Below are 144,179 nucleotides of genomic sequence, written 5' to 3'. Positions count from 1 at the left end.
AGAGGATTTGTCGGAATTCAATATTATTATTATTAAATATTAACTAATTAACTTGTGCCAAAAATAAATAAAAGTAAAGAAAATTAAACTTTGCCACAAGACTATTATTATTATTATTATTATTATTATTATTATTATTATTATTATTATTATTATTATTATTAAATTTAAACACAGGGTTGTTTAGATAGAGCTCTAAAAATTGGTATTTAATGTTTAACATAAATTATAAATTGTCCATGTTATTTATTAAAACTTGAAAGTGTTGGTCAAGTGGTTAGTCACAGGTAATCAAAAACATACGACACTCCTCACTGAATTCACAGACTCTTGCCAAACGGTTACCCCGTGACAGCCATCAAACTTTTGTATGAAGCAAAAGTTGCTTTTGCAAACATCCCATCCCTTCACAAAGCAGCGAGAATTGTGAGTTCATTTGTTGAGCTTTTATGAAGTTAACTATTTTTTCTGCAGCAGTTAATACATGTGACAGCTCTTTTGGCAAGCGCTTCCCTGTGAATGCAACAATGACGCCACACAGAGTGTGGAGCAGTAGCTTTTATGCGAGCTGAAAGTCCACTTTTCCGTCCACTGATGGCATTTGCCACATCCTTACAAATCCGAGCACAACAATTCCACTCAATGTTTTTATCCGTACATTTTTAACAGCTCCTCAGAAGAAGTCCTCTTTAACCCTTTACAGATGGCTCATTGTAATTTCAGACTAATTCATCTGATGACGTAATTGCACACAAAGCTGTGACAATTACCTTATTTTTATTTTCAAATTAGCACAAAAACCTTCGTCAGACATCAGAGAGTCAACCAAACATCAGGTTAGTCTGGTCTTTAGGGCAAAATCAATACTTTTTTTTTTTTCTGCTGAGATTCAGCGACCACAATGAGTACAAAAAATATCCTGACAGCATACTAAATCACCCTCAATGTTTGTAAACAAATAAAACATTTACTGAACTAAAATGTCAGATGTGACTAACCAAACAAAATGCATTACCATAGACCAGGGGTTTTCAACTTTTAAAATTTAGCCCTTCTGTCTGGAGGTTCAGCTAAAGTACTCTTGACAGTTTTCACTCTACCACAGTTGCAATAAAAGGCAGAAATTTTTTTCCCATTTATTTAACATGTAATCTTTCACAACAGTTTGGGGCTGACAAACTGTTGGTTTAGACAGAATATCAAACAGTGGGCTTCATTCTTAAAACTTAATTACAATTACAGAATTAAATTACATTATGGATCTCTTTGAAAACACTGGCAATTACTTTCTATTTGGCAAAGTTAATAAAAATAATACAAAATAATCTGTATTGTAAATGTTTATCATGCTAACATTTACTTCCCATCTCAGCATAATTCTGTGTGCCATTTAAAATGTTTACAATATCAAAAACATTAACCTCAAAATAAAACTATAATAACTATGATAATTTTTTTTAAAGCTAGCAAAAAAAGATATCCAAAGGGCCTCTATATAACTCAATTCCTGTCAGTTTCAAGTTTTTCAAAATTAGAGTGCTTTTGTAAACTGAAATCTCAGTGCCTGAATTGAAGTGAATACCTACATAAGACAAAGGCATGCAATTATTCCACTTTATTACTTGGTAGAATGATAGACTGTGATACAGGACTCCTTCTAATTACTTTTAAAAAGGAAAAATATTAAACAGAAAAAGAACCATGAAATGCTTCACAATCAAAATCTCTCTTGGCCCCTGTGGTTCTTATTGTACTGTTGTAGGTGACTGATTTGGCAGCAGCCAATACTTTATAAACAGGTCAATAAGTCCATCATACATTAAAAATAAATAAATAAATAAATAAATAACATGGTATTGCACTGCACATGTTATCAGTCATGCTGAAATTGTAATGGAATCGTCTTTCACTATGTGTGTGACTTTTACACTTTCCTGCAGAATACTTTGCAATTTGTGAGTCTGAACATGTAAAATCTCTGCAGATGTAACTTTCTTGATCTCCATTTTTTCTTTGGTGATAAAAGATGTTAGAGACTCACTGGTTCTGTGAGCGTCACTGGCTGTTTGGTATTTTTGTGATCTCTCCTGCTTAATACCACAACCATCATTCTTGCTCCCATATCCCAAATACGGGAGAAAATAGGTCCCGTGAGTTGTCTGGGAGAAGTGTCCAAAAAACAAAAGCGTCCCAGCAAATAAGGGAGAGTTGACAGGTCTGATAACTTTCTGTTGCTTTGAACTTTCTTCAGTAGACTCTTGTGTTTTCTTCCTTAGTTTTTCTTTCGCAAGAAATGTATCCATTTCCAACACCAAAAACAAATTGTTGCTAAATGCAGCCGCGCCTAATAAATAAAACTAAAACCATCAAAGTATGAGTGTTGTGATTATTTATGTTTCTCAGAGCATTTTTACTTCTAAAAAATGCAGAAACGGATATGACAAGTTGAAAACAGCAAAGATCATGGGCAGCACAGTGGTTTTTATATATATATATATATATATATATATATATATATATATATATATATATATATATATATATATATATAGTGATGGAGTGTACATTCCAGAACAATATTGGTCAGCTGGGAGGCCGTGGCTGTAAGGAATGTACACTCCATCTGCCTAAAGGTTGTACGGTTAGGTTGAAAGGAAACTAAAATAATGTGAAGACAACATAAACAAACTGGCCAGTAAACAAACTGGGAAATAAGGTCATGGGTTTTAAGACCATGGGGAACAGGGTGTTGTCAAGAGTAATTATCAATTGGTCTTAATCGTGTAATTACCTGATTGCCTACAAGTTAAAACTGGTAGAACTGAGATGGTCAGGGAGAGAGAGAGGAGAGATCAGGAAGAAGAGACCAAAAGGTGAGGTAACAGAGAACTTTAAAAGTGAACGGTTTATTTTTTGATTGTTTTGTTTTCAAATAAAACCACACTCCGGCGTGTTTCACTGTAAGAATGGCTCTTGTTTGGATTTATTCAAATATTCTACACAACATAACGTCTTTAACCTGGTAGACGACAGCGAATTCTTCACTATATATATATATATATATATATATATATATATATATATATATATATATATATATATATATATATATATAATACTGTAAAAAATGTATTCAAGATCACTATTTTCTTTTACTTTGATTTGTATTTGTGCATTTGTTTAGTCATTCTGCATACCCCCGATGACCCTTAGACGTACCCTCAGTGTTACGAGTACCCCTGATTGAAAACATATATACTATATACTAATGTGTCCAATTGTTTAGTGTGGGTTAAGATGCTACACTTATGAGTACAGTATAATCGTAAATCTCGAAAAACTACTCACTTCTAAATCTTTTGTAGTCATCTTTGCATTACTTTAGTATAAATACATGTTAATTTGGATTCATATGTTGTTTTTTTCTGACTTTATGTGAACGAAAAGACACACATTTGCCCGTTTTCCCATTGGAAATAGTGATATTTTGAAATATCACTGTCCTGGTCACAAAAGCAAAGTTTGTGGGGAATAATAGCCATTTTCTATACTTTTGAGGCATAAGCAATTAGGAAATAACACTTACTGCCCAGGAAAAAAAATTGTGTTACATAGTGGTATTTATTTGTATTGCATTTTTTACATTATTGGTTCCTTTTCAAGCAAAATGGACAGTTATCATCCACCCCTGGCTGAATGGTGGAGAGAAATGAGTTTGTGGCCACAATGGTGTGTAACACTCTCCACTGTAAATCACAGACTATTTTTGGTATTGGTGACCTATACAGATTCCTCCATGCAGGTGTGAGGGATTCCTCTAATTGTAGCCAGTGTGTGCCAGGCATGCCCTATACATATTCTATGAAATGTAACATTTTCACACATACCCTATACCTAATCTTTTTTCCAACTGAAACCTTGTACAATTTCCCAACCTGCCGAATCTGCCTCGGGGTATCACTGGTCTGCTGTATTGCTTCCAGAAACAGGACCACCCATACTTAGTATTACTTAGTATTATAGTAATTTTTTATGTGCTTATTTTTCAGTCAGCTATATTGTTTATTGTGTGGTCCGCCGAGATTAAAAAGAAAAAAATTCGGGTGGTCCGCTAACAAAAAAGTTTGAGAACCGCTGTAGTAAAGAGTTACAGGACCGACAAACGGAAAATATACAAAGTGATATTTAGGAATGAATTGCGTTGGAATCTTGTTTAAATGTTATATTTTTATTTGTATTTTCTGTTTGATCCTAACCACGCGTGCGTGTGGATAATGCATCTGAATGAGGGCTATGTGGATGCGACGTGTGTGTTGTGAAAGAGAGGCCTAGTACATGTGCACCAGCTGGTGTTTTATTTCTTTATTTTAATATTTTTTTGTGTGAAAGATGATTGGTTTCCGCTTTGATTGATATAGATGGCTGTATTGTGAGAGGCGACTATTCATTTCTTTCATGTCTTACAAACAGGCTGCCCTAGCACTGTAGTATCACTTCCTCATTATCTATTTCCTTCTTCTTTCCAGGGATTGTGTTCATTTTTTTTTATAAAAATGAAATTGACAGCTAGTGAAAATGCTATTAATTCAACAGTAACCTCTTTTCCTGTTGCATTACCAAAAGCACGATGTCTGGGTAATAAATCTCTCCAAATTAAGGATTTTATTCTGGAATTAGAAATAGACACCCTGGCTATGGTTGAGACAGAGCTAAAACAGAATGAGACTGTCCCATTAATAGAGGCCTGTCCACCCGGCTTCTCCTGCTACCAGAAGGCATGTAACCAAGGCCGGGGTGGTGGCATTGCTACCATTTTTGGTGAGGAACTTGATTTTTACCTGATGGTTATACATTGTTCAAACTTCTTACTGCTTCAGTAAAAAAAAAAAAAAAAAACTCACTCTATCTACATCATAGTAATCTACCAACCACCCAAAACAAATTCTCCTTTTCTCTCTTTCTGAATTATTATTTATTAATTAATTAATTTATTAATAATTATTATTCGGTTAAGCATGATCGAATTTTAATATTGGGTGATTTTAATATACATATTGAGGTGGATCTAAATCCCTTTGCTAGGACTTTTAGGCCACTGATAGATTCATTTGGGTTTTCCCAACAAGTTACTGGTCCCACCCATATTCATGCTCATACTTTAGATTTAAATCTCACTCGTGGTTTAAATATTCAAAATCTAATAATTACAGATCTTGCACTCTGACCACTCAGCCATTCTTTTTGAATTATCACTACCTAGCTGTATTAAAATATCAGTGCTCTTTGTTAAAGTTCGTCTTCATAACTCACAAATTACTGATTTATTTCTGGAAGCACTGCCTACTCAAGCACCCATCCAGGCAGAATCAGTGGATATGCTGGTTGATTACTATAATACCACTTTGAGCACTATTTTTGATACTGTAGCCCCTATTAAAAACTAAATAATTACTGCTACAAGATGTTCTCCATGGTTCAATGAAATTACATGTGCACTTAAACATACATGCAGAAAACTAGAATGCAAATGGAAAGATACCAAGCTGCAAGTCTTTCTTCTCACTTGGAAAGATAGTATTCTGAAATACAAGGCAGCCTTGTCTTCAGCAAAATCAGCTTATTACTCAAACCTAATAGAAACAAACAAAGAAAACCCCTGTTTCCTATTTACAACAATAGCCAAACTAATTAATCAACAGAAAGAACGCTCTCTGGGTGCACCACCTTCAGCTAGCAGCAATGATTTAATTAACCATTTTAACAACAAAAAAACAAATTGTATAAGAAATCAGATTTCTAATACTACTGACAACTTAAACAGGCTGCTCAGCAATAAAGACACAGTGATTTGCCTGGGTCCTGCTTTATCAGACCACACCTTTGATTCTTTCGTTTCATTTATGTTTCGTTTTAAAGACCTAATTGGTAAGACTAAAACCACCACATGTGATTTGGACCCCATTCCTACTAAATTGCTCAAAGATATTTTTTTCTAAAATAAATAACACTGTCATTAATATAATTAATAGCTCTCTCTCATCTGGCATGTTCCTTAGTCTTTCAAGGTTGCTGTAGTATGATCCACAAACACTGAACAATTTTAGCCTTATTTCAAATCTCCCCTTTCTATCTAAAGTAAGCAACCAATTAAATTCCTTTTTAGCAGCCCATGACATATGTTAGAAATTACAGTCGGGTTTCCGCCCAGGAAACAGTACTGAAATTGCTCTTGTAAGAGTGGTGAACGATGTCCTTATGTCCGCAGACACGGGTTTGCCTACAGTCCTTGTTCTCTTAGATCTAAACGCAGCTTTTGACACCACTGACCATGCCACCCTGACTGACTGTCTAGAGCATCTTGTGAGATTTCAGGCACTGTATTGTCCTGGTTTAAATCATACCTCCCAAATAGGCAACAATATATTAAACCTGGGGACGACATCTCCTTACTACCTGAGGTTACTTGTGGTGTTCCTCAGGGTTCTGTTCTTGGGCTAATTTTATTTTCATTATATATGCTGCCCTGAGATGACATTGTCTGTTGTCATGGGGTCAACTTTCACTGCTATGCTGATGACACCCAGCTATATCTGTTTCTAAAATCAGGTGGTGTCTCTTCTGTAATAAATGTGCTAAGCTGTCTTGCTGTCACCAAGGTATGGATGTCTAATAATTTCTTTGTAAGAAATTCAGATAAAACAGAGAATGATTTTGGGATCAAAAGATCAAAAAAAAAAAAACATAGATCTGTCCGCCTTCACAGAGGATAATTTCCCATACTCTCAGAAAACTGAAATGAGGAATCTGGTTGTAATCTTTGACCTTGACCTCTCCTTTGAGCTACATATTTGGAATATAATTAAAGTATCTTTCTTTCACCTTAGAAATATTGCCAAAGTGAGGCGCTTTCTTTCACAGCACGATGCTGAGAGACCTTGATATCTTCTAGGATTGATTACTGCAATGCCCTGTTCTCTGGAATTCCAAACTCTGTTCTGTCACAATTGCAAAGTTGTACAAAATGCTGCAGCCAGGGTGCTAACCAAAACAAAAAAAAGTGAGCACATTACCCCAGCATTAACAGCCCTCCACTGGCTCCCTGTGCTGTCCAGGATTGAAGAAGGTCCTTCTTATCGTCTATAAAGCCCTAAACAGTTTGGCTCCAGCCTATTTGAAGAATCTTTTAGTCCTGTATGCCCCTGACCGACCACTCCGATCTCAAGATGCAGGGATGCTATCTGTCCCAAGAATTTTAAACCAAAGGACAGGTGGTAGAGCATTCAGTAATAGGGCACCTGAACTCATGCACAGTGAGAGACGCAGGTGCACAACGCATGTGCACAATGCAGGTAAATTGATCTATGTATAATTTTTGGTATTATCTCCTTTATTCCTTTGATTAATTATTTACCATAATGTAAGTTTTGTATATATGTTTGTGAATGTTTAATATGTATTTGTTATTTGGTTTAAAATTGTGTTAGTATAGTAATGTTAAGTAGATTATATTTTTGGATTAATGTTGTATAGTCGGCATCTGATGGTGTTCAGCAAGTACACCACTGCCCAGTCAGTGGCACATGTGAATGAGGTGGTTGTATTGTGAGAGGCGACTATTCATTTCTTTCATATCTTATGTTCACAATGCAGGAAAAATAAATTAACACAGGGAACCCAAGATTGGTCTGAAACTGCCTTTATTTCATCTTTTAATCCATTCTAGGAGTGACAGTTTGCAAACACCTACACAATTCACAGTCCTGTGCGAGCTCACAAGCACATCACAGTCGCACAACGTTGATGAAATGGGCCCCAGGTCTTGGTGCTCATCTGATAACCTTGTCAAGCCCCCCAGTTTGAAAACCTCTGGTCTAGAGCATTGCTTCCTTATAGCAGCCTGGTACTTTGGCTGTCAAAAGTGTTTTCTCAAGGCAGCTTTAAATAGCGGTATCTGGATGCTCCAAAGTTTCTGGCTGGAGAAGCGTTATTAACGGCACTCATTTATGTCATCTCTGGTTTTCCCATACATTAAGCAGACAAGAGCCTCAATCTTCTGCCCCTATCAGCTTATTGACGGTCATTGTCATACATTGTTGTTAATTAATTCAAAGGATAGTTTCTTACACTAGAGGCAACTGAGTGCACCTGAACTCTTTCAGGAATGTCCTTCACTGAAAACCAGGACTCTAATATCTGTATCTGGTTTCTTGATCATCACAGTTGTTTGGCATGCAGAAACATACACATGTCTGCCTCCTGTGTAGTCTTCATTGCCACTTTATTGCTCCCATTGCTGGCATGGAACTGATGGCAGTGTCTGCTAAATCCCTTTTTAAATAGCATGCGTACCAGACTTTGCTGCAAGTCATCTTTGAAGAACCGCATCTGGGCTACCTTGTTCGCATCATGAAAAATAAACTTCTTTTTCTGGGTACTGTTGCTGATTTTATCTTTTGATCACAAGTTAGCACTGCTAGCATGATGATGACTGTGGTCAGTGGCTTAGAAGGAGAATCATAGAAGGATATTTAGTTTGTGATTTTGTTTCATGAACTGTAACAAGGCTTCCTTGTCCTTGGTGTGGGGTTGTCGTAAATCTGGTGTGACTTGAAGGCCTTTGTTTATTCATAATTTGACATAAGGGCTTGTTGATTTAAATCACCCAAAAGTGGTCTTAGTTACAGCAACTTGAAACTAAACTTGACCAACCTTGTTTGCATTGTGTTACATTTCTCAGGGATTTTTTATTTTATTTTGGTGAGTTTTAGTCCGATGTGGATTAGGGTTAATTGATATACATTTACGGATACAGCAAAATTAAACTCCATCAAAATTCCACATTTCTTTAGGTTCTCTGCATTTAATAAACATTTTTTCTTTCTCGGCATTGGATTTGAATGTGCATAGGACATGTTTCAGATCTGAGATTAAAAATGGATGTTATATTTGACTCAGCTTTGTCCCTGAAAGTGCATATTGGAAATGTGATAACATTTTTTTTCACCTTCGAAATAATGCTAGATTAATGCCTTGTCTGTCCAGCTCTGATGCAGAACAATTGGTTTACTCTGTTTTGACCTCAATAAGTTATTACTGTTGTGCTTTCTATGCTGGCCTCTCAAATGAAGTTGTTCCAGGCGACAGATGTGTTACATGATTGACTTCAAATTTAACCTTTTGGTTTTTAAGACTTTTAAAGGTCTGACCCTTCCAAAATGTGTCAGATTAAACTTCTTCCTAAATTGAGGGGTATTCTTTTTTCTCTGAATTTCTGTTTTGTTGCCAAGGGTCAAATTCTGCTCTCATTTCTGCACTTGGAATTAATTGCCAACAATGATCTATATCTTTACCCTACATAAGGTGGTGTCGGGTGTAAAAACAATACAATAAAATCTCACACAAATAAATTCACAGTTCTCGATGTATTTTAAATATAAATCATTGCACTGAAATAACACTAATGTGTTTTGGGTAGGCTACACATTACATTATGTAAAATAAATCTGTACAGTAGGCCTATACAGTATACAGTACAGCAGTAAAATCAAATGAATACCTAGCACACCTAGCACACTTTTTTTGGTACTTTAGCCTACTGGTATCACAAAATAAATCATGCTGCATATATATATATATATATATATATATATATATATATATATATATATATATATATTATATATTATATATATATATATATATATTAACTTGGTCTACTTAGTAGCCCAGACAATTAACACACAATAGATCATGATCCTATACAGATGCTCAGAGTGAGCTGGAGGGGTTAGTGACACATGTGTGCAGTCTATTGCTCCCAACATGCTGGGAAAATCAGAAATGTCATAGAAATGTGTTTTCAAGGCTTGTAAGTACACCATGACTTTAGTGAAAATTAAGTACTTGGGTGTTCATCTCAAAAACACACTTGGTAACACGCGAGAAAAAGCAGACTGGGAAATGCCAGCAACAATTGCGACTGTTTAAAACATGCTTTCAAAAGTTCTTTAGTTCATCTTTAGTACATCTCATTACAATATTTTTGATCCCTCATTTGCACGCTCATCTCCACGCTGTTTTTGTGAATTTCTGCAGGAACGCCCAGAATTACTTATTCATTTAAGGCTAAAGCGCAAATAAGAACTGCAGCTGCAAAGCATTCATTAAAATGATGCTAACAGCATGGTGTTTGTTTAGTACATTTCACGCTACACTTCTGACTGGTTTGCATGTGGTTTGCAACGCTTGTGAAAGAGGCAACAATTTACTACATCTACTCCATAGTGTTACTCAATGACCCAAAACCTTACCTGGAGTGCTGCTCATAGCTGTGCACAACACTGTATGACATAGATCCAAATACATTTTCCACCACTGCCTGCAAAAAAATTGCATAAAACAAGTCTAAAAAAAATGAAGTCTAAAGAAAACATGGGCTATTTATAACTTGACAAATATGACTCCTCCCTCAAGATGCTAAACCAAAAACAGTGTCAGAAACTTTACATAACAAAAATACAGTAGTAGTAATTACATTTAGAAAATATACACAAATTGCAAAACTTGCTTAAAGCAACTGTTTTAATACGTAGTGATGTATTGCCTGCTATTGTGAAATTACACATGCCTAAACACCTATCCAGACAGTTCAGACATGTCAAGTCTCAAGGGTTGGGTTTACATGCACATGAAAATCGATTCTACAGTCCTGACTCTGTGACATTGTCACGCAAAACAGCAAAACGTTCTTTGGTCAGCGCGAATTTAAGGGCAGGGTCAATTGCTTTCTCATGATAAAAATAGCTGTAAAAACCCATGTAAACCGGAGCAAGAATTGTGTTTGTGGCTCACGAGGTTTCAGCAGTCAAGATCCCATTTTTCTGTCTTAATATCATGTAATCTCCAGCAGAAAGGTCGTACAAAACCTAGACACCACCCAACACACACACACACACAAATACACTGTATGTTTATGGACTACTTAGAACACTAGAACCGCTGCTGTTATACTCATTCCTACAACCGCTGGTACATTTTTAACACCATCAATATTAAAATGAAAGACAAACTATCGGATACAACTCAAAAGTTTTATTCAAGCACATCATATCAAACATTTGCACAGCCGAAACGTCATATTTAAATGAACAATTAAACATAAAGGGGTTTATTTTCTAACTTACCACATATAAAGCACTACTTAAAAAAAAATAAAAAACTATAGTAAATATTTCAAAAGAAACTAGTGTGTAAACAGGTATATACACTTACAAAACTGTAATTAGTTTTTAAGTAATTGTAAGTAGTTTTTAATCTAAAACGAAAGTAACATATGATTTATCTTGCGTGTGTGTCGCTGTAACCTGCAGCTTTGCAGTTTTGTGATCAAAATGTTTCTGCTGAAGCGCTGTGGCTAGCTTCAATATTAAATCTCTCCTACCTTGTACAAAACAAAGGAATTGGTGGCTGCCAGGTACAGTAGAGATAACAACAAGTGTGTGTGTGTGTTGACTATTGTATTGTAAAAGGCGGTTCTACTGTTCTAGTGTTAATGAAGTGTAACTTTTAGATGTTCCACAATGCACACCTGACTTGAGCGAGTGAATAAAAATAATTAAAACTATTGATTTAAATAGGGTAATGCACACTACAAGCTAATATAGAAAAATATTTGTTTTATTTCTATTTGCGCTACGTGATGTTCACATTGCAATGGACACCCCCCGCCACCCGAAACTAAATCTATTGGTCTAGGTTTAAGGTTTTTCAGCAATACCAAGGTTTTTCAGTCGGGGTCCGTGACAGGCTGGCCGTGAGTGGTGATGTCACACCAGAAGACAAGAACACTGCTCACGGAGCAAAATAAATGGTCAAACGAAAACAAAGCCTCGAACACAAAAGAACGTTAAGGTCAGGCTGAGCAACTGCCTTCACTGATCCTTATACGTTCTTGCTTTTAAATATCTCTCTCCTCTTGCTCTCCAGTTCTCAACTTCTGAATACCCACCCCGAACAGGGGAAACGACAGGGTTTTTAAACAGGTGACCGTCTCTTGTTTAGCACCAAATTAATCAATTAAATGAAGACATGGCCACCTTCTGGATGAGGGTTCCACTCTACCTATCCACGCTGCTAAACAATAAACAAACACATGGCTATGCCGTCACATGTATACACAAAACAACATGGCTCTCGCTATGATATTTAAATACATAAACAAATCATAATACAAACACAAAATACAAAATAACACAAGACACAGGGGTGGAGGGGGAGAGCCTGTTCTAAAAATGAATAAACAATACTATACAGGGCTCCTCACCCTGTTACAGGGTCTCATTGGTGTGAACCCTTAGGGCAGGCCTCTTCAACTGGCAGCTCGCGGGCTACATCCGGCCCGCAAGCGACAACAAAGTGGCCCCCCGACAGTCAGCAAAAAAACATGCCGTTTGACAGGCAGTTAATTCAAACAAAAATAAATGTTTTATTAATAATAATTATATACACGGGCACGATGGCTAAAACAAACACAAAACAGCAAAATCAAAACACAACAACAACAACAGCGTGGTGCCTCTGGCAGCAGCAGCTTATATCCTGCCGGGTCTGGAGCAGTAGAAATCTTAAATAGAAAGACACCTGTTAGCACATCACGCCTGCTCAGTGCATTTGCTTGCGTTTCACATCGACTGCACAGCCACTGTCTGGGACCTTGCCACAAGAAAAAAAATAGTTTGTGAATCAATCTGTGTGTATTTTTTTTTTTTTATTTCCAATCTCCACTCAGCACGCACGTCTTATGCAAGACAGCTACGTTACGTTCTGTTTTGCTAATGCAAGCTATTGTACTTTGTGGGGGAAAGTGATCTAAACTTGGCTCTCTCTACTCTAGCTGGTAAGAAAAGAAAAAAATGATGATGAAAATCGTCACTTCAGCAATGAATGGACCATGAAGTAATTGTTTATTTTTCCAACTGTACCTAATGCAAAGCCAATGTCTTTACTGTGCAATGAATGTGTGTCAGTAGTTAAGGAATATAATGTGAAAAGGCATTTTGAAACCAAACACGGAGCTTTTGGAAAAACGTATCCAGAGGGCTCCGCAGTTAGAAATTCAAAAGTAGAGGGGCTGATCTCTTCCTACCAACAAGCTCGTGCAACTGTAGTGCGATCTTGCACTCAACAAGAGAAAGCTACAGCGGCTTCATTATGTGTGGCGTGGATACTCTCGAAGAAAAAGACTCTGAAACGATGAAGGAGTGCATGCTGGCAGTTCTGATTGAAATAATCAGTGATGAAAAAATGTTATCAAGTGTTGTTTCGTATAGTCAGAAAATTCCCCTTTCAGTCACTTCTACCATGCAATGTTGAAGTTTTGGGAACTGTAGGTTCTATAGACATTGCCATCACAAATATATTGCAAATGTCATGAACTTTCCTATGTTATGTTTTTATGATGTTATATTATCAGGAATCTACATTGAATGAACCTTAATCTAATTTGTATAGCTTTGCCTAGAGATAACGATCAACCTCACACCTTGAATGCACCAGGCACTCAAGAAACAAATGGCTAATCAAACCCATCTCTGTGATTTAATTAACCCGTCTAGGGAGAGAGAGGTGGTTTAGCATTGGAATCTGAAAAAGAGAGAAAAATATCTTAAGACTTAAGACAAATTTCACATAATGATTTAATGCCACTATGAATACAAGATGCAAGAGTTTTTATTCTTAAATTGTCTAACAAGTATAGAATAAACCAATGAATAAATCCCTAAGAGAATTAAACTGTTTGCAATGCCAAACCATAACCGAAACTAAACCATAACCAAAATCGCAACCAGACATGTTTGGTGTCTAAAGAAATGTAATTTCTTATGGTAAAAATAACAGGAATTCAGAATAAAATCTGAATTATTTAGCAAAAATTATGCATGTTTTAAAGTTTCCCCTTTCCAGATTATGATAATCAGACAGAGGAAGGGGGGTTAGCAATCAATCAAGATTGCATACCCATGTGCTACAGATAGCCAATCGAAGCATGCAGCGGGAAATTCAAATAATCTCTTTGTTTGAAAAGTATAAAACCCCTGCTTTAGACCAGCTCCTTCCCGTCCAACCTTTTGCTACTTCCCCAGAACTCTGCTAGCTGCCGCAAACCGTTGATGCTCCCCCGGACCTCTGACTGCTGTCCCAAACCTTTGATGCTCCCCCTTACCTGCGATAGCTGTCCCAAACCTTTTGCTAGCTGCCCCAGACCTTTGATAGCTCCCCCTGGACCTGTTAGCTGTCTCAAACCTTTGAAGCTGCCTCAGACCTAAGAAGACTAAGAAACTAAAGACTACACCTGGAGCCCTCAGCTCTAAGTATTTATCTATCAAGGTTGGGAGCCCTAACACTTGGAGAAACGCAACACAACGGAGCACTGAAAGTGACTACTTTTCAGGCTAGGTAACAATACTCTTAAAATATCTATTCAGGTATTGTGACCCCTTGTGTCAGTATGTAATAGTATTTATTTGGTGAATTGTTGTTTTAAACCTTAGTTCTCATTGTAATGCTTTTAATGTGACATTTAATTGTGTAACTGTTTTGTGTGATTTTCAAACTTATTTTATTGCATACTTAATAAATACCATCTTTCTAAGAAGAGATTCCCAGTATTAAATCATTTGCTCATGTTGAACAAACACTATTCATGAACTTTGAACAGTCTGGAATGTGGTCTATTTTCGGCTTGTTGTAACTTGTAAATCCACCATTGTTTTCAGAGAGCGATATTAAAAACGGGTTTGTACATTACAATATGTGGAGCATGGACTTGAACTGAATAAAGTTTGTTTTCTAGTTACAGACAGTGCTCCTTCAACGATCGGAAGGAAAAAATTGTATGATAGCGAGGCTTTCTGCTTTAGCACCACAGATGCTGTCCTTGCATTGCATTATCCATCAAAGTGTTTTGTGTGGCACACTTTGCAATGAGCTGAAAGAGAACATGAATATAGTGATGGCAATAATAAACTTCATCCGATCAACATCAAGCCTTCAACATCAGCTGTTCTGGCTGTTGCTAGCTGACATGTCCGCAGACCATCATGATCTGCTAGTGCACAACGACGTACGCTGGCTCAGTAAAGATAAAACACTGAATTGCTTCTGTGAACTCAAGGATGAAGTAATTGGATTTCTCAATCATTCTTCTCATAAGAATGCAGAGAAGTATTCAAATATGGTTCGGGATGATGAGGTCATGGCAAAAGTATGTTTTTTGAATGATATATTTGGACACTTAAACACACTTAATCTGGAACTACAGGGAAGGGTTAAAACAATAATCGATCTTGTGGAGAAGCTGAATGCATTTCAGAATAATTTGTCTCTCTTCTTATCAGATTTGAGTTTGCAAAAACTTCTCCACTTTCCAAAGCTGTGCAATTTCACTGCCTCATCATCAGTGAAAGTCAGCAGTGTGATGCCTGATTTCTTGATCAAGCTGAAGAATAACTTTGCTGACAGATTTCAAGATTTCCATGTACTGAAAGAACTAATGATGTTTCATCGGAATCCATTTAACGTTTCTCCGGAAAGTGATTTTTGCATCTAATGCAAAGCAGTTTCTCTCATCAGTTGAAAAAGGGCCACTACAGTTGGAACTTGTGGACATTCAGGCATCTTCTTCTTTGAAACAGTATTTACAAAATGATGACGATGTCACGTTTTGGACCGAACACATTCAGCAGTTTCCAAATGCTAGGAAATTAGCTGTACTTCTGTTTGGCTCTACTTATCTGCACTATGTTTGGCTCTACTTATACATGTGAGTCCAAGTTTTTCTGATATGAATGTGATAAAGAACAACACACACAGTTCACTGACCAATGAAAGACTGCAACACTGCCTTTGAATCGCTGTAACGTTATATGAGCCTAACTTCTTTCATGTGGCTCAGGGAAATAAATGCAATTTTTCCCATTAGACCCAAGTTGGAATAACAAAGAAGGACAGTCACAACTCAACAGCTGTGAGTATATGATGTTTAGGCTGTGCAGTACTGTACTTCCTTTAATTAATTTGCTGTGAAATATAAAACACTAGCCGTTTTTTGTATTGTATACTCACACTGACATCAGGTATGCAAATGACAATTGTAATGTATGAACAGTGTTTTTTTTTTTTTTGTGCTTTGTTTTTTTAATTTTACATTCATTTAAAAATATTAGCTTTAAAATCGAACTAAGTACTTAAGAATACTAAAATAATAGTAATTAATAATACTTGTGTGCACTGTCTGTTGATGATACAACGGTAATATTAAAGTGTTCTGTTAAATTATTATACATATGGTGAAATTATGTAAATATACTAACATTAGTTCATATAACACATATTATGTTGCTTAAAAATGTGCCGAATAAAATGTTTCTGGCCCACCTACTCTTAACTTTTTAACATTCTGGCCCCCTAAAAAAACTAGTTGAAGAGTCCTGCCTTAGGGGTTGACATGTCTGTATCATGTACACTCCTCACGCTATAGGAAGTGTGTCGTCAAAATATGGTACAACTTAAATGGATGGGTAAACTGCCTTCTCATGTTAAAAATCCTGAAGGCCGTACCAAGAAAGATCTGCTGGAAGTAGCGCTGTGAAGCTTCTTTGATCAAACAGGAAAAATAAACATACAAAACAAGAGGTTAGAGCTTTCTTCATTCAAATTCTTTTACTATGCTACACCATTTATTCAACGTTTTGAAATACTGCCATTTGACTCATAAAATAATAGTGCTTTATAGTTACAGTTCAGTTGTTTTATAAGAAAGGCATTGCATTTGCTTTAAAAATAGGGCTCAAAATGTTAACTTGCCCAATTCACCCTCGTATATCTTTTTGTATTCTCTAGTCCTCACATTTTGTTTTTTGTGCTTCAGTGAAACAATTCAATGGAAAACCATTCTCATTGCTCTGTATACTGTACCAGAGGAGCTTTGGAGAGCAATGAGTATAAACTGTATTTTAACTATTTTAACTAATGTGAATACACATATGCCCCTTGTGGGATATGTCTGGTATTATATTATATTAAAAACAGAAACACATAAGTATGTTAATATTAGTCTTTCTATAATTCTCTCACCTTCAGTAGGGACTCATGTTGTGTTTTTCTCCCTCTCTGCACAAAATATTGGTTTACAAATAAATTATTTATAATATTCTGTCAAAAAATTGCAGTGTTAACGTTTCATAGTACAGAAGCACAAAGGCAACTATAATGGTATGAGCCATCAGACCATAGCAATAGTATATTAAATATTTGTCAGACAAATATTGCCATAAACCAATACACACTGGTAACCAATACGAGTACATTGTGTTGCCATTGCTGATAAGAGCTTTGCTAATGTTTTCCAACAAATTATAAAAAGCACTCCAATTATATTTTATCTAACTAGTCTCAATAAACAGTATTTGACTTGTCACTAATTTCAAAGTGATACCATCACACTACCTCTATACTAGCACCATTGCTAGTATAGAGGCAGGCCAAAAAATGCTGCAGTTCTAGTGTGCAGTTGGTAAACTTTTAAGTACCTGTGCAGTTACTTTAAGGTTTACCAATTCAAATCAAATATGTTCCATAGGTGAGGCTATACTACTTCTATTTAGAACCCATTATGTGAAACCTTGTTTTCAGTATAGAACCCAATCAGAGATCCAAGGAAAGGCTGGATGTAAACCATAGGAACTTATATCCTTACAAGATTCATAGCTTTACTACAAGAGTTAAAAAAACAACAAAATACAATACATATATTATCCTAAATTATAAGACACTAATAGTGTTCAATTTACTAAATTCAACTTTCAAAAACTTAACATGGTCTCATGGTAAGACTTGCAGAGAAAAAACAGATGGACAAATTGGTGTTTGATCAAAAATACATTATATGCACAAAAAGGTATAATGTTAACACTGTTTACAGTTGACTTCAACTACAAGTCTCTGTCTAACTCAATGTAAATGTTTGTATTATAACACAGTTCAAGGAAATGTAAAGAACAAGTTATAACAGGAAAAAACATATATTTATACACAAACATCTTGGGTGATTCCCCTCCCATTTCCCTGTTCAATATCCATATGTTATGGTGGCCACCCTGTTAACACACACCTCCTGTTCAGGGGGGAATCAGTCTAAATCTATAGAACATTCTATATAACACTAAGTTGCCAAACATGAGCTTTAAAGGGAAAATGTTACTGCTTGTGGTAAAGTGCCCGCCCCTGTGTTTATTTTCTGTTATATGTTGTGTGTTAATGTTGGTGTATATTCATTGGTACACAGGCTATAAACGGGTCTGTGTAACACAAGTGTTTAAAATCTATATTTATATTTAGGCATGAGGATTGCACAGCACTTTACGTGCAAGTAAAAAGTAATAATATGTAAGCACGGGGAATTGCACTTTATTAATTCACATGCAGTTGTACCGCGACTCCAATTGAATAATTGATTAGCAATCGAGTCTTGGTACAGCTGCATAAAAGCAGCATGTTTTCACATACTCGGGGTTGTGTGCTCGGTGAGTGGAGAATGAGATTGGAGACAGAGGTAATAGTAATAATTATAATAATAATTGTAATCGTTAAAATATCTGCTCACCGTGTTTTGTCTGTATAGTCCGTTTTGTTTGTCTTTTTATTTTAGCGACGAGTGTCGTGTCCTGTGTTTTTGTTTGTTGCAACCTTTTATTTCCTGACTGTCTGTTCACTTATTAAATGCTGAGCCAGACCATTCGCTCAGCTCCACCAAACTCCACCTCTCTCTTGTTGTTTATTTCCTGGCTCTGGTACGCCACCCACTTCGACCGTCTTTGTGACACTACTTTATAAAGCTTGTGTTTCAGTTCCCCTCTCTCCGTCTTGCACTGTCTCCCCACATCCTTGTTCCTTCGTATGCGGTTAGCTAGGATATTTATTTCCACATAGCTGATCTTGCTGAGGGGGAAGTGAGAGAACTCAAAACTCTGCAGCAGAGCAACTTAATGTAAAAACATATTAAAACCAGTTTAAACATAATGCAAAACTTTGAATGCTGTAAAAGCCAGTTAAAACTAGTTTGCTGTCTTTGGTTGTCTCCCTTCACACCTTGCCCATGCATACAGGCTTCTTTCCCTCTCTCTGTGTATCTAAACTAGACACCTGTTATTTTGGCTGTCTGCCCAGACATTGTATTTGTGACTTTTACATCTGTGAAAGGATGCAGGTGTCTGGTTTGCTTCTGTACAGAAAGCCACAGTGTTACTTCTGTTTGCCTTAGCTTAGTACATATTTAAAATATAAAAAATATATACAGGAAAACTTATATTTTTTGTAATGGAAAAGAACATTTAATTTCTCCAAGCAGCATTTTAAAAAGGAACTGCTTTCAACTTGATATTATAGCAGATAGAAAGCCAATGGATATTCCCTTAAAATGTGCTGATGCTGAAGCCTGAAAAATAACTTAAAAAATAAAACATCTGTTAAAGGCTCCACATCCAAGATAACAGGTAATGATACACATGGACATGTACACTTCAAATCTTCAAAAAGGGATCATTTTAGATAGTTAGCTGGATGTTTGAAATTGCTTTTCCTCCATGGGTTTACAGTCTTGACTTTCAATCTGATTAATTTTACTATGAGATCAGGGCTCATCTTTATCTCTTTAGCCTAGTCTAGAAATGCTAGCCCTGCAAGATTCATGCATATTACCATTGCTGCTTCCTCATTCACTGTAACTTGTATTACTTTTTTTTTTTTTTTTTTTTAAAGTTCACTCAAACTTGAAAAAACTCAAACTCAAAAATGAAAAAGTTGTGGCTACTTGGAGGTACTGTATTTTTGTTAATCATTGAAAGCCTAGAAAATTAATAACTGATTGATTAACAGCAAATTTTTCACAATTATGTAGGATTGTAACAGGGGTGTACTGTATTACGTGTGTGGGTATCCAATGAGAGACCACAGAGAGACTTGAGGTTGTATTTGACACACCATGCAGGATTTATTTACAATATTTATTGCAACATAATTGCAGAGGTAGGTGGCAGCTCCTAGGGTACCAGCAGCCCTAGTATGGGAGAACATACACAAACAAGATGTCATAAATACAAAAAGTAAAACCAAAGCAGTGAGCAAAAACAGCTAAAAAATAAAGGTTTGTCAACAAGCAGCTCAGTACTGTTCACACTAAAAGGGAGGTCCCTCTGCAGTAACCTTCTTTTTGACACACGCTTAAATATATTGAGGTGGGACTAGAATCCCCTAAGGCAACATTTCCCAAAGTGGCCGCTGCAACCCAAATATGGGTTGAGGCAAGGTTTCTGATGGGTCGCCAAACAATCTAAAAAATAAGACGTTCATTGCACACTGTTAAAATTTTGTTTCGCTATTCAACTTCTTATGCTTATATTCAAAATAAATATATGTTGCATACAAATCATTAGCAGTATTATATTGTTTATCACCAGTCTTCTGCTTTAAATATCAATCAAAGAAATAAAACATAAGGTGACATTCTCTGTGCGGTTACTTCTGAAAATAGTTGCTAAAATGGATGCAAAACGGAAAATGTCTAATCCAACTCGCAATTACCATCTTATATTAACTTCGATTTTTCTTACATTGGTGATGAGAATGATTCGTGTCCTCATGTGTCATTTGTTGTGAAGTACTGGCTCACGAAAAAGCCTTTAGCAGTCAGCATCTTGAGACACGGCATCCAGATTGCGTTGGGAAAGGACACAAGTTTTTCCAGAAGAAAGTTGATCAGTTAGCTAAACAGCAAGACGTTCTTAAAAAATCAGTCACTGTCTTACTGCAAAAAACAAAAAAACTGCACAACTGACTGTTGGTCGGTATGTTTGCAATGCTTGATGTTGAATTGAAAATTAAAACTGGTATTCATTATGCTGCAACACAATTTTAAATTGATATTGTAACGTGGAGGTAAAGGATGCAATCCAGGCAAATATTCTGGTCTCAAATGCATGGTTTATTTTACAAGAATGAGTAGTTCAATAAAAGAAATGCAATAAACAATAAAAACACAGGATTAATAAAAGGGTTTAATAAATAGGCTAGTAACGCACAAAGATAGCAGTCTCTGTGTATCTGACTTGGTAATTAAAAAAACAACAGGCTCTCTCCCACAGCTCCAAAACTCACACTCTTCACCTAGCCCCTCCCAATGTCAGGCTTACATTTTGCGGCGGTGTACGTGCTCCCCCATTGACAGGCATGCATTCCTATCCCACCACCCATTATCTCAATGCACCCACATATTCCATCAATCCCCATGGGGGCTCTCAAATGCATGTCTGCAATCGGCTGCAGTCCCATTGTCCACATGAAGGGGACCCTTAACTCAAAAACCTGGGCTGGCTGTGATGTCAGAGATTGCTCGTAGAAATGGTACCTCCTCCACCAGGATCCTCTGCCTAGTTGTTACAATATGTTAGTTTAATATCGTTTTTTATTATAATTAATTTGATAAAAGCAAACATTTTAGCAACCTGTAAAACTATCAACGCCTGAATGTTTATACATTGTAGTATAGTTACAAATAAATTAAACGTCGCTTTTTGATTGGTTAAGAGGTATTTCAGTTAAAATACCAAATAGTGAATAATTTTGGGACGTGGGTTCATTATTCTTGTGTTCATCTGGGAAACACTGCCCTAAGTGGATCCTCCCCTGGGAATCTCTGCAGCCGCAGCTCTGGCTCCTCTTCCTGGTACAGCAGCTTTTCAGACTCACTCTGGACCTTGAGCTCCTCCCTCTCTAGGTCAATTTCCCAGGCTAGCTCTGGGCAGTTTGCCACCTCATGCCCACACAAGAGGTAAGATGAGCACCATTCTGCATTGTCCCAGGCCAACCTGGACTGCCCCACCTTCTGATGGATCCAGCAGACTACCTCTCATGGCATTGACAGGTTCCATCTCCAGCCACCGTGGAGTCCTGGGGTCTACTAGACAGGCCTCAGATATCTCCATCTCTCTCTAGTACTGGTAGTCTTGCCTTGTCATGACAGGATGCAGCGGATCCCACTTCACTCATCAAGTGTAACGGGTGTGTTACGGATGTGGGTTTCTGCCGACAGATAGGCGAGGGACAAGTGGTTGTATTTAACACACCATGCAGAAGTGCTGGATTTATACAAAATATTAATTGAAAACATATAATCTTTATTTACAATAACTCAAACAGAAAAACACACTATTTACAGGTGCAGGGCCTCACCCATGCCACAATGGTACTTGCTTAGTACCAGGTATCTAGTGAAGCATTAATCAGGTTTTTGAACCAAATGCGTTAAAGCAAAACATATTCAGCAGAAATGTTGGCAAATGATTCCAATAAAGAAGTATAAACTGCACAATGAATCATAAAGTGTTATTACATTTATATAATGGGCAAATAGGTTGACTTCAAATAAACATTAACATGCTCTTCAATAGCAATGCAATGATTTTGTTCTAAGGGGCAGTGGTAGTACAAGGTCAAATGCAATGTACCAATGAGTTTAACATTGAATGAACCAATATTGTATTTTGGTTCTAAATTCATTCTGTTGCCATGACTGGTAATGCTTTAGTATCCTAATGGTTTACTGGGGTTTACATAGGGTAATACAACTATGATATAATGTAATACAAAATACAAATATGAGAACAATGCATGGGGTAGTAGTGTGTGGTATGAGAATTTAATGCCCATGCAATCATCCCACCCCTAAAGTGCACATTAAATTCACATTTATCACACAGTGCCCATGCAGTATTTTTTATAATCTCAATAATCTTTTTTTTTTTTTTTTTTTTTCCTGGCTGAGAACCTAGCGAGAGAAGACAGCAACTATGTGAGGTATGATTGGACTCCCTTTCAGTTTGACAGCTCACGCTGGGGTCACATTCTGTTGCTGGTGTTAATAATTGGTTATTAGTGGGAAATATCAACTGAATGATGTCAAATTTTCATTTGAGTGGTGTTCATAATAGCACACGAATACCATGTAGAGGAAAACAAAAACACATATGCTAACTAACAAGTGAAATCACAGCGGCATAAAGAATTATAAAAACCTCATCAATCAGATGATTCAATTACCTGCTAAAATTCTGAGTGAAACAGAATGTGTGACTAACAGCCACTCCTTATGCGTCTATATGATATTGCTAAAAACACTGTAATGTAACAGAATAATATGCCCTTTTAACATTTAACATTGTTTTGTTTTTTTTTTCATTCTGAACAATTTGACCTAACCTCAGTTTCCATGCTGTGTTTTTGTATTATCTTGTTTTCCCATACCTGAGAAACCCGCCTCCTGCAGGGCTATCTTATTCACATCGGAAGTTGCTGCAGATCTGTACAGCTAAAAAGTGGGTTGCTTCCTCAATTAGGCACTGCCGCCAAAAGTATTCAGGGACATAGCTTGGGTTTAAAGAAGATCTATATCTGTCTTACTCAAAGTGCGAATGAATAGGTGCATCTGACTTATATTGGGTATACCTTGACTGGAAACAATGATGATATTGGAATAGCAGCCCTAAATATAAACACTGCTACCAGACTTTGGGGGCACATCAGAGTTACCTGAAGCTATCACATAATTTTAAACAGTACTGAAAGATTTAAGAAGTTGTACAGGTTATGAATTATATACGTGTGATGCTGGCTCTTTAAATTTCTGCCTAATGTATATTACAGTATGTATTGTAAAACAATTTTAAAAACTTGTAGGGGTTGTTAATCAGCTGAGAATACTACCCAAACTGAATTTACATAGACTCCACCTGTACCGCATGACACTTTTATTTAGACAAAAGCATCTACAGTAGGGAATTCATGAGATTTAATGGAGGGGTATGACCAGAGAGGATTTAAATGGCCCCAGCCTGGTAATTAAACATTTCCTCAGGTTGTTGCTGTGTCTTCTGTAACTATTTGTTGATTTGATACCAATGAATGGCAGAATAGATTTGCTTGCAATTTTAGTGATTAATAATCCTTTGTAAAATGATTTACATGCTAGTGGTTAAAAAATAGCAGCATGCAAAGCTTAACACAGGACTAAGGTTTTAGAAATATATTCCAGTAGATTTATAAATTAAAATAAAAATGGAACCACTTTCGTTTTGATAAACAAAACTGTTCTGTTTTGGGAAATCAAATCTGCATGGGTGTGCAAAATGGAGCCTAAAAAAACAAACGAAGCTATTGTTTCATTCAACAAAGCCAGCAAATTGGAAGAGTACAGATGGCTGTAGAAGATAACACAAAATTGTATGTACAGTATGTAATCTATTCTGTTTTGTTATTTGGAGGTGAAGCTTAAATACTTGCAGGCCTTAGAAAGGCTTTTCAAAGTCAGCATGTAATTCCATTTTCTTTGTGAATGTTAAAATACAGACATTTAGAATTGGGTACCAAGTTTAAATGCACAATAAATACATCCATATTTAGTCTGTTTAGTCTGTTATATTATTTCCAAACTGGGGGACACCAGCCTAGTACAAACTCTGAAGTGGTACATTTGTTTATTAAGAAGCCACCGCACATTCCATATTTTATTCATTTCTCCTGGTGATGTATTTTGAGCTTGTAGCACATCTTATTGTGTTAAAGTACTGCTTGTACCAAAACCTCCAATTCCATATTGCTAAATTGCAGTTTTCACTTCTGAGCATCCTCATCACCATGGCTAGTACCAGGCTGAGGTCTTTGTGTGCCATTCATTTTCTTTTGGAATGTATAGCCAGGGCTGACCCAAACCCGTTATTTATTGTGAGGTGTGTGTAATTCTCCACCGCTAATTGCAGTGACAGGTATTTAAATTGGTTGATTGTTGAATCGTCTGCTTTACATAATTAGTCTTATAAAATAGGTCGTTATTTTGACGATGAGTGAGGCAGTACTGAACACGCACATTACATGGCTTTTTGCGGTTGGTTTTCCCCCTTTATAAATTTAGTCCAGAGTGTACAATTACATAAACTATGGAATCTGAAACAAAAACACATTATTATTAAAAGTGCCCAGCCATTTAAAGTGGAGATATCAAAAGCACAAGCCAAGTTTCAAGACACCACTGGGGCAACCTTGCCCAGCACAAAGCAAATAGACACAACTGTAAGGTTTCCCCAATTGTTTCTTCTAGCTTGTATCAAAAACTCAAGCTAAGCTACAAGAATAATTGGGGCAGCCTTGGCCAGCACCAAGCAAATAGGCACAACTGTCAAGGCGGTGGGGTCAAGATTGCCCCAATTGTTTTTACTAACTTGGGTTGTTTTGATGCAAGTTCAATCCGCTTTTATTGTGCCTGAAGAACACAAGCCAAGTTTTAGAAACAATTGGGGCAACCTTGACCCCCACTGGTTTTACAGTTGTGTCTATTTGCTTTGTGCTGGGCAAGGTTGCTCCAATGGTTTCTATTAACTTGGCTTGTGCTTTTGATATCTCCACTTTACATGGTTCGGCATTTTTTATACGTTGTCGTTTTTTCACGTTTCCAATGTGTTTTTGTTTCAGATATCACTTTTATCACTTAATCGATATTATAAAATGGGTATTTTAAATACTCTATTCTGATTGGTCTAAACAGGTCACATGGGGGTGCTGATATTACAGCATATCACCACTTTTTTACAAAAACAGGCAAATGACTGACAGATATCTATACCACTAGAATATAAAAACAAAAAAGGCAGACATATTGGAATTTATTGCAATAAACATGACCAATGAGATTCTCTTTTCAGGGAAACAGGGTTATGGTAATAACCTACCATTTCTTTTCAATTCGAATGACAACCATTACCGAATGGGAAAGCTGTACCAAAGCTGTCGTGGCTCCAGATTACCGACGGTACAGCCCCATGGAGATAGTAACAGAGCCCACATGACGCCTAAGGGCATGCTGCCTGCAAAACTCTAGAGCCCCTGGTAGAATGGGCCATAATGTCCCCTGGTAACGGAAAGTCCGTCTGTTCATATGCCAAGCTTATCGCATCTGCCACCCAGTGCAATAGACGTTGCTTCAATAGGGCCTGACCTCTAGAGCGGGATCCATAGCAGACAAATAGCTGGTTGGACTGTCTCCAGGACGCCATGCTATCCAGGTAACAGCGCAGAGCCCAAACCGGGCAAAGCATGTGCTGTCTACGGTCCTCCTCGGACTTGTGTGGGGAAAGTCTGAAAGTTTCCAAAACCATTGATTGATTAATATGGAATGAGGATACCCCCTTTGGCAAAAAGGATGGATTTGTTCTTAATGTTACCCAAGAGTCATTCCCAGTGAAAGCCATACATGTGTCATCGATGAACAGTGCATGAAGTTTAGTCATAAACTTACTCGTCTGGCAGACGTAGTGGCTATTAAAAATGCCACTTTCAATGAAACAGGGCGTAGTTCTGCTGATGCCATGGGCTCAAATGGGAGACCCATAAGGGCCCGCAGTACCAGTTCTAGATCCCACCTGGGGACCATACTTTTCATGAGAGGATGAAGCCTCCGAGCCCCTTTAAGAAATTGCACTGCCAGGAAATGTGCCCCAGGGGACACCGAGTCAGTTTTGTCTTGGCACATTGATATTGCTACCAGGTATACCTTCAAAGTGGATGCTGATTTTCCTGTCTCAAGCAAGTGTTGTAAGAAGATTAATATCGTCTCAATAGGGCAAGTCACAGGATCGTGGCTTTTAGCAAGGCACCAGTCTTGGAAAACTTTCCATTTATATGAGTACTGGGCTCTAGTGCTCGGTGCCCTAGCAGACTGTAGTGTGTCTACTACCGCATCTGGCAAACTTCATCTGAATAGATGGCTACGTTCAACGGCCAGACCCAGAGTTGGAGCTGGGCTGGGTTCAGGTGCCATAATAGCCCCTCCGCTTGGCTCAGGAGGTCCTTGCACAACGGGAGTTGCCAGAGCTGATCCTACAACATGTTGGAGAGGAGAGCAAACCAGAGGTGTCTCGGCCATCTGGATGCAACCAGCAAAACCTGTGCTCTCTCCACCCTGATCCTCTCTAGTGTCAGGGGTAATGATGGTAGTGGAGGAAACGCATACAATAGCCCCTGTGGTCAGGAGTGAGCTAGCGCGTCTACACCCAGAGGGCCCCCGTCTCTCTCCATGGAGAACCATAGGGGGCAGTGAGTGGACTCAGCTGTGGAAAAGATGTTAACTCATGCCGGTCAAAATCTGCTTCACCACTTGAGGATGCAGCCTCCACTCCGAGCTGTCTGGAGCTCTTCTGGACAGGAGGCCTGCTGTCTTGTTGTCCACATCGGGGAGGTGAACTGCCCTGATGGAATGCAAGTTTCTGTGCGTCCAGAACAGGAGTCTGTGTGCTGCGTGGTGAAGGCCTGGCAAGCGCAGGCCGCCTTGGTGGTTTGTGTAGGCTATCACTTGTATTGTCTGTCCGGACCAGCACATGTTTGTGCACAAACTGCTGGCGAAAATGAGATAACGCCAGGTTCACTGCTTGCAGCTCTTGCACACTTATGTGAGCCCTGCTGCCAATGTCCCTTCCATTGACCACTTATTCTTCTCCCATTCCAGACCGCTCCCCAGCCCAGGCTGGAGGTGTCGGTAGTGATCATTTCCCTTCTGTGAGGGAATCCGAGGGGGGGTCCGAGGGGAGACCCGAGGCGTAGGTTGAGGGGACGGAGCCACCACTCTAGTGTCTTCCGGCATTGTCTGGACACTCGCACCAGCCGGTACTGATCTTGGACTGGGTGCACCTTGAGCGTATTTACCCAGGCTTGAAGAGGGCGCATTCTCACAAGCCCTAGTGGAAGGATTCTCGAGGCAGCTGCCATCAGCACCAACAACCTTTGATATATTTTGACCTATAGGAGAACATCCTTTCTGAATAGGGAGAGTGTGGCCTCCAATGACCGAATCCTGTCTTCCAACAGTGAAGCAAGCATGCTCACAGAGTTCAGTTTGATCCCCAGGAACACTGTGGACTGAGACAGTACAAAGTTGCTCTTCTGTTGATGTATTGAGAGCTTTAACTTCGTCACATGATCTATGACCTGCTTTGTGTGCGCCTCTGCACATGCTTTTGAATGCGCGCAAACTAGCCAATCATCCAGATAGTTCAGGATCCGAATACCCCGCAGCCTGAGTGGAGCCAGTGCTGCATCCACGCACTTTGAAAAAGTGTGGGGCACCAGCAACAGGCCAAAAGGCAGCATGCAGAATTGAAAGGCAAAGCACACATATTTTCTGTGAGTGAGACGGATCAGGACGTGAAAGTAGACGTCTTGCAGGTTGATTGATGTGAACCAGTCGCCCGGTTGGACGGACTGGATGATACGCTGTGCTGTCAACATGTTGAACTTCCTCTGTTTGAGGAACAAGTTGAGGACCATGAGGTCCATAATTGGTCTGAAACCGCCATCCCTTTTGGGCACCAGGAAGTACCTGGAGTAAAAGCCGCTGAGGGCATCGCTTGGGCTTAATAAACGTACAGCGTTCTTCCTTTGAAGATTGGCGATCTCCTGTTGAAGGAGTATTGCCCTCACTGGTTCATGGTGGTGGGGAGAACAACCTTGAAGGGTGATGGACCTATGCAGAATTGTAAAGCGTATCCGTGTCTCATTGTTGATAGCACCCAGAAGTCCTGAGTGCAGCCTTGCCATGGGTTGTTGCTGTTGGTCAGTCCAGTTATGGGGGGGGTTTGGTGGCAGCCAGGGACCCTCAGGGGCGGTCTCCCTTGGGCTTGGGAGGGAGTGGGTGTTTCTTAGGTCCTGGCCTCGGTCTCCAGCTGGAGAACAGGTTACCCCTGGCCTGCGGTGGTCCCCTGCCGCTCGCCCTGCCTCTGCCTCTACCTGCTTGTCTATTCAGTGGTGGAGGCCCACCAGCGATGTTCAGACCCTTTCGCCCCGGCAGGCTGCCCATGCCACCTTGGGTGCTGATGGTAAGCCGGAAGGCGTGAAAACTTGAAGGCGACCTCCATGGCCTTGTGGGACCTCTCAAGGCTCACATCAATGGTCGCCCCAAAAATCTGCCTTGGTGTAATGGGGGCATCCAGTAGTGCCACCTTCTCGGTCTCCACGACCTTGGCTAGTGTCTGCCACAAACGCCGGTGGGCGGCCACCAGTGCTGCCAGCAATCTCCCTGATGCCTGACCTAACTCCCCTATTAGGTCGGTCATAGCCACTGCCTGGAGCTCCCCTGTGTCTACTTGTGTAGCCATCTCCTGCAGCCTCTCTGCCAACTGATTCTGGTAGAGCACCAGTAAGGCCATGGCATTTTCTGCTCAGGCCGACAGTAAACGGTGACGGTTAACATCTGCGCCTGCGTGGAGAAGGGGAGCGGGAGCGGTCGCCTCAGAGGTCACTGTAAAAGGGGGAGTACTGGAGATACCTCCGAGACTAGAGGGCTGAGAGGGGACCATCCTTCTCTCCGAGATGACCCCTATCCTTCGGGTCGGACTTGACAAGAGGGCAACGAATCTTGTTCTCCTCAAGAATTTCCGACATGGAGAGCAGTCCAGCTCACCTGCCAGTGCCTTGGCCGCATGTTCTGGCCCTAGACACCTGGCGCAGGATCGATATTTGTCCTGCCTGGGCAGCTTAGCTGAGCACCGGTCACACTGGTGGAAGCCAGCTGAAGACCCAGTCAATTTCACTGACATGTTTGCAGTTATTGTTGTTTTTTGGTTTTGTTTTGTTTTTTTAACTGCTGTGCTCATTGAGCAGCCTGCAGATGTGTTTTTAAAACAATTCAATCGGAACCGGGATCGGGCGTCGAGGCAAGTGCTGTCAGTGCCGAGGTCGGCATCAAGATGTGCGCGGTCGGTGCCGAGAGGTCGGTGCAAGTCGATTGGCACTGAGGTCAATGCCAATGTGTAATGTGATCGGAGCCAGGCTGTAGACGGCCTCAAAGAGGTTTGCAGGTGCCAAATCAATCGGTGCCGGAAACGGCGAAGAGAAAAGCGTTGTCAATGCCAAGACAGTCGTTGCCGAGTGGACCGATTCCAAGGTCGGTGCCGATGGTAGGCACAGTCGGGGCCGAACTGTAGGTGGCACCGAGATGTTTACATGGGTGCCGAGTCAATCGGGACTTGGTAGGCGTTGTTTTCTCAACCTCACGATCGGCGGGAAAAACCAGGGTCTATGCCGGCTTATGCAGCCGATTCAATCGACGTGGTCGCTAAGGGTAAGCACAGCCGATCTAGGAAAGCCCAAGGATTGAGAGGGGTTCTAGGCCCGAGATGATTTTTTTTTTTTTTTGGTCACTGTGACCGATTAAATTGCCGTAGAGGACGACTCTGCAAGCCCCCGAGGTCTCCTTACAGCAACACACAGCTCTCCACATGGTGTATCAACAACACAAGACCTCGTGTAGTGAAAAGAACAATGGCCGCTCGCTAATCTTTACAGAGGGGTCAAAACCAGCTCTAGTCAGAAAACTGATGTGAGAATAAAGCAAGGGCACTCTTTTGGACACGCTTGAAGTGTGATTTTACTGTGAATTATTCCTTAATGTGCGGATAAATCCAACAAATTAGCCAAATTCGGTGCGTAAAAAGCAAAAGCAATGTACGATTTGTCTCAGAGAGATGAGAGAGAAAATGGTGATGTGCTACTGTGTGGACGTCCCTCTTCAACAGGAGGTGGGCGGGACTTCCCCCTCACAGCAGGACCCTGATAGGGCAGCTTTTGGATATTTGCTCAGAGATTGACGGTCAGAGAGGCTCTTCCCTTTCGGTAATCGTTGTCATTCGAATTGAAAGGGAACCTAGATAAACAACGTAAATATGCACAACATGAATAAACCAAGAATTACAAGAAGTCTAACGAATCAAAACTGTACTTTCAATGGCAATGTTCAACTCAACATCTGAAATTATTTTTTAATTAATGCATTTTTGGTTTCATATTTTTATGTTTTAAAGGACTATTTTTTCTAAGGTCAGGCAGAGGTAGAAGGATATTTAATAAAAATGACTTTTTTCTGTTAACTAAAACATGTTTTTACGTTTGTTTGTTTTTTTGTATTGTTAGTTGATCCATTTTCTAAGCACAATAAGGTACTTCAGGGTGTGGGATATCCTCTAATATCCACAAGCCCCGGGTGGTTAAAGCCACTCGGCTTTAACCACTTATAACTCAACAGGGGTGTGTGGCTATTAGAGTATATCCCACACTCTGTCGTGCCTTATTGCTTACATAACAGGAATAGCAAAATTGTTCAACCTATATTGAGCCAATGTATTGCCATTTGGATAGGGTAAATGTAAATAGTAGCCTAGTCTGTTGAAAGGGTTAAGATGTAAATCTGTGTAGGTTATGTAGTTGGAGTGAAAGTATGACTAGTTAGGGTTCAAATCCTGCTTTTTATATATATTGTTATTAATATATATATATATATATATATATATATATATATATATATATATATATATATATATATATATATATTAATCACAATTAATCCTGCAATAAGCAGTTTTAGTCTTAGTTTTTAATCACACATTTAATTGATACAATTACTGCATCCATCCTATTCAAGTTTGTTTTATTACTGATGCTATCGTTATTATTATTGTTATTGTTGTTGTTGTTGTTGTTGTTTTTGTTGTTGTTGTTGTTGTTGTTTTAAAATTCTTTAAATTTGAAATTACCTATAAGGCATTACATGGTCTTGGACCTTCTTATTGTCAAGATCTGCTGACCCCATACTTCTCTGGTCGTTCCTTGAGATCAGAAAACGCTAATCTTATGACAGTTACTAAGTGTGTTTGAACTCTGTCGGAACCAAAGCATTTAGTTATAACGCCCCTCGTCTTTGGAACTTGCTCCTGATTCATATCAGGAATGCTAGCTCAATTGAATCTTTTAAATCATGTTTGAAAACGTATTTGTTTGGGTCTGTTTATTTGTATAGCTGGATTATATATTAGACACAGGCTTTCCATAATGATTTTGTAAAGCACCCTGGAATTCTTCCATGAAGCTCGCTATATAAATGAAATTTGTATTTTATTATTATTATTATTATTATTATTTATTATTATTATTATTATTATTATTATTATTATTATTATCCAAAAAACAATGCAGCATAAAAAATATGGATTAATATTGTTGCCCCTTCTTCATAGTTTTATATTAATTTACACAGAATTATACAGAAAAACTCCAGCATTTGTTGTTAAATTGTTGGAACCAACTGCTAAATCACAGTGGAGCCAATTTATTACTCACCTTAATGCATTTCAAATTATACTGTAAATTTTCTTATTAATTTCCTTTAAAAGGGTATCCTTTACTGATGTTTTTCATTGCCTTTTAAAAAAAAAAAAAAAAAAAAAAATTCTCTTTTATTAATAACTTAAAATTGTCTAAATAAAACAAAGCATTAATTGTGTAATTGTTCTATTCTCCTTAATTGTAAATACTATTATATATTGGGTATATTATCATACTTTGCTTGATTCGTGGTCTTGCAGGATCATGAATTTCTAAAAGGGTAGTCTGTCGAAACTCTATATATGCTGAATTCTTAAACGCTAAATGAGACTAAATGGAAATATCGCCAGCCTCACCAACATTTCTATCTGACAGACTCACTGCCTGCAAAAAGTGTATGAAAGAAAGTGAATAGTTTTGTGGAATGTTTCCAATCAATTATAGGACAGTGCAGTGAGCTCCTGACCTGTCCTTGGTATTTAAATAAAACCCTACATAGTTCAGAGGCCAAACACAACAGTATGTTTTTCTTGCAACTTTTTATGAAACCCTGTTTTAACATTAATACTCTAAAATGAAAAAGAAATGTATTCCCTATTTGTAGTCAGCTTAACTGAAGGGTTGTGTGACACTGTAATAATACAAAATGTTCTGAGAAAATGTTAAAATACAGTACACTGACAGTGATGGAATGGTTGAGACGATAATTTACAATTCCAAACAGGCTCCACAAATCAACTTACAGTGACAGACATTAATTTATTTTCTTCAGGTTAATGTGGAAAACTATTATCCCTTGAAGAAATGAGAGCGACCATAATGACTTGAGCTTTGGAAATTAAGCCTGAACCAGATGCCCTCAGTTCTACCTATACTGTATGAGTCAATTTACGTTTTTACTATTTTTAGTCATTACAGAGCGTAACAATGGGCAGATAGGTTACTATGAAAGCAAGTCATTGTCCTTAATGCTGCAGCAAGTTTGCAGTGTTCTTCCCAATATGGTACAGGGTTATAGGATGTTGAATGTCTGTGTATGAGAGGAATATTGAGTAGAAGTGAAGAGACCAAGGCTAAAAGCAGAGGTCTACTTACATGCTATGAGTGCTGATATAACCCATACACATCACCTTGTAGTCATCTCACTCCATTTATTATTAACACACAAATTAAATAATCCATTACCAACCTCTATTTAGTCCATTGTCATTTTAATTGAAAAGTGAGAAAAAGTTGATGAAGAGAATGACGTTAAGTGGCTGAGGTAGGTGTCACCATTTTGAATTGAATTTGCAGTTGATTGTAATTACGAGAGGTGACTGAGGTATGTTTTTTTTTTAAAGCAGGTGATGTCAGCTATACCTGTCTGGAGATTACAGTACAGTACAAATCAATATGGTACAGGTGATGTCATGAATTGGGTTTCTCTGTGATGTGCTGCAGAATACAGAATGGAAAGCATGCGTTCTGATGGGCTGAATCAACTCCCCAGTAATGTTGTTGAAGCTGACACCCTGGGATCCTTCAAGAAGCTGCTTGATGAGATTCTGGGATCAATAAGCTACAACAACCAAACAAGCAAGATGGGCCAAATAGCCTCCTCTCGTTTATAAACTTTCTTATGTTCTTATGAAAGATCCTTAGCAGTCTATAATATACATTACCCATACGTCTCTGTTCTTTACCTTGCTTGCCTCTGCATTACTACACTTTGCAACACATAATATACTACAGGAAAATGTTCTACAATTAGATTGTAAAAATATAATACAGTGTGGACTACATTTTACTCATGCATGTCATTTTGTATTATACCATACCCTGTACACAGAGTCACATAAGGTTATAGCATTTGTGTACCAAGGTTGTAGTTTTGACACAGCAACACCACACTGTCCCTCCTTTAAAGAACCAGTTATCTTGCAAAGGAAATTATCTTAAGCTGAAACAAATAATTTTTTTAGACCCATAGAGAACGCCCAATCTCCAACTTTCCTTACAGGGGAGAGTATCAACAATTAAAATGAACATTCTTCCCCCGCATACATTTTCAGTTTTTTATTACACACATGGATAACTCTTAGCACTGCACCACAACAGATTTGGTTGGGTATGTTTAGGGATACTGCTCAATTAGAACACTCTACAGCTTGTATAATAAAACCTGTGCTGCAACACTTCAGGCTTGGACTCTGGCCTCTACCACTCTCACCAATCTCTTAATGGCATAATCATCCTCTCTCTATTCATTACTAAATCCTTGTCTTTCCCTTTTCTGAGTCTTTATTTACCTGAAAGCTCTGGTGTATTGAAGTATATATATATATATATATATATATATATATATATATATATATATATATATATATATATATAGTTCTATTTTTTTTTTCTCCATGTGTTTGTGATTTTCTGTTTGTTGTATGTTTTTTTAAAAAATAAAAACAATTTAACAAAACAAAAAAAAAAGAACCAGTTGTCCAGAATTGACCTAAGCTAGACAGGTCACCCTCTACCAGCGGTCCTCAATATGTAGAGGGTCACATTAGTATCAACATGATCTTTGGGGCCCGCATGTCAATATTTTAATAAAACATTTCTCACAAATGTGTTGTCTCACAGGTGCTGCTTAGGGATTTTTAAATATTGTAAGAACACTTTTCTATTACAAAGGATCTTAGCCAAAACCGTTACTTCAGCATTAATGAAGGTCACAAATGCTTCAGATTTGTATATTGTTTAAAGTCACAAACTACAGGGACTTTAGACATAATAAAAAGTGTACAGTTTACCTGGAAATAGCAGAGGGGAACCTTGCCTTTGTTATTAGGGCCACTGATGTATACTGTATAGAACAAATTTGAACCCAATACCCAACAACAATATCAAAGGCATAAACAGAAGAGTTTGTTGAATCATTAAATAATTGGTAGAAAAAACAAATATGAGCTATGCAGAATCAAGCAACAATTCCCAATATGATGTCTTTCAGAAGGAAAATGCTCTACTGTACAATTATATTTCTGTGAGATGTTTTGTCACATGTTCACTTTACTGTAATTAAACATGGCACCAAATAAGTGGTTCATTCATTTTGCAGAGGGAGAAGATAAAAAAATATATATATCAAAAATGGTTTCAGAAGATCATGTTTAATATTGGGAGTGGGGGGGAACAGAAGGTAGGGGTACAATATGAAACAATAAAGAGAATAGATTGTTTTATGGAGTGTGCAAAGAAACTTGAACAGGCATTCAAGGCCATGTTTCCTGAAAAACAGCTGGTGAAATGCATGCTTTATTTGGACACCTGCAACCAAAAGTTTCAGAAATTCAAAAACTTGCTGCAAGATTTACAAAGCACATTGACTCCAACAAAGCTGAAATGCAATATACATTGCACTCCGAAGATGAGGCTGTCAAGACACTTTTCAACACACCGCTGTGGCAGTGATGTTACCAAATTGTGGTGTCTTTTGATTAAGTCAAGTGAGGATGAATACAGAGCACTAGCAAGGCTGTCACTTCTTTTACTGACACTGAGCCCTGATACATGTTGCTGTGAATGAGGCTTCAGTCACATGAACTTAATTAAAACATCTCCAAGGAATCGCCTTGAAAACTGTCGTGTTGATGCATGTCTACATATTGCAACTACGACAACAAGCACAAAGGACTTTGGTGTAGCTGCGGCACCTAGGTACTAGGTTGAATATTATTATTATTATTATTATTATTATTATTATTATTATTATTATTATTATTAGCTAACTAGCTAGCTAATAATTGTGCTGCTTTCCATTGATGTTTGTCTGCTTAGCGCCTTTATTTATAGAGGAAAATGTGCTTTAAACTGGATTGTGCTCTGATGGCATTAGGTTAGATATACACTTTATACACTAGATTAATTGCCATCCTCCAGTAATTTTGTCAAATGTCCATCACAAAACATGGTGGTGTCGACCCCTGTTAGTATCAGGTGATTTGTTTTTGTGTCCTGCCATTTCTCATTGTGTCACTTTTAAAATTACATTTGTACCATGTACAATTTGATTTTGCTTGCATGTATTTTTTTTGTTTTGTTTTGGCTGTCTTTTTTTGGTTCAAGCCAAGGCAGCATAAAACCCTGTACAGTAAAAGTCAGATAAGAAGCTCATATCCACCATCTAGTGGACTAAACAAAAACGACATTTAGTAGAATTTTAACTAAGGGATAAATAAGTCATTGAATAGAATTGATACTTTATGAGCACATAATGTAAGGTTTGCTGTTAAGATACTTCCTTTTTAATTACGGCAGTGAGTTCTGTAGTCATGGATATGAGAGCATCTACCAACCAAGCACCGGCCTTCAAAGTCTGTCCAGGGACATTACAGAACAAATCTTCAAAAATGCAGCTACATTCGATTTAACTTTCCCCATCCTTCCAAAAGTAAAATAAACTCTTTACAGACTACTTAGTGGTGTTTATCCTTCAGGAGAACGACTCCTTGGAAGATTTGGTATTGCTTACAACCTTTGTCTTTTTTTTCAAAAAATAATGTTTTAGATGCTAAACATCTGTTTTACTGTTGTTCATACACAAGATCGCTGGTATCCACACATGGCTGTTTTTAAAAACCCCAAACCTGTCAGCTTTATCTTATGTTGACATAGTGTGGTACTTCAAATCTGGTGAAAACAAGGGCCTTTTACTAACTCTTAATGTTATTATTTTATTATCTAAGTATCGTTGAGGGCTGTCCTCAACCCCTCCAGTCATGGAATCAGTGTCACAGCCCTCGATCCCTTTCTGCCCTGCGCTTTTGATTGCCCCCATTTGCAGGAGCCCTGGAAAGGGCTGGCAGCTGATGTAGCTCTAGCAGGGGGATGGTCCTGCTCCAAACTTTACCACCCCTTTCAACAGGTCCAACTACCCTCTTGCTTTTTGTAGGAAATCCAGTCTCATGATGCGCTGGTCTTGGATGTCATAAACCCAAACCTTGTGTTCAAAAGTGGCTCCTCCAAATTGCAGTTGTAACAGTCCTCTCCCTCTGATTGGTGACAGCTGTCAAGTCACAGTCCGTAGCCTGACTGTCGTGGGCCCCACCTTGTGTTTGCTGGTCTCCCGGTGGACCCGGTGTCGACCCCCGTGGTGCAGGGCACGCCCTCCACCTGGCAGCTTAAATGGAGATGACCCTCAATACTGGTCCTTCCAACAATAACTGATGCAGTATGGGTTATGTCTGGGTGGGGGATGGAGGTGTGGTTTAGTGTTGCTTTCCTCTCTGATCACGTCCTCCTACTCTTGAGCAAGCTGGAGCACGGACTGCAATCAATAATTTGTGCTTGATCAGCCGTATTTGTGGAGCTACCCCCGCTTCGATAAATTAGAACCATGCTTGCTGCTCTTGGTCCCGGGCTGTGGCATCAGTATACACTTGATGATCCTCCCTCTCCAGGTCAGTTGCTAGTCGGGCTAGGTTCTCTCCTGCCGTCTGCTCTCTTCTGAATCTGGCTTGCAGTAGCCTCGGTTCTCCCATGTTGCTGAACCGGCATGGGAGGGTGGCAACTAAAGTGTTTTAACTGCTCATCTCTTCTTCACCCAAGCTCAACAGTACTATTTGGGCATCCCCCCTCAGCGTTGTCATCAGCTGCTGGGCTTTGTCTTCCCCCCTCCAATTGCACAGCTTGCCCAGTACTGTCAGCTGGGCATGGAACGCTTCCCAACTAGTGGTGTCGTCAAAGTAGGGCTTGGTATCAGCAGCGTCTTCACGATACAATACGTATCGCGACACAAGGGTCACGATACAATACATAGCACGATACAGTAATGAAGTGTGAAACATAAAAATCAAACAAATGTCCTATTTGCTTGTGCAAGTGTTTGCAACTGTTTTGTTTTTATTTCATGTTTATTCTTTAAAATATATTTCTATATCTGACAAAGTTTTCCAAAAAAAAAAAAAAATTCTAAATGCAGATTCTTCTTAAAACAAATATAATTATTTTATATTTTGAGTTTTTTCTTGAGGAACACTAAAGGGTAGACGTGCTAAGATGGGCCAGTCACAGCACAAACAGCATTGCGATTTTAAATGTATAAATCATTGCGCTGAAATAACACAAATGTGTTTTAGTTAGGCTACACATATGCCTATACAGTACAGTAGTAAAATCAAATGAATACCTAGCTCACTTTCTTTTTACTTTATCCTGCAGGCTACCGGTAGGACAAAATATATCAAGCTGCTGCATTGTACACACTGGTGTACAATGCGAATAAAAGAGTCTTTTAAATTGAAACTAAATGATTTTAGTGTTTTTTCTAATCATTATTATTATTATGATTAACTTGGCGTACTTAGTAGCCTAGACAATTAACAAAAAATAGATCATGGTGTCTCATTGACAAGTTATGACACTTACAAGGCTGTCAATTTGCGTTAATACGAATTTCAAGGGACCAGCAACAAATTTTACATTATATCACCAATTTGTATTATCATGAGTAGCCTATAAGTCAAATGTATACTGTCAGTTTTTATTTAAGTTAGTCAATGGTGCATTTCTAAATTGTGCACAATTACAAACCACCTGCACATCAATAGAATATGTGTATTCTCTGTTCATACAGATGCTCAGAATGAGCTGGAGGGGTTAGCGGCACATGTGTACAGTCTATTGCTCCAAATAAGTTGAGGAAACCTGAAATGTCATAGAATAATTTTTTCAAGGCTTGTAAATACACCCTGCTTTTAGGGAAAAATAGATATCTGGGTATCTGCCTCAAAAGTGTATTGACTTGCATAAAGAAAGGAAAAACATTGAGTGAAATAGCTTGCATCAGTCGATTTTCAAGATGTGGTATCCGAAGCATAATCAACAAGTACAGAGAAACATCATTACTAAATGTATGCCGTTGTATATGTTATATAGATACTCTCTCTCTCTCTCTCTCTCTCTCTCTTTCTCTCTGGAAATATTACAAAACATTTTTTGAGGGGCATAATTCTGCATACTGTGATGGGGGTTGGTGGGTGTAGCGCCAGTGGGACTGGAAGTGACAACACAGAGGAAGGAAGTGAGGTGCAACCTGCGCACCAGCAAGGCAGGGCTGGGCAGGGTTTTATTAATATTCCACGCGGAGAATAATAGCAGGGGTCAAAGACAGGTACAGGATCACACAAACCAAATACAAAGAAACACCAAATCAAAACAACGCAGTCACGTGGTTCCTCCACACGGCTCCATAAACACAAAGGCACAGAGACAAAAAGGTGCCGCGCTGCAGATCCATCCAGGCACCCAAAGGGGTAGGGAAAGCAAGGGAACGCCCACTCACAGCTCATTAAGGATCTGCAAACACAGGGCTTTAGTTGGGAAAACCAAACAGACCAGCAGCACATCTCTTCTGGGTGTTAATCCAGGACAGGGAGACTGAAGCAGGGGAAGAGGAGCTGCCTGGTCATGTTGAGTCAGGCTGCTTAACATGGCCGCTGCCTGGCTAGCAGTGTTACTGCTGGTGGCTCTCCAGCACTGCCAGTGGTCGGGAGGGCGCATTACAGCACCCCACAGCACTCTCCCCGTGACAATATACAGTGCCTATAGAAAGTCTACACCCTCTTTCAAAATTTTCACCTTTTGTTGCCTTATAGCCTGGAATTAAAATGCATTAAAATAGTTTTTTTTTTTCATTTATCTACACATCCTACCCCACAACTTCCAAGTGAAAAAAATATTCTAGAAATTTGTAGAAAATGAATAAAAAATGAAAACTGAAATGGCTTGGTTGGATAAGTGTCCACCCCCTTGTAATAGCAATCCTAAATTAGCTCAGGTGTAATCAATCACCTTCAAAATCACACACCAAGTGGCCCCCACCTCTGTTAAATTGTAGTGATTCACATGATTTCAGGATAAATTCAGCAGTTCCTGTAGGTTCCCTCTGCTGGGTAGTGCATTTCAAAGTAAAGACTCAACCATGAGTACCAAGGCACTTTCAAAAGAACTCCGGGACAACGTTGTTGAAAGGCACACATCAGGGGATGGGTATAAAAAATATCAAAGGCCTTGAATATCCTTTGGAGCACGGTCAAGATGATTATTAAGATGTGGAAAGTCTATGGCACCACCAAGACCTAGATCAGGCCGTCCCTCCAAAATGGATGATCGAGCAAAAAGCAGACTAATCAGAGAGGCTACCAAGAGGCCAAAGGCAACTTTGCAAGAGCTACAGACTTGTATGGCCAAAACTGGGCAAAGTGTGCATGTGACAACAATATCCCAAGCACTCCACAAATCTGGCCTGTGTGGTAGGATGGCAAGAAGAAAGCCATTACTCAAGAAAGCCCACCTTGAATCCTATTTGAAGTATGCAAAAAAAACATTCTGTAGCCAGGTGGCAAAAAGTTTTGTTGTCTGTCGAAACTAAAATGCAACTTTTTGGTCTAAATGCAAAGCATTATTTTTGGTTCAAACCCAACACAGCACATCTCCCTACTGTGAAGCATGGTGGTGGCAGCATCATGTTATGGGGATGTTTATCATCGGCAGGGACTGGGGCACTTGTCAAGATAGAAGGGAAAATGAATGGAGCAAAATACAGAAAAGTCCTTTGAGGAAAACCTGATGCCCTCTGCAAGAAAGCTGAAACTGGGACAAAAGTTCACACAGCCAAAGCTACACTGGAGTGGCTAAGGAACATAAAGGTAAATGTCCTTGAGTGGCCCAGTCAGATCCCTGACCTAAATCCAATCAAAAATATGTGGCATGAGTTGAAGATTGCTGTCCATCAACGTTCCCCAAGGATTTTGACAGAGCTTGAACAGTTTCGTAAATAAGAATGGTCAAATATTGCCAAATCTAGGTGTGCAAAGTTGGTAGAGACCTATCCCAACAAACGTACAGCTGTAATTGCTGCCAAAGCATTCACTGGAGGAATAAGGCAATGTCCAAATTTGGGGGGCCACAAGGGGCTCATGATGTGCATATCATTTAATAATACAAATACAAAGCAAATACATTTATGATTGTACTGCTATCAATTGTAATTTTATTAAAACTATTACATTAAAAATAAACTCTGTAGCTCTTTCAAAGTTGTCGTTGGCCTCACAGTGGCATCCCTCGTCAGTTTCTTCCTTACCCGGCTGCCCAGTTTGGAGAGACAGCCTGATCTAGGCAGAGTCTGGGTGGTAAAATGCACCTTCCATTTCTTGATGACTGAGAAGACTGCGCTCACAGAGATATTCAGATACTTCGATATTTTTTGTACCCTCCTGATCTGTGCTTTTCAATGACTTTATCCCTGACTTGTTTGAAAGCTCCTTGGTCTTCATGGTTGAGTCTTTGCTTGAAATTCATTACCTGACCAAGGAACCTCACAGAGACAGGTGTTTTTATTCTGAAATCATGAGAACCACTAATATTGCACACAAACAGAGACCATTCAACTAATTGTGTGGCTAGTTAAGGTCATTTTGTGCACCTGAATTAATTTAGGTTTGCCACAGCAAAGGGTTTAAATACTGATGCAATCATGAGTTTTCCATTTTTATTTTATATTAATTATCTATTTACTTCTTTCTTTTTTTTTTGCTTTAAATGTGTGGAGTAGGTTGTGTATATAACACATATTAATTCCTACTTCAAAATGTCATGACTGCAAGTTTTAAAGGAACACAATGTGAAAACTGTGAGAGGGTCTGAATACTTTTGCAAGTCACTGTATATATCTCACAGGGTCTAATCACTGGTATGCTGCAATTGACCCAAGTGGTCTGAATAATAATAATAATAATAATAATAATAATAATAATAATAGCTTTAAAACAATGTACAGTAGTTATTTTATACACACAACTAGAAAATGTTCAAATGTACTATAATAATGACTTTTTGTATAATATTGCAGCGATGTCAAGAAGGACACAAAACAGAGTTGCTTAAAAGTAAACACTTGGTTTAAACTCCCCAGCCCAGAGATCCTGGAAAGTCCCTGCCTGGCAGCTGTGGGGAAAATCCCCAGGCCAGAGATCCTGGAAAGTCCCTGCTAGGAGAAGTGGGTGGTACCGCCGTCACACAATACTTAAAAGAACGACGTTAATTTCTGTATTAAAATAAACAACAATAAAATCGTTTATTGCAAAATTAGATTACAATGCTGGACATTGTAGTTTATCCCGAAGTTGTTCTCCATTTAACTCAAACAAAGAGCTCTTGGAAAACTACAATTCCTAGAATGCAATTTGAAACACACAGGAAGTTACAGTTGCGTGGTGTATAAGACCTACACATAAGGAAGATGGTGTTTTAATATAAAGAATTGGACTAATACCTAGATATAAACCGAACCATTCTTAGTCGTGTAAAAACCCACCGGGAATACTACAAGTTGTAAAACATTTAATACAGTATTTTTTTATGTTAACAACATACCTGCAGAAAACCCCTTAGCAGATCGTGGAGCCTGTGAGTACGACAGCTCAGTTTTATTTTAGTTTTAAAATTCAGTTACGTTATTGTTTTCACAATACTAAGTTAAACAGGTGATGTGGACATATAGTGTCAATTGCAGCCTACCAAAGTTAGTCCACTTGATGTGTCCAACTAGTGGGTTAAACCGGTTTAGTCCACGTTGACTAAAATTAGTACAGTTCTAATCCCGTTTGCAGTGTACATCATAGATTATCTCCTAAATCAGACTAAAAAAAATCCCGATTGCAGGGTATAAAATCAGATTCGTGACGATCCTGTTCAAGTGGATTAATTTTGAACTGTGAAGGATAAGACTAATTTAGTACTTTTGCATGTCCCAAGCATTTATGCTTCCCCATTTATTTACACTTATGCATTCTCTGAATTAATATTGAATTTTAAACAAAAAATACTTCATTTTAGAATCGTGTTATACGTATTCACATGGATGTAAGGGCTAAATAAATGTTGGTTGCCATCTGGAGAGTTCTGTTTATTGTGGATGTTTGCTTTTTACTACCATCAGTAACTTCATTCACAGTCATTTCTGAATTTGCTTGGCATAATTGTTTACATACCACGGTTTTCTCGTCCGATCAGGTACACCAATTACCGGAATCATCTGTTTGGTACGCTACAATCAGGATTAAGTTAGTACACATATGCTGCATTTTCTAGTCTGCATTTTAGTCCACTTGATGTCACTGGCACGATGTATTTGATTTTTTACGATTAAATGGGTAAACAAAAAAGAGTAAAACAATCTTTTTTTTTGTCAAGAGTCTGAAGTATAAATCTCTGTACTGTGTATCTTCTTTCCTTGTATAGATATGCTGATATGATATGGATTTTTTCTACATAAGTTGCCAATTTTCTAAGCGCAGTAAGACCCTCAGGGTGGGGATTATTGGGAAATACCAGACTTGTGGCATCGGGCCTCATTACACCCTAGGGCGGTCCGGTATTGCCCAATATCAAGCACCCTGTCAGGTCTTATTGCTTACATAATATTACGTTTCATTAGTGAGAAGTCACTATTTATTTATTTATTTATTTATTTATTTATTTATTTCTCTGATAGCTGTCTCAGTTTTTTGGAAATTGCTATTGACTATCAACATGCTTCTCTTGTGTGTTCAAGGAGATGAATTCATCAAGGAGATGAATTCTATGAAATAATGCTCAAGAGTTTACACCAAGATTCAACTATAAAAAATCTTACAACCCTACAACTAAGTGGTAGTAAAGTGTTACTTAAAATAAGACAGAAAACTGTATTTGTTTGTACTAAAACTGATGTGTTAAGGGTCAGCAGTTGAAATGGAGACAGACATGGAGGCTGTTGCAACAGCCGTACAGAGAGCTGCTGGGACCAGACCAGTTAGATAAAGTGGCCCCTTATGAAAACACCCCCCTCCCAAGACATCTGTCCACATCAGCAAGTGTACCCTCCACTTCAACGCTGCTTGTTCCATCCCCATCGCCTTTAAGCATGAAGGCAAACTGCTGCCTGAACAACAGAAATGGCTTTTTTGGGTTTCATCCTCATTGGCCTGCTGAACACTGCCCATCTGCTCACCAAAATACCAAAGGCATTTTCAATTACACATTGGGCACGCGAGTGCCTGTAGTTATAAACACTGGCAGATTGGCAGATGCTTTCCAGGGTAGGGTCGCATGAGGTAAGGCTTCATCTCCATTTGGCAATGCTCTTGGCAATGGGACAGCTAGCCTATTCTGTTCCAGCGCCTTGCCCAACTCAGACTGATAAAATGCTCCCGTCACTCCAGTGACCACTGCTGCTGATGTCAACAAGTGTGAAGCAACATCTTGCATCACACATGGCAAGAAGCACAATGCTGAACCCCCTTTTATAATTAAAATACTCTGATCCAGAGTTGATGGGTGCCTGGATAGTGACACGTTTCCCATCTATAGCTCCAATGCAGTTTGGATAATTCCACATATCCCAAAATTCATTAGCAATCTGAAGCTATTGATCACTTTGTGCTTGCAAATACAGAGGTTTGAAGAATGACCAGATCTTCGCAGGTCTCCTGTAGGATGAAACATACCGTTGATTGCCCTATCCTGAAACTAAACGCCAGGGAAGTTTGGTTATCACCAGAAACCAAGTATCTGAAAAAAAGTAGTAATTACAAAATTATAGTTAACAGTTCTGTCAAAACCACATTTGTGTAGTATTCACAATCAAAATGTGGTAATTAACAATTTTTGGTTAGTGATGGGGTAATTAGTGGATTAAAAATGTACACTAAAAATGAAATTGACATTAAATAGAGAGAAATAATCAATTTACCTTAACGTAACAGCAAGTCTGCCTGTGACAGGGTAGCACTGTAGGCCCAGGTGTTATCAGCAGAAAGACTGGAAGACAAGAAAGCTGCAGTTTAAGCACTAGAGTGCACATGTATTAAACAAAACAACAAATAAATGGCACCAGGGCCAAAATACAAGGTTAAAGAAAACAATCAGTGCCTATAGGCTAGGCATTCCTGCATGACCCCAGACTCCAGACTAAGGATTTTTCCTGCCCTTTTATACATGTGGCCATTCCCCAATTAGAACTCAATTACCTAATTGGTGAATGGATTTAACCCCATCCCTGCCAACCTAGGGACGGTGGAATGTAACAGACTTCCAGTATCAAATTGACAATAATAGGCAACCAGATTTAACCCCATCCCTGCCAACCTTACATTCCAACTCACAGACTTCCAGTATCAAATTTACAATGCAATATATTGTAGCGTTTCACAGGCAACCAGAAAATAGGAGACAGACACGCTTGTTTCTCATTCCAATAGCTTCTTTATTCAGCAATCAGTCACACACACAGCTCTCTCTCAGCTACTCCGGAACCATGGCAACCACAACACAACAACAACAAATGGCAGTGCAGGTTTGCCATCCAACCGGGTCCGGGTTGGGTCGGGGTTGCAGCAGAGAGGGACTGGTCGATCTCGAACTCACGCTACTGCTTGATGCTGAGGGTTTGACTCTTGGTTACATCCTGACACCAAGTAGCGTTTCACAGGCAAATAGGAGATAGGAGAGAAAATAGGAGAGATCCTTGTTTACCGTTCCAATAGCTGCAAGGTTCCAGACTCAGTCAAACAACAGTCGTCTCTCAGTGTGTTCGGAGGCCTTGCGTACCGTTGGTGCATGGCAACCAGAGCCACACGTACAACAACAGGGCATGTGGCCTGTGTAGTGGTAGTCCCCCCCCCCCCCGGCTACTTTATTCAACCTTACACATTGCATTGGTCATCAACCACACATTTCGTGCTAATGGTAACACACTTAACACATGAACACACAGTGACCCACAGACGGGACCAATCACAGGGGAGACACTGACCATGCACTACACGACTGATACAGAGGGAAGGGCTAATCACAGGGGAGACACAGACCATGCACTACACGACTGATACAGAGGGAAGGGCTAATCACAGGGGAGACACAGACCATGCGCTACACGACTGATACAGAGGGAAGGGCTAATCACAGGGAAGACACAGACCACGCACTACACGACTGAAACAGAGGGAAGGGCCAATCACAGGGGAGACACAGACCATGCACTACACGACTGACACAGAGGGAAGGGCCAATCACAGGGGTGACACAGGACATGCCCCCGCACGCAGGCTAGGGTCACCAGCAACAGAGAGAGTTAAAAAGTGCAAAAGTGTCTCTTCTCGCAACAATTTTGCTTTTAATTAAAAAATTACTGAGTTTTCTAGTCCATGTCCTGGAGGTTACAGGACCTCATCAGCTTTGATCAACTCTGAGGACACCCCATTTTTTAGTCTTGTCCAAATAGTACTTTTGACAAAATCAGCAGAGTATTTGTAGTGACTGGTAAAAGATACCTTTGCACATGCGCACAATAAGCAAGATACACTGAATTCTATGGGGAACAGAATTCGATACTACACCAGGGTCTGGTTACATAAAAGTACATTAGACTAGTCTAAACAGCTAGACTGCTCTTAGTTTTGTCACTTAGACTAGACTAATACAAGTTAGCCAGTGACATAAAAATTAAGACCGACTAAGCCTTAGCCTAAAAAGTTAGCCTCCTCACCCCCAGGCTAACTTAGAATTTAGGTTTACGTTTTCATGGGAACCACTAACTGTCAGAAAGAAATAATGGTCTCCCACCATAATCTCTGGTTGTATGAACACTGTCTGATACTAAGGTAATTGAAAAGCTTTGTTTACCAAGGCAAACCATTCTAACATTAGCAGAAGATCTACAGGATAAATTGAAGCCTACCACAGAAAGAACCCATAGTGTCTCTGAGGTGTTACAGGTTTGCTTGGCACTTGGATTTAATATGACGGGTTGTTTTTTAAATTATGTGGGTGATTTCATGGGGTCGTATAAATCCACTGCCTCACACATAGTCTACAGATTGTCTGTATGGTCTCATTGAATGTAGCTCGTATCTAACCATCCAGTCAGCTAAACACTCATTCAAATGATTCTCCAAGAGACAGGGTGTATCTTTAGAGGCTTTACTTGAATAAAAGTGTGAAACTGCAAATACAAATCACAAATGCGTACTCATGTAAGTATACATTCTCACAACAATGTAAGTAATATTCACATGACGCTGCCTAAGTGCAGTAAAATAACAGCATGAACTACACATAAAACAGATTAGCGTAAGATAAGTATTGCAGTAGCTACGAATAACTAGTACTAAGTAGCTAACTAGCTAACTAGCTGCTTATCCGATGCAGCTTACATGCAAAATAACATCAATGAAAAAACATCTTAAAAACATGTCAAAAATAATGACTTAATTCAGTAATAATATGTTACTATCAATGATATCTGTGTAAATAATGAACACACTTACAGATATTGCTCTCTTAAGAACTATGCATGTGAGGATGACACAGGATTGTTGCCAAGCATTGCACAACACTAGCCTTGTGTATAAACTGTAAGTGTCCAAACCTCTAGGTTCTCACTTCCTATAACCTAAATAACGCAGGAAGTAGTTGCTTTACTGGAGAATAATGAGAATTACCACTAGGTGGCACTAAAAGTAAAGCGAGTCCAGAACAGTGTCAAAGAAACTTGCAACAAGACTGCTAGTGTTTCCTGTAGTGACAGATTGAAAAAACTGTATGTGAACAGGAAAGAAACCACACCATAAATGTACAAATGACATGTGATGCTAACCTGAAAATGATCAACTGTGTGATGCGCTGGCCTGGTTCCACACATGATTCTCGCATCCTGAGGCAGTCTACTATACATGAAGCTTCTGAAGGTGGCGCAATACCTGATATACTGCTCGGATATCAGCTGATACTGTGGTTACTTACACCATTCATCAACCCAACAAATGAAGCCCATACTCGCTATAACAATGCTCACACAAGATCAAGAAATGTGATAGCAAGGTGTTTTGCTGTGCTAAACAGAAGGTTCCACTGTCTACTCTGAGGATGTTGCCAGAGCGAGTCTGTAACATCATCTGTGGTGCTGTAGCCCTGTATAACATTGCAAGAGCAAATGTGCGTTCATGTTAATTCTCCCATTGACAGGTGTAATCACATTTAAATGTACATGTATAGTTTGTCTTTAACTATTTGTATAGATACTGAAATAAGTATAAATAACGAATTAAGAAAATAAAATGTTACTTACTTGTTTCAATGCAATACAGCACATTAAATTATTGTTCATGTAATGACAGAGAACTTGCATTGCCAGCCCCAGAGGGTACAAATGGTGTACCTGAGTATGAAGAGGATGAACTGCCTGAGAAAGCAGGAGTGGATGAAGATGGTTCAGGAAGATACACTCGACAAATGACTGTAGCGAATTCTTTCCCCATTTAATGTTTTACAAATTAGTATTTTCAAAGCCATATAAAATCTCCCGCAGAATTTAAAACCACAACCCCTTGTATAAAATCCAAGTGTAAAACAAACCTCTAGCACCTCAGGGATTCTGATTTTTGCCTGTTGCAAGCCTCAAAATATCCGTTAGATCTTCAGCAAATGTTATAATGGTTTGCCTTTGCTAAACAAAGCCTTTCAATTACCTCAGTAAGTGAATAATAATAATAATAATAATAATAATAAACTTATCTTGTAGTGATTTCTGATGTACTACACCTGCAATGACTTATTATTAGGATAATACTTATTAGGACAAATATAGATATATTCAAATGAAACTTGTATTTAATACTTAGTACATTTTCTGAAAAATATCTAAATAAACACCAACTGCACTCACAAAGTAAATGGCTTAGTTTTTTTAATTTAATTTTACTTATAGTAATGAAAATAATTACTCATAACATTACTATAAATTACTATTACATTTTTTACTAAAATGTTATAAATATTTTTGTATAACTTATAATGGAACACCTTAATATTACTGTATATTGGAACTTGGATATATACATATATATATATATATATATATATATATAAGATGTTAATTAATATTTTGTGTTCTTAAAATACAAAACACTCACAACTTTTATGAACGTAATTTGATAATTGTTGCATTAAAACATTAAAGTTTGACATCTCTGCTATTTCAAAAAAAAAGTTTTTTTTTGTTCCTAATTAATTTTTTTTTTTTCTAAATTAAAGTTGTATTTCTAAATTTAGCTTCCTCTCCTCAAGAATTAAATTGTGGGTTTGTTTCTCCATGATCGTAGCCCTGGTGCTGCACTCTGGTTGCTCCTGTACAGCTCGTTGTATTGGGACCTTGCTTTCTCGTTCTGTCTACAGAGATATGCGGAGGAAAAAAAAAAAAAAAAGCTTACTTTACTAACGAGCTATTTCAATAAGAATTTCAGTTTTTCTATGCTAGTTACAGTAATGTCAACATCCTTTCTTTTAACTTGTAAAAAAGCTAAATAACACATTTAAATTAAATAGCCACCCATAAGAACATAAGAAAGTTTACAAACGAGAGGAGGCCATCCGGCCCATCTTGCTCGTTTGGTTGTTAGTAGCTTATTGATCCCAGAATCTCATCAAGCAGCTTCTTGAAGGATCCCAGGGTGTCAGCTTCAACAACATTACTGGGGAGTTGATTCCAGACCCTCACAATTCTCTGTGTAAAAAAGTGCCTCCTATTTTCTGTTCTGAATGCCCCTTTGTCTAATCTCCATTTGTGACCCCTGGTCCTTGTTTCTTTTTTCAGGCTGAAAAGGTCCCTTGGGTCAACACTGTCAATACCTTTTAGAATTTTGAATGCTTGAATTAGGTCGCCACGTAGTCTTCTTTGTTCAAGACTGAACAGATTCAATTCTTTTAGCCTGTCTGCACATGACATGCCTTTTAAGCCCGGAATAATTCTGGTCGCTCTTCTTTGCACTCTTTCTAGAGCAGAAATATCTTTTTTATAGCGAGGTGACCAGAACTGCGCACAATATTCAAGATGAGGTCTTACTAGTGCATTGTACAGTTTTAACATTACTTCCCTTGATTTAAATTCGACACTTTTCACAATGTATCTGAGCATCTTGTTAGCCTTTTTTATAGCTTCCCCACATTGTCTAGATGAAGACATTTCTGAGTCAACAAAAACTCCTAGGTCTTTTTCATAGATTCCTCCAATTTCAGTATCTCCCATATGATATTTATAATGTACATTTTTATTTCCTGCGTGCAGTACCTTACACTTTTCTCTATTAAATGTCATTTGCCATGTGTCTGCCCAGTTCTGAATCTTGTCTAGATCATTTTGAATGACCTTTGCTGCTACAACAGTGTTTGCCACTCCTCCTACTTTTGTGTCGTCTGCAAATTTAACAAGTTTGCTTACTATACCAGAATCTAAATCATTAATGTAGATTAGGAATAGCAGAGGACCTAATACTGATCCCTGTGGTACACCACTGGTTACCACACTCCATTCTGAGGTTTTTCCTCTAATCAGTACTTTCTGTTTTCTACATGTTAACCACTCCCTAATCCATGTACATGTGTTTCCTTGAATCCCAACTGCGTTCAGTTTGAGAATTAATCTTTTGTGCGGGACTTTGTCAAAAGCTTTCTGGAAATCTAAATAAACCATGTCATATGCTTTGCAATTATCCATTATTGATGTTGCATCCTCAAAAAAATCAAGCAAGTTAGTTAGACACAATCTCCCTTTCCTAAAACCATGTTGACTGTCTCCCAGTACCCTGTTACCATATAGGTAATTTTCCATTTTGGATCTTATTATAGTTTCCATAAGTTTGCATATAATAGAAGTCAGGCTTACTGGTCTGTAGTTACCTGGTTCAGTTTTGTTTCCCTTTTTGTGGATCGGTATTACGTTTGCAATTTTCCAGTCTGTCGGTACCACCCCTGTGTCAAGAGACTGCTGCATGATCTTGGTTAGCGGTTTGTAAATAACTTCTTTCATTTCTTTGAGTACTACTGGGAGGATCTCATCTGGCCCAGGGGATTTGTTTATTTTAAGAGCTCCTAGTCCCTTTAACACTTCTGCCTCAGTTATGCTAAAGTTATTTAAAACTGGATAGGTACTGGATGACATGTGGGGCATGTTGTCAGTATCTTCCTTTGTAAAAACTTGTGAAAAGTAATCACTTAATATATTTGCTATTTTTTATTCTTTTTATTTTTTTTCTTCATCTACGATTTTGCCATTTGTATCTCTTAAACATTTAATCTCCTCTTTGAATGTTCTCTTGCTGTTGTAATATTGGAAAAACATTTTGGAATTGGTTTTAGCTCCCTTAGCAATGTTCATTTCTATTTCTCTCTTGGCCTTTCTAACTTCCTTTTTGACTTGCGTTAGCAGTTCCGTGTACTCTTTCTGCATACTTTCTTTTTGGTCCTTTTTTAATGCTCTGTAAAGTGCCTTTTTTTACTGAATATTTTTTTTAATTGATCTATTAAACCATTTTGGCAATTTAGTTTTACATTTAGATTTGTCTACTTTAGGGATGTAATTGTTTTGCGCCTCTAGTACTACATTTTTGAAGAATAACCATCCTTCTTCTGTGGGTGTTTTCTCTATTTTACTCCAATCTACTTCTGTTAGTCTCTGTTTCATACCTTCATAGTTTGCTTTTCTAAAATTGTAAACCTTAGCTTTAGTCATTACTTTTGGGATTTTAACAAACACTTCAAATGAGACCATGTTGTGGTCTGAGTTTGCCAGTGGTTCTCTGACCTCTGTTTTAGATATTCTGTCTTCGTTATTTGAAAAGACTAAATCAAGGCATGCCTCCCATCTAGTCGGTGCCTTGACAAATTGTGTTAGGAAGCAGTCATTTGTCATTTCCACCATTTCAATTTCATCCTTCGTGCTACCCACCGGGTTTTCCCATTTTATGTGGGGGAAGTTGAAATCCCCCATTAGTATGTTTTCTCCTTTGCTACACGCATTTCTAATGTCATTGTATAACAGATTATTTTGCTCACTATCTGAATCTGGCGGTCTATAGCATGCTCCTATTATTATGCCCTTTGAATTTTTGTCTGTTATTCTGACCCATATTGATTCGGCTTTATTTTCTTTGTCCAGGTTTAACACCTGGGCTTCAAGGCTGTTTCTTATGTATAGCGCTACCCCTCCTCCTCTTCTGTCCTGCCTGTCTTTCCTATACAGTGTATACCCACATATATTATATTCGTCCCCATCACTCTCAGACAACCAAGTTTCAGTAACACCTATCACACCATAGTTACTTGTTAGTGCAGTAGCTTCAAGTTCTAGAATTTTGTTTCCCATCATGTATTTAACGTACATTATGAACAAAATATTAATGCCTTTTAACGTATTATCAATATTTATCTAATAATAATACCTGCTGTCCTTTATTTACATTTTGTGTATTCAATTAGTCCTGACAGATTTTCTTTTCAGCATAAACCATCCTTTACACGGCGTGGACAATGACAGCAAGCCCATCATTTAAATTCTTGATTTGTAGCAAAGACATTCTTAAACCAAGTCTTTAATTAGTATTATCATTCAGAGACAACTTAACAACTTCTAATTAACATTTAAAGGGTGTGGAGGATAATTTGTGCCAAAATTAAAAAAAATAAATAAATAAAACAAAAACGAAATAAAATTCGAAATAATTAAGTAAATAAATAAATAATAAAGCAAAATTACGTATGTAGTTTTTTATTTCTGTATTTATTTAGTTTATTTGTTTATTTATTTTAATTTTGGCACAAATTATCGTCCATAAAAGGGAGGTAGTGATTTGGAAAATAAAACCCCAAATAATTAAGTTTTTTTTTTTTTTTCCCCCCCTCCTCTGCGAAATACAACACATTTTTCTGTACCAGCACGTGATTGAACGCTCGCTTAACACAGCGGTTTCTTCTTAACAGATTATTTACTCCTCCAGTACGGGTAGGCAATACTGCACAGCAGTACACGTCAGTTTAATAAAGGGGACATATGGTCAAATTATATAAATTTGTATACAAAAAAACTGTTCTTTCGGCTTGCCTGAAAGAGCGCATTTTCAACACTGTGGTAGAAATTGGACAGTGTCAGTAAAATCAGTAAGTTTCTTTACAGTCATTCGTCAAAGGATTCTAAGCAACATCTCGCAGGTCACGTGTAGGTCCAGTTCAAGCTTCGTTCCTAACAAACAGTTGCGCAGTGTATAACACTGATGCCAATAAATACGATTGCCACCATGCGGTGATAGTTAAAAATAAACGAGCTAGCAGCCAGGTGAGGGGACTTGACTGTTGTTTAGGCGCCTGGAGCTGGAAAATTATCTTCTGAAGCATGGAACTCGCGCCGCAGGCTGAAAACACTTCAACAGGACTGCAAGTAAAGGACGAGTTATCTGAAAGGTGTCAGAAACTTTTCCTCGAATTCTTGGAAGAGTAAGTGTTGTAAATGAACATGCGAAATACGGTAAAATAATGATGTTCTGTTCATTCAAAGGAAATAAACCAAAAAGATTCTTCCGTAAAACAAGCTTTGCTATTTATGCAAAGTTTAAGTACAAAACAAAGACGACGGCTATCCAGTCCAATTTTAATTAGGGTTTAATAGCTATTCTTTTACGTGCCTCGGTAAAATACTTAAAATAATTACAAACTACAGTATATCCAGTAGCCTGCAGGGGGGGTTTACTGCATTAAAGTTGAAAATGTATCATACAATGTTAATCTGTATTTCTTGTCGACTAAAAATTGTGCTATTGCCAGATCATTGTTATTCCTACATCCATTTAGCTCAATTAAAGCATGCATAACTTTGTCAGGTAGTTGGAACTTTTTTTTTGTAAAACTTTTGCACTATTTTTTGATAACTCGACATCAAATACCTTACAAAAACAAACAAAACAACACCTTTAGCTTTCTGTCGTTATGTTGCATGTGTACAATTCATAATATAGTGTGCATTTCTATATAATGTTCAAGTTGGACCAATTAAAATGTAATGTATTTTGCTTTTATAAATTATTTTAAAGAATTTATTTAAATGCTTATGCAGGATATATGTGTAACTGAACAATATCAATGAAATGTTTTTGTATGGTCCTTTTTGTTTATTAAATGCAACTTTTAATATGGATTTTCTTTCTTATAAATACCTCAGGATGAGTACATTTTGGAGATAAACACTGTGGCTCAATATTAAATCTCTGTGTTATGTTCTTTCTGACAAACTAGGTTTCAGAACCCAAATGGAGAGATACATTACCTTCATGATGCAGAGGAATTAATTCGACCTGAAAGGAATACTTTGACTGTAAACTTCACCAACATAGAACATTACAACCAACAGCTGGGAACAACCATTCAGGAAGAATATTACAGGTGGCCTGCAGGGTTCATGGTTCTTGAAATTTTAGGCATAATGGAAGCTTAATTGCCATTCAGCTGTATGTTAAATGTGTTGGTGAGCATTGCGATGGCAGCTGACCTAGCATTGCTGCAGGTCATGCGATATTCTAAGGTACAGACAGAACACTAAGTTATTGTCTTAATATTTATGTACATAGATTTTTTTCCAGTATAATATTACTGTTTTACTGGCATATTTATTTAACCTTACCTCTGGCTGTAGCACTAATGCAGACCACCCACTGGGATACTTGCTGGCTTTACAGCTGGAACACAGCTGTTTCTGTTGTTTGTTTTTTTCTGTCAAGTTACATTAAGTGTTGTAACCATGAGCCATATCAATGAGACAGATCTCTTTTCACACATCCATTTTACTTTGTGTATAATCTCCATCAGAGACACTATTCCCTTGTGGTATATCATGAGGATGCTTTGTTTTCTCCATCTGAAGTGCAAATTTATAAAGGTACTCAGACGTGACAATTTGTAATCTGAGAACTTTAGACATTAGCCACTCATTCCTATACTGTACTGTATTTACCACTGAACAACTTAATAGCCCCTTTACATTGACTGTTGATAATTACTAGGTTTTGAAGATATGAGTTGCTCAAAGGTGTTGTTGTTAGACCAGTTTGTGAGAATAAGCACAGCAGCATTTTATATTGGCTGTAGATGTGGCCACTTCCATAGAAGGGCAGGGTCCTTGAATAGCCTGGCCAGCTGACATCCATGCCACTTGGAGCATCCTTTCCTCTGTCAACTTCTAGTATCTAAGGGAGTAATGCACCCACCTACCCTGTAGGGAAGACCTTGCTTCTGGTCATTTTTGACACTGATGCATCAACTTTGGTGTATCCTAGGTTCCAGCTAAGTCATGCTAATAGAAGGATACCACAATGTAGGGTTGTTGTGACTGAAATCTGTCCATGTAGGATGGTTGCTGCATGCTGATTATCCTTGATTTACATTTTTCTAGCATTGCTGCAGTTCTCTATACTTTGGACAGGCAGCCAGGATAGTACAGTAATACCAGTAACAGCAACAATGACAAGTAATATTGAAGACATACAGAAATGGTGTTTCATTTGCATTTAACATATTTTTATTTCTTTCTTCACCGATTTCAGGGTCTACCCCCATCTCTGCAGAGCTGTGAGAAACTTTGCCAGGGATCATGGAAATATTCCTGCAACTAAAGAGTTCTATGTTTCTTTCTCAGATTTCCCAACTAGACAGAAGTAAACCACTTAATTAATTTTCAAGAACACTATTTTAAGTTGAATTGGGACTTGTACAATTAAGCTCTGTTATACAGAGTTGTAAAATGTGCATTTTTTAAAATTATGATTTATATATACAACATTTTGAGTGACTAATAGAATATTATATTTCTTGTACATACTGGTTACATACTAGAGTAACCAAAAAAAAAAACGGTTGGATTTGATGCAAATAAGTTGTGTATTCTGTATAGCCTTACTGTAATCATGATTGTGTTGACATTGTCTTCCTTTTTTAAGTGTGCTTTGTTAAAACTACAGTGTATTGTGCTGCTGCTAGGATTAGAGAACTGACCGCTGCAAGGATTGGGACACTGCTTCGTATCAGTGGACAGGTGGTAAGAACTCATCCAGTGCATCCTGAACTTGTGAGTGGCACTTTCCTGTGTATGGATTGCCAGTCTGTTGTCAAAGAGGTGGAGCAGCAGTTCAAGTACACCCAGCCAACTATTTGCAGAAACCCAGTCTGTGCAAATCGCCGCAGGTTTATGCTGGATACCAACAAGTCCCGTTTCGTCGACTTTCAGAAGGTTTGTGTTTGTATATATAAAAAAATTGAAACTCAAATGCTATTAGGTAGGGGGAATAAAAAACTACTAGATTGTTGCATTCTAATGCCAATTCTTAGTACAGCTGATAATGCATATGTTTGATGGAGGTAATCTTCAGAATGGTACCTGTAGTGATTGCCTGTCTGAACAGGTGCGTATTCAGGAGACACAAGCAGAGTTGCCCAGAGGTGCCATTCCTCGCAGCGTTGAGGTTATTTTGAGAGCAGAGGCTGTCGAAACAGCACAGGCTGGGGACCGATGTGACTTTACTGGGACTCTCATTGTGGTACCAGATGTGTTTGCACTTTTAGCTGGAGGTAAGTTCAACTGGTTGCATCCCAGAAAATAGAATTACAGTAAATCTATTAATCCAGGGATTTTACTTTTTATAGCTTTTTACTACAGATTCAGCTTGCACCATTTTGTTTAGGGATATGGTTGGGCGAGTCATTTTATTTTACAAAAAAATTAGATTACAAGCCTTCATTACATTTCTGTGTTTATGTAGATAATAAAATAAGTTTGGTGAGTACCATTTATAATAATTTACTGAGAACCATGTCTATTTCCATATACTACATATGCTAGTTTGAGTTTTCTGTACCTTTTTTAGTTGGAGGAGGAAATGTTTTGGTGGGTGATTTGTTGTAGTAATCAATTACCGATCTGTGTTTGATAATGCACATCCACCCCTCATGTTTTACACTCTGCGTGCTCTCAAATTCAGAAATATGACATTGTGAATTGTACGCAACCACAATGAAAGAAGCTTCCAGGTGCATTTGCTGGGTAACGTCCACCATGCGAGCCCACCTATAGCCATCGTATTAAGCCTTATGTCACTAGAATGCAAGCAAATGGGATGCAATTAAAACAGTGATGGCAATGGAATTGGTCTGCAATCAACATTTTTTAGAAAAAGCATGTCTATGACATTCATACCCGCCATGTTGCAAATGCAAAATTAGAGCTATTAGCAACATAGAAAAGTAGATCACCATGATCTACATTAACTTCAGAATTTTATTACAATATGGTTGTAAAGCCCCGTTTGAAAGGTCCAGAGTTTCCCATCCCTGCTCCAGTATGACTTGCGGAAAAACTGTACAACTCTGCCATGTTACATTTTAGCGACACAGCGTCTTCCTTTTTAAAACCACTTTTCTGACTCCTGGCTGCATGTTGTATAGGGGCACGTACCGAGACCAGCAGCAGAGTGACTGGACCAGAGGGTTTCCAGGCAGACGGTGTCCAGGGTTTGAAGGCCCTGGGTGTTCGGGATCTTTCCTACCGACTGGCTTTCCTGGCTTGTAATGTAGCACCCACTAATCCTCGGGTAAGCAGCACAGGTTCAGCACATCTCATTACCAAAGGTTACATTTTTGTGGTTGTCGCAGTAAAGCTACTCTGTATACAGTAGTAGTACGAGATCCAAAAGAAAATGTTTTAATACATTCTCATCCGTTTTACCTCCTCCCTGTGTGTGTGATTATATATATATATATATATATATATATATATATATATATATATATATATATATATATATATATATATATATATATATATATAAATGGGGGGGGGGCTGTATTACTAACTACAGCATTATTGGGGGCCACTGGGCAGGACTGTAATTGCAGAACCGTTCCTTCAACAGTGATACAGATCCTCTGCTCTGAGAAACTGGGGGGCTTGGCATATTAGAAATAAAGGCAAGTCCACAGCTTAACCAGAAATGATGCATACTGGGTCCCTGGGGTTAAATTTATTTTATTTATTTATTTATTTTTTAGGTGGTGTTTAGGGTTCTAGTTGGCTTTTTAATTCTGCATAGCAGTAGTGGCCAATTCATGTCCCTAATCTAAACAGTTTAACCAACTACTCTTTTTATTAGTACTTGTTTGCTACTACTATTATTATGATTTATTTCTGCGCACGTTTTAATAAAGTGGTTTTGCAGTTGGTGAAAGTTCTGTAAACACGTAAATCAAAGTGCATGACTCATTGTGATGCTAATTCATAAAGAAAACTCTATCCTGCAGTTCAACTTTGGGAATTGACTAAAATTAAGGTACTACTGGCTCTGTTTGGAAAAAACAAACAAACAAAAAAAAACCCCTCCAAGTACAGTTTGTGCAAGCAATCATTTTAAATGTTTTGCTTTGTGTGTGGATAGTTTTTATTGTAGTCCAGGGTATGTGTAATGTGTTGTATTTGAACTATTGTAACTTCAGATCCTCTTTTGATTGGAAATTGAATATGGTTTCTTTTTTTCATCCTAGCTGTGTTTTGTGTGTGTGTTAAGTGTCCTACATCAATTTTAAGCTTTGAGTATATGTGGGACAATTGGGATAATGTTTGTTTCATTTTTAATTTGTGGCTTTTGCCTCGCCTGTCAAAAAGGTTACCAGCCGTTACTGCTTCATAATCAGTTTACATTTTATTCTGAATGTTGATGCTTTAGTAGATATTATGCAGGGGTGAGGACAAATGCCAAGAATTTACAGTAAACAGTCTTGGAACTGCTTCTGCTGCTTTGTCAAAATCTTCAGTAGCAGAATCTTAAGCTAATTGCTAGTCATTTGCACAACTTATTGGTGAGCCAACCATGTATAACAAATTAACACAAATAATATTTCTCAAGTTTGGAGGCAAGGAGCTTCGAGAAGAAGACCAAACTGCTGAAAATATTAAGAACCAGATGACTATTCAAGAATGGGAACAAGTTTTTGAAATGAGTCAGGATAAGAACCTCTACCACAACCTGTGTACCAGCCTCTTCCCTACCATACACGGTAAACCATTTCTCACTTATCTGTGGCAAGCATAATCTTTAGATGTTTTTAGTGGTATTTGATTGGCGTTATTTATTTCCTTGAGTTAGTTCCACATCAGTAGTGTATTCCATATTCCATCTGAAATAGTTGTACCTTGGATATAAAAATTCTTATGAACCAGTCTGATTTTCTGGGAATTTCATCCCAGTTCTAAATAGGTAAGAGCTTGTTCTCTTAGGAATCTTTGTTTTGTCAATAATGCTCATGGTTTGTTAACTGAGATATTTCTCTACGTTATCGCTAAACCGCAGGAGAATCTTACAATGTTGTGTTTTTGATTATAGGGAATGATGAGATAAAGAGAGGCATCCTGCTAATGTTGTTTGGGGGGGTTCCCAAGACCACAATGGAAGGAACGTCATTGCGGGGTGACATTAATATTTGTATTGTTGGGGACCCAAGTACATCTAAAAGCCAGTTCTTGAAGTAAGCCAGCTCAGTATGTGTGTTTTCTAGAACACAGTTACTTTTATTCACATTTTTTAAAACGCAAATGCATACCGTCGGTCCATTTTTAGCAAGAAAGCATTTTTCAGCGAGGGTGCATATTATCTGGCAGTGGTCCATACCTGCCTAGCCTCAGAATTTCCATTTAGTCTCAAGGCCATAATTAAATACGAGTCCCCATATTGCTAGCGCTATCATTGGCTGCTTCACAGTTTTATAAAAAGTAAATGGAGAGTGATAGGTGGAAACTCCAGTTCGTAACCAATTATTTTCTTTTTATTGGGCACTTGTAGCAACCAATGATAGGAGGGATCTCGATTTAGCTGTCCATTCAGAGAAGAGGGATGTAGTTACGGGGACTGGCAATGTGAAAGCTTGCTGATGCTTCGCTTCCCAAACTGAGCGTGGATGAGAGGAGGTGACTGTTTTTAAAAAAAAAAAAAAAAAAAAAAAAAAAAGCGTTTTACTTAAAATAATATTTTGTTTCCCACAGTTATATCCTTCTATAAATACTGTTGTGCCGTCAAGCTAACGTGTTCAACAACAATAATACAGTGAATGTGTTTTTTTCGCTTTTGAATCCCTGGGGCTGAAAGTCTCGTGAGAATCTTATGTGAACCCTTGATTTATAGTGTGTGTGGTTGTTTGTTTTTTTTGAAAATGATAATTATTTTTTGTTTTAAATAAACTTTCTTACAATTTAAGGAATACATGTTTAAAACTATTACATGGAGGAAACCTCATTCTTAAAATCTTATTCATTATTTTTTTATAGAATGGTTTTTAAAGGCAATTACAACAAAATATAATTTGCACTATTTGAACGAAATACTGTGTGTGCAATACAAGCAATTGAGATTGTTTTCAGTGTCAAGTTCAATTATAATATTCATATTGCCCTTCTATATTACAAACAGGCTTAACACAGTCTACCAAAATTGCATACAAATATATTTTTTAGTGTCCCTGATATTATTTTCCCCTTTAGACATGTTGAAGAGTTTTCTCCTCGAGCAGTCTACACCAGTGGCAAAGCCAGCAGTGCTGCTGGTCTGACTGCAGCAGTGGTGAGAGATGAAGAGTCTCATGAGTTTGTGATTGAGGCTGGGGCCCTGATGCTGGCAGACAATGTATGTGAGGTTGCCAATAGATTTCCCTGAAACATCGCAAAACTAGTTTTGAGTGGCTTTAAAATGTTGTACATTTCTGGGTTTGATCAGGGCGTCTGCTGTATTGATGAGTTTGACAAAATGGATTTGAAAGATCAAGTGGCAATTCATGAAGCTATGGAGCAGCAAACCATTTCCATCACCAAGGCTGGAGTCAAGGTAATTCAGCTGATTTTATCTGAACTGTAAGATGTACTGTAGGTACCCCTGGACATAATGCATATTATAACAGTGAAGTAAACCAGCCACATTCCTAAATGTTTATAGGAAGCCACCATAAATTGTTTATTCAGAGGATCACTTTTTTTTTTTTTTTTTTTTTTTTTTTTTTTTTTTTTAAGCATGCAAAAAACCAGTGCTATTAGCCTGAGTAATCGGGTTTTTCACTTGGCATCTCAGTCTTTTGAATTAAATGGAAAGCCAAAAGCTGGGCATGAACTGGTAACCTCTTGGTTCAAAAATGAGTGTCTTACAATTCAACTAAAGAGTGAACTCTGTAGCCAGGAATTCTGTGTGGTGTGTGTGTGTGTCTAATATACAAATACAATTAACAGAGTAGCCACACATGCCAAAAAGTTCTTCATGTGTGTTTGTGCCATATAAAAGTAATGGCAGAAACTGTAGTATTGTCAATCACGTTTTGGCTGGATGCAGGCTAATCGTTTTGATCATTTGAAATCTAGGCCACGCTTAATGCCCGCACATCCATCCTGGCAGCTGCAAACCCAGTTGATGGAAGATATAACCGATCAAAGTCTTTGAAGCAGAATGTTAATATGTCTGCTCCCATTATGTCAAGATTTGATCTGTTCTTTATATTGGTGGATGAGTGCAATGAGGTAAGAACTTACAGCTATTTGAAATTCATAACATCTTGACAATTTCCAAATACAGTATCAACATGTAACTCTGTGACAACATACAATGGCAAGAAATAATTTCTGTCCAAGGATTTTTTTAAATTTTTTTTTTTACAACATACGTGAGTGGGCAAATATATTATCAATTACAGAAAGAAATATCTGACTCTGTGTTTGTGGTATCTAAGCAAAAGCTAAAACCACTGCAAAGGGCACTTATTACTTGTCTTGTACAGTATGCAGGGTTCTGCACCATCCACAGTTCTACTGGAACATTTAATAGCTTGCTGAAGAGACCGTCAATAAAGCAAAACGTATGTGGATGTTAAGTTTTCAGCAGCTTTACTAACAGACAGAATTGGGCCAGTGCTAAACTAGTTTTGTACCTCCGAAGGATAGCGGTTGAAGCAGGAAGTGATGTTTGTGGCTCAGTTGTCTGGCTGCTTCTGGCAATGCCCCACCTTGGAATTAGGGGGAGCATTGGTGGTGGTGTCCTAAAAAAACGTTGTGGACATTAAAGATTGCATGGTACTTTTTCAATCGACAAATCTGATTCATGGTGTTTAATTCTAATGCAGGTATAGCTCTGTGTTTGGCCTTGAAAAATGAAGTTCCTTCACCCCATCACAGTAGTCGCTTTTTTTTTTAATATAAATAAGCCCTAAAATGTAGCAACCTGTTGACAATATACTAACTAAAGTTTTAGATGTAGTATTTCTTTCATGCTTGTAAATAAGTGTTACAAATTGTCTTAGGTTACAGATTATGCAATTGCGAGAAGGATAATTGACCTGCATTCAGGAAACCAGGAGTCCATAGAACGAGTATTTTCTACTGAAGATGTTCAAAGATACTTACTGTTTGCTCGTCAATTTCAACCAAAAGTAAGTTTTACCTTTTTTTTACCCCCCCCCCCCCCCCCCCCCCCCCCCGGTATATCTACCCGGGCAGGACCTGGTGTCATGCGGTACACAATGCACGTATCAGTACCCAGGAAGCAGCTTGTTACTGACATTTCAGTCCCAGCTTACCTGGATTGAACCGTCTACCACATTTAATTAGAGCAAATGTTTCTACGTTTCTAATGCAATCTGACTCCTGCTATGTATCAATCACCAAAAATACGGCTAAACAGATGTTCGATGGGGAGAAAAAGTAAATCAGTTTATGAATATACAAAAGAAAACAAATGTGTCGATGTATTCAAATAGTAGAAATGGGTCAGATGAGGCAGAGGATGCATAGCGCTGCAAATACTGCTGCATTGAGGTACATGTTCACACTGACAATAAAAGAACACACTGAATATTAGGCAATATATTAACCTTGTATGCCGCCCTGTCCCGCTGGCGGAACGTGGTACTGCAATTACACATTACATATCATAAATCATCTGTAATATTATTACAAAAGCAAAAGAGCAAAAAAAAGCTGACAACATCAAAAATGTTGTTTTCCTACCGTCAAACAGCGAAGGAATTTTCCAAATTAGCCATTTCACCACTGAGTAGCCCCTTCGCAATGTGTCTAGTACCTCATGGTTCAAAAACAGCTCCGATCGACGAGCTGTGTGTTTCGCTGCTCTGGCCTTACAACTGTCTGTAGGTGGTGAAATCTCCCTGATTACGTTGTAGGGGAGGTCACAAGCTGTCCAATCATACCATGACTTTGTTTGTAGTTTGTACCTTTAGGCTCCTCCTGTTATACTAGTGTAACAGTAAATTAAACTCCTTTTTATAAACTCGCATGAAAAGCTTTATTCAGAATGTTTCACATCATATATTCAGGTAATTTGAGAACATGCATATATTAACACCTCATTTAAGATCATTTATAAGGATGCTTATTTCAAGTCAATTTATTGTAGTTAAGGCTTGTTCATATATAAGTTAATCTTGTGTCTCATGAAGCTGAGCGGTTGTGACACCTTATAGCAAAGTAATGCACTGGAATGTTTTGAAAGCTGGCGTTGGGACTGGATGAGAGTGGCTTAATTATTTGTAATAGAATTACTTTGGTAAGGGTCTGGGATTAAATTGATGGCACCACTGTTTAAAATGTGTTTGAGCTAGGGAGAAAAAATCTTCCAGAAAATAACGGTAACACCAAATACTCTTGCAGAGCAATCCTGGATCAAAAAATACTGCTTCCTGTAGTATGTCCATTTTCAGATTTACATTGCTACCTGTTGTAGAGCTACTCTTCTAGATTAAACTACAGAATATTAGCTTTAATTCTCTTGTAAGTTGGTTTGAAAATGACTTGCAAGATCACACTCAGGGGGTGGCTGTTGACAGGATTACATCTGACCTGGCTATAATCTTTTTTTTTTTTTTTATGAATGAGTGTTTTTGCCTGTTTTTTTAATTAATTTGTCTACTTTTGCCATTGATTTTATGTTTCTTGTCCCCTTCTCCTGCCAGAACCCCCTTTTTGTAAATGAAGCATGTCTCAAGGGTTCTATACTGGTTGTACACATTTGAAAATGCAGGTGACTCCTGAGCAGATGTGAGTGGTTTTTATTTTCCTCTCTGCAAATGATCTACAGATTACGAAGGAAGCGGAGGAGTTTGTCGTGGAGCAGTATAAGCGTCTCCGGCAGAGGGATTGCAGTGGCGGGATGAAATCTGCTTGGCGCATTACAGTCAGACAGCTGGAGAGTATGATCCGACTCTCTGAAGCCATGGCTCGCATGTACTGCTCCGATGAGGTGAGCACAGTTTGGCTCTATACATGTGTGTAAAATTGCAAACTAAACACTTTTCAGGATTTAGGGCAAGAAACACCCAATTGCCAAGTGCTGGCTGTCTGCATAACAAATAAATACTTGCATTGCATCAGAGGAGAGTAATGTGGGATTCTATATAGTTCATGGAAATGAGTGTAAACAGGAACATGTACAGAAACAGCCCAGTTGAAAAAAAGGGTAAGCTGCAGTGATATAAAAATAGTAGTGATATAATGTAGGTCTTATACAGTATGTGGGTAAAAAGATGAACAAAGTAGGCTAAATATTGGCACATCTTTATGAATGAATATACGAGTGAAAATGACTTGTATGTCAGATAATTAAGATTGTTGTAATGCATACTTATGTTGGAATTGGGATTTAGTTTTAGTTACCTGTCAAATTGTTACTCTTGATTTTTTTTCAGAGAACACGATTGTACCGAAAAGCTTTATCCTAGTTTTAAAGGGAATATACAAACGTAAATACATTTTCTTCCCTGTGATAGTAATAGCTTGCTGTTCATGTTGTTTAGCAGATGTCACTAACTTTTTGATTCTGCCAAATTCACCTACTGTGTTACTTGTTAACTATAACTTTAGTAAAAAGTTTTAACACCTGACAGGATTAAAGAAAACAAACTTGCTAATGAGAGGTTTGGTAAGCAGTGTTTTTTGGGTGGTACCTCTTCACTTCCTGTGCCGTGGGTTGCATTGTCATTGTGCACAAAGTGGAATTGGGTACAAGGACGAAGCAGCAGCTTTTAATCAGTAGTGCTGTACTTGAAGCATCAGCTTGTTCTGCTGCAGATCTAGCTTTAGTTGCAGACAGTGTTGTTCTGCTGCAGATCTAGCTTTAGTTGCAAGCAGTATTACAGATTGAGAAAGTATGTTTGTGAAGTTGCCTTTTCACTATATCTCTGAAGAAAAGCAGAGACTTAATGTCACGTTTTGATGTACAGCTGAATTGTGGTATTTTATTGTTTAAAAGGTGCAACCAAAGCATGTGAAGGAGGCATTCCGTCTGCTAAATAAGTCCATTATTCGTGTTGATTCCCCAGACATCAATTTTGATCAAGAGAACAATGAAAATGATGTAAATGGTAAGATTTGTTTGCCTTTTCTTAAACTTTCCCATGCCACATTAAACTTGGATTTAAATAAAAAAAAAAAAAAAAAAAGGTACATCAATGATTTAGGAGTGGTTTTAAAACAGCTGTCATTAATTAGGGTCATTGTTACATTACAATAACAGAGCTGACCTCCATAGGAAATAGGAGAGCAGTGTACTGTTATATCTTACAAAATGGATTGGGTGAATAATGCTGTGTTACAGTATGTAGTTTATAAGAAGAAAAAAAATAACTCCACATAACCTATATATTTTATTTTTTTTTCTTCTAAATAATCCGGTTTAAAAAATTTCCATTAGATGAAGCGGTTAATGGCGAAGCTAAAGCTGTGACTAGTGAAGAAGCTATGGAAACTGAACAGGAAGCTGTCAAGTCTGAAAAACTGAGTTCTCAGAAGCCTGCTGTTAGGATGTCATTTGCTGAATACAAAAAAATCTCCAACCTTCTGGTTTTACACATGCATAAGATGGAGGATGGTGAGTAGTACCCAACTGGAATGTCTACTTTAATGTTTCAAATGTATTCTATGATAAAAGCCGTAATTGGCATTGGCTTCTTGGCTTGCAAGACTGAAATTCTAAATGTTGGAGGCAAACTAATGTTGCCGTTGTGTTGCACATTATGCCCGTTGCTCAGTACAGCCCAATACAGTGACTTCTGAAAAATCAGTCATACTTAAATTATTTAGGGGCATACTCAAGACTAGGACTAGTTAACTGAACTATTCTTCTCCCTAGACTGCACCAACAGTTTGCCTTTTGATGGGTGTTATTTTGAAATGTCAGTTTTGAAATATCAAACACTTTGGCACCCTCTTGTGTCAGCACTGCTGCAAATATCGGATTTCATTTTCTTAAAAGCAAAAATACCTTACCCAGCCTTCATACTAAAAATATGCTTTTGTGTTTGGATAAAGAGTTTACTGTTTACATTTTATATGTGTGTGTGTGTGTGTGTGTGTGTGTGTATATATATATATATATATATATATATATATATATATATATAGCTCTGGAAAAAATTGAGACCACTGCAAAATTATCAGTTTCTCTGGTTTTACTATTTATAGGTATGTGTTTGGGTAAAATGAACATTTGTTTTATTCTATAAACTACTGACAACATTTCTCCCAAATTCCAAATAAAAATATTGTCATTTAGAGCATTTATTAGCAGAAAATGACAACTGGTCAAAATAACAAAAAAGATGCAGTGTTGTCAGACCTCGAATAATGCAAAGAAAATAAGTTCAGATTCATTTTTAAACAACACAATACTAATGTTTTAACTTAGGAAGAGTTCAGAAATCAATATTTGGTGGAATAACCCTGATTTTCAAGCACAGCTTTCATGCGTCTTGGCATGCTCTCCACCAGTCTTTCACATTGATGTTGGGTGACTTTATGCCACTCCTGGCGCAAAAATTCAAGCAGCTCGGCTTTGTTTGATGGCTTGTGACCATCCGTCTTCCTCTTGATCACATTCCAGAGGTTTTCAATGGGGTTCAGGTCTGGAGATTGGGCTGGCCATGACAGGGTCTTGATCTGGTGGTCCTCCATCCATACCTTGATTGACTTGGCTGTGTGGCATGGAGCATTGTCCTGCTGGAAAAACCAATCCTCAGAGTTGGGGAACATTGTCAGAGCAGAAGGAAGCAAGTTTTCTTCCAGGACAACCTTGTACTTGGCTTGATTCATGCGTCCTTCACAAAGACAAATCTGCCCAATTCCAGCCTTGCTGAAGCACCCCCAGATCATCACCGATCCTCCACCACATTTCACAGTGGGTGCGAGACACTGTGGCTTGTAGGCCTTTCCAGGTCTCCGTCTAACCATTAGACGACCAGGTGTTGGGCAAAGCTGAAAATTGGACTCATCAGAGAAGATGACCTTACTCCAGTCCTCTACGGTCCAATCCTTATGGTCTTTTGCAAACCTCAGCCTGGCTCTTCTTTGCTTCTCATTGATGAAGGGCTTTTTTCTAGCTTTGCATGACTTCAGCCCTGCCCCTAGGAGCCTGTTTTGAACCGTCCTCGCCGTGCACTTCACCCCAGCTGCCGTTTGCCATTCTTTTTGTAGGCCACTTGATGTCATGCTATGGTTGCTGAGTGACATTTGAATGAGTTGGCGGTCATCCCGGTCAGTGGAGAGTTGTTTTCGCCCTCTGCCGGTCTGTAGCTTTGTTGTCCCCAATGTGTGCTGCTTGACCTTGTTCTTATGAACCGCCGTCTTTGAAATTTTAAGGGCGGAAGCAACCCGACGCTCACTGTATCCCTCTGCCAGTAAAGCCAGAATTGAACCCTTCTTTTCCTCACTCAAAACTTTCCTTTTCAACTCTTTGGGCATGGTCAATAGTTATTTTTTGATTCCAATTACTTTTGAGGTACTACTAGCACTGTTTTGCCATCCAGCTGGTCCTGTTGCAAGAGGATAGTGATGACCACAGGAGTGGTTTTTATACTTTTACTTGTTAAATAAGATCTGGTTCAGGTGATCCCCTAATCAGTACCTCATTCAGGAGAATGAGGTGTGCCTGTGTTGGAATTCAACAGACACTGGAATGGAATGGCTGCCATACATGTAGAGATGCTGATTTAAGAAACATTTGCAGTGGTCTCTTAATTTTTTCCAGAACTCTGTGTGTGTGTGTATATATATTTATATATATATATATATATATATACACACACACACACACACACAAACACTGATGATTTTCTGCATTTTTTGCATATTTGACACTGAATGTTATCAGATTTTCAACCAAAATCTAATATTGGATAAAAGGGACCCTGAGTGAAATTGATACTTATTTCATTTATTTATTTATTAAACAAAGTAGTGCAACACTCAATGCCCCCGTGTGAAAAAGTAATCTCCCCCTTAGACTCAATAACTGGTTATGCCACCTTTAGCGGCGATAACTGCAACCAAACGCTTCCTGTAGTTATTGATCAGTCTCTCATTGCGCCGTGGAGGAATTTTGGCCTACTCCTTCATGCAGAACTGCTTCAACTCGGTGATATCATGAACACTGACCTTAGCCGAGGCGAGAGAGGCCTGCAGATCCCTGGATGTTGTTCTAGGGGACTTTTGGCAGGACGTCCACTCCTGGGAAGATTCACTACTGTCCCAAACTTTCTCCATGGGGACAATATGGCTCTGACTGCGGTTTGGTGGAGCCCCAGAGCCTTAGAAATGGCTTTGTAACCCTTTCCGGACTGATAGGCATCAACAACTTTTTTCCGGAGGTCTTCAGGAATTTCTTTGGATCGTGGCATAATGTGCCTCTAGAACCTGTGTGCTGGCTCGAAAAAGGGCTGGCCCAAATCAGGCCTGATTTGTTAACCAAAGTATTCAACTCTGACCCTAATTATCCCTTTAATTGGGTTGAGTTAACTAGGGGGGGCAATAACTTATTCACACCTGAAGATTGCATGTTTGATTACCTTGCACACCAAACAAATGAAAAAACCAAACTTTGGTGTCATTTTTTCTCTGACTCCCTCTATATACTACTACAACCCACGAAAAGATCTGACCAAATTCAGTGTGAAAAATGTGCAAAAATGCATAAAAGACAGTGGGCAAAAACTTTTTCATGGCATATATATATATATATATATAATATATTATACACACACTGTAATCCCTATTACAGCTGATGATGAGTCCTCATTAAAGAAAAGTGAGCTGGTCAATTGGTATTTGAAAGAAATGGAAAGTGAGATTGATACAGAGACGGAACTAATTGCAAAGAAGAATTTAATAGAAAAAGTTCTTCACAGATTGATCCACTATGTAAGTATAGAAGAGGTATTTTTAGGTTGACTTCTATCACAAATATCATATTTCTGCACAATCAGCAAATAAGTTGTAAAATGCAGTTGGTTTACTGTCCAGTTCTACAATGCATACCAGCTACAGTGCCACCATGACTGATGATGGTAGTCCAAACATGTTCCAAGTTTGTATTACTTGTATACTGTATGTTCCTAATTGGTGCAGTAGCCCAGTTCTACAGACCCATTTTTTGTATACTGATTACTGTAGTGATGAACAGTCCCTTTAATCAGATATACCTATTAATCATTTCAGCTTTAAATTACTGTACAGTGTTTTGTTTTTTTTCCTCAACTGTCATCAGATCTTGACTTTTAGAATTGGTAAAGTGGGCAGTTATTTGTGTTCAGGCATGTGTATCTCTTCACTTCAGGATCATGTTATTATCGAACTGACCAAAACAGGACTGAAAAAGGTGACTGATGAAGGGGAAGAGCCTACCATGGAGGAAGACCCATTTTTGGTTGTCAACCCAAACTATACCCTGGATGATTAACAGAACCTTGCTTTGCTCAATACAGCAGTTTCTTTTTATAAAGGCTGCTGATCAGTATTGTGTAAAATGCATTTATTAAATACCTATGCATTTATTAAATATATTTTGGTATCCAGTATATGCTGTGAGGCTAACTAAACATTTGTTTAAAAAAAAAAATATATACTTTCAGTGTAACTAACTGTATTTTGTGGGTACCAGAAACCTGTGAATTGATAGATTTATTTAAAAAATAATAATAAAGGATTCATATTTTCATAATCTGCATATTTTTATTTATTCAAAACTATTTCTGAATACAGAATGAAAGTAATGGTGTAAAGAAACAAACTGATGCTCTCTTTTTTGTTTTGTTTTTTTTTTTTTTTTTTTTTTTTTTTTTTTAAATTTACTCTGAGATCACTGAACAATACCATAATCCGCGTGATAAAAAGAACTACATATATATATATATATATATATATATATATATATATATATATATACCTTTTAATATAAACAGTTTCCCCTGTAAAGCAGGGGGCACTTGTTAAAGATAATATACTTAAGGTAATAGTGCATTACAATTGTCATTAATTTTTACAATCCAAAATTTTTGGTAGTTTCTTGTCTCCCAGGAGATGGGAGATGTCTGAGTCGAATCAGGCGACTTGGCCAGTATGAGAGTGTGGTTTTTGCTTTTAACATGAACAGAAAAACAAACTATTGTTAAAGGCTGAATTTGAAGGATTTAATGTATTTAGGGTGGTCATACAGGTATTCACTTCAAATTCACAGAGGATTTAATCACACTAAAATGTTTACAATAAACAAAGCCGTGGATTTTGTTTTGGATGAATTCCAAAGGGAATCTCAGATGCTAATTAACCTCCATTTAGCAATTTTACTGCAGTGTATTTTCACTAGTGTACAAAAAAAATAATAATAATAATTTAAGCAGAAAGAAAACCTACATTACCAGGGGTTTAATCAAATATTCACAATGTTACTGTTTAAGGCCTTTTAAAAAAATGTATTGATTGTTTTTTAGGAGCGAGACTGATAATATTGACATCTAAAACGATTCTCAGTTCACATGAGTGAGACCTACTCAACTCTGCTGATTTATCAATGGACACTTCCGACAGGGTGTGGGGAAAAGGTTATTCTTGGATATGAGAGATAGCTCTGGGGAACATTTTCTATTAAGCATTTGAAGTAAATGTCACTTTTGCCCAAGGTCTGTCAGAAAACCCCAGCATTGACAAGTTATGTCAGTCTCAAAATGTTACATAATTAATGTGTGTGGTATTTTTTTCCCAACATTTGTTTGGTTCTATAAACAATTAAATTTATATATATATAATAGTATATATATATATATATATATATATATATATATATATATATATATATATATATATATATAATAAATTTATTTAACCCTCCTATTAGGTTTCGGATCTGTTTGACCCGACTAGTTTCCAATTAGTTTAAATGCTATTCTTTTCACGTTGTGTATAATATTTTATGACTTTTCCTAAGTTGGAGTCATGAACTTATACACAGAAAACAGAACCTTTTGAGGTATGTGTGCATGTTGTGTTCTTTTTAAAAAAAAAAAAAAAAAAAACAGGTCATTTATACAAATAAGACTGTGTAAAAATAATACAAATGTGACCTGTGGCATTTATCTATGTAGATTTGTGTGCAAGAGAAAAACAAACTTCTTTAATTTGTTTTTTTATTGCTATTATATTTGTATAGTTATTTCTGGAAATGGCTGCACCTGTCTGAAGATATTTATAAACAAACTAATATTCATGGTGATTTGAACTCTGCTCTCGCCAAGATAAGCACTAACTAAAATGTAGCTTTGCAGTAAACTAATGTGATCCATCTGCATCTCCATCCATTTGTGTTTTCCGTCTGATGATGTAGATATCCTTCTGTCTGGTGTTGATTGCTGAAGTGTAATGCTGGCTCCAGGGATCGGTTCATTTTGCCTCCCCAGCCCATCGGTGATGCCGGCTCCGGGGATCAACCCAGTGCGGTCTCCCCAGCGCATCAGCATGATAATCGTCTGGATTGAGCCAAGTAGGGTACATCTCTAGGGTCTTCAAGTGGGCACCTTCCATCCTCGGTGTTTCGTTGACTAGCCCACTACACCTCAAGAGGGCTCAACAGTGATTCTGGTGTCCCGGCATCACCCCCCTTCATCCCCCTTAGCCCAGCTTACTTATCTGTACATCAGCGTTGCTTTCTTTCGATTGTGCTTGAGATCCCCATCCAGAATCTTTCCGTCTCAACCATAGCCAGTTGCTGCTCCTTTCTGCTGCTTCATATAAGTTCTTCACTGTGCGACGCAACTCTTGGCCACTGAACCCGACGTCTCTGAGAAATCGGGTTGTAGAGTGTGCCACAAATCCTCGACAACCCACCTCCACTAGGTAAACTCGGACTCTCCATCCTCGCTGTTCCGTTTCAGCAGCTAGTTGAGCATACCGAAGTTTCTTCCTCTCATACGCCTCATCCACAGCATCTTCCCATGGCACTGTTAACTCTACCAGATGAACAAGGCGTGCTGATCCAGACCACAAGACAATGTCTGGTCGAAAGTTAGTGGTGGCAATCTGGTGGAAAAATAAGCCGTTGACCAACATCTGCCAGCATCTTCCAGTCTCTAGCAGCTTCCAGTTGTCCTAGGTGAGGCTTGGTTTTAACACCTTTTCTGGGTGTTTGCTCTCCTGGATGGAGGAATATTGTCTTTTGTATGTAATGCTTTGATGGAACTGGTGGCAATTTATTGGTCAGGTTATGCTTGTCTTCGAATGCTAAGGCTAAACATTGCAGCACCTGGTCATGGCACCAAGTAAACCGTCCTTGGCTAAGAACCACCTTACATCCTGTCAAAATGTGCCTTAATGTTGCAGGTGATGAATACAAAGGACATGAGGGATCCTCACCCACCCAGAGATTTAGGGTCTCTGGTGATGGGAGAACATCATATGCTGATCTGATGAGGAAACTGATCCTGCTCTATTCCATGGTCCATAGGTCTTGCCAGCCAATCTTGCGTTGTTCCATACTCTCCCATCTCATCCATTCTCCCTGCTTGGCCTGGGAAATGGCCTTCACACACCTAATCCTCACCTCCTGCTTTTGCAATTCATTGATTACAGCTTCATCTGTTGAGCTGGGGTTGCCTTGTGCCATGTAGGAGTAGCTGAACTGAGACCAAAAACTCCTTTTCCATGCTGAACTTGCCACAGAATTTTCTTCCAGTTTTCAATTTCCAGCTGCCTCCCTTATGCATTTGTCACGTGAATCTACTAATGTCATTTCCAGTTGGACTTTGGCGCACTTGCTCGGTTAGAGCAGAGATTGGTAGCTGCAGTATTCCTTTACCATAAACTCCCACTCTGTTGAGGCAGTGTGGAACTCCCAACCATTTCCTGACGTATGAACTGATTAAAGCTTCCAGTTTCTCAACTGTTGTCAAGGAAACCTAGTATACAGTCAGTGGCCACAGCAGTCTTGGCAAATTACCAAACTGAAAGCAGCAGAGTTTGTTTGCCTGGTAAAGCGCCGCTGTCTATGCTCTTCAACCCTTCCACTGCTTGTTGTCTAACTTCTGCCACACGAACTGTGTTCTTTAGATCCCCATCGTACCATCTCAATAGACTTTACACTGGCTTCTCGGACACTGTTGATACTGGTGTTGAACCTTTTATATATTACTTCACCTTTAATTATAGGGATGCTCCTTGATTTAGTGGGCTTGAATTGCATTCGTGCCCATTCAATGTTATTGGTTAACTTGCCCAATAACTGATTAGTGCAGGCTACTGTTGTAGTCATTGTTGTCATGTCATCCATGTATGCTTGAATTGGTGGTAGTCGCATTCCAGAAGCCAAGCTCTCTCCTCCCATTACTCATTGTGATGCCCTAATAATTACTTCCATTGCCATGGTAAAAGCCAGTGGAGAAATGGTACTTCCTGCCATTATTCCAACTTCTAGGCGTTGCCATGTAGTGCTAAATTCTGAAGTTGAAAAACTAAATTGCAAATCTCCAAATTAGGCTTTCACTATATTTGTTATTGTCATCGGTACGCTGAAAAAAATCAAATGCTGCCCGAAGATGTTCATGTGGCACTGAACCATATGCATTAGCCGAATCCAGGAATGTGATATGGCGCTCCTTCCTCTCCTTTTTTGCTGATTGAATTTGTTGCCAGATTACACTGATGTGTTCTAAGAATCCTGGGAAACCTGGAATGCCTGCTTTTTGTACTGAAGTGTCAATGAAGCAGTTCTTTAATAGGCAGATTGACAATCTCTGAGCAATAATGCTGAAGAAAATGTTGCCTTCTACGTTTAATAGGGAAATAGGATGAAACTGACCGATGCTTGTAGAATCCTTTTCTTTTGGTATAAAGACTCCACCTACTCGGTGCCATGCTCTTGGTACAACCTGTTTTTCCCATGCCACATTCATCAATTTCCACAGGATTTGTAGAACTCCAGAAGCACTCTTGTACACTCTGTATGGAACTCCATTAGGCCCTGGAGATGATGATGCCCTTGCTTTTTTCACAGCTTGCTCTACTTCTTTCCACTTAGGTGCACAGTCCTCCATTTGGTATTCGGGTGGATTGATAGGTGGGATGTCTGAAGGAATTGACATAGGCTCCTGTCTTTTTGAATCTGTATGTATTTCCTCCAAATATCTCTCCAGCTCAAACTTAGATAATTTTAGTGTGCTATTTTTCTCACTGGTGAATATCTTCTTTACAAATTTGAATGGATCTTTATAAAAGTTAATTCTGGCACGCTCGTTCTTTTTGTAGCGTTTCCGTAGGCGCTCAGCTCTGTGCAATGTTGCAAGCTTATCTTTTATGACCCTTTGTAACAGATGGAGTCCCTCCTTCTGACTTTGTTCTGCCTTTCTCCATTGCTCCTCAACTGCCTCCTTTCTCTAACTAAGTGTTCAATCTCCTGCTGCCGTCTAGACTTTCCAGGAATAGTTTGTACTTTTTCCTTCCTTTTTTCAATTCCAAACCTCTCGCTTCCATATGCTTAGATGATGTCCACAAATTTATCCAGCATCTTTTCAACTGTTCCATTTAACCTTTCCAAAGTAAAACAGAGATCCGTGTTTACTGTGTCCCATGCAGTTTTCTCACAAGCTCTTGGCCATTTAACTCCAGGCTTGTGCCCATTGAGGTTCTTTTCTCTCTAACGCTGCTTTGTCTGATCGTGTTTGCAAGGATCATTAGGTTCATCACTAGTTGTATCTGGAGATTGGGCTGACCATGACAGGGTCTTGATCTGGTGTCCTCCATCCACACCTTGATTGACATGACTTTGTGGCATGGAGCATTGTCCTGCTGGAAAAACCAATCCTCAGAGTTGGAGAACATTGTCAGAGCAGAAGGAAGCAAGTTTTCTTCCAGGACAACCTTGTACTTGGCTTGATTCATGCCAAAGCTGCCCGATTCCAGCCTTGCTGAAGCACCCCCAGATCATCACCGATCCTCCACCACATTTCACAGTGGGTGTGAGACACTGTGGCTTGTAGGCCTCTCCAGGTCTCCGTCTAACCATTAGACGACGAGGTGTTGGGCAAAGCTGAAAATTGGACTCATCTGGGGGTGCTTCAGCAAGGCTGGAATCGGGCAGATTTGTCTTTGTGAAGGGCGCATGAATCAAGCCAAGTACAGTGTGTGTGTGTGTGTGTGTGTGTGTGTGTGTGTAATATATATATATTTTACATTTTTTTTTTTTTTGCTGTTGGCGGTAAAAATAAGGGACTGTTTAAATAAAACTATGATTTGTAACACTATATTCTGGTGTAGCAGCTTTTATTTTAAATTGTATTAATGCTAACAGACGGTCATTACAATATGCTGGTGCCTAAGCAAACTGCAGAAACACTGTACAGAGATCACATCCCATTAAACTAATGTTTTGATTACATTGTGAGGAGATACAGAATTATTTGGTTTCTCAATAGCTATGGAATACTGTACCCCCACTCCTGAGGAATATTGGGGGACCCAGTTTTTAATACAATTGAACACATACCTCACAGGACAGTCTATAAAAAAACTAACAAACAAACAAACCAAAAAAAAACATATGACTCTCGACTTCAACGCAGACTTTCTAGAAGTAACGCGAACGCAGACAAAGATGTATTTGCAGTCTACATCGAGGGATAAAGAGAGCTTTAACCAAACAGAAAAGTAAAAGACACTTTTAAAAAAGACACGCTGCCCAGTGTTTGTTATGTTTTACTTGGTCTGACTTCTATTAATTGCTTATTAAATATTATCAAAGTCTTTCTGGACAGTGATACCTCATTAATTAGTTTACATTTCAGAAACAGAATTTCACGTCAAAAACAATATATCGAATTGCTAAAAATAAATATAATGTGACGCTTTCGTGCCTCAAACTAAGTAAAACAATAAGCTTGAGTATATCTAATAATTAATAGTGTGGCGCGTATACACAGATATATTTGACATTCCAATTCAGCCGTCTTTTGGGGGAAAAAAAAAGAGAAAAAACGCATCTGCGCAGGCGTGAAATCACAAGGGATACCGAATTCCATGGAGTACCAAAATCCGCGTCTCGCCAGTAACCGAGAAGCCGCTAAATCGATAATTGTAGTTGCTGTGATTTATATTCTGTTTGGCTAAGTCAGTCTTATCAGGTTCTGCCACCTTTCATCCTGGAGTAAATAAAGGCAATGTCTATTCAACAGCTGTCAACGGTAGACATCAGGAACTGCAGGAAACCAGTTTTAGGAACTCCCAGGATTCCAGAAAAAAACACTAGCACTGATATTGAGAAACACGTGAAATGGATTACGGAATTCCAGCAAACTCGCAGCTTTTATTCCGAGCATGTGACGAGGGCGATTATGAGAGTGCCAGACGAATCCTAGAACCAGATGCAGCTGAAACAGGGACACCGGGAAGGCTCCGTTCTGATGTGGTGTCCGAGTGCAACGCAGACAGCTCGGGCCCCAGGTCAGCTTCGCTTGTCCCGGTTGATTGCACAGATGAGGAGGGCAATACAGCTCTTCAGTTCGCAGCTGCTAGTGGACACGATAAACTAGTTCGGTTCTTGTTAAGGAAAGGCGCTTCGGTGGACAGCCGGAATCACTACGGTTGGACCCCGCTTATGCAAGCAGCAAGGTGTGTATCAATAGTTCTGTAAACTTGTTCTTAAGCACACTGTGTACTGAATAATAGGATGCACTGACATCAAACAATTTCAATCACTTCTTGCAACAGTTCTGAAGGATAGATGCTTATATGTTTAAGAAGGTCGTGTCTAACTTAATTTTTTTTAATATACATTTTGGCATTTGGATATGTAAACAACGACATAAGGTGTGATTTGGTAGGAATGCACACTGTTTTGATAATGAATTAGGTTGCATTATAGCAAGCAAAAATAGTGACCATTTGCTTGAAAAAAAAAAAGCAATCTACGTTTTCATTATATTACATTTCTCACCTTTCTAATATCATGTTATGTGTTTTATTAGTATTCCTGTTATTTACCAACCCCAATCTTCACTTTCAACCTGAGATAAGGAAGTTGGAAAAATGTACCTTTGTTATGTTTTTATAGTGATTTTTAACACATCGGTATATGAGTGATATGTTGCCACCTTTTCCACAGACTATACACTGACATTTTCAGTCAGCCGTGGTTTATCAAAACTGCACTATACTGCCATACAGTTTAACACAAGTAAGCTGGCTGGTGATTTCCAGTCCTTGCATAAAACATGTCTTTACTGTTAATAAAATGTATTGTGCTATTTATTATTTTCATTCACTAATGTGAAATCACGGACACATTATCATTTAACATATTTAAAAGCACAATACTTGTAAACAGCATCCTTCTGCCTGTAATTTTAGGCAACTGGAAAATTGAACAGAAATCGTACCTGACATATTGTTCACGCTGTGCACCTTTTTGCACAGCTTAGTCCTTTTAGTACAGTCCCATTAACTTCACCGTTTAGCTGTTACTCGCTGAAGCTGATTTGACAAGAAATCGACAGTATGTTGTTATCCCTGTACAAAGTGATGATACTCTTATACCAAATATGGCACAAACATTGTTTTAATTGTGAGTCTGTTTAAAGGAAGATGTTAAACGTCTATACACGAACAACATAGAAATGCTGTTTGTAATTCATGTTAGTACTGGATTTTGTAACAAACTATTGAACATTTTTTTTTTTTCTTAATTGGTAACATGTACCGAAAAGTAAGTTTAATTAAAAGGAAAAAAAGAAACTTGGTCACATCAAGTGTGATCGTTCACCGGGGGTGCACAGTAAGGGCACATATTCCATGTATCTGGCACATCATAAATTATATCTTTCTAATTCACGTGACTGTAGGTAAAAAGTGTGCTCAGTGGTTGCAAGTACATTACATTTTGCTGTGGAAGATACAGTTTTCGCATTAGCCGCCACGGTTGTTTTGACCGCATGTATGTAGCCTGCTGGGGTCACGTGACTACAGACCCTCACCTGGAATGCTTACATCACGTGGGTATGTTAGTTATTCAAATGCTGGGGACAAAGTAGACTCAACAGATAAGTACTAAACAGTAGATATGTAACAATATAGTGGAAATAGTTTAAACAACTAATGTATGTCAAAGAAAATATTATAGGAAAGTTGATGTTTCTTATGCGTTTCAGTTAAAAACCGGATATTAGTGCATCCTGGCTTGTTAATTCCAGTCACCGGGACACAGATGCCAGTTCACGGATTGTCCAGGTCAAACTCGGACAGGTGGCTACCATAGTGCAATGTTTACTTTGGAATTTGATAAATATATTATTTAAAAAAATAAATAAATAAATAAATTGTTAAACACCCACCAGGTGTCAGTTCTATGAAAAGGTTAATAAACATAAACTGCATTCCCAGTACATGTAGAACACTTCACAGTGGGCACTGGACACACAAGTTGTCATTTCTAGTGTAGTGGATGCAGTGTGTCATTTCTAGTGTTCTTAGTGGATGCAATGTGTCATTTCTAGTGTTCATAGTGGGTGTATTTTGTCATTTTTAGTGTTTATAGTGGGTGTATTGTGTCACTTCTAGTGTTCGTAGTGGGTGCATTTTGTCATTACTAGTGTTCGTAGTGGGTGCATTTTGTCATTACTAGTGTTCATAGTGGGTGCATTGTGTCACTTCTAGTGTTTATAGTGGATGCATTGTGTCATTTCTAGTGTTCGTAGTGGGTGTGTGTTGCATTTTGTTTTTAATTATTATTTTTTTGCTTCCATTGTGAGCAGTGTATGCAAATTATATTTTCCCTTTTCCATTTAGATTTGGCCATCTGAATGTTGCTCACATGTTGTTGGAAAATGGTGCTGAAATAAATGCCAGAAACAGAATCGGGGCCAGCGTCCTTACAATGGCATCAAGGGGTGGTCACGTCAGTGTTGTGAAACTGTTAATGGAGAGTGGAGCCTTTGTCGACGACTACGATCATTTGGATGTTAACATGGGGAATAACAACAATAACAAAGGGGAATTCCCAGACATCACTGCCCTGATGATTGGAGCACAGCACGGGCATGAAGCCATCGTGAGGTTGTTACTGGAGTGGGGTGCGGATCCAAATTACAGCATCAAAACAACCGGATGGAGCCCACTTATGCTGGTAACACTCAATGGGAAAGTAAGTGTGGCACAGCAGCTAGTGGAACGAGGAGCAGACCCAGACCACAAAAATGTGTTGGCTAAAACCTCATTTGAGATTGCACTGAACTACAAACAAAAGGAGATGAAGAATTACCTGGATGCCATAACCACTATCCGCCCACAGTCAGGTAGGGTATATTTTTTCTTGGAGACTGGGTTTAAATTGTTCTAAAGGGATACATGAATATTTCTAAATAACTACTGTACCTCCTACTTCTTGTGGACAATTGACCAATAGAGTGTTAATTGTTTTTAGGACAGCAAATATGACAGACTTTGAGAGAGAGCTGGTAACAGGTAGCTATCAGCTCTCTGTCAAAGTCAGTCATAGCTGCAGTCCTGCCTATTGTGACAGAAATGTACTTGGAAGATGCAGATTGTATTTAATTTTTTAGCTAATTGGAACATAGTTATTCATTTAATGTGCTGCAATAGCACACATTCAACACATACCATCTACATGTAGTGCCATGGTTCAGTTCAAACACAACACATCTCAATTTTATTACTGAAGTTCTGTCCAACTTCTTAAATATACGTAGGTTTCTGGAGCTGTTTTTACTTATGCTGGCTGCATGCAAATATTCCCTAGTAACCAGATGCTGCTATTTGAATATACCATTTATAAAGAATTTACAAATTAATCTCCATATTATCGTCTAACTTTGGAAATCACTAAACTTACTACAGAAATAAATGTGACGTTTGTTAAGCAGCTATGATATCCTAGTATTTTATAATGAATTGTAACTTCATACCACAGGGGAATATAATCTCCAGCCTTGGATAACAGTATATGTACTGTAGTTCTAAATTTACAAAGCTGTTATCTGTTAAGTAATAAGCAGTTGAATGTCCAAATAGGTAAGGCCCAAAAATAAGCTTTCAAGAATCACTAAGGTGTTGTATCTCATTTTTAAAATGAATAAAGAAATACATGTATTTTACTGAACTAATGTTCTAGTTTTGTCATTTTATTATATAGAAAGTAGCATTTTCATCCATTTTGTTGGAGCTGTAGAATTGTGTCTAATGTGCAAATGAGTTATCCTATTCAGAGGGTGACTGTGCAATTGTTAAATCAGCTGGGTGTTAACAGTCCTGTCCACATTAGCAAGTAAATACATTCTTAGCAGAGCAAGCAATACAGCATTAAACCTCAGCTGCCCCCCATCTTTTTTTAATGCATCCTGTAATGTACACATCTTACATTTATTTAAAAAATGCAGATGGATTAGCATTAACAGTTATTAAAAAATACGTCAATATGGGACTTTGCACTCTGTTGGTAAAGGGTTCACATATTTGAGGTGTGTCTTTATCTGTTGCCTAGCACCCAGAAAGCAGTCTCTTCCTGGAAGAAATGACCCCATGGTTGAGGGAAACAGACTGTGAAGAGAGCACATGTTAACGTAGTGAAGTCTGCTTATTATTTGAGGAATATATCTCATATCTGTTTGTATCTTGCAGAATCTGACGTAGAAATTTTAATTAGTGCGTTTGTTTCATCCCGTCTGGACTATTGTAATGCCTTATTGGCTGGTCTACCTTGTAAACTAATCAATTGCTTACAGCAGGTTCAGAATACAGCTGCACAAATTCTGACAGGTACAAAAAGATTTGAACATATTACACCTGTTCTTGCCCACTTGCATTGGCTTCTGGTGAAGTACAGAGTTATTTTTAAAAATGTATTAATGACATTTAAGGCTGTCTCTGGAAATGGCCCTGCTTACATTAATAAATTTACCTTATGTCCCTGGATGCCAGTTGAGATCTGCTAACGCTGGCTTCTGGTGACTGCAATGATAAAGCGCAGCTATTGTCGTGGAAGAGCCTTTAGTCATTATGCACCTGTATTATGGAACAATCTTCAATTGAAATCTGTAAAGCTGACTCAAATGCATTTAAATCAAAGCTTAAAACACATCTTTATGCATAGGCCTTTTTTGTAGATTGGGATGGCATATTTTAGAATTTTGTTTATGTATTTTATTTATTTATTATGTATATTTTTTTGTTTGTTTTTGGATGTGTTTTGATATTTTATTGTATATTATATTATTGTATAGTATATTTATTTGTAATGTGAAGCACTTTGGGATACCTTGGCATGAAAGGCGCTATACAAAATAAATTCGATTGATTGAGTTGGACAGCAAACAGCAATAGGACTGTTTGGCTTTATATTTTATCTTCAAGATTGTTTCCGAGCAAGCCTTAGCAAGGTAAATTTCTTAAAGGAAATCGGTATAAAAACTAATGACCACCACTTGGGAGCTTTCCAATGAAAGCTAGTTAAAGACTCTTGTGTGTAATTGTCTATTTCAGGAGAAGAGAAGAGGAGGCCAGATGTCTTTCATGCTCTGAAACTTGGTAAATCCCATAGCATTTGCTTTATTTTAGTTTTTTACACTGTCGGTCTAAAGAGTTAATCTGTCTGTTAAAAATAGTTGTTACCCTAATGTGGAATGAATTCCGAGCGCTTAAAATTGTTACGAATGCTAGTTGAAATAGTTTGTTGTGTTTATGATTACATAAAAGGTTCCCGGGATCAATTTATTTCAGTTGATTCACCGGCAGTGAAATAAGAACTCTGCTGCCTTTGTATTGGTGATTTGTTGCTTTCACAAATGATTTGGCAGGAACCAGAATCCCAAACTTGTTTAGTGAAATGTAGTTTCCAGTCATTTGGAAATAGTGCAGTATATTGCCAGGAATTGCCTGTACAATAAAGCCAAACAAACATCATCATGTTGTTGTTGTTGTTTTTTTTTTTTTTAAGCATCAGCAACAGAAAGAGTACCACTATACCTGACCAAGCAATTCATTCACCAAAGAGAAACTAGTGACGCGGTTAAATCCTACCTTAATTTGGTATATTAGTTTCAGCCATCACCAAGATAAGCCTTAACATAAAACGTGTGTACCCTAAATTTTAGTTTTGTACCCCTAGTTTATATACAAGGAGGGTTACACTGTACCTCTGAATGAAAATCAGTTCAGTGGGAACCTTGCATATATATGTAAGTAGAGTAACTTATATCTAGGTGATATTTGGCTTGTGCTTTGTTATGCTTAAGGTGCTATTCTTTACTGAATAATTCTACCTGTCTCATTGTTGTATTCACTGTCCAGGAAAGTACCAGTTAGTTAAGGAGATATTAGATGAAGATCCTGGCCAGGTGAACATTGCTAATCCTGATGGCGCCTCTCCCCTGATGATCGCTGCAGTGAATGGGCAACTAGATGTTGTTCAATTGCTTGTGGAGAGAAATGCTGACATTGACAAGCAGGACAGTGTTCACGGTTGGACAGCACTGATGCAAGCTACATATCACGGGTACTTGTTAATTATATTACAGTAAAGTAACTGTAGCTAATTTAGTCTCAACTGCAGTTTTGAAACAAACACATGTTTTAGCAAATTTCTTTTAAAACATATCTGGTACTGCACCAGATTAAATACAGCTGTTTGCAACCCCTACTTGCACTTCCTGGGTCATTTGACCTGGAGGGTGAAATTGGCCCCAAACCTTCACCGGCTTCTTTCTTGTCAATAACAAATCAGCTGCTTTCCTTAATAACTGACATGCTTTCAGCAAGTAATATGGAGTGAAATGGCTAAGGAAGCAATGCAGTAGCAGACTTCATGAAAGGCAAGGCAAGAACACTAAGGACTTATTGTAGTAGCAGATGTCTGATTTAAAATGGAAGTACATGTCTGCTGTAACAAGTGTTTCTTTCAAAAGTGCACATTAAGTGATCTATGGATTCATTGGACATGTTCACCCCTCACTGCGGTCGTGTGTTTTTGTAAAATGGAGTATTAAAACTATTACTTAAAATGCCCCACTATGTTGCTGCTAAAGCTTTATTCTTTACAAGGTTGTTTCAAAGTCAATATGCTACTTGCCGTTCAGTGCACAAAATTCATGACAGATCTGAAAATTCCATCGGCTAAGAGGTGGTGTGTGTCCCTGTGAAAATGCTTCTTTTATAATGTATCACTTCCTTAAGACAAACCATGCCAATTAAAGAGTTTATAACCATGCTTTACTGTTTAACAGGCCTGTTTTCATTGAAACTTCAAAGAAATAAATTTTTTTGTTGAATGTAGTAGTCGCCAATTGCTTGTATTATTTTCTTCACAATTTGGAATAGCCAATTATTTTTAGCCAATTATTCTCAGCTTACAGCTACCACCCCTGTGCTGACTAGGGAGGGTGAAAACAAACACACGCTGTCTTCTGAAGCGTGTGCCATCAGCCGACCACTTCTTTTACACTGCAAGGCTGTTCAGAGCTACAGTGCCAGAGGACAACGCAGCTCTGGGCAGTTTACAGGCCAAACTACAAGGCGCTGGCGCACGGTGAGCTGAGGACACCCTGGCCAACCTAAACCCTCGGCCCTTGGCCAATTATGCTCTGCCCTCTGGGAACTCCCATCCATGGTCGGCAGTGGAATGGCCTGGACTTGAACCGACGACGTCCAGGCTGTTGTTATGCAGGGTAGCAGAATTTTCAAAATCTAAGCACAGACTACAAACCTTCCAGAAATAATTTCATTTATAATTAACAAAAGTTATTCTATTCTAACATTTCTATTTCACTTCAAATTTGATAAGATAAACAACATAATTATTTTAAAACATAATTGGCTGTGCCCCGCTGTGACTTACAGTACTATGCTATTACCATGGTATATTTACTATGGTTTTTATCTGGGGGAAATCTAAATATGATGCCTAACATTATTTATATGTAGGCTTGCTATTATTCGATTTTTTTTTTTTTTTTTGCCAAACCAACGATTTAATGTCAATGTTTGTTTCAGAAATAATTTACCATTTTTTCAAGCAGAGAATGGGTGAAATTAACCTTTATGCTTTAAAAAACAAAACAGACATTGCCATTGAAAATCATCTCATTTAGCAAAACCCCTTTATCTATTCGACATGCAACAAAACCATGGTTACCAACATTCTAATGGAAATAACATTTGGTCACAGCAGAGCTATACCTTATAAAGATAAAGATCCTACAAATGTTTACCTTACAGTTTATTTACTACTATTATACATAATTTCACTGAGGCCTCTATTTTAAAGCAATGGAGAAAGGTAAAGCTAAGGAAACTGTTTCTTGTTTTTCTACAGAGCAGTGATTCCCAACCTTTTTCAATGTAGGGATCACCTTGGTGTTTGGATTTTTCCTACGGACCACTTGCCACGCATTTTTTCACAACAATGTTGTAACTGTATTAAACCAGCAAGCAATAAATACATCAAAATAAAGTAAAATAAACAAAAACCTTTGCAGCAAGGAGTAGTTAAATTATTGTTCAAGTATTTTGTCTTTTTTTCTGTTTATTGTTAAAATAATTTTATTCCTATCCGAAAATGTACCTGTACCTTTGCACATGCTTCAAAATAGGGGGTTTACTCATAAAGACTGCAGCACACAGCTGGGGAGGAAGAGCAGCAAACATAGTAACAGTTAATGTTTTTAAAACTTAACATGCTGCATTGTGCGGAAATATACAGATTTAATTATCAAAGCAGTTTTGAAATGCTGGATGTGTTGTATGGCTTAACTAATTATTTTCAGAGGGCTTCCGAGTGGCGCATCCGGTAAAGGGGCTTCATGTTCGAGACGTCGCCGGTTCGAGTCCAGGCTATTCCACTGCCGACTGTGGATGGGAGTTCCCAGGGAGCGGCGCACAATTGGCCGCCCTTGGCTCAACGCACACCAGTGACCCTTGTAGTCTAGCCAGGCGCCTGCAGGCTTGCCTTTAAGCTGCCCAGAGTTGCAGTGTCCTCTGATGCTGTAGCTATGAGGTGGCTGCACAGTGGGCCTGCAATGTGTAAAAGGGGTGGTAGCAGTGAGCTGAGCCTAAAAATAATTGGCTATACCAAATTGGGGAAAAAATAATTGGTGACTACTACATTTAAAAACATATATATATATACACACACACACACAAAACAGTTATATATACGCCAAGGAGTAAGTAGGTTTTGTTATTTGTTTTAATTCAGCTAATGGTCTCTAATTACGTTTTTAATCCTCTTTCTTTCAGGAATAAAGATGTTGTTAAGTATTTGTTAAATCAAGGAGCTGATGTCAATCTTCGGGCCAAAAATGGATATACTGCATTTGATCTAGTTATGCTGCTTAATGATCCAGGTAAATGAGAAATTTAAAAAGTATTCAGAACTGAGTGGATTATCCCAGGGCAGAAGTCACAGCTTCTCTGTGCATATACTGTGATAAGTTATTTTTCCCCTTGAAGAATTAGATTAGTTATCTCCAATTTGTACTGTATATAATTTCTTGTAGATCTCTTCATGTTCAGAGCTTAATACACTAAAGAAGTCTAGCTTAGATGTTTTTATACTTGACTTAGTTTTACCTTGTTGTCTCCTTACCATTTGCAACTGTTCTAATGAAAAAAAAACACACAGTGTAAAGTTAAACAAAATCCATCAGTATATTTTAATAATCAGCTTTAATGGAACCTATAGTCATTTTATAATTGCCTTATTATTTTTTTGTGGAGGATATAGGTATGTAAAAAATATTTCTGTATAAAAAAAAAAAAACAAACAAACAAAAAAACATTTAGGGCAATATTCATAAATCTTCAAGGATCTTTTATACTCGTGTACAATTTTTAGCTGTGCCTGTGGTTATTTTTAGTCGCTTATTCATAAAGCATGCTTATTATGGCTTTCAGACTTTTATGGTAATTCTTAACCGGTCTTGTTGCTGAAATCTGGGCCCATTCTGTCTTGCATATTTCTTTCAGCTCAAACAGGTTTGATACACAATGCTTGGCTACAGCTTTTTTTCAGATCTTTTCCACTTCCGGTAAGGTCTTGAAAATAGAAACAAAAGAAGTTCTTTTGTTTCTCAACTGTGAACTCCATACGAAACCCATCAACAGCATGAAACGTCGTACTTTGCAAAATGTGTTGTACAGTCCGACGTTCTGTCTTCAGACAGAAGAAGTGTACTTACCCTGGTCAGGGACTTTACGATTTGACGACATTGTTTCAAAAAGGACGGCTTCCCTTTTTTTTCTCCAAATATACTGTGGTCTATTTTTGGGGAAAAGTAGCATTTTAGTCTCGCTGGTCAAGAAAAATCTGTTGAAGAATGCTTCAGATTTCTGTTCATATTTCTTGGCAAATTTTACAGTTTTATGAATTTTCTTTAAAGCTGGTTTGCAGTGAGGTCTGTGTGTATACAACTCTTTTGTGTTCAGGTGCCTTTGGACAGTTCTCTCTAAATCTTTGATTTTTTTTTTTTAGCTGCTTGGACGATTCTCATACCTGCTGTACCCATAATTTTCTTTGGACGTTCACTTCTTTCAAGCGTTTCAGTTAAATTTGTTCTTTGATTCTTCTTGATTATTTCCGATTGTGGATTTTGGTATTCCATATTTCTTTGATTCTATTCTGTTGCCATTCACTTTGTTGTAGTTTGCTATGAGTGCTTTTCTCTTTTCTCCCCCCCCCCCCCACCCCCCCCCCCCCAACCCCCACCCCCCCCCCCCCCCCCCCCCCCCCCCCCCCCAACGTGAATCCAACTACTACCAGTTGTCGTAACACACCCCCCCCCCCCCCCCCCCCCCCCCCCCCCCCCCCCCCACACACACACACACACAAAAAAAAGGGTCCTAAAAATGTCCCAAAATGTAAAATGTGCTGATTGGAACAACATAACCTTTTACATTTCCACATTCCTTTTTACATTTCCATTCAACATTGTTTTTTTCATTTCACGCTTGCATTTCAGCAGTGTCAGTCAAACAGGTTACACTTTACACCACTGGCTAATCCACCAGTGTGCAGTTGCAGTTGATTACACTGGTGTGCATAGCAACTTGTATCTGGAAGAACATAGCTAAACAGTGCCTCTATCACATTCAGACACATTTCTTCTAAAATGGTGTTTTAGAATACTGGTGAAGTTCCATTAAAAGCCCTTAAGCCTATTAGCTTAACTACAATTTTGCATGCGTGTCACTCTTAGTCATATCTAAAGTTAAACGTCTGTTAACACCCTTTATGAATGCGATCCTTACATTTTCTGCCCACATACTGTCCACAGGACTTAGAGGTTTTGTTAGTTTTATTTTTGAGCATTTAGATTTATTAATTGTTGACTTTGAGACAAGACTGCCTGTACATTTCCATACTATTTGTTGTACTTTTACAGTACACAGGTGTTCATACAGAATAAACCATATAATATTGTAAGTATGATCTTAACTGTTAGATTTTTTCGTTAATGTAAGTATTTTCATTAATGATATGCTGTTTTGTGTTTACATAGATACAGAACTTGTGAGGTTGCTGGCCTCTGTGTGCATGCAAGTAGACAAAGACAAGGGCAAAAAGAATTCCAAGTCATCACTACCACGCTCAAAAAGCAGGCTGTCTTTAAACATCCCTGTGCCTCCGGATGATAAAGGGGGGCTAAAGGTAAGAAACCATTTGTGGAGATCTTAAAAGGGCAAGCTCAAAGAATCTTTCAAGTTGTCCTTCAATAGGGTATCATGCCTCAACTACTAGGGGTCTTGGGCAAATGGGGTTCAATGTTCTTTTGGAAAAATACATTCTAAATAAAAATACATGGCAGCCCATTCCCTTAGCCTTGAACCCTTTATTAAATACAGGGCCAAATGTATCAAATTCTACGCCAAACTGCAATCTGCATCTTTTATTTATCAAGGAAAAAAAAAAAAAACTGTTTTGGTTGTTTGGAGGATTCAGACATGTGCATAAGATCACCACCCATGGTGGACCGTTGTTACCTTCTATTTTATTTTCCACTAAATATCTTGGTCGTTAACTGGTTTCAGTGATTTATGGGTCCTAGTTTGTATCTCTTGACTTTTGCAGTAGTAAAATATTCATCAGATGAAATCATTGCATGCTTTCCCCCCTACCATAACTGCCTGTCCATTACCAATTCAGGTAGCATCTTGCAGTGACATTAATTTAGTTGATCATACCCTAAACCAGCTGAAGTCGATGTTCCTGAGAACCTGGGTAGCTAAGGGTATAAAAAACGATTGAATTGTATGCTTTATATGAGTGAGGAATAGTTCCAGAATTTTTCAAAGATCTAACTTGATCTGATTCTGCAGTCCTGGTGGAACAGAATGTCCAATAGGTTCCGAAAGCTGAAGCTGACTAGGACACTGAGGCACGGCTTCTCCACTAGTCGTCTGGCACCGTTTCCAGATGATACTGATGTGTCCTTGGATTCTACAATGAAGGCTGACCAGAAGAACAGTGGGAACAATGGACCGATAGTGCTGCCTCCAATCTTAGGAACTGCTGACATGACCACAGCCTGGGCAGTGAAAAGCAAAGATAGCGGTAGGGAAAAAGAAAAATACTATTGTTATTTTTTATATTCTTACTTACATTTTTTTTTTTTAAAGCAGCAGGACGCTGTAGATAATTCATGGCAACAATATATGTGTTTCATTGTTTGCTGGACAAGTAACTGTGTAGTGTGTTTTGTCATTATAAAGCTGCAAGGTTAAAATTAATGTTCACTGGCACTTTAAAAGTCTCATCTACTACATTTTTCAAACAGTTTTGGTTTAAATCTTGTTAAGTGTCTGACCTACTTTTTGTTTTTACAAAATTGTTTAATTATCATACCTGACCTTTTAAAAGTCTTACCCACTTTCTGATAACTATGACGTTAAAACCAACAAATACAATTTCATCAACAAGATTATACACTTAGTACCTAGTATAGTACTAAATTACAGTAAATGTTAGTTACGGCATTTGTTGGCAAGATCCATCTTGAAGCAGTGCGTGTTGAGCATCTTTTTTGCATCTGATAAAGGACACACGAAGATGCGGTACCCAGGGTAATCCTGTGGAGTTAGCAAGTATGCAGTACATGGCCTTGCGTGACAACTGACAATATGAGAATCTGAAATTGAGAAGGCAAAGGGATGGATTTTCAAAAACGGCAGGATATTACGGCTTTACCCCCAGACCATTGAATTAAACTATTATCTTTCTTTTTTCAGGACTTGGCGGTACTAGCACAGAGAAGGATGATACCCTGATAACAACTATGGTATGTCTCCACATGAGAAATAAAAGCTGAATTAAGCTACATGTTGCTTAGGAGAGGATGTTGGTTTGTCCAAATGTATAAAAGACATAATGTGTGATGTTGGTATGTTACTAAAGCTTGCTTTAAGATAAAGCATCAAACACTGCCCAGTTTTGTTGGTATTATACAAACCCACTAACATGTAAAAATTAGGTCATCATAGTTTACTTCTACAAAATGTATTATATCTTCTCATAAGAAATACCCAGACATTAGTTTAATCAAGGCCAGGCTGATTTCCAAAATATTAATGTCAGTATATTTTGTGGTAAATGTGCTATCTCATTAACGCTCCCAGCTCAGAAATGGTGCTCCCTCCACCCGACTCCCCAACGACCAGCTGAAAGCTGTGATTCCTCCATTCCTTCCTCTCTCAAACTTTGAGCTGTGGGACTGTGACAGGTCGCGGATCAACAAAGAAGGCAAGAGCGAACAGACAAGACTCTCCATGCCACAGAGACCTGGTAACAGCAGCGGAAACTCTGACATAGTAAGCAGGACTTTAGTAAAAGTGTTGTTATTAATGGGATTCAAGGACATTATTAATAGGATTGAATGATGCATCACCTAGTACAGCATAGGGACAAGAGTTATGTGAGGGCACAAAATAAACTCACAGGCTCAGTCCTGCTGTGTATAATGAGGTGGATGATATATTGCCTGCGTTATTGAGAAACAACACCTCCAAAGAACTGGAGTCTATTTTAATAAACAATTAATTTATTAAAAAACATTAATGGATAAAGATGAGATTATATTTTAATATAAATATTACTCGATACTATTTGGGTCCTCATGTTTTAATACAACAGTGATATGTGTATTGGGGGACACCTCTGGCTAATGACTAAAAAAAAAATTATTGCTGGTAGTTGTAATGAGATAGTTAGGCACTAATAGTGCTTACAAAGCAGGTGAGGATAATGCCTGCAGAACTTCACAAAAAAAAGATCACATTTTGGTGTCAAGTTTAGCACAAATGCAAATGTCCATTTGTAACATGTTTGTTATAAACAGTGGATTCTGACACCCCCTTGCGACCTATCTTGTCTGCCCTTTCCCCTTTGAATTTCAGTTTTTCTATTTTTTCAAAGGCATAACCAGGTGAAGACTGTGCAGAAGAGCAAATAGAGTAATAAAATGGGTCCTATTTACTCTAACATTGGAAGAGAATGTGCAGAGAAAGCTTTCTAACCTCAGAGTCACTGAATTAAAAACAAAGTGAAAAATACATCTACATTTTTTATTGCCTTTTTAATTCTTTGTGTTCTTGTTTTAAATTTGAACCATAAAAAGTATGTTGTTTAAAAACAAAAGTGCCTGTTTCCAAAGCTGAAGTTTGTGCGCTTTTTATCACAGACGTCTGTCAGCCGTGTTGTGGCCAGGCCAGTTAAGTTTCCGAGTATTGTCAGAAGCCCATCCTCTCCTTCAAACTCTGGCAATTTCAACTACTCCCCTCACTCTTCAGGAGGTTCCAATGGTATAGCTGGCATTAACAGGCAAGGAGGTGATCCACATAATCGATCAGGTATTTCATTATAGTATTTTAAAATCAGTGAACAACACAAAAGATGCCAAGTAAGAAGCTCTCTGCTTACTGTCAAACGAGCATAAAGCATCATGTTGGAAGGTGTATTTTTATACCCTAGTCCAGTATCGGCATGTGACCAAAGCTTACTTGTACTGTAAACCATACATGTACCAGTACAACACCTTTCAATAAAACAAATCTCTTTGCAACATTGCATTGTAATAGAAAATGGTAGTATGTAGTAATATTTTTTAGCATGGATTTATTGATTTTATCATGAGCAATAATTTGGTGCATCTTTAGCAGAGTTGTGAACTTCTGTATAGACGTTCGCTGTCTTTGTACAGAGAGCATATGTTCTGTAATAGTGCTGCTGTCTCTTTCCCAGGTGGCAGTGCTGACAGTGTCCTGTCCCAGATTGCAGCCCAAAGAAAGAAGGCAGCTGGTTTGTCAGAACAGAAAACTCCCACCTTGGACAGCCAGACACCCACAGTTCCAGATGTCACCTTGCCCAGCGTGCATGGTACCCACAGCTTAGTGGGCAGTAGCTGTCATAGTGAAAAGGTATCACTCGGAACAGAACATAGAGTAGGGGGGATGAGGTGGAATTCTCAATATAGATAAGAGAAGCTATTATATAACTTACCAGGGTCTGCATTTGAATTATGGACCTTGTGTCACTATTTTGTTTAGTTGAGTAAATGCATGTGATTTAATATAGAGATCAACACAGAGTTAAAGAACAGCGTTACATGTTGAAATTGATGGTCAAGACAATTAAAATAGACCACAGTGTACCAGCCAAGGTAGTTTTACTCGACACACAGAAAGTAAGAGCATTTTTACACGCTCCGTCCAGAGATTAGCCGAGGGGTTCTCAACCTTTTTAGAATCGCACCCCACCCTGCCACAATAGCAAGATTTGTAAATCGCAGTGAATTATTTTCCAGATTTACAGTACCTCTTACCCTGTGTACAGAATCGGATCTCATCCCTTGCATAGAACACCACACCTACTTCCAATGTTCAACAATCTAAACAAAACACACATACCGGGTACCTTTTGTAAAATGGATCATCCTATGAACTTCTTTAAAAAATGAATGTAAAACTAGTTTCTCCAAAGAAAATATTACTGAAATCGCTGCAAACGTGTAAAAACACACATTTCCCAAGCTGCACTTTAGTTTTTTAATAAATAGTCTGTCATTAGGCAGTACATCACCACAGGTGACACTCTACAAGGACGAGGTTCATCTGCAGGGCCGACAAAGGTAAACCCGATTTCCAAGTAACTTTCTTCATATTTCCAAAATAGTTTTTAGATGACAATGCACCTGCACAGTTGTTTTTTTTCACGCAGCACAAATCAATCCACTTTTTATGTACTGCACAAGGGTACAGTGTGGTGGGAACTGATCTGTTACTGATTCTTAAACACACTCACCTGTGATTGGGTCTCTGCTTTAAGCAAGGTTTTCCAGAATAAATAAGTACCAGTATCTCTGGTAAATCCTAGGCTTTTATTTTCTACAATAAGCAGAGTGCTAGAGCCAAGTAGCTCCTCTGCATTATCTGCCTCTCAAGGTCTTTGAAATCATTTCTTGGAATTTTTTACAACCAAGATTGACAATATTAGGCGCCAATTCCAAGACCTTGCGCCACCTACCTCACTTTATCATCGACATGTCTTTACTGGCACTCCACTGGCTAGTTTCACTCCTCTTACTTTCATTGGGCTTACCAAATTGTTTTTTAAAATGAAGCCAACTGCCTGCCTGCTAGACCCAATTTCTACTTTTCTCATTCGTTCCTGTATCCAGACGCTCGGTCCGTTTGTGACTATAGTCATTAACAAGTCCTTGAGTTCTGGAATTCTACCCTCTGCATTTAAAACTGCTGTTATCATACCAGTATTGAAAAAATCTAATTTTCCCACTGATAATCTGGGCAGCTATAGGCCTATTTCAAACCTCCCTTTCCTATCTAAAGTTCTGGAACGTGTTGTAGCACAACTAAATAATCTTCTTCTGTTAAATAAACTTTATGATCCATTAGTCAGGCTTTCAAGAGTTGCACAGCACTGAAACAGCTCTTGTCAAGGTTGTTAACGATTTGTTGTTGTCTTCTGACTCAGGGGCCCTCTCCATCTTGGTATTATTGGATCTTAGTGCTGCTTTTGATATTGTGAACCATAATGTCCTTCTTGCCCGGCTGGAGAACATGCTCTGTATATCTGGTACTGCCCTTGGTTGGTTTAACTTGCATCTCCTGGAGAGAAAGCATTTTGTCTCACTGGGTGGTTTTAGATCTACTACTGGGTTGGTTTCTTCTGGTGTTCCTCAGGGCTCCATACTGGGACCAATTTTATTTAGCATATATATGCTTCCATTCGGACAAATTTTTATAAATCACAGTGTAAATTTCCAAATTTATGCTGATGATACTCAGATATATCTGCGAACCACACCTGATATTGACTTGGCTGTTTCTGTGCTCACCAACTGTTTTGCTGACATCGAGCTCTGGAGGAAACAGAATTTTCTGCAGCTCAACAGCGACAAGTCTGAAGTGATGCTATTAGGAACCCTGTATCAACTGCGGAAATCGAGTTGTCAAAGCATGACCACTGACGGGGTGCTAACAAAGCTTTGTTCTAAAATGAGAAACTTGGGGGTCATTTTTGACCCTAGCTTAACCTTTGAGCTGCATGTTAGGAATATTAACATTTAGATTTCCATCTAAAGAATATTGCCCGGCTACGCCCTGTCTTGTTGCTGTCTGCTGCAGAAAAGCTTGTTCATGTGTTTGTATCCTCCAGGTTTGACTATTGTAATGCTTTACTTACTGGGGTGTCAAAGAATACCCTTCAAAAGCTCCAGTGTGTTCAGAATTCTGCAGCTAGGGTGCTGACGAGGTCTCGCTCTGGTGGTCACATAACCCCCATTCTGAAATCCTTACACTGGTTACCGGTCAAATACTCCAAAGTACTGACTTTTAAAGCCAATAGAGGTACATCTATTTCTTCCATTTCTGAGTTAGTTACCACCTACACACCTAGTCGTGCTTTGCTGTCCTCCGATGCCAGCCTTATGGTTGTTCCCCCGACTAAACTGTGTACAGTGGGTGACAGGGCTTTTTTCTCCTATGCTCCTAAGCTGTGAAACACTCTTCCTTCTGAGATCCATGATTCTGAGTCTCTGTCTATTTTTAAATCCCGCCTCAAAACTCATTTATTTAAATTGGCATTCTTATGACTTTTATCACTTTTAAGTGCTTTGCGATATTTATGAAAGGCGCTATATAAAATAAAGTACTATTATTATAATTAATAATAATAATAATAATAATAATAATAATTATTATTATTATTATTATTATTATTATTATTATTATTATTATTATTATTATTATTAATATTGTTATTCAATATTTAAAAATTATGAGTTTGTGTACATTAAGAAAGTGATTTTTATTTATTATTACTATAGTTAATGTATTAGAATGCTCACAACGCCCCCGTAAAAAGTTTGACATGCCTGTCCCTGGTTGAGAACCGCTGCTCTAGCAAGCAGTAGCCACCATAGAGAAAAACATTTCTGAATTTCTGGTGTGTACAGCTTTCTAATGATATATATTTGACCTGAATGCCCATGTGTCTGTGTATAGCATAGGATACAGTAACCTAGTCAAAGTCTGTTTTCGCTTTCACTATGAGGAGTAAATCCAGTAAGACTTGCTTCGGGGAGCTGTATTTGATGAAAAATTTGGATGGTCTTTATTGCCTGTGATTGACATTAAATATGTTAGTCTAACCTGGTATTTTACAAAAATGTAAACACAAATAAATAGATAGATTGGAATTGCCCAAAACTGTCTATAATCCTGAAAAAGCTCTAAAGGCTATTTCAAGGGATTTGGGAAGATAAGATAGATCACAGCAAATTCCAATGCATCCAGTGCTTCTCTCAGGTATTGTTATAACTAGGGGTGGGCACCAATGTCGCTATTTTAATATGATGTCGATAATTTCCAAAAATCATTCACCCTCACAAACATACTTTTTATTGCTCTACTGGTAAAAATGCTAATTCAGTATAATCAAGTTTATTTTATATTAAATACAACAAACCCTATACATACCAATCCTTGTTAGTCTCATAGGCAAACACCACACACACAAAGTATTATTTAACCATTTTATTGATTGTTTTTCTTTTTTAAGAACCCAATTTACCACATGTATTTCAAACAATCCGTGTACCCTCACTTTTGAGCTCTACTCCCGTTTCCTTCACTTGTTTCCGCTCATCGGCCAGTCCCTTACCGGAAACTACATGTTCTTAATTTTGTAGAAATCAAACACCAGAAAGAGGCCTCAGTCTGGGACCTCCTCCACGTCCAAGAGCACCTCTCCCACGCTGACCCCTTCGGCCTCCCCCACTCCCAAAGGCCCCCAGGCAGATTCCTCCTTATCATCCTCCTCCAATCGACGCTCCAAGAGCAGTGGTGGCTCAAGCAGTGGCACCATCACCGACGAAGGTAACGCAGCTCTAAATACTGGCTTTTAGGGTCCCCATTCAGGCCCTGAGTAACCTTTACCAGGACTAACAAAACAGACATGCTTGAAAAGGGTCACTAGGTGTCTTTCTGAAAACGGTTCATTGAAGCCTTGAATTGGGTTATATGTTTAAATTGTTGTGTAATGATGTATGACCATTCCTCAATGATTACCAGCTCTAGTTCCTTCACTGTTATTTTAGATATCCTTAGCAGTACTGAAAAATTTGCTGATTCCAGATGGCAGTAATTTTGTTCAGAGGTGGAAAGGCTTTTAAACATATCCTTGGACCATGTGATTCTCACTGGTTAAATAAAACTATTTTACATTGTGTTGTAGTCTATATTTCAACTAGGTAACATGTGCATTAGGTATAGCCAACATTACACTGCATTTGTACCCTTCATTTTCCAGGATGATACTGTCACAAAACTTGTATTTTTAAAACAAAAAGTTAAATAATAACAAATGTAGCAGTAAACAAATACACTTTTTGTAGGTACAAATGAAAAATGTGTGCACTTAATTTCAAGAAAGAAATAACCATTTCAAAACGTTTAAATTGGTCGGGAAGTGCCATCTACTTGAGAGGTTGTGTGACGCATCAAGGATGTTTATAATGTGGTTGTATAATCCACTTGCAAGACTGCACCTAGAACACTGCAAAAAACAAAAAACAAAACTAATCCTAGGGAGAAAATATGAGTTCTGAAAATAGTTTGTGGGAACCTAGAGCCCTAAAACAAAGAAGGGTTAGGGGAGGCTTGAATGTAGTGTAAGTTTTTAAAAGTTGTTTACCATTTCTACACAAGTGTGGATATTACAGTTCAACCAAGACCATGTTTTTTCATAGTTTCTAATTAATCCTGCTATGAACCAAATTCATCAAATAACTTGAGAGAACTAATTTTATGTAATACATTTTACTCTTGTCAACCATATGATGATTTGATGTTATCCAACTGTGTGTTTGATACAGATGAACTCTCTGGGATCTTAAAGAAGCTTTCTCTAGAGAAATACCAGCCAATATTTGAAGAGCAAGAGGTAAGACCGATTGTATCAGAGGACTATGCTGTGGACTTTCTATCCTTTTCTAAATCCCCTAACACATGCATTTTCCTTTAGTCTGTTGTTTTAGTGAGTCATTAAAATTGCCAACTTAATTCCTTAAATGGTGTTTTTTGCATTGGCTATTGTAAAAATGCAAATACAGAAGATTTACATTTGCTTTGTTGGCTCAGATCAGCGAAGCAGTTATCTTTCTTTCTGCTCTAGTTCTTCCTCTGCTTTCTTCCTGTGCTGTCTTTCTGCAATCTCCTCAACAATCTGTTGTTTTCTGTGGAGGCCTCATTTTGGTAAGTGGCAGGTTCTTTTATTGCTCCTAATTGTTAGTGTAGATCTGATTTAGGGGTTCACTCAGCAGCAAGTTATATCCAGATACATAGGTGTTACAGAAAATAAACTTGAACTAGGTTAACAATGTTAGTGTAGATATAAAAAAAGTACTGGATATATCTATTAAATCAAGTAATCTGTAATCAGTAACTATCCCAGTTCTAACTAATGTATTAAAGCTGCTGCCATTAGTATCAATTATGTTATCTTTATAAGTTTTATAAAACAAAGATAATGTCTGATGCCTGTTTTAATACATTATTTTATAGTTGAAAGTCCAATTTCTTTACAATCTCCAAACAAAATATTGCTATAGGGATACAAATAACCTCACAACTCGAAACCTGTTTCCCAATACTGTATGTCACTCTATCATCCACATTGATGCACTTCTGCTACTACTTGCAGTAGCAGTGTTCTACACATCCAAGCTCTGTTATAGTACATTTTGGTCTTCTATACAGTACTTAATTTTTTTCAAGAATTGTGGGTAAATGCCTGTATCTGTAGTTGGGTTGTACCTCACCTCTTTAGTGTTTATATCCCTTTGAGACCTTATGTTTTAATGTACATTTTCTTTATAAAACGGATGCCATTGAGTCTCCAACATGCAGTAATCAATATGTAACTGGAACTAACATTACCGACTCCGTCACAGTTTCATAACCTCTGCTGCTCTTTCTGCATGAAGGGCACAGTTTGGATTCCAGCTTGTTTCAAGTTACACCAGTCATTATAAATTGGATGCATATATTCCTTATATAAACATATTTTCAACAACCCTTTTTTATTTTGTTTTTGTAAACTGCTTTAGGTTATAGTGGCTTGGTTATAGGGTGTGGTGTTTGTTTCTGCAGGTGGACATGGAAGCGTTCCTCACACTCAGTGATGGGGATTTGAAGGAGCTGGGCATAAAAACAGATGGGCCTAGACAACAGATCTTAGCAGCCATCTCAGAGTTAAATGCTGGAAAGGTATGCCTTAAATCTCAAATACTTTCAATGTAATATATGCAGGAAGTCACTTGGTTCAATCCAACACTATTCATCATTAAAAACAGTGACTGAAACACTCTTTCAGCTGTTGGGTGAGTTTCCTGTTGGGCAGCTCATGTATTCCAGGGAATCGGATTTATTTAAACAACAAGATAGTGAGTAGAAAGCTCATACCAAAATAAAATGATTAAATTGTAGTTGTACCGAATGCATTTGCCAGTCAGTATAGATACCTTGGCAATAACTTCCAAGATAATAAAACTACCATTTTTACCAAACTACCAATCCATTTCACTAAGGTAATTCCCCAATGCTTTAAAATTCTCTACAAATCCTGCTTGTGTAAGGAGATCTTTTAAAGTTATTTTCCTTTCATGGGCATCAACATTTATCACAAAATTTAATAACTAAATTAATAAATACTTTCAAAAGAAAGAACAATCTGAGCATTCCTGGGTTCGTGGCTAAATGTGTCATAAATGTGATGTTTCTTTTTATAGGGCAGAGAAAGGCAGATTTTACAAGAAACTATTCACAACTTCCATTCTTCCTTTGGGAGCAGTGCCAGCAACCCTCGACCACCTGGTTATCCTCGTTGTAAGTAGATAAATGCATTGTACCTTACTGTATGTAAGCTTTCTAAAATCATGTTTGTGTGACATTTAAAGTTCCAGATGCATAGAAACCATACTTTTTAAATTATTATCATGTTTGACTGCTGTATTCTTTGAATTCCTGACATACAGTAAGTTCCATTACCAATGTTACCTTGTAAAAAGAAATCTATCATTGCCACATTGCTTTAAACTATTGTCATATTAATGATACATACGATATGCTTTGCCAATGGTCTCTATAATTGGCACTCTTGAGTTATCAGATTTCTTTAAACTAGTTAATTTGGGTATTTCTTTAATGTTTTCTTCAAAGCACCAGCAGGCTGGGTTAGACAACAAGTTCGGACGTCCAGCAAGAGGTAACACCCAATAGGATTGAGCCCCCGGGGGGGGAGTTGTGAAATAAGAGTTATGGGTAATTAAGCCCAGGTGAAAGGAAGACTGCTCTCAAGCTCTTCTCAACACCAGTGTTTCAGTGCATGAGATTGCAGGAAGACACTGAAGAAAGCCTCCAATGTGACTGCATGCCCAGACAAGATTAAGGACCTGGACATATCCATCTGTATTGGAGACAAATAACAGCTACAGGTGGTGCAGGATTGTTACAAGTTCTTCCAAAAATTACAGAGTGCTAAGGAATGTTCTGCATCACAATAATAATAAATAAGATGACAAATTAAGAAGAGGTGTTAGTAAGGAATTCTGGAAAACCTGGATTTGGTCTTTTAGGGTTCTTTTGAAGAAACCAAAAGTGATACAAGATATAAATGATCCTTAGCGGCTAAGTGAAAATGGCAGAAGACAGCCTTTGAAACACACCCAGGCAGAACAGCATCAGGAATGATGTGATGTAATATGAGCATCAAAATAATGATCTACAATCACAAGTATACATATAGCTGTGTTATAAGAGACACTGTTCTGTAACTGTTTTCTGATGGGCTCCTCTTTCGTTTTGCTGACTTCTTTGTTGTAGCTGACCCATATTCATGGCCTGTGTTGATTGGATGACATGCAGGATGATATTAAGTGGCGATCTAGAATTGTTTCCATGATCATCCTGGTTTATGTCACAATTATTTTCCTGTTGTTCAGCCCTTCCTTTTGTTCGATAGCTGCAAATGACTGAAAAAGGTCTAATAAAAAAGATTGCCAGGACTTTTATACAAAAAACTCAGCGAATGAGAATCAGGAGAGTAAGTACAATTCCTTTGGAGCATTTTTTTTATATCTATTATTGGGGGGGGGGGGTAAGAAAAGTATCAGTTTTGTCTTTAATTAATGAGAATTATCATTTCTTTTAAATTTGCCTTTCATCTTAATTTTGCAAAAACTTGCATATGCCAAGATACCAGATTGTAATCACTTTTGTTTTACTTGTGGCTTTTGTAAGAAGGTAAAAAAGCACCCTAATGATTGGAATAATATACTAATGGATAAGGTTTTACTTGACATTTTCTTTTAATCAAATCACATTTTTTTCTGTGTGTCCTAAATTAATTGGGTTTGTAGTATTAACCAGTACATAACATTTCATTACAAAATACCTAGACAAAAACTGCTGTTTCAAGTCCTTCATAATTTTTTAAGTGATAAAAGGTGTTTATGGAAAATGCTAATTTTTGTTACTGAATGTGTAATTAATTAAATCCATAATCAGAAGCTTGTCTGTCTGTAATCTTTGTACGTAACTGTTGTTCATAGTCACACTGCAAAAAAATGACAAACCATGATACTTTCAAGAAACTGTCTTGTGTTAAATTGAAGCGTTACCTGTATGTCCATTTCAAAACAGACTGCAGCCAGCTTCATTAAGAAACTGAATGCATTGCTTAAAAAAACTAAACAAAAAACCAAACACCTTCTATTAACCCTTAGAGGTCCATTTATTCAGCACTTGTCAGGTCCAATTTATTTTCACACATGCTATTTTTTTCCCCCACAGTAAAACAGGTTTAAAAGGCCCTGCACAGCAAAAGTTCATCAGTACTGCATCTCCAGACAAGTCCCACCCCTTGTTCGCTGTATTTTTCACATACCTCTTTATAATCGTGCAACCTGAAATCCTCTCATCACTCGTTTTATCACCAAACTCCTCAATAATGCGATCCATGTCAATATTTTATTACTACATCTCAAAAAGCTCTGCAAATGTCTGTGACATTTTTTGAGTGCTGGATGCGGAAGCAGCTATCTCCTTTGTTTGTATCGGTGTTATCTCTGTGGTGCAGGGGCAATGTGTATTTCTCAGATACTTCACAAAAATGACCTGCGTCTTATATTAGAGGACAGTAATGTGCGTTTTAAAATTGCCAACAAAAGATGTGACTGGCGAGTAACCAAACAACAACAGAGAAGCTTTTACAATTTCAACGTTTCATTAGGCTCAGTTCTAACAAACAGTACAAGCTTGGACAGATTGGATATGCTGATCAGACCCCTGTATTTGACATGCCAATTATAACAGTTCCAAAAAGGGAGAAGAGCAATCACAACCGGAAATGCTTTGTGCGACAGCAGATGGCCACACACTGCCTCCATTCATTGTTTTGTTTTATGCATAATTGAGATTTGTAAATGCACCTTTTATTATTTATAGGGTGGGAAATTTGGGCTGTGACTTATATTCGAAGGAATACTTTATATAGCTGCATAAAACCAAAATAGCAAAAAAGATCAATTGGATGTGCTTCAGACAATTGAGATAACACAAAATTCTGATTTCAGCTTGATCAATATTTTATTTTAAAAATAAGTGTACAATATTTAGTAATTCTAAAATATAAGGCACCATGCATAATGAAAAAGATTAAAACTATGGATATATAAGCACAAATTCCCCCTACCTGGCTTTTGTTAGCTTCATGGTATAAAATTGTTATAGTGCTAGAGAATATATAAATATGTTAGACTGTGACATAAGTAGCTACAAGGCAGGCTTTCTACCTAAATCCTACTTTCACGGTATTTATCTGTAAACATTTGCCAGAAGAGATGATATCTGTTTTAATATTGTAGCCTGGATGCTACAAACACATTTTCATGCAAACTCTAACAAAAATGTACATGCCATTAAGTGCTGACATTCGTATGTACGTTCATGATACTTATTTGGGGGGGGGGGAAAAAAAAAAAAAAAATCTTCCATACATTTCATTTTAGAGGAGTCCTATAAACATGGTGAACTTTCAGATTTGGCATCCCGCACAGTCATAGGTTCCAGTATTTTCTTTTTTTTCTATACAACATTGAAGACCATGGATAAGTACTGTTCATATGACACTTGGATCCAGCCATCTTGATCTGTATCATATCTTCTGAATACATCTGTCAATCTCTGAAACACACAATATTGATCATATACATGTTAAATGAGAGAACAAATGTCATGCCAGTTAAGAATACGGTACTTGTTAAAACAAGTGAATTTTATAATATGTAAAAATCCCTCAAAAGGCAGTAGCTGTCAAAAACTAGTTTTCCAACATTACCAAAAAAAACAAAAAATTTTTTTTTTTTTTTTTTTTTTTTTTTTTTTTTTTTGTCGGCAATGGTTTTTTACCCCGGTTTTCTCCCCAGTTTGGAATGCCCATTTATTATTTTTTTATCCCGGTTCACTGCTGCAACGGCCTGGCCACTCGGGGAAACGGAGGCTGAAACACGCGTCCTCCAAAACGTGGCTCTACTACAGACACCCTATCAGCAACAGGGGTTGCTGGTGTGTGGTGAACCGTGGATTGCCCTGCCGACCTAAGCCCTCCCTACCCGGGTGGCACTGGGTCAATTGTGCGCCGCCCCCTAAAAACCTCCAGTCATGGTCAGCAATGACAGTGCCTGGATTCAAACCTGCGATCTCCAGACTACAGGGTGTATCCTGCACTTCACGCGGCGTGCCTTTACTGGATTTGCCACGGAAGCCACCATTTTTGGGAAATAATGCAACAGTTTTTTATTTAACAAAACTAAAAACAGAAGTTTCGTCTCAGATTTAGACTTTGCAGTGACTCAAATGCAAACACACACACACTGATTTCAGGTTTCAGGAAAAAACTGAATCTCCCTGTCCTGTCAGGGGCACAGACAGCCATCTTTATAGAGAAACATGCACTACATGACAGTATATACACTATCTCCTGTAAACCATGATGTGTTTCCTTACCTGCAGTACAATACAACACTGAACAAAGTCATCAAAAGCCACCTGGCCCCTTCTCTGTCTGTCAAACTTCTGAATGAGAACATCATAGAACTGATCGGAAAGACGATAACCTTAAAAATCAAGGATAATTTACATCATTAGTTAGACCGACTATCGCATGCTACTATAAACATTTGGCATTATGGTAGTTTCCTTCATTTAAACCCAGTATCAGTGTTAATCTTACAAATAAATATTTCGTCACATCAGATAATTTGCATAGACTTGTCTGTTAATTTTATAAAACCCTCTGATAATGGTGGCACATTGATAACCTCTCTCAGCCACTGATTCTGCAAGTAAACATGGCAGAACTGCGTGAAAAAAACAAGTGTACTATGTGCACTTTATAGAAGGATTACTCCAATTCCTGTTTACTATCAAAATAAAGGTAATCTCATAACTATTAAATCACATAAGTTGCCGTTGACAAAGGGTTAGAAACGATTTCCATCATAACATAAGCAAAATCTTTTTAAACCAGGAGAAGGCATTCAGTATCTGAATCTTAATTTTACATTGGCTTTTGTGATACAGTATGAGGTCAGCGCGAACAGAAATCCTCTGGTTATGTTTCAAAATCATTCTCAAGATCCTAATAACTGGACTTTCCAACAAAGCTATAATAAATATATACTGACAGGGGAAGTGCTTCAAGGAAGGAAACCACCATGTTGCCAAATTGGAGTAACGTTGCAGTATAAAATCGATGATTTTATAATACTGACTGTCAATAACCTAGCTACTCTGAATGGCGATACAGCTAATAAGATAAGAGTACACCTAATTGATATTACAAGCAAAACTCAAAGCCTACTTTGCTCACCAAACCCAGTCAATGCTTGCTTGAGTTCATTTTTGTCAATCAGCCCAGAGTTGTCTCGGTCATATGTTCGGAAGATGTTTTGCCAGTCAGTGATATATTTCCATACACCAGCAAATTCATTAAAATTCACTCCACCTTTGTTGTCCCTGTCAAACATGGCTAAACGAAAATAAATTATTATTTTTTTTTTTTTTTTTTGACTGCTTAAACACACAGGGAAAAAATACAATTCACAGTTAAAAAAAACAACTTGAATGGTGAGTATACCCTTTTCACATCAAAAACATGTGTATGTAGCAGCCTCCGAAAAGAAAAACAAATATGCTTTTAAAAATAAATATGGAAAGCAGGAGTAAAGAGAATATTGTGTTTTCAACAACCAAACAGAGCTCAACTGGTATTGTTTGTAATAAGTGCAATGCAATGTACTGCTGATCCATGTCAATAGGGGGATTAATTGATCAGGTCTGTACATTTCATTAAAAAAAAAAAAATTTAAAAAAACCCCAGCGGTAGTTATTTCAGTGCGTAGAGTCTGAGTCTGTCAAGTTATTACAGTAGCCACATTGTGCCTGGAGTCAATGGGGACAGTATATACTACTGTCCTATTTGCAATGTTGCATCTTCAGAGTTTACATTTTCAAATGATACACTACAATTATAACTACAATAATTAACCGGTTTCATTTTGCTGCTTTTTTTCGTAAATTGTTTACTGTACCTTGGCCACACCAAAATGAAATATGTGTTTGAGAACTCTTCAAGAATATACTTTTGATCACAAAAAGTCTTAGGTTGAAAAAAAAAAAAAAAAAAAAATTAAATAGCGATGTGTGGTTTATCAAATAACCATTGATTACATGAACTGTTTCTCAGCGTGTACACTTAGACAATAAAAATCTTACAAATGATTGATCTGACTGTCACCGGATTAAAGGGGGTCCACGTTCCTAAAAAACAGAAAAAGAAACATTAAAAGGAATATAATAAAAAAATGTTTAAGACTTAATTTCAGAATCTGGAAAGGTCTCAAGGGGACTAAAAGGATTAAAAAAAAACAAAACACACACTTAACAGCCAGCCCACATTGTATATGGCTAACACAAACACCTGTGCCCATATCTTTTTTGCTTTCCTGCAGTAATCTTGTGTTCTATCAGTTTTAGAATGATGAGGAATGACCAAATAACTCCCCGAGATGTGCGCTGTCATATTAAGTTATAAAAAGTAATTCTTCATGAATTCCTCGTGTTCTTTATGAAAATGTTAAATCCCCATGCCAAGTCACTCATTTTATTTTTGTACTTAGTTTATTTTACCCTGCATGGTAAGGGGTAAGGTACAGTTAACTCGCACACCCAAAAACACAAAATTCTACAAAATATCTCATCCTTAACCTTTATTAATGGATATTAAAAAAAAAAAAAACACATTCTAAACTTATTCACAAAAATACAGTAAAACATACATACAACTACGGCTCTCATGCAGCTAAATTTTTATTTTTTAAACACCCAAACAAAAACTTAAAGAGGGTATCTTTAGTAGATGTGGCAAATCATATTTTTAAACCCTTCTCTCCCACCCCCCTTCAACAGAACTAATTGAACTAAACGTCATGTTACTCCATCATTCACCTTACCTCACTTACAATTACAAACACCATGTATTTATCCATGAGACTTACACCTAACTCCTAAACTTAACCCCTAAACCCAATGTCACTACTAAACTGTTACTATTATTTCAACCTTGTTCGTTTTGTGCCCTCTAGATAAATGTATATTTGAGTGTGAGAGTTAAGTGTAACGTAACCAGGGTATGTTCATGTAACACATTTAATCTTCATTATTTATACTTTATATAAACATCATTTTGAAATCTTAAATCCAATGACAGAGTAAATGGATGAAATCACACAGTTGCATGTTACACAGCACATTCAGTTCTTGATCTAAAGAAAGTCCTTTTTTGAATTCAGCTCTTTAGGTTCAAAACATTATTTTCTATACATTGTACTTTTCATACTCGATGATGTTTATTGCCTTTATAAATCCAGCATTTATCTAAGACCTGTATATACACTGTAGTATTAATATTAAATAATGTTATGAATCCCTTTGTAGCCTCCATCCCCTATGTTCAATTCCCCTAGTGGTCACTGATGTTCGAGTTCACTCTATGTGTCCCTTCTTTGCTGTGGAACTACAGTATTCCGTCATTAAACTACACTAAGAGAGATAGTCAAGCCCCTTTGCAAACTTGCCAGACTTGCCTCCGTTTACTCACACAGCTTGCTCAGCAAGTTGTTTGCTTTGAAGACAGCAGTTAGTAGCACTTGAATAACAGGAGGAAGATATTTGCACTTTTAATATCTCCACCTACTCAATTATGCTTTCTTTTCTCATATGAAATCTATTTCTACCAAAGTGGAACACACCGAATTAAAGAAAGAGTTTAGAAAGCCTTAGTAAATCTTAATAAAAACACACACACACACACACTTCAGTAATATTATTCTATGTCTGTTACAGCACCTGTGCAGGAAGTTAAACCCAAAACTTCTGAACAGAGTTGTACTGTGCTAAGAACAGAGTGTTCACTTCTCTACTTATACAGTAGTCATGGAGCACAGCAAAGCAAGCAGAAATACCTATTCCACATACAGCCAACTTGTATTCCTCCCAAAGCATCATCAACAGTGATTTTCTGCTCTGAAAAATAGGGAGGTGCAAAAAGCCTTTTATGAACATGTTCAGTGCTCCCGTTAACACTGGCTATACATGCAAAGGATTTTTTTTGTCATAAAATGCTACGGACTTTCTACTTTTAGGCACCAACATGAGAGAAGCTTAAAAGAACAAGCTGGTACAGGTCTGAAATATGACAGTTATCTTAATTAAGGGAATCATATGTGTCCCTTCTTAGTTATGTAACTACGTCATTCCATCACTAAAATGCACCAAACTTCTTAGAGATAGTCAGGCCCTTTGCAAACCTGCCAGACTTCTCTTGGTTTACTTATACAGCTTGATTAACAGGTTGTCCACGTTGAATATAGTGGCTTTAATTAGTGTTTTAGCTGTCACTCTCTCTCACACCCACATTCCCAGAGTGTCTGCAGTTTTTTTTTCACCCAACAAAAAAATGTCCTATTTGTATTTTCTATTTTAAAGGACATCTAATACATGTAAGTCATTAATTTAACAATATTTTTTTTCTGAGAAAGAAAATCCCTTTGTTTTACACCAGAGTACCTAAAAAAGGTAGACTATATTAAAGAATGGATGAAAATGTAGCAGTGTCTTCTGGTCTGTTTTTATAGCACTTTCTTGATTGGAAAGGGATTAAAAGTACCCCTGTGGCATGAAAGGGTTCTCAAATGTGTCTTCTCTCTATGTTCAACTGGTACACCAGTGCGTAACCGTAACCCTAACCCTAACCTGCTCCCCTCACACCTTCTGCCCATCCTGGATGTAAGAAATGCATCAGAAAGAACAAGAGGAGAAAAACTAGTATGCCTTATATCCACTGGGGTCAGGGGCAGGTTATGAGTTACACTTTGGTGTATCAGATGAACAACACATGTCAGACAGCCCTTTTGAAAGTTTTTTTTTTTTTTTTTGTTTTTTAACTTTTGGTTTTAAAGTCACCAGAATATAATGACTGACAAATAAAATACATATTTACAAAGTGAATCTAAAACAAGAAAAATAAATTAGTTAACAGTGATATTTTATATCCATAGCAAGTTGTTCTTTAGTTGTAGCGTGCCACACAGTTTTCAAAAGGGAATACATTTAAAATGCAAAGTCAAAACTTCAGGGATTTAATTCCCTCATCTTTGCAGCTTTCCTCTGCTCTTGGCAGGATGAAGACGTTCCTATACAGCAAATATAAGAGGCACTCAAACACGGATCTGTGGTTCAGTATGACATCCAGTGTACTGATATTAGGGTGCCATTCAACCCTCTAAATTACATTACAGGATGCATAGTTCAGGCAGCATCTACTTATTCAGTGGCAAAGGTCATATGAAGAGTACAGTAATTAAACAAGCTAATTATGATTAGAAGAGACAACGTTCTGCTATTAATTTTACCTGCTTAAAAAAGAAATGTAAAATCTTGAAAAACTGTAACATTCAGAGGGACATGATGTTATTTCACTGGTTTTCTATTGGAAGAGCCTACAAGGTTTCTTGATAGTTTGTGTGTATAATATATTATATATATATATATATATATATATATATATATATATATATATATATATATATATATATATATATATATATACACACACACACACACACAAATATATAGAAAAAATATAGAAAGTCTACACCCCCTTGAACTTTTTTCACATTTTGTTGTGTCAGTGCCTCAAGTGTCATGGATTTAAAGTTAGTCTTCACAGTAGGGATGATGTTCTTTGGGTGATGTGCTGTGTTGGGTTTGCGCCAAGCATAACGATTTGCATTTAGGCCAAACAGTTAAATTTTAGTTTCGTCAGACCACAAACCTTTTGGCCACATGGCTACAGAATCTCCAGAGTGTTTTTTTTGCATACTTCAAAATGGGATTCAAGGTGGGCTTTCTTGAGTAATGGCTTCCTTCTTGCCACTCCACCATAGAGGCCAGATTGGCCATAAAAGCATGTAGCTCTTGCAAAGTTGCCATTGACCTCTTCGTAGCCTCTCTGATCAGTCTCCTTCTTGCTCGGTCATCCAGTTTTGAGGGACGGCCTGCTCTAGGCAGGGTTTTGGTGGTGCCATACACCTTCCACTTCTTAAAAGTCATCTTGACCATGCTCCAAGGGATATTCAAGGCCTTTGATATTTTTTTATACCCAGTCCCCTGATCTGTGCCTTTCAACAACTTTGTCCCAGAGTTATTTTGAAAGTGCCTTGGTGCTCACGGTCTTTGTTTTGAAATGCATTACCCAGCAGAGGGAACCTACAGGAACTGCTGAACTTATCATGAAATCATGTGAATCACAACAATTTAACACAGGTGGAGGCCACTAAACTTGGTGTGTGATTTTGAAAATGATTGGTTACACCTGAGTTAATTTAAGATTGCTATTACAAGGGGGGGGTGGACACTTATCCAACCAAGCTATTTCATAAGTATTTTAATTCCAGGCTATAAGACAACAAAAGGTGAACATTTTGAAAGGGGGTGTAGACTTTCTATAGGCACTATTTATATATCTATATATATTATACACACACACACACACACGTACATACACACACGTACATACACACTGCTGTGCACAAGTCTTAGACATGTTGCATTTTTCTACTCTGCTGCATTATGAGCATCAACAATTTACTCAAAGCCTCCACTGGTGTTTTCTACTATTATAACAACCTTGACTTGCATAAAGAAGGAAAAACCATTGAGTGAAATAGCTCACATCACTCGATTTTCAAGGTGTGGTATCCGAAGCATAATCAGCAAGTACAGAGAAACGTCATCTGTGATTGACAAACCCAGGACTGGAAGACCCAAAAAGCTGTCTAACAAGGATCAGCAGTGCCTTCTGCCAGTTCTGTTGTCAATTCAAAGCTTGTCTTCTTTCAAAATTCCTGAAGGATATTATCTTCAAGTATTGCTCATCCTTGTTAGACAGCTTTTTGGGTCTTCCAGTCCTGGGTTTGTCAATTACAGATGATGTTTCTCTATACATTATGTTTTGGATACCACACCTTGAAAATCATGTGATGCCAGCTATTTCACTCAATGTTTTTCCTTCTTTATGCAAGTTGACTTTTGCACAGCAGTGTATATATGTTAAAATCTCTGTGGTCTGGCAAATCTAGTGTTTCCCCAGGCCAATCAAGTTTTGTTAATGGCTTCTCGGCGAATCGCGAAGTTACCACTTTTTTCGGCACTCGCTCGCGTCCAGTCGAACTTTAAAAAAAATGACTGGGCGAAACCCGTTTTTTCAGCAGTGTTCACTGAATTTGAGAGCTAGCCCGGGCAAGTCTAGTTTTGCCCAACGCTTCAACATCAATGCTGGGCCAATCTAGTTTAGCCTATGCCAATTATTTGGTCGAGTCTAGTTTTGCATTTCTACACTCTCCCCTGCCAGCTTCCAAATGCGTGTCGAGGTACCTGCCTCGCCTCCACTTCTGACAGCAATGTAAAGACGGTGTGCTGGGTTTCCAGTGACGGTGCAGAAAAGGCAGGACACCAGGGATGGTTTTAATAGCAGTTAAAAGCACTCTTTTTATTAGTTCTCTCTCCCAAAAAGTTAAGTAAAAAAATCTTACTCCTCCATAAGCGTTACTCCTTTTTTCAGATGATCAGTATAGTTTCCAGCTTTGTTGCAACATGATTTGTTTCAGAGGCATAGTTACAGTTAAAAAGAGTTGACTTCACTGTGGAGGTGGCATCCCGTGCGTACAGACTGGGATGTTGACAGTGTGTGCTTATGTAAAAAAAAATTTCGGGGGTCCAGGGGGCAGGTTTCTTATTGCCAAAGGTTAGTCATAATTAAGTACTTTACAGTGAAGATGTACTGTACTTAAAATGAAAACCTCTAACACTTTTCTCATGACCTGTGATTTTACCCTACTTGATTCGATAAGAGAATTTTGACAAATAGTATTTAAAACAATAATAATAATTCCCAGCTGCATATCCTGGCTGTGAATCATAATTTTGCCGTAAGGTAGGATTTTCTGGTACTTTGTTTTCCATTATTAACAGGTGCTTTTACCATACTGGCAGTTTAATAGGAATATTATACAACATGTTTAAGATACTGTCAGCTTTCTGGTTTTCCTTTCACACTTACCATTGGACAAGGCCTGCTGAAGTTCTGAATCTGATATCGATCCACTTCTGTCTTTATCCACCCTGCAAATCAAAAGGAAGAATTATATTTAAACCCATGAAACCAAAATTCATTCCACATGTAGCTTAAATGCAACAGGTAGGCCAATGTGACCACAGAGACTGTTCAAACAGACCTACTGTTAAATACTGTATCTCTGATTTGCTCTCCATTAAGAATTGTAATTTATCAGACAGGATGTGTCTATATAGGACATAAATACTTATAAATATAGAGCTACATGTTATTTTGTCCAAATTATATTGTAGAACTGAAAATGGCTATTCGAGCTGGAGGCTTCTAAGCACACAGGCAAGGTATCAATCACAAAGTAATGTAAACTGACAATCCATTGAAGCATATTTCTGTAGAGAAATGTGAATGATTGTGTAGGGCCTACTGCACAGCAAGTGGACCAGCAATTAGAGTGTGAAAGGTTGTAAAGCTCTAAGCAGAAAATAACCATCCGTGTTAGTGTGTATAAGAGTGCAAACGGCTGAATACAAGTTTGCGGAGGTGACATTAGCAGAAGTATTGTTGCTAACACAGCAACAGACTTGTCCTTAGGCCTAGAATGTTGCGTGATAAGGTATGTGAAAGAATGTATGAGAAAGGAAACTATGGTAAACAATTAAGCACAGTGACCTTGTAAGGAGAGGAGTTTGTGGTTGATTGCACCTGAGTGGAGTAACAGCTGAATAACTCATTCTAGTCCTGACAACTAGAACTACCAAGACAACAGAAACAAAGTGTAATCAAATATCAGGTGTAAAGGCATACACAGACGAGAAGTTCCCAATACCTCCAGATCATCGGATGTAGTGTCTGAAAGCTTCTACCAGTGTATGGGTAAACTGATCACTTACTTTATCTCCATTATGCTAGTGGCACGTTATTATGTCTAAACAACAACGTATAATGTATAATGCAATGCTTGGGATTTACAACTAATAAATGGTAAACATTTGATTTGAAACATGGACTGGTCTCATCCTTATTGTGTAACAAAGTAGTTAATTCCAGGATTACCCTGACTTAAATCTTACATGTCAACTTATAGTTTAATGCAACATCTACTCCAGTGTAAAGTTTGCATAAGTAAAAAGGAAACACCTTGCAAGATTAGCCTATTCATGATTCCCTGTACGTAAGGCCCCTTGTTTTCGGTTTTTTATTTTCCTTTACATTTGAATTAGTTGGTTTATTACCGGGGTTCATTTTGGTGGGCAGGAGGACAGCAATAAAAACAACAAATAGAGAAAAGTACTGAAAGTTAAAGCAGTTTAACACTGTGATAAACTGAATTTAATGTGGTAGAACTGCAACTGAACTCAAAACACTGTACGCCACCTCTGAGTTTATGAAACCATTATCTCTAATCCCCCAACTTTTCTTTTTGATAAACAGTTTACTGTTGGTGACTTAAAACCATTTACCATAACTATAAATAACTGTATTAAATAATTGGCACAAATTACTTTACATAATCTTGTGACAGAAATACAATGAGTTCTGGTGATAAATCTTCCTCCCGACCTGTGAGGGCGCTAAAGAATGGGAGAAGTATCTGGAAGGGCTGGCCTGACAATCTGTTTCCGGGACAGGGAAGTGGGTCAGCCTGGAAAGAAGCGAGACTCTGTTGTAAGACCGTATTGACTTGAAAGGTAAACGAGGGGCAGCTGCAAGTAATAAGACAGCTGCAACCGTTTACCTAGATATCATGGGGGATTACATATAGGGGCCAGGGTAACGCTGATCTTTTCCTTCGTTTGGGTTAACACTAGGAGAGAAGGACTGAGAGAGGTGCTCTCAGAGAATATAAGAGAAATAAGTGTTATGTGTTGTGTGGTTTTTTCTGTCTGTCTGTAATTGTCTGTCTTTGTCGCATCGCTAGACAGTTAAAGCCACCTCCGGAGCTGTCGCCACAAAAGCACTATCCGGAGCACCACTGCACAGAGCACCTGCACATTTGGATTCACCCAGGACTGGTGACCGTGCCTTTGTTTTCTGTTCAGGGCTGTCTTGTTTTATTCACCCTCCCTGCGCTTTACACATTGTTGTGTACTGCCAGGGATTTATTATTTGACGGTCACAAGACCTGGAAACGGCACAATAAACACTTATTCACGAAATTACCGTTGTCTGCCTGTCACTCCTGCACCGCATCACCGCTACACATGTTCCCCTTACCAGCCACTTTGCCACAAATCTACATCAATTTACAGTGATATATTTAAATAGATTTACCAGCCTTATGAAGCCCTGCCAGACGCTTGATATAAGGTGTTTCAGTGTAAATTCCAAGACCTGTGTGGCGCAAGCATGCAGCAGTTTTTTTTTTTTTTTAAGGGCCTTTTCCGAGGCTCATTCTCCCCTATTCCGACTTTAGAAAATATTCTCTCCACATCAGCTAAGCCAGATGGGACAGGGGATGCAATAAGCAGCACGGCTCAAATTTTGAAAGTCGTGTGGGGGATTTTTTCAGAATTTAAACAGTGATGCCGCCATTGTCTGGAGAAGGCATTGACATCTGCACATGGAATTCACTTTCCAGTTTATACTGTTTTTCTTTTCCTACCCATTTTAGCATGAAAACGAGTTCATCAACATGAAATTGCTTTCAAAGCTGTTAACTCTCCGCACGATCTGTAAAGGGTGAGATTCATTAACCGCACATACTGATACACATGTGCGTGGGGGCGCGCGTGTGTGTATATCTTCAACTACATTGCCTTACTTTAACAGACAGCTTCGCATACACACATAGCCTAGTTTATTATTAACATACACATATCTAATGTAATGTATTATATTTTCTTAATATAATCATCTATTTTTATGCACTTGAAAATCTGGTGAAAAATCAGTAAAAAAAAAACCAAAAAAAAAACCACTAATAGTTCTTGTAAAACTCCAGAATTTCAGTAAAAATATGTATAAGACAGAAAACGCAGGGCCCTACCTGTACATTACACTACATAGTGAAAACTACTTACTGAACTGGAGTACTTCTGAAGTGAGATTTAATCTATAGCTTTTCAAAATGTACACGTATTCTGCTACATTATAATTATAAACATGTCATGTGGTAAAAAATACTGCATAGTGCAATCCTGTCATCACACTACTTTCAGCCTGACTCAGATTGGGCTATTTGAGTAATCTCCAAAGTCAGGAATTCCCTGAAACATAATTACACGAAATACATATGTTTGAATCAAATAGGAAAGCTTTTAAGACTGAAATTAGATAATTAATAGATCAATTAGGCTGATTGGAGCTCTATTTATAATGATAGACTGAACAGGCTGAAAGTTTGACATGTGGAGGAAGGGTTTGAGATAGTTGTGTGCTGGAACCAAAGAGGATGACAAAAAATGGCTTATTGGGCCATTTGTCTGACCCTTGAGGAAATTGTGTTTATTTTGTATCTATACAAATACACTTTTCATAAAGGATGACTACTATTTTAACAAAACAATACAGTAAAACCTGTATTTAGAGCCCCCTGAACTAAGCAGTCACCAGAATAGATTTTCTTTTTTTCAATAAGGAACAGACTGTCTTACTGTAAGCAGATACAAATGTTTGGGCCACACCCCAAAAACAAACATAAACATATTGTATATATATATATATATTATATATCTATATATATATATATATATATCTATATAAATATATATATACAAAAATGTTTATATTCTGTAGTTGGTGCACTTACATAGTAACTAAGACACACCTACATGCAGTCACTGAGGCAATATAAAAGGAATGCATTTGCGTAAAACTGTAAAATCTTTTGTGCTTTTAAATGCACAGATATTTGTTTTTATGTACAAGAAAAATGTCCTCACTAGCAACTGTCTGAGTCACTACCACCTGACTTGATCTGAGGCCTGGATATCAGAGCAACACTAGCTAGACTGAAACTGTAAGAAGAATGAACCCTATTCTGGTTTTATTCTAGGATTTCTATATTATTTTTTTAAACATTTAAACATTTCCGTTTGTCTGCGTTAAGAGTTTTTGCTATGCAATGACTGCATTAGAGATATACAATGCATTTTTCAGACAGCTTGTCCATTTCAGATGTATGGTGATTAAATCAACATTTAAAATAAAACAAATACCATCTTCCCCATTTAGTACAGGAAAAAGCAGTGGAAGTGAAATGTATTCCTGGTTGAACAATAATATTGATCACATGCACACTAAACATACTTTTGTCCATGAAAAAGCAGAACATTCCACTTTGCATATTTTGTTAAGATGACTGATGGAAACAAATGACTATATTTCTTCCCCAAATGGGAAACAAAAAGTGTAATCTTCCAATGACAATTTTGTTTCTATGACAACTCTGCCAATAAACAAAAAAAAACTAGACCTTTGAAGAGCTGTCTATTTGTTATTCAGTAGTGGTATCAATCACGGGCTGTTCTGTGCCATTCAATATTGGTATTTATGTAATGTTATGTTACGTTTTGAAATTAAAATCATACTCTTGGCCTTATGCATTTTAGGGCTGCAACAAAGGGTACATTTTGACTTTTAAAAGGTTCGGAACACATTACCGAAAGAAGGTTCGAACCTTCAATGGTACTCTTTTGCATAATTTACTGGTGACGTCACCATAGCTGCTTGTTTATATTTTAGTGAAAATCCTATTATTTTACAGGTAATCCATATAAATGGCAAACAATATTCACATATCGTTTAAAAATACGTTTATAGAACAGTAATCATGTTTTTATAATTCAAATTTTTTAAAAAAAATACACGTTATTTATTTACACATCACTGATACTGCTTGCGATATATACAGTAAGCTTGCATTGCAACAGCACTAACTGCTGCGGACCTGGGCAAAACAAAGCGTTATTTAACAGTCACAGTTTCAAGCAGGTTATCAGTCACATTTCGCTACTACTAAAAATATTAATACTAATAATAATACTACTAATAATAATAATAATGATATGAACTTACGCTTATCAAGTGACAAGAGATTTGTTATACCTCCATGATACGAGTCGCTTGCAGTTTGCATACAAGTTTTTTTTTTTTTTTTTTTTTTGTCATCTGGGCACTTAAAGAAATCCCAAACAGCAGAGGGGTTTCGAGACACTTCTATCAATAAACCTTATGCTATACAGCGTTGAGAAGGCGAATGAAGAAATTAACCCTCTGCAGTCAATTTATTCAGGTCCAATTTATTTTCACGCGCAGTTTAAAATATTCCCCCTTCCCTTCCCCCCCTAGAGTAAAACAGGTTTAAAAGGCAGTGCATGGCAAGATGACATCAGTACTGTATCTCCAACCAAGCCCCACCCCTTTTTCACTGTATTTTTCACATACCTCTTCATAGATGTGCATACTGATAAATTCTCTCCTGATCACTTGTTTTATCACCAAACTCAACAATAATGCAATCCAAGTCACTATTTTATTACTATAACATCTCCGAAAGCTCTGCAAATGTCTGTGATATTCTTTGAGTGCTTGATGCGGAAGCACCCAGCCAGCATGCCCAACTGGGCCCCATGTGGGTAGTAGGCGGTTAGACCGGGCTCGGGCTCTAGGTGGGCTTACTGCTGGGTTCTGCGTGGGCCTCAGTTGGGCATACTGCTGGATTTTGCATGGACCCCAGCTGGGCTCTGCGTGAGTTCCCTCACTAAAAACCCAGGTAACTTGAATATGTTTGTTTTTAGCTTCCCTGTGGATTTTTTGTACTTTTTGATACTAATAGCAATCATGGCCTCTTTGCAAAGATCCATATTACATAAAGTTTAGCCTGATTTACATTAATAATTATATATATATAGTATAATATATATATATCTCTATATATATATATATATTATGTATATATATATATATATATACACACACACACACACACACACACACACACACACAGTCTAGATATTGTTATAATTAGTATAATATTAATTATTCATAAATTATTATTATTATAATAATATTAATAATAATAATAATAATAATAATAATAATAATAAAACATTTTAAAGATCATAGTAATATATAGCGAGCATTCCTAAGTAGGCCCTATCAGGGCTACGTCCTGGGCCCCAGATAATTTTGGCCACAGGCTCCATGGGGCCCCAACCGGAGTTTAAGGGTGGGTCCTGCATTGGCTCCACGTTGGCTCTATGTGTGTTTCCTCACTAAAAACCCAGGTTCCAGCTGGGCTACATATGTATGTGTAATTAATTCTTACAATCTCAATGGTCGATTAAGATGAGAAAAAAATCCACCAGCACTCCAGGGTCAACTGAAGATGCTCGAGTGACATTCTCAGAAGGCGGTAACAGTTTGTAAGAGATAGATAACAAAGTGCATGGTTAAAGATAGATAGATATAATTAATAGAACAAATAGATAAATTGTTAGATAGAGAAGTGTTAGTGTATAACTTAGTAGAGACATAAATGAGTTATATTCGATAGCGTATATAGGGGTTAAATAAATAAGCTAGATATAGATTTGTTAGTTATATTCGATAGATACATTATAAGTTATACAATAGATAGACAGATATATAGATAGAGTAATCATTTTTAGTTAGATAAAAAACAGACAGAAGACTCCTACATCGAATTAAGGTAAGGACACTATATATTTGATAAGTATATTGAATTAACATTTATGTTTTGTAATTTAAAGTGCCTTTGTGAAGTGTCAATATTAACAGCCTCACACGACAAACATTATGGACAGAGATGTTCTTATTCATTTATATTTACATCGCTGTCACTAGGTCAAAGCTCTCATTTACAACAACTATGAGTTATGATAGGTGGTCACTGTAAGGGGGTGGGGTATTCGTATAATGTCTACCAGATTGGTATATTTACTGCCGTTCTTAATGGTTCATTTGATTACATCACTAAAATAGATTTTTTTTTTTTTTTCACGACTTTTACAGCTGAGGTTTTAAATACATCAGTTCGTAATCAGTTCATTTAAAAACAGGCTTTAATCACTAACAATAGGTGAACAGGCGATGATTCCGTGCGTGCTCCAGGGCTCAAGCACCAATGGGAAAATAAGGTTCTGCATAGTGCAAATAAATCACCTGTTCTGTCAAATTATAGTGTCGATGCTTCACAAGCCGAACTGTTATTGCAGCATTTAAAAATATAAAGGCCATTTACACAAAGTCTCCCATCTTTCTTGAAATGATCTGCGGTTCCCTTTTTTCTTTTGTATTTGTTTTGCTCTCATTAGTATCTATAGTAGATACAGCAATTATAATGAATAAAGTGCCATGCCAATCACATTGAATATAAATGAAAAATAAAAGCTTTAAAAAAAAAATGCAATTCTTAAGTCTGCAAAACATAAAAGTGTCTAATTGTGGTTTGAAACTGGAAAATGAGTGGTTACCATGCACAGGCATGACAGAAAATACTGTAAAGTGACTGCATCTCCTTTTTAAAATTAAATAAAAATTGTGCAATCTCCATGGCCAAACATGTATTTAAGAGAAATAAAACCGTGCTCAGTTCTTCTCAGTGCTGTAAAGGAGGGGGATTGAAACCTCCACTCAAGGAACTACACAAAATAAACATACTGTTTTCACCATTCAGGGATGTACATTTGCCACTACAAGAATTCAATGTTTACACTTTCAATACTGTCCCAAAGTCTCTTCTACCATGATTTTTACTTTAAAATCTTTTCTCGTTTCTCTTATTTTACTCTACTTATTACTCTCTTGTCTATCCGTCTATTTACCATACACATTCTCGAATAGCTTTCCCTCGCTTTATTTATTATTTGATGAAGTAAAAAAATAAGTGATACCTATAACAAAAACAATGTAAAAAAACAAGTCAGAAAAACGCAGCAGCAGTTTAAAGTGGTGATATCAAACACAAAAGCCCAAGTTAGGAGAAGCAACTGGTGCAGCCTTGTCAAGCATCAAGCAAATAAGCACAACTGGAAAGGGGCTGGGGCCCAACATTCACACAATTGTTGCTTCTAACTTGGCTTCTTTTTTTCATCACTCCACTTTACAATGAAATGCTCTTTGTATAACTTCAAGGGGATTGTGACCATTCCCCTATCAGCAACAAAAAAACATTGAAAAAGCAGAACCAAAAAAAAGGCTCCAAACCCCAGTCCTGGATCTGCAATGCCTGCCCCATCAACTGTCACTCCCCATACCCTTACCTTGCATTCTCACTATCCCTTGCACTTGTTGCCATTATTGGTCTTGTTCATTATCTTCATTGTTGGAAATATTTTGCTTCATGCTTTTTCATGTATTCTTTTATGTATGGGCTAAATGTCTGTCAACATGTGCCCTGATCTACCTGTGCCTTACCTGCATGTTGTCTGTGTGTCTTCCCAAAGCATACTTGTCTGCGCTTGTGATGACGCCTCTCCCATTCCCTGTCTGTCTTTCTCTCTGTAGTAGTGCTTGTAAGGATAACCAAGAACACTTCAGTCTGTGTTGAGCACTTTCCTTGTCACATATGTGCCTCAGCATCTTTATTCTGGTTAAACCCAGCTGATAAGGGAATGAGCATTTCAAATGTAAATGTTGGGCCCCAGCACCTTTCCAGTTGTGCCTGTTTGCTTGCTGCTTGACAAGGTTGCCCCAATTGCTTCTCCTAACTTGGGCTTTTGTGTTTGATATCACCACTTTAAACAGCTGTTGCGTTTTTCTAACTTATTTTTTTATACTGACAATGTTTTTGTTATAGATTGAACTTATTCATGGATATATTATTTCAATTTTTTCAAGTACTCGAGTAATAAATTAGTGCTCAAGTAATTATAATTATTTTGAGTACTGTAACTCACCCCTAGTTCTATTTCCTTATTCTCCTGGATTCTTCTTGTTTTAGTTTTCAATACTGATGCTTAGATCTGACTTTGCTAGGTGTGACAGGTTTCTCTATCTTTCCTTCAAACACATAATTTCTCCATAGTTCTCTGTTTCATATGCTGCTTTTCCGATAACATAAGCTTTGATTTCTGCCCTTCTTTATAAGAATTTGTTACCTACTGATATTCTCAATGTAAAATGTATTATGCACGTACACCATATTGCAAGTGTAAACATGAGGGTGTTTAAAGATTACACAGAAAACAGGACTCCTCTACAATATCCCAAAACAGGGTAACATTATCTGTTCTGCAGTATTCAATGTGACAGTGTCAAATAACTGTATACTAATTTAACAACCCCATCTAATGTAAACTAAGTATTTAGGCTCCTGCTAAATCTGCTTTCAGCTGATCACTTATTATAGGCTACCTAACCACAGAATTCAATCTCACCTGAACCTGTATGTCTTGAATTGATTTACCTGTTGAAAGAGATCCAGGCAACCATAAAGGGAAAGCAATTTACCTTAACCAGTGCACTACATATTTAGCATGTGCTTGATGCTCTCTTTGCTGGCACATAATTATTTTACTTTTTTTTTTTTTTTCAAAAAACGAAAATGGCTTATCTAGAAGACCTTTTTGTATTGCCATAGGGACCAGTCTCCCCAAGAGATGGATACAAACACAATGTTGCCAAACTATACAATACCATATACAATGCTGTGAATGCATGACATAGTTTAACTGATAATTTACATAGAAACCACTAATGTTCTATTAATTAATTGGAATTTGTTATCCAGTTCCATGTAAAACTGCAAAATATCATTACTGAGGTTACAAAAAGTATAACACACACATTGTATCACCCTTTTTTCCCACAGAATATAGCTTTAAGGCATTAAAAGCACAACTGGTGTACCTGCTATCCCTTTTTAATTCTTGGGTGCTGAATGGCTACTATTTCTGGCGTGACGTCTACTTTGGGGCCTCATAATTCATTAACCTTGTGACGATGACAATGACTATATAGTGTTTGTTGTTGTTTCGTAACCTGCAGAAACTAAAGAGAACGCGTTGACTAAACTGGTTCAGGAGTTCTCACAAGCACACGATGTCATTATATTGACGTCATTGCATTTTTTTCCACGTGTGGCTCCATCGCGTTAACATCTATGGGTAATGTGTTGACATGTTGCTGTATTAAACTAGAACAGCAGTTCTGTGTGTGCAGCATGTTTCAACAAGACATCTGACCTGTCAATAAACTTCAGAAAAGCACGTTATGTGACTCGGGTACCGACTGATATTCTCGGTGTAAAGTTATGCACGTACACCAAGTGTAAACACGAGGGTGTTTAAAGATTACACAGAAGACAAGTTTCAGTATGTATTTCTCTATAATATCCCACAACAAAGTAAAACAGAGTAACGTCATCTGTTCAGCTACAGTATATTAAGTGTAATAGTGTTAAACAACAGTATACTAATTTAACAGCCACGTCTAATGTAAGTTTAAAGTTATGATTAATCACTGTAAATGTTAATACATTGCTGGCAGACTGTATTACAAACTCCACCTAACACAAGTACGTCTGAGCAAAGACGCGTCGATACCGCTGCAGTCAGATCAGTACATTTATAACCCTGAAAATCTCCAGTGAATACACGCTATTACTATTAAGACATTTAAAAAAGACTACATTACCCGATTGTTTGGCAGAAATACTCTTACTATTTATATTTAAAACTCTAAACACGATTTCAAAAAACTTAATTAGATGAAAGAATCGCCTACCCTATTCTGAAAGTGCTACATTAAGTAGATATTAATGTTAATCGTTTATCTCGATAAAATTTACGTTTCCTTACCTTTGAAATATATTCCATAGAAAGCCTTGATCAACTGGGCTGTTATGCTGCGGTCGGTATTGATATGCCATTTTAGCTGAAATTTCAATTAAAACCAAACCGATAACTACTTTTTTTTTTTCAATCCTTCCACTCCAAGACAGACCCAACACTGCTGAACGACTTCCTGCTCCGGGTTTCAGTTATTCGTCAGCATCCAGATAGATTCGTAATACAACGAATAGATGAGCATTTTCCTATTCATGGTACGCTTATTCACTCACAGTCAATCCTGTCCACTAACGCTATGAGCGTTTGCGGAATACATACATGTATTACGACAATAATATGTTCGGCACATTTAACTGCACTTATAGTCGCAATAAAACGGTAAGGTTTTGACGCAGTCGTCACGGATACACCGACAGACAACTAATGAAGTAAAGTCCAGCTAGCAGAGATCGCTCATGTGACAGTGAGCCATTCACTTCCTGCTGTTTGAATGGATTGATTTCCATATGACGGTACATAGTAATCTATACTTAATAATCATATTTTGTTTCTGCAATTTAACAAATGTATTTGTCGGTCATAAGTGCACACTATGTCTGACATTTCTAGGGTGCTTTTCAAAATAATAATAAAAATATAAAAACATGCTGTTTATTATTAATTCAGTGTTATCTATTAATTATGCTTCAGTTATATCCAGAATAAATTTTAATTAATAATAGTAAACCACGAAACTAAAGAACATGAATCTAATAACGGATTAAACGACTTATCTGTATTTGCACCAAGTCATTACTTTACATTTGTAATGTTATGTTCAGCATGTTTTCAGAAGTTCTATTAATCATCCATATCCAACTTAATATATCAGTTGTACTAGTTTAGACTGTGTGGTGTACACAGTGTTAAATAAATATGTGCCCTGAGAATGCAACTTTTAAATATGAACTCCGAAACTCGGACCTTGCACAGTATTAGAACACCTTAATAATGTTTTGAAAAACAAGAAATATGATTACAATAACCCATTGTGTATACACGCTAACCGTTTATCTTCCACGATCAAGCTCTTCAGCAACGCAACCCGCATGTACAGCACGAATGTAAAAATGGCTACAAGAAAGCGAGTTGTGCTTACAATATTATTTTTTTCTTTTTAAACTTACGCATTTTGCTACTGCGTAAATTACCCGACACTAATGTAAGTATGTACAGCACTGCGCATGAATAGTTTTTTTGTTGTTGTTGTTGTTGTTGTTGTTGCAAAGATTGTAAATAGTGTGTATTTATTGTAATTAATAAATACCTGACGCTCTGCAGGCTTCAAAATTAGCCCCCCGCCTCCCCCAATGCAGGTTAATTTGGTCTTCGGCGGGCATATTTCACAACCTTACACGCCACAGTGGCAGATCCTTTTTTTTTTCTTGGCTTGGCTTGAGTTTAAATGATTTCGCATCCTCTAGCTTTGTATACAAATACTTTACTGTACACTTTGCAATCAAGTGGTCTGTGGTAAATACTGTATTGTCTGTATACACATTATGTAAAGGCATTTTGAAGTTACCGAAAAAGCCCCCTGAAAGAAAACAGATGGACGAAGACCAATTACAGGTGCACTCTATAAGTTATAGCAGACTCTAAGGGACAATGGAAATCAGTAATTCATAAACGAAGCACGTGGTAAACACAACTTGAAACGCTATAAATGCGAACATAAGTACCTCAAATACAAACGATACAAGAAAGCTTAACTGCCAAAGAACGGGAGTTTATTATTTGTACAAAAAACCACGCCCCTGCGGTCTGTACAATGTAAGTAGTACCATTTTTAGAATCTATATTTTCTCAAAATGTAATTAAAATTGTATGAGTTTAAACAGTACAACGGCCGTACACACCCTAGTCTCCGTAAGTCGCCTTGGATAAAGACGTTTGCTAAATAATAATAATAATAATAATAATAATAATAATAATAATAATAATAATAATAATAATAAATGTTTTTCCTGCCTGATGTCACAAATGTCGCGTGACTGTCATTAACTGCACCGGTGTGTACCTTATTTGCACAGAATGTCTACTTGTGGAACAGGAAAACTGTCCATATTAAACAGGATCCGCTTTAAGTGGTTCACCTGACCCTAAAACTGGAGAAAAAAAAATAAAAGGGTTCGCAAGTTCAATAAAAAGTGAAGAATTCATGACAATGGACTAACTCAGGAATGGTTCATTTTCTACAATACCAACTAGAACATGTACTACTGGCAATGCCGGTTGTATTCACAAGAGAGAAAAAAACTGTGTGGTAAGAGCAAGTAACTGAAAGTTGGAGAGTGTCAAAGAGCATGAATAAAAGGTGAAAAGTTCCTGTCAGTGACTATCTGTCTACAGATAGCGCTGTTATGGAAATGGAGCTAGTAGTATATGTTGATTGTTTTTGCAGTTTCTTTTGTTCCCTTATTAAATATATTAAACACACATTGCAACACATGTTAAAAATGCATTTTAGTGAACTATCAACAAGCATTATACTGAGCAGGTAAAATGTCTGTGAGGCTGGTGAATTTTTCCATCCACTAGCTCTGGTGGCTAGTCCATTGAAAAGTTAATTTCATGCACTGCTTTTGGGAGTCTGCCTGTTATGTGTGATTACAAGGTGTGGAATCTAATCAGCAGGTAGGTGTGTTCCAGTGGGGCACCGGGTAGAAAAAAATTCAATTTATTCACCTCAGGACTGCTGCAAAACCAAAGCCAACTGGGCTAAAGAAGCTGAAATTCACTGCTGTGTGACCGAAGCGTGAGTAAGCAAGTCGAAACCACCGACAAATGGGCAAGTTAGCCAGAGTTCATTTATTATTAAACACAGTAGATCAGTTCAGAGGTTGCAGATCCCACCGCAGTTTTTGTACACTGTGTTGTATGTACTCTGTGTGCTGGTAGTGTCACGTGCGCTGTTCACTGTTGATATGTAAATAAATAGTGTTGGTCTGCAGGGTGTGACCAACTTCAATCTCCATCTCGATCTCCTGCCTGTTACTCAGCAGCGAATGCATGCACCAACATGGAAGATGGCTACCCTGTCGCAAGCATTAATACCCTGTGTCTTTCTAAACAAGGGATTTAGGGGAGCTCCCAAATGAAAGTTGAATCAAAACAACAATTTTGTGAATATGGTAGGTGTTACAGCTGAGTATAATGGTATTTAAAACAGGATTAATTTTTCCACCCTTACTCTGATCGCACCACAGTTGGATTATGCGATGGACAACTGTATTATTATTATTATTATTTATTTTATTTTTTTATTTGGCCAAGGCCTTACAGGTGTTACAGGGCATACAAGTATTATAGTGCAAGATTACTATTTAAATCCAATAATGTTTACAGTAAGTGCAAATAATTCTACTAAAATACAATATTAACTGCATAATAATTCTAACTTTGGATTCAAACAAGTATGTACATTATATAGCATATATATATAATATTAAACTAGATATCTTATATATATATATATATATATATATATATATATATATATATATATATATACAAAGACGTATATAATAGTGCAAGGATAGTACATTAGCTGAGGATCGAGTAATGTGGTGTTTAGGTTGGGTAAGTCCAGTGCACAGTAGGAGGGGTAGCTCAAGAGATCTACAAGTGCAGTCTAAACAGATGGGTCTTGAGGAGGCAGCAGAAGGCAGCGAGAGACGGAGCAGTCCTGAAGTTCTCCATTAGCTGGTTCCACCACAGAGGGGCTAGGGAAGAGAAGGAGCGGGTATGGGAGGATGGAGAGTGGAGGGAAGGCATGACCAGTCAACCTGTAGAGGAGGTGTAGGGAGATACGAGGGATTGGAGGTAGGATGGGGAAGTGTGGTGAAAAGAGCGGTAGGCAAGAACAAGGGTCTTAAATTTAATGAGAGCAGAGATAGGGATCCAGTGGAGAGTGCGAAGCAGGAGGGTAGCATGAGAATAGCGAGGTTGGGAGAATACAGACCAGCATGGAGAAAACAAGAGGTTGGACCAGGAGATGGGTGCAATAAGTAGTGAGAAAAGGATAGATTCGGTAAATGTTGCTTAGAAAGAAGTGGCAAGTGTGTCAGGGAAGAGATGTGTTGAGAGAAGGAGAGGGAGGGATCAAGAATAACACCTAGGTTTTTAGGAGGAGATCGAGAGAGTGATAGTCAAGAGCTACTGAGATGGAGAGGTCAGAGGAGGGAGAGGAAGCAGAGGATAGATTTAGAGAGGTTGAGTTTGAAGTGGTGAGAATGTGTCTAAGTTGAGATAGCCAAGAGGCATTCTGAGATGCGGGAGGGGGTGTGGGATTCAAAGGAGAGGAAAGTCTGGACAACATCAGCATAAAGGTGGTAGAAGAAGCCAAGAGATGTGAGTACCTAGTGAACAGGTATAGAGTGAGAAGAGGAGGGATCAGGACAGATCCTTTAGGTAGACCTGTAAAGAGGGGGTGAAAAGAAGAGAGCCACGCCAGGAAACCTGTAAGGAACAGTTCGAGAGTTAGCAGGAAAACCAGGCAAGGACAGTGCTTGAGATCCCAAAGCCAGAGAGAGGAGAGGAAAATAGCATTCTTGAGAGTCAAAGAGAGGAGAGTCAAGGAGAATTAGAATGGAGGAGAGTGAGACAGCCCGAGCAGAGAGGAGAGAGTCAGTCACAGAAGAGGGCAGTTTCCGTGGAATTTGAACCCACGTACTATATCCAGTACAAAGTTATTAACAGTTTACTCTAGAAAAATTCCACCAAATGTGTCTGTCCGGAGGTGAGTGGTGCAAGTGAATAATGGAATGTCCATCAACAAGTTTGCTGTGAAAAACAGTTGATGTTTTTGGCATGTTATCCAAAAACACAAATTGCGTAACTGGGGTATTTTAATTGTTAAATCGTTTTGGGACACTTATTTCAAAGTTGATTCTCATAGAGGGAGAACTTCTCTACGAGTGTGCAAACATGGCACAGATAGCAAGTTGGCATGCTATCGAATTCAAGCAAATTTAATAAGTAACTGGGGTTTCCCTTTCAATGGAATGACAACCATTAGTGAATGGGAAGAGCCCTCTCTGACCGTCAGTCACTGAACATATATAAAAAAGCTGCCCTATCAGTGCCCTGCTGTGAGGAGGAAGCCCCTCCCACCTCCTGTTGAAGAGGGTCGTCCTCACAGTAGCATATTGCCATTTTCTCTCTCACTTCACTGAGAGGTCACAGATTTGCCTCATGGTTTCTTGATCCGAATTTGGCTGATTTAAATATTCATGGTAAATTACTCTTTATCAAGAGTGCTCCTGCCTTATTATCCTGTCAGTTTACTGACTAGAGCTAGTTTCGACCCCTCTTTGAGATTGGCATGCGGCCATTACTCTCTTTTCCACTACCTTGTGTAGTTTTTTGCCTACCGTGTTTGAGCTGTTGTGGTGCTGTAGGGTGACACCACGGCCTTGTGGTGTCATCCTCTACGCCTATTTAATCGGCCACAGTGACCAAAAAAACAAAACAAAAAAAAACAAAAACAGCTTGGGCCTAGCGCCCCTCTCAAGCCTCTGGCTTTCCTAGTGCAGCTGCGCTTGCCCTTGGCATCAACGCCGACTGAATTAGCTACATCAGCCCGGCATCGACCACGCTTGTCCTTGCCAACTTCAGGCTGGCAACATCTTCGAGTGCCTACCCCTGCCCCGATTGACTCGGCACCGCTGTGCACATCTTCAGCGCCGTCTACAATTTGGCACCGACTGCGCTCCCCATCGGCACCAATAGGCCTGCTCAGCACGGACCTCGGCACCAATAGATGCGGTACCGACAGTTCCCCTCGGCACCAATTGACTCACTAGTGTGACCAGTGTGTGGCAAAGCTGCCCAGACAGGACGAGCACTTGTCCTGTGCCAGATGCTTTGGGCCAGACCACACGGCCAAAGAACTGGCAGATGAGTTGGACTGCTTTTCATGCAGGAAGTTCTCCAAAAGAACTAAGCACAGGAGAGCAGCCCTATCCCACGGAGTCTCTCTCCCCGAGCCAAGGAAAAATAAGGTCCTTTGTCCAGGTCCCTTTGCAAATGTCCTCTAGGAGCCCCCCCCCCCCCCCCCGCTACAGTGACCAGAGAGCTCTCTCGCACACCTGGGTCACCCTCCCCTTCCCCACCACCGGTGCAGAGGCGTCGGCGCCTCTCAGGGGAATCGAAATGTTCACCGCCGAGGCAGTATCTCTCAAGGGGGTGTTCACCAGGGGACAGGCAGTCACCGCACAGGTACCACTTTCCTTCCCCGCGCAGGCACAGATAATCCCTGTCGGAGTCGCCTTGGAGGCACCCAAGCTTGGCTGAGCAGTGCTTTGAAGAGCTGGTGGAGACTGTGAGGGCTTAGTAGACAATGCTGGAGACCCTACTTAAATCACAGGGTAGACTGCCCCCTACCACCGGGCAGCCCCAACTTCCCCAGTCTTGTTCCCTATCCCCAGCGCCTAGACCTACTAGCCCAGGTGAGCTGTCCTTTACAGCGTCAAGGTCAGACATGTCACTTACTCCTTACTCCTTACTGCCCCTGCTGCATGTGTCGCAAAGGGAAGAGTTCCGGGCACTCATGCATTGTGCAGCTGCAGCTATGGACGTTCCCTGGCCAGCAGAACAGGAGGGAAAGGGGAACCATTTCCTACAACAGAAAGGGCACCCGCAGCAGACCCTCCCCTTGTGTCCAGATTTCCTGGAATTGGTGCGATCCTCCTGGAGCAACCCAGCGTCTGCACCTTCAGCATCCAGAACAGCAGAGTCCCTGCTGTACACTGCAGGAGCCCAAGAAGCGGGCCTAGGCACAATCCCCACTATCGGGGACATGGTCACAGTATTGTTGCAACGTTCCACCTTCACCAAGGGGGATAAGGACCCAACCTGCCCGTCCAAGCCTTACAGGACTACAGTCGCGATGCTGAAGAAGGCGTACGCGTCGGCAACACTGTCAATTCGAGCAGCGAACGCCATGGCTATACTGGTGCTCTACTGCAGGAAAGGGTGACCGAAGCACACACAGGGGAACTTTAGGTGGTAGCAAAGGCGATGACTGACCTAATGGGGGAGTTGGGTCAGGCATCAAAGAGGTCGTTGGAGGCGATGGTGGCTGCTCGCCGGCATTTGTGGCTGACACAAGCCAAGGTCGTGGAGACCGAGAAGGCGGTGTTACTGGAAGCTCCAATTACACTGGGGCAGACATTTGGGGCGACCATTGATGTGAGCCTTGAGAGGTCCCACAAGGCCACAGAGGTCGCCTCCAAATTCTCACACCTTCTGGCTTCACAGCCTGCAGGGGCAACAGGGCCTCAATGCCGCCCTCCACCCCAGAACAGACAAGCAGGCAGAGGAAGGTTACCGGTTCTCCAGCTGGAGACCGAGGCTGGGGTCTAAGAAAGATCCACCCTCTCCCAAGCCCAAGGGAGACCACCCCTGAGAGGCCCTGCCTTCCACCAACCCCCCTCACAACCGGACTGACCCAAGGAAACGAGCCATGGTATGGCTACACCCAGGAATCCTGGGTGCTATCGACAATGAGACACGGATACACTTTACAATCTCGTTTAGGTCCGCCACACTTCAGGGGTGTGCTCCTCACCACCGTCAAACCAGCGAGCGCGATACTCACATGATATCAACAGGAGATCGCCAGTCTTCAACAGAAGAACGCTGGGCGCTTGGTAAACCCATGTGATGCCCTCAGTGGCTTTTACTCCAGGTACTTCCTGGTGCCTAAGAGGGATGGCGGTTTCCGACCTATTCTGGACCTCAGGGTCCTCAACTTCCTCAAACAAAGGAAGTTCAACATGTTGATAGCACAGCGTATACTTCAGTCTGTCCAGCCGGGCGACTGGTTCACATCGATCGACCTGCAAGACACCTACTTCCGTGTCCCGATCCGACCTGCACACAGAAAGTATCTGCGCTTCGCCTTTCAAGGCAGCATATACGAATTCTGCGTTCTGCCATTTGGCCTCTCGATGGTGCCCCGCACATGCAGCACTGGCTCCACTCAGGCTGCAGGGTATTCGGAACCTAAACTATCTGGACAATTGGCTAGTCAAGCAGATCATAGGTCATGTAAAGAAGCTAAGGCTCTCTATACATCAACAGAAGAGCAACTTCATACTGTCTCAGTCGTGTTCCTGGGGATCAAACAGAACTCTGTGAGCATCCTTGCCTCACTGTCGGAAGACAGGATTCGGTCTTTGGAAGCCACACTCTCCCTATTCAGACAGGATGTTCTCCTACAGTTCAGAATATATCAAAGGTTGTTGGGGCTGATGGCAGCCACCTCGGGAATCCTTCCATTAGGGCTGCTGAGAATGCGCCCGCTTCAAGACTGAGTAAATACGCTCAAGGTGTACCCGGTCCGAGATCAGTACCAGCTGGTGCGAGTGTCCAGACAATGCCAGAAGACACTGGAGTGGTGGCTCCGTCCCGGCAATCTGCACCTCGGATCTCCCCTCGGATCCCCTCACAGAAGGGAAGTGGTCACTACAGATGCCTCCAGCCTGGGCTGGGGAGCGGTCTGGAATGGGAGAGGAATAAGAGATCAGTGGAAGAGATATTGACAGCAAGTGCACATAAATGGCATTATCTCACTTTCGCCAGCAGTTAGCGCAAAAACAGAACGGGCAATACTACAGTGCTGGTCAGAACAGGCAATACTACAGTGGTAGCTTACATAAACCACCAAGGTGGCCTGCGCTCACCGGGCCTTCACCATGCAGTGCACAGACTCCTGTCCTGGACACAGAGAAACCTGCGTTCTATCAGGGAGGTTCACCTCCTTGGTGTGGAAAACAAGGCAGATGACCTCCTGTCCAGAAGAACCCCAGACAGCTCAGAATGGAGACTGCATCCTCAAGAGGTGAAACAGATTTGGGAGAGGTTTTGTGCTGCATGAGTCAACCTCTTTGCCACAGCCGAGTCCATTCATTAAGTTGGTAGAACCTCGGAAATGTATGCAGGGTAGTCCAGCTAGCCACAGTACATATATCGGTCAATGAGGCACCTCTGAAAAGGGCCCATGAGGTAGCCACACCTCTGATTGAGTGCACAGCCACCCTCCTAGGTGGGTGAAGGCCAGCATTAGTATATGCAGTAAAAACCATGTTGTCAATCCAATGGGACATTTGCTGCTTAGAGAGGGCTTGAACTCAGGTCCGTTCACCATGGCAGACGAAGAGCTGGTCAGAATGACTCAGTGCTCTTGTTCTGTTCACATAGAATCTCAATGCCCGAACTGGGCAGAGGGAATTTAATGTCCAATTTGACTCCTTCACGAAGGGAGGGATGGAAAGCCTCTAGTTCCACTGATTGATCACCTTGGGGAAGAACAGTACCTGTAGCTCACTGAGCCCAGAGGGACAGGAGGTGCCTCTGCACCCATATCAGTAGCCAAAAGGCTAAGCAGTATAATCCTGGGGACCGAAGTCCTCCCTAGTGGTTGACGTACGCAACTATGCTGTCCGTGCGGACAAGGACATGTTTGTTGTGGAACACAGAGAGAAAATGTTTGAGCGTCAGGTGGACTACTCTCAGCTCTAGCGTATTTATGTGCAGGGTCGTCCAGTGACCCGACCAGGATGCGTGGACTCCTCTCCCTGCCCAGACTGCCCCCCCCCAACCGGAGTTCGATGCGTCTATCGTCACCACTTGACAGTTGTAAATGATTCCCATCCTTACACCTTCGCTCAGCTGGGCCATCTCTTGCTCTGTCAGAGTGTTGCAAGATCTCCTGCGCTACCACTAAGCCCGCCAGGCTTCTGCCCAGGGCTTGCCACTGGAACCCTGAAATCTGCAACAAGGTGCGTGAAACTGCATGTAGCTCTGTAGCTAGCTGCTCAGGAAGAGTAACCGAGCATCAAAAGGCCTCCTGTGTTAGCCAGACGCGTGACCTGTGCGTCTGCGGTGTACGCCTTTTTCAGGTGAGCTTCCGTGATCCTGCATTGGCAATTAGGGCATACGGGATCTTTAGACAGGCCTTCCACGGGTGGGAGTCCACCAGAGGAAACTGCGAGCCCTACTGCCTCTGCTCCCTCCATGAAGACAAGTGTGGCTGTGCTGTTGGACATGCTGGGCGCTGAGGCCGGGTGTTGCCAAGAGGATTTGACCTCCTCCAGGAAATCCAGGAAACTGAACCGAGCTCGAGGGTGTTCGCATCATGTTCCTCATCGCTTATCATCGCACCCTGTTGGTCGACCTCTGCAGCAATCACTGGCGAAACAGTGGTATGCTGTGGGGCAGGCACAGGGGGGACCTGTTGCCTGCTCAAGTGCTCGAGTATGTGGGCCATTTGGCCCTTTAACTCAGCAATATCCCTCACCTGGTCCACATTTCTAGTTCTCTTCCTGCACCTTGAGGGAGATCTAGATTGACTGCAGGGGCAACGTGAAACCAAGAAATACTCTTATGATTCAGAGAGTGGGGAGGGGAGGCCTGGGATTCAGAGAACGACGACAGCTCTCCTAGGCTGGCTGTAGGGTGCTTGTTTGAGAAAAGCACCATTCTTTTCTGCAGCATGCTCTCTTTGGACCCAGCGCAAAAAGAGCAGGATGACTTGTCTGCCAACGCAGCAGAGGCATGCTCAATACCCAGGCATCTCACACACAGTGTGTTTGTCCTGCAGAGGCAATTTCCTCCTGCAGGACATGCACAGGTGGAAAGTCGACATTGCAGTCGGGGTGCTTAGCTCTAGAGCATCTACGGAGCTGAAGCACCGAGGTGTCGACGCACTGAAGCGGCGAGTCCTCGAGGCACAGAGGGAGTCAAAGCACCAAGGTACCAAGGCCATGGAGCACCAGGGCCCAAGGGTCTCAAGGGTACTGGGGCGAAAGGCTACAAAGACCTTGAAGCATCAAAGCGCTGAGGCATACAGTCCTCGAGGTGCCGAGACTAGGGAATCCAGGGGCATGAGGCCACCGAGTGCGCAATGCGTGGAGCTCAAAAAACTCTGAGGCGTCGAAGCGCCAAGGTTTTTAGCTCTCGAGGTACCGAGGATGCCAAAGCACAGAGGCACCAAGATTGTGGAACGTTGGGGCACTGAGGCCACAGAGGGCACTGAAGTGCGGGGTTCGAAAGGCCTCGAGGTGTTGAAGCGCCGAGGTGTGTAGCTCTCAAGGCACCGAGGATGCCAAAGCACCAAAGACCTGAGGGTATCCGTGGGCGTCTAGGCCTAGGCACTGGGGCGCCAAAGCACCGAGCACCAAGTACCAAGGGCAAAGCACCAAGGTACTGGGCTGCGTGTCTGTGTCTGGGCTGCTTGCAGTCACACAACCAGATGTGGAGCGTAGCCTGCAGACAGTTGCAGTGCAGTCATACAAGCAGTGCAGTGCAAAGCTTGCAGTGGAGTGTAGCACCCAAGATGGCATCCGGACTGCGTGAAGCCCTCAACTGGTGCAGCGTGTAGTTTGCAGTGGGGTAGTGCAGTCACGAACCTGGAGAGGGGAGAGATACAGAAAAAGAGAAAAAAGAAAAAACATCTGTAACTTTTTTTTTTTTTTTACACACTAACACATGGTTTTATGGGTGAGTGGTGATGCGCCGGCCTGCTTAACACTAAGGCCAAGGCCTAATGGAGAAAGCAGAGTTATTTATATTTTCTGCAATGCAGTAGATGAGAGACACTCGACAGCAAGCTGGAGTGTTGTCTTTTTTTTTTTTTACTGTGACAGTAAAATCAATAGTAATTGGTGGCCTGACTCGCTGAAGGGTCGTGTCTCCCTTCTCTCCTTTTTTTTTTTACAGCTGCAAAGAGCAGAGAAAAATACAGAAAGGAATCTGCAGCAAGCTGTAGAGGTTAAAAAGCAGGCTACAATCGTTGAGCGATCTAGGATGATGCAGAAAGATTTTTTTTTTTTTAATGAAACGCATTTGCGTAGCGTTAGCTCAGCCTTCAGTGGAGGAGTTTCTGATTCCTGGGAAGTGGCAAGTCTAATTCCAGCAATTCATTGAAAGGGAACTCACAAAAAACTTGAAGAAGGAGTTCTAAAGAGCTAATCACAACTGGAAAAAAAGGGTTAGAGTAATACTGCTCACCTTACCTGCCTGTCTGTGAAAGGCAAAAGAGACTGACGTGTCCACATAATGATTATTTATTAGCTCAGAGAGGCGGGACTGAGGATGTCACTCCACGGAGGGGTGAATCGGCAGCAGGCATATCCCAAAAGTATTGATTTGGCGTCATCTTCTCTCTCATCGTTTTCTATACACAAATAAGCTTAGTTGACTTGAAAAAAAATCTTAAACGGTGCAAGCAAATTCCTACTTGGTTTGATTGAATGAGTACAAAACACTTAATATGATTTTTTTTTTTTTTTTTTTTTTTTTTACAATTGAAAGGGTACCACAATAGCCTCAGTCCTTTTTCGCAGCCAGTGCCATCTTACCTTAAAGGCACCTGAAATCGTAAGGTTATTAAAATATTTTGCATATACAGCATTACTTTCCCCGATGTTCTGTGCACTGTGAGCCCTTGTTAAAGATATAAAATAATTTACCGGATCCAAAGCAAGTGCAAAACTTGCCCCAAAAATTTTAAGTAAAAAATATAAATATTTTAAAAATAGCAAGCAATGACTAGCAGCAGTTACATTATTGTTTTAAGTTATTTTATTGTGGGTAATAATGGACCATATTATGAAGCAAGCAAAAAAGCAGACACAATTTCTTACAGAAATAAGACCACAGTAATGTATAAAACAGGAAACAACTCGACTGGTCCTTTCTGCAACTAAGATGGTATTGTTAAATGTATACTGTGAAAATTGTGTTTACTAAAGTAAACCAGTGCTTGTGACATGGCAAGTATTTTGAACTGCCTGACTTAGGGAATACTTCCCTTCAAAAAAACAGTACTTACTTTTGTTTGTTTGTTTAACACTTTCCTTTAATAAACTACATGTTGGAGCACTGTGCAGAGATGTCATTTGTATTGGCTGTGCCCTTTGGTGCAACTTGCTTGTAATGCATGCATGCTCAGTAAGTACACATTAAACATTTTATGCTGAAACACCTGCCCAGTTGTGTAGGTTTGCAATTACAAAAACTGTTGGCTTAATTTCTTAGAGCTTAATTGTAAAAATAAATACAAATAAATCAATGCATTTGCCTCTCTATGCTTCGCAGTTAGTCCTTCCGTTTGCCGCACACTTTTTAACAAAGTTAGGCGCCTATGATTGAGACACAAAATTCTGGGACAGTTACTTCTGACATTGATTAAAACACTGAATTTTAGAATGTAACAGGTATAGCTACCAAAACTGACTCAGTGTTATTGAATAAGAAAGTTTATGTATTCAAAGTGAGTACAATTTCAATTTTTGTTATTATACTGTTAAATAAAATAATGCAAAAGCTTTATTTTTACAGCTGGGTATTAGTTATCAACATTGAAAATTACGTCAAACTCCTTAAATTAGGTGTTTGAAAATGTTCAGAATGATCTTTGAAAAGTCCTGAAGTTTGTATCAGAAAAAACTGTATAATCCTTGCTGAAACTTGTTAAATCTATCTCAAGGATATTTGCAGAAATTGTTAACAGAGGATTCTTGAAGTTTAAGTGCAGTAGATTTCACAATGACAAAGACAGTAACACTTGGAGTGGAAACTTTCAACTACTGTAATTTAATTTAAAACAAATGATGACATACTGTGTATGATGAACCACACTGCATCTCACCAAGAGCAATCAGCATTGCAGGATTATGGTTTTTAAATGTGAAACATTCTGCCCTCTCTGAAATGGCTGCATATCTGACCACCACCGATTGGGCATTTTTTGAAGAAGCGTATTTTGTTCAACACAGCTTTCTTAATCAGAATTGTGCTGGTGTTCTATGGTGTCTACCAGGACAAAAAAATTTTAGTCAAATACATAGATATCATGTTTTCACTGGTGCATGAGATTTATTACCCAGGTTTGTCTAAAGCATAATAAAGGCCTATACTTCATGTTTTATTGTTGTTATTGATTTCATTCTGAACAAGATTGTTATATTAATAAATAGTATGAAACTGTTAAAGACACTTTGTTACAAAATAGTCAACTGTTGTTTCAGTAATTAGTCTGATAGGGGGTTTAAATGTCATTATTAAAAGTAGCATCAAAATACATTTATTTTTTGTTACTGTCTCCTTGCCTTTTTATGAGGCTTTTGCAATTACTCATATTATGTTTGTTTTTTTTCTTGATCAACAAAGTGTCTTATATTGTAAGAACCAGCACCATCTAGTGAAAATCTACTGTGTATCGACAGCAGTAACAAAGAGCACTTGATTTAGAGAAGCTGTTCACTGCAGTATAAGAACTATAGACACATTGAAAGAAAACTTTGAAAATGTAGTTTCAAGTTACTCTTTTTAAGTCTTAAGTAGCCTCACATTAACCTGGTAGCCTATAGGATTATAGGTGGGATGATACGGGCAAGATAATTCATAATGCGCTGGAAAATAAATGAAAGCATTTTGGCAGTATAAATAGGGTTCACTTGTCACAAAAAGTCTGGAGAAACAAACGTAAAATGATGAGAATTGCAAGAAATTTATTGTAATAATGATTTTTAAGGGATTAGTTTGCGTCCCTTTTATAATCAGGCAAATCAAGGAGAGTAATTTAAATCTGACTTTAACAGAATTGGTTCCACCTCCAGGTTTTTTTTTTTTTACATTATTACAATTACATATTTATTGTAACCAACAAGGAATTAGAAAAAAATTGATTAACAATGTAAGTGTCCCATATACTAATTTGGGAGAGTCCTAGTAATTTCTTACTGCTTCATTCAGTAATACATAAAATACTGTATATGATGAAGAGTAAAACCTAAGATACCCACTGTTTTGTCAGAACACTGAATGAGCCAGTGACAAGGATGATATACTGCAGACTTTGCCCAAAAGGGAATGCAGGTATAATTTTGCTACTTTAACAAAAAAAAAGAAAACAATATGTATTCAGAATTGCATTGGAGCATAAGTACAGGATGAATCAACCAATCCACCGTACTCAAAATGCATCACAGATCATTTTGTAATGAGCTCTGCCATTTACCTGCACATTTTTACTAAAGAATGTAAAATCTTTATCACCCTTGATGGAAATTATGGGCAATAACCTATAAAACAAGTTACAAGTTTTTGTTTATTGTGCCAGATATCATTCTTCCATTCTATTTTCTTTGCAAGAGCACTAGAAAACATTTTACTCCTAATAGAAATTGTGTTATTACGGTTGTTTTGCTACTGTTCCTCAAATATGACTAAATTTGTTCTTGCAGGGATCATCCCCATACAAATGAGCCACATACCGTTACACACCTTTACTGGCATGGAGGATTCTTATTCCCTACATCTACCTCACAGTCCTCTTTGGGAAGCTGTTATTTGTAATCTGCGATGCCATCTCCCCTTCCCTCATGTACAGTATCCAGCGTTTCAGGGGAATGGGCAATGACAAGGCATGCCGGTACTGTGCACTGTGCCTCCTTCATCCCCTGCTGTTGGCCAAATCCAGCCAAGTCTGTTTTGGCAGTTCTGGTGGTCATCACTTTGTATTACATGGAAAACAGAAACCTGTGTATTATGGTCTATCTGTATACATGAAGATTAATCCAGTGACATATGCACTACTGATAGCCATTTCTCTTCAGACACTAAATAATCCACTAACAGAAGCACTAGGGAATAAAGTCAGCTCTCTATTATCCAAAAGAATTCAGATGTTTTTCTCAAGACTTGTTGGTCTTTGCTGTCATAGCTGGGGGAACGTTCTTTGCGCTTAGCTTTACTTTCTATTCCATATCAGTGCTGACTTAATTCCTTCAGAAAGCTATTTCAGTTTACTTATCAAGCAGGCATATAACAATATACAGTTAAAACAGCTTAAAATGTTACGTACTGTATCATTACATAATGTCAAAACCATATGGAGTTTACTGACAGCACAAAACATTTCTAAAATTTTGTGTCAAGATGACAATCATTATCCTTTGACTATTTTGAGCATTTCTGTTGGACATAGGTTATTGTTAAGAGAAACCAATTTTGATCCAACATTTTATGGTCACCCTTATAAAAGTTTCCCATAGTAAAAAAAAAAAAAAAAAGCAAAGTGGGATAAATCATAGTAAGAGCATGGTCAAGCACAGGTAAGCACTGTAAAGTCAGGGGAGCTATGGTAAAGGATACTAAAAACACAGCAAGCTATGTTAAATTAGTATAACCATTGGAAAAGCATGTGAAAACCACAAAATGTTCATGCAGTAATACCATTGCAAACATTTATATGGGCAATGACAAATGTTTCAACTAAAAATCTTTTTCAACGTGTTCCTTTTTCAGGCTGCAAGTAAGCAATAAAGATTTAAATTGAAGACTTTCACAGTATTTTGTAGGCCAGATAGTTACATGTGGTTAAACTATGTGAAACAATCTTTAACAGCTCTGGCAGCAGCAATAGTTTATTCAGTTAACTTGAGCCAAGTGCTTTAATTGAATTAATTAATTGTTAATGTTTTTGATCAAGCAGTTGAAAATGTGAAATAACCTGTTAATGAATGCTGTTTTTTTTTTTTCTGAATCACTTTTTTTCTGCTTTGACACTTGCTGCTGTTGTTGTTGAAGGTATTGCTGGGATTTTCTGGAACACACTTACTTGTATCACCGGACTGAGGGATATCCGCCACAACTTCTCTGCTTACTTCTACATGCTGTGACTTTGAAGCGTGAGTTTGCCTATTACAAAGATTTGACCTTTGCTGCTTCCAACACACTCTGATTTTTGTCAGCATTAACCAAACTTGCACTTCACAGGTAAGACTAGATCTCACTAAGATCACTCACAAACACCGACATTTTCCAAAGAACATCACAAGCTGAGAAACACTCTAAACACAAATGCATTTCAGTAGGGACAAACTTACAAGAAACCTGGTGTTGTCTTCTATTAATATGCATTAGCTTATGAGCTATGTTTTTGCATACAATTGTAGAGGTCAGGTGCTCTGTTTACAGAGCTACTGTAACAATGTAGTTTTGTATCTGTAAGAAACTGTAAACTAAATCTATCAGTGAGCTACTCTGACACGAGACATAATTTGGGGAAGTGTTGATGAAATTGCTGATTTTGTCCGTTACTCACTTTCCATTCCCAGATTGATAACGTGCTAATGGATAGTATGCCTTTTGTTATCTGTATGTGTAGTACTTCCTATGGTACCTTTGTTTGTCGCCACTGGTACTGCCCTCCCTGACTCTGTCATTGGAACAAGGGCTAGGGCTTTTCTTCCTGTGGTTTGCTGGACAGGTAAGCTGTTATTTTCTGCTCTTTAATCACATACTGTATGTTTAGTAAACCTGGAGAACTGAATCTTTTACAACATACCCTCCCACTTTAACTAGCATCCACATTCAGATGGTGGGATTTATTTTTTAAATCATTTTTGTAAGAGTTACTCTGGAAGGCAAACCCATCTTCTTCACCTGTACACTAATTACTTCCACGTGTGTGTTAGCTAGCTAAGACACCTCCCTGGCAATAAGAACTGCACACCGTGTTTCAGTACCTTGTGATCAAAGTGCATGAAGGCTAGGGTCAGTTTTATTTCTAATATCCAAGTATTTATCTTATAATTATATTCATATTTTTATTATACATTTTTGAGGCATAATGTTAAGTGCTTACTAGGGGTGTAACCAAGTCTGTAGCCAGCTATGAGGCACCCAAGGCACGGGCCTCAGTCAAAATCATACTACTCATTATTTATTTAGGCTCTCTTACACTTTGCTTTGCCTCAAAACAAAATGCATTTCATATCTCATTGTGAGCATGCATTGTCCCGCTAATAACTATAGCCTCTTCAAACTATTTTACTGTCATTGCAGACTACAGTGACACCACTAACTTCATATCACCATAGCAGTTAAACGTGTTCAAAGAGGTTTCAAAATGACCAAGGCTTATTAGCGACTTACAAGGTGAGGCAAAGTAATAATGGTGATTTGAAAGATGTACATATCAGCCTAATAATATGGAATAATAAATCCCCTTGGTAGACAGCAGATAAGTGAACCCAGCTTATTAATTCCAATTCCAATTCTAAATCACTGGCGGAATCAGCTTGTAAACTGGGGGGAGGGGGGTGCGGTGCGGTGCATTAGCAAGTGCCTCTGTGATTTTTCATGGCTACGGCCCTGGGAGTAACTAACATCACAATATGATATATACCGTGATATGCAGGTTGCAGTACGATATATATCACAATACTGATGCACTATTTTGTTAAAAGACAAATTTAAATGAGTCAGTATGTATTCATACAAACTATAAAACGCACTTATTCATCATTCACGAACCACTGCAATGAGCTATGTTGTGCTTTTGATCTTCTATCATACAAACAATACATACCTTTACTACAATACAATATGTAAAGAAAGTATCACCTCCTGCCTTTCAATCCTGGATCTTTCTTTCTGGGCTTGAACTTAGACCTACTAAATTAGACATCTGCACCTCTAAGTCTATGATGCTACTTAAGATGAGACAGTGTTACATTGGTGCATGTGAATCTATAGCAGTGCTTTTCAATATTTTCAGTTCTGCTAAAATACTTTATATACATTTACTTATATTCTTTTTTTAGGCACTGTGGTTGGCACCTGCATGCTTCTTAAAGAGTTTGAAGGACAGAATACTTTTCTACTCATCTGGCTGACAGGATTGTTCTTTCTTTTCATCAACTCCCTTGTTCTGTACAGATAATCTCTCCTTACAAACTGAGGAGTGCTCTGCAAAAATCAAAGTGGCTTATAAACATAGACATATTTTGAAAAACCTTAATAGTAAATAACTGTCACAAAGACGGCTGCAGTGGGCGACGTCAGACCAGAAACAGGAACAAACAGAAAACAGAGAGGCGTAGAATTTGGTGAAGTTGAGCGCTTGGTGGCGCTCAGCATTTAATAAGTGAACTGACAGAAAATAAAAGGTTGTAAGACGAACAAAACACAGGACACGGCACTTTAGCCAAAATAAAGAGACTAACAAAATGTACTAACAATAAACAGACAGACAAACTATGGACGAACAGACAAACACGGTGAGCTTAAATACATTATTTACTTTAGTTTTTACTTTCCCCTTCTCCACACCCATTCTCCACTCACCGAACACACAACCCCGAGTGAGTAAAAACATGCTGCTTTTATGCAGCTGTACCAAGACTTACTTGCTAATCAATCGTTCAATTGGAGTCTCAGTACAACTGCACGTGAATTAATAAAGTGCAATTCCCTGTGCTCACATATTATTATATTTTACCAGCATGTGAAGTGCTGTGCAATCCTCGTGCCCAAATATAAATATACATTTTAAACCACTCGTGTTACTCAGACCCATTTATATCCTGTACACCAATGACTATACACCAACATGAACACACTACATGTAACATACAACACAAATAAATAGCCCAGGGGCAGGGCACTTTGCCATAATAACGTAAAAGGAAAATCTTGACATGATAATGTATTTTTTAAATTGTTCTTCAGCAAGTATACTTAATATATATCGGTGGTCAAATACAAAAGGTTATTACTGGCACTGTAGAAACTGGCTACTACAACAAGACTGTTATAAATGGATGTCCCAATTTTATATATGGTAACCAAAACGTGAAGTTTATTATTTTGTTCTGGATAATAGCAAGCCCCATACATTTTTTACAGTTGCTTTCTCTAACATTTGAATGGCTTCTTATGTCCCAACTCCATACTGAATTTGGATGTTTGCATTTTGATTGCTTTGCAGACAGGAAAGAGATGCCAGTTCTCTCTATTTAAACACTACCCCTCAACTTCTCTAATAAAGGGATGATTACGTATATAATCTCTTCAGACCTTCTCTTCCCTGCTATGTTCTGATTTTGGGGGCCGTTTCCCAAAAGCTACTTGAACCAAACTAATGCCATAAGACCATTGTAAGATGAATGTCTTGAAACTGCAGTGCTTCCCGAACATCATCGAACTCCAGTAACTCTTAAACACAGTACATTTAATTGCATAGCATACTGCTTTAATCACTGTGGATCTGCAATCGCTGTGCATTTAAATGGAATGAATGAAAAAATAATTGATTAGTATTGCAAGTATGATTAGTGCAGTTTGGTTTACTGTTGGGGTGTAAATAAAATGTAGTTTTCTAGACTGAACATGTATCCTTTATTGACTATCAGCAACAGTTTGTCCTGGGGCTGCTTCGCTAGTTATGGGACCACCGGGTTTGATCTGAACTATGCAAAAGAAAAAGGGGGTGAGGAGTGCAGGGCAGAACTTTTGTACATGTTTTATTACACACTCACACACTAGAAAAATCCTGCCATTTTTTGTGGTTGTCTTTTCCTTCTCTTGGAGGGCCAGTATTTAAAGCATTCATTTTTCATTTTGCCAAATAAAATCGCCTTATTTGCATGTATTTATTTCATTTTTTGTAAATTATATTTTTTGTAAGATTATTTTGCCCCCATCTTCAAACACTTTTTTTTCATTTGGCTTTTTGTTTTCAAAAGCAACCAGTCGTTTAGACCATTTACGCGTTTCAAACGTGCCTACGCCCTTAATGCAAATCAGACCACCATATGATGCACTTAAAGATCGCTAGTTAAGTTCCACATGACATTTCGATCGAAAGCAGCTGCAGTGAATTGTAAGAATCATCTTCAAACACCAAGTACTACTGTTATCGGGAAACGGCCCCCTGATTCTTAAATCCTCATTTTGGTAGATGATATAATTTGGTCAGTTCATTATGGTTAAACAACTGTAAAAATAGTGCCTAGTCTGCAGGTGTAGTCACTGACTTGTTAACCTGTACAAAGGTGGAAAATCTATTTTGACATCAAGCATTATGTAAATACCTGTGCAGTTGTAGAATAAAACTGTCATTTCATTTCAGATAAATAGGATTACCTTGAGAGCAGGTTCATTTTGCCAAGTGGCTATATATCGCCCTTTATGGAAACGTCATTGTTTTACAGTGTATTTAGCTTTTTTTGCTTGTTTAAGTATGTTTTATTCCTCTCATAAAATGTGCCTTTGCCTCTGGACTTAGTAGTGGCAAGAAATGTGAAACTGTTAGTTCTTAGGACCTAAAACCTTTCTGATAAACAGATTACAGTTTGACCACTGTAGTGAACCTGACCCACAGAAAACATGAAATGTTGGAGCACCAGAAAGAACAGTAACATTTCACCTACAGCATTCCATTTAAAGTTTAAAAAAACCCAGCAACTCTGCACCCATTAATACAATATTTTGTTCTCTATCAGGAACCAAGCTACAATTTGGATATCTGAGAGGTCTATCTAAGGTTATACTTCCAGTTAGAGAACAGTGTAAACTATTGTATGAATGGGAAAATAGCACATTTTACCCTTCAGTATCCATATATTTCATTCCTGAAATGACTCTTGCTCATAAAAAGAAAGTTTGTTTTATATTACCCACTTCATCAGCCAATTTTCCACCTTATAGAATCCCATCCTTTTCCCTGTAAGAAGTCATTGATTTTAAATGATAAAAAAAGCATATGAACCAAGAAAGAACATTTCATGAAACTCTTAAGATTTTTCCTGGGTTTTTTTTTGTGTATGGGATTCATAAATGGAAATATAGATGATGATGATGATGATGATGATGATGATGGTGATGATGATGATAATAATCTTGTTAGTGATAATAAAAGGTAAGAAAATGGATTTAAAAGATCATTAAGCACTAAAGAAGTCTGAACTGCCTTAACATAGACCATAACGTTTTCTGCCGTGATTGTCAAGCAAAAAAACATTGACAGAAAAGCATAGTTAGTAAAAACATTATAAAAATCACTTGGGATAGAAAATGAAATGAGAGTAGGTACAGTGAGTAGAAATGTTGAGAGTCATGCCACACTTCCATTAATATCTCAATAGGTAAACTCTCCATAAAGCTGTGAGTGCAAATGAGCAGACACATCAGACTTTTAGAACCACAATTCAAAGTCCTACTAGATAGAATGCAGTTCCTTTGACATTTCTCAAGATCAAACATTTCAAAACTTAGTGTACATAATGAACCAAAGAGCTCAAAATTGTATATATTGTAATATAACTAAGCAATCAAATTGGTCTAATTTCATGGAGCCATCTCCTTTGGGGGCTTGAATAGGTTTTTGCTAAAATACATTTGTTCCCATGAGAAAAACACAGATGTGTAATTTCACTTCTACCAGTAAAGCCTGATGTGAATTCCTTTAGTTTTTTTTTGTTTTGATATTTGACTCGCATTATACTGCAACGAGTGATTATTTTGGGACACAATGATAGAGACTTTTACATACTTAGGTTGAACTTCATGGTATATTTTACAGAACGGAGAAAAAAACGATAAAGTCAGATGTTGAAGACAACTAAAGACCACGCACACTAGACCAACCCTATAAGACACCGACGTGGTCTATCAGGCCAGTCTAGTGTGCGACGGCCTTAAATCATCAATACCAGACCAATTCTTTCATATAATCTTAAAGCCATGGCCCAACAGGAAAATAAAATATTAAAATCATGGGTTAAAAAATGGTGTAGGTGTATCTAAAACGACAGAGTCACCCTAA

The 144,179-nt window shown here is 38.4% G+C and overlaps 3 protein-coding genes, 1 long non-coding RNA gene and 1 pseudogene across 7 annotated transcripts in view; 3 read left to right on the top strand and 2 right to left on the bottom strand.

Moving 5' to 3' along the window:
- LOC121314547 overlaps window positions 1-47,692 on the bottom strand; it is a 54,019-nt gene extending 6,327 nt beyond the window's left edge. The window contains exons 1-3 of one of the 2 annotated variants that reach the window (XR_005950114.1): window positions 47,604-47,692; window positions 45,029-45,096; window positions 42,217-44,847 (exon numbers count right to left, since the gene is read on the bottom strand). This is a non-coding gene — a long non-coding RNA (uncharacterized LOC121314547). Of the gene's footprint in view, window positions 1-42,216; window positions 44,848-45,028; window positions 45,097-47,603 lie in introns of those variants that run through there. The other variant, XR_005950115.1, reaches the window with a different exon arrangement.
- A 5,805-nt stretch (window positions 47,693-53,497) lies between these two features.
- Window positions 53,498-69,941, top strand: mcm6l (MCM6 minichromosome maintenance deficient 6, like). The gene is made up of 17 exons (XM_041246629.1): window positions 53,498-53,598; window positions 54,394-54,540; window positions 55,698-55,808; window positions 56,131-56,380; window positions 56,553-56,718; window positions 57,592-57,737; window positions 59,046-59,196; window positions 59,523-59,664; window positions 60,674-60,815; window positions 60,906-61,013; window positions 61,538-61,693; window positions 62,470-62,598; window positions 64,263-64,424; window positions 65,433-65,544; window positions 65,874-66,050; window positions 69,234-69,373; window positions 69,789-69,941. Exons 1-17 carry the CDS (start codon window positions 53,498-53,500, stop codon window positions 69,909-69,911), a joined length of 2,463 nt encoding a protein of 820 aa, XP_041102563.1. The 3' UTR covers window positions 69,912-69,941.
- Window positions 69,942-75,782: 5,841 nt separating this feature from the next.
- Window positions 75,783-100,569, top strand: LOC121314546 (ankyrin repeat and SAM domain-containing protein 6-like). 2 transcript variants are annotated; one of them, XR_005950113.1, is made up of 16 exons: window positions 75,783-77,101; window positions 79,274-79,779; window positions 81,983-82,027; window positions 82,790-82,994; window positions 85,733-85,839; window positions 87,994-88,142; window positions 88,811-89,045; window positions 89,720-89,769; window positions 90,107-90,298; window positions 91,168-91,336; window positions 91,728-91,903; window positions 95,695-95,881; window positions 96,880-96,947; window positions 97,179-97,258; window positions 98,156-98,272; window positions 98,794-98,880. XR_005950113.1 is itself a non-coding variant. In XM_041247937.1 (16 exons), the coding sequence occupies exons 1-16, from the start codon at window positions 76,764-76,766 to the stop codon at window positions 99,271-99,273; spliced, it is 2,691 nt and encodes an 896-aa protein (XP_041103871.1). In that variant the 5' UTR covers window positions 75,784-76,763; the 3' UTR covers window positions 99,274-100,569. The 2 variants fall into 2 exon arrangements, 1 of the variants encoding a protein (XP_041103871.1); XM_041247937.1 differs by lacking the exon at window positions 97,179-97,258 and adding an exon at window positions 99,224-100,569 and having other exon boundaries at window positions 75,784-77,101; window positions 98,794-98,890.
- Window positions 100,570-101,631: 1,062 nt separating this feature from the next.
- LOC121314544 (programmed cell death protein 6-like) lies at window positions 101,632-121,694 on the bottom strand. 2 transcript variants are annotated; one of them, XM_041247934.1, is made up of 6 exons: window positions 121,523-121,694; window positions 110,745-110,806; window positions 104,840-104,884; window positions 103,926-104,093; window positions 103,070-103,179; window positions 101,632-102,247 (listed from the first exon to the last, which is right to left on the bottom strand). In XM_041247934.1, exons 1-6 carry the CDS (start codon window positions 121,591-121,593, stop codon window positions 102,149-102,151), a joined length of 555 nt encoding a protein of 184 aa, XP_041103868.1. In that variant the 5' UTR covers window positions 121,594-121,694; the 3' UTR covers window positions 101,632-102,148. The 2 variants fall into 2 exon arrangements, with proteins under 2 accessions (XP_041103868.1, XP_041103869.1); XM_041247935.1 differs by having other exon boundaries at window positions 103,935-104,093; window positions 121,523-121,691.
- A 15,136-nt stretch (window positions 121,695-136,830) lies between these two features.
- LOC121314545 lies at window positions 136,831-137,542 on the top strand (annotated as a pseudogene).
- The last annotated feature ends 6,637 nt before the right edge of the window (window positions 137,543-144,179 follow it).

This window comes from Polyodon spathula, chromosome 4 (assembly GCF_017654505.1).
Source record: "Polyodon spathula isolate WHYD16114869_AA chromosome 4, ASM1765450v1, whole genome shotgun sequence".
NCBI classification, from domain to species: domain Eukaryota; kingdom Metazoa; phylum Chordata; class Actinopteri; order Acipenseriformes; family Polyodontidae; genus Polyodon; species Polyodon spathula.
Note: the sequence above shows the minus strand (reverse complement) of the source record. Positions and strands in the feature narration are given on the sequence as shown.

Bases quoted from the DNA above. Each gene is read 5' to 3' on its own strand.
- mcm6l (XM_041246629.1), top strand. From the start codon at position 53,498: ATGGAACTCGCGCCGCAGGCTGAAAACACTTCAACAGGACTGCAAGTA. The intron at 55,809-56,130 runs GTAAACCACTTA...TGCTGCTGCTAG, and splicing joins GATTTCCCAACTAGACAGAA to GATTAGAGAACTGACCGCTG. The intron at 59,665-60,673 runs GTAAGCCAGCTC...TTTCCCCTTTAG, and splicing joins TCTAAAAGCCAGTTCTTGAA to ACATGTTGAAGAGTTTTCTC.
- LOC121314544 (XM_041247934.1), bottom strand. From the start codon at position 121,593: ATGGCATATCAATACCGACCGCAGCATAACAGCCCAGTTGATCAAGGC. The intron at 104,094-104,839 runs GTAAGATTTTTA...ATTTTCGTTTAG, and splicing joins GACAGTCAGATCAATCATTT to CCATGTTTGACAGGGACAAC. The intron at 103,180-103,925 runs GTAGGCTTTGAG...TTGATTTTTAAG, and splicing joins GACTGGGTTTGGTGAGCAAA to GTTATCGTCTTTCCGATCAG.
- LOC121314546 (XM_041247937.1), top strand. From the start codon at position 76,764: ATGGATTACGGAATTCCAGCAAACTCGCAGCTTTTATTCCGAGCATGT. The intron at 77,102-79,273 runs GTGTGTATCAAT...TTTTCCATTTAG, and splicing joins CCGCTTATGCAAGCAGCAAG to ATTTGGCCATCTGAATGTTG. The intron at 88,143-88,810 runs GTAAGAAACCAT...CTGATTCTGCAG, and splicing joins ATGATAAAGGGGGGCTAAAG to TCCTGGTGGAACAGAATGTC.